At 41.9% G+C, this 112,430-nt stretch overlaps 5 protein-coding genes across 14 annotated transcripts; 1 reads left to right on the top strand and 4 right to left on the bottom strand.

Moving 5' to 3' along the window:
- Positions 1-8,706: 8,706 nt before the first annotated feature.
- On the bottom strand, positions 8,707-33,349 carry zmym2 (zinc finger, MYM-type 2). The gene is made up of 26 exons (XM_026294940.2): positions 32,391-33,349; positions 28,014-28,715; positions 27,466-27,634; positions 25,737-25,891; positions 24,915-25,063; positions 24,219-24,381; positions 23,112-23,324; positions 20,893-21,043; positions 20,527-20,642; positions 19,886-20,011; positions 19,287-19,437; positions 18,854-19,026; positions 18,581-18,746; positions 18,388-18,416; positions 18,050-18,191; positions 17,837-17,958; positions 17,408-17,558; positions 17,000-17,091; positions 16,657-16,720; positions 15,380-15,501; positions 15,106-15,295; positions 14,819-14,961; positions 13,658-13,772; positions 12,799-13,041; positions 12,083-12,227; positions 8,707-11,249 (listed from the first exon to the last, which is right to left on the bottom strand). Exons 1-26 carry the CDS (start codon positions 32,391-32,393, stop codon positions 11,027-11,029), a joined length of 4,218 nt encoding a protein of 1,405 aa, XP_026150725.1. The 5' UTR covers positions 32,394-33,349; the 3' UTR covers positions 8,707-11,026.
- Positions 33,350-39,180: 5,831 nt separating this feature from the next.
- mphosph8 (M-phase phosphoprotein 8) lies at positions 39,181-62,777 on the bottom strand. 5 transcript variants are annotated; one of them, XM_026294872.1, is made up of 14 exons: positions 62,589-62,777; positions 61,264-61,425; positions 59,897-60,943; positions 59,157-59,253; positions 57,624-57,884; positions 57,246-57,368; positions 53,721-53,809; positions 44,368-44,508; positions 43,861-43,947; positions 43,458-43,612; positions 43,198-43,349; positions 42,738-42,862; positions 42,266-42,349; positions 39,181-41,186 (listed from the first exon to the last, which is right to left on the bottom strand). In XM_026294872.1, the coding sequence occupies exons 1-14, from the start codon at positions 62,688-62,690 to the stop codon at positions 41,145-41,147; spliced, it is 2,667 nt and encodes an 888-aa protein (XP_026150657.1). In that variant the 5' UTR covers positions 62,691-62,777; the 3' UTR covers positions 39,181-41,144. The 5 variants fall into 5 exon arrangements, 4 of the variants coding, with proteins under 4 accessions (XP_026150657.1, XP_026150655.1, XP_026150654.1 ...); XR_003294933.1 differs by lacking the exons at positions 39,181-41,186; positions 42,266-42,349; positions 42,738-42,862; positions 43,198-43,349 and adding an exon at positions 50,955-51,315 and having other exon boundaries at positions 43,558-43,612; XM_026294869.1 differs by lacking the exons at positions 39,181-41,186; positions 42,266-42,349; positions 42,738-42,862; ... (2 more) ...; positions 43,861-43,947; positions 44,368-44,508 and adding exons at positions 45,023-48,481; positions 48,945-51,315.
- A 524-nt stretch (positions 62,778-63,301) lies between these two features.
- Positions 63,302-73,885, bottom strand: ttf2 (transcription termination factor, RNA polymerase II). 3 transcript variants are annotated; one of them, XM_026295280.1, is made up of 23 exons: positions 73,750-73,885; positions 72,291-72,396; positions 72,095-72,181; positions 71,862-71,931; positions 70,923-71,711; positions 70,605-70,725; positions 70,297-70,491; positions 69,844-70,001; positions 69,423-69,504; positions 68,816-68,941; positions 68,565-68,715; positions 68,190-68,295; positions 67,798-67,982; positions 67,111-67,264; positions 66,772-66,863; positions 66,584-66,666; positions 66,000-66,142; positions 65,729-65,908; positions 65,344-65,402; positions 65,117-65,270; positions 64,947-65,029; positions 64,363-64,437; positions 63,302-64,195 (listed from the first exon to the last, which is right to left on the bottom strand). In XM_026295280.1, the coding sequence occupies exons 2-23, from the start codon at positions 72,383-72,385 to the stop codon at positions 64,051-64,053; spliced, it is 3,333 nt and encodes a 1,110-aa protein (XP_026151065.1). In that variant the 5' UTR covers positions 72,386-72,396; positions 73,750-73,885; the 3' UTR covers positions 63,302-64,050. The 3 variants fall into 3 exon arrangements, with proteins under 3 accessions (XP_026151065.1, XP_026151063.1, XP_026151064.1); XM_026295278.1 differs by lacking the exon at positions 73,750-73,885 and adding an exon at positions 72,606-72,721; XM_026295279.1 differs by lacking the exon at positions 73,750-73,885 and adding an exon at positions 72,606-72,721 and having other exon boundaries at positions 70,297-70,479.
- On the top strand, positions 73,132-82,311 carry cpap (centrosome assembly and centriole elongation protein). Of its 4 annotated transcripts, none has more exons than XM_026295276.1 (19): positions 73,132-73,240; positions 73,731-74,131; positions 74,636-74,762; positions 74,902-75,087; positions 75,235-75,376; positions 75,545-75,645; positions 75,786-76,555; positions 76,747-77,596; positions 77,845-77,977; positions 78,157-78,322; positions 78,425-78,556; positions 78,854-78,991; positions 79,237-79,360; positions 79,692-79,843; positions 80,012-80,101; positions 80,200-80,340; positions 80,665-80,749; positions 81,091-81,211; positions 81,323-82,311. In XM_026295276.1, exons 2-19 carry the CDS (start codon positions 73,751-73,753, stop codon positions 81,513-81,515), a joined length of 4,032 nt encoding a protein of 1,343 aa, XP_026151061.1. In that variant the 5' UTR covers positions 73,132-73,240; positions 73,731-73,750; the 3' UTR covers positions 81,516-82,311. The 4 variants fall into 4 exon arrangements, with proteins under 4 accessions (XP_026151061.1, XP_026151059.1, XP_026151062.1 ...); XM_026295274.1 differs by having other exon boundaries at positions 79,689-79,843; XM_026295277.1 differs by having other exon boundaries at positions 75,545-75,647; positions 75,791-76,555.
- A 756-nt stretch (positions 82,312-83,067) lies between these two features.
- On the bottom strand, positions 83,068-100,476 carry rnf17 (ring finger protein 17). The gene is made up of 37 exons (XM_026294717.1): positions 100,410-100,476; positions 98,787-98,899; positions 98,431-98,528; positions 98,215-98,284; positions 97,638-97,727; positions 97,400-97,503; positions 96,693-96,861; positions 96,398-96,474; positions 96,143-96,217; positions 95,533-95,636; positions 94,793-94,882; positions 94,276-94,434; positions 93,991-94,162; positions 93,611-93,749; positions 93,114-93,301; positions 92,886-93,015; positions 92,591-92,753; positions 91,435-91,550; positions 91,009-91,126; positions 90,732-90,843; positions 90,310-90,540; positions 89,717-89,864; positions 89,192-89,304; positions 88,765-88,855; positions 88,483-88,604; positions 87,746-87,929; positions 87,317-87,428; positions 86,808-86,971; positions 86,390-86,509; positions 86,176-86,256; positions 85,727-85,846; positions 85,573-85,629; positions 85,227-85,337; positions 84,862-84,985; positions 84,416-84,551; positions 83,315-83,501; positions 83,068-83,163 (listed from the first exon to the last, which is right to left on the bottom strand). The coding sequence occupies exons 1-37, from the start codon at positions 100,474-100,476 to the stop codon at positions 83,068-83,070; spliced, it is 4,551 nt and encodes a 1,516-aa protein (XP_026150502.1).
- Positions 100,477-112,430: the final 11,954 nt, after the last annotated feature.

Here is a 112,430-nt window from a genome sequence, read left to right as displayed (position 1 = left end):
TTAGAAACGCAAACTTCTAACTGAATTCATCAGCAGCCACAGTCCTCCGTCTCCGTTGTGTTATTGTGCCGTTTTCTTCATTCACAACCCAGGCACTTTTTTAAACCTTTACTACAAACTGAATCCACTATTACTATTCTGTGAGTTCACCTCTGGGGCAGAGTTACAAGTATATTGTAGCTCTGTGTGGAAACTAATTAATCTGCCTTGGATATATGGCACTCACATAGCATAACAACACAATTAAGTACAAATATTTTTGTGCACAGTATTTTATATAAAACAGTTAACGAGCAGGTTAATACACTGCAACAAGAGTAATGTAAATTAGTACAAGTTTTTTTTATTTTTCAGAGGGGTGGGGGATAACAAAATGATGGTACTGTATGGTGTAAGCGTATCTGTACCCATATAGGTTTCATGTTTCAAACTGTATCTTATTTGCTTGAATGACATTTAGTGCAAAAAGAAGCACAAAGAGGAAAATATAATTCTACACATGCAGGTAAAAGCTGCCTTTCCCAATCCATGTTTCTTGTTTAAAACAGCAAGAATGTATTATCTGCATTTTGATTTTTAAAGTTTACATTTTGGTACTTGGTGAAGATTTGCACATTTAAGGAAAGGAAATTGCTAATATTGGTAGTAACGGAGAGAGTGAGAGAGAAAGCGTAATGCCAAACTGCCAGTTTCTATGATCCTCAAAGGAAAAATGTCTTAAAACCAAATTGCAGTGGCTCATCACAGAAATCTCAGCTTTAAAAAAAAAAAAAAAATTGAAAAAAGACAGGAGAGAAAAAAAAACACGTTCTCACAGATTTGTTGGGAATCTTGATAGAATGTCATATCAGACGACTCCACTGCTGAGACAATGTTAGCTGGGTAGCTGGCCCTTCCCTAACCCTTTTAAACAAAGCCCTGACAGGATGTTGTGTTCAAAGCCCATCATTCCTGTGTGTCCCACAAACTAACACACTCTTATGTTTCATGCAGAGCATGATTTCTCTGGCTCGTCAGGGAGTAGGAACCATCTCACAATGCTCAGAACAGCAACTGTTTTATTGCTGTCTTAATCTAGAGAAGTGCCTTGTGTATGAATGATTCTTTTGTAAGAACAAGTTGATGTAAATGTTCATTTACCTCAAATGTTTACAAAACTGTTACTAAATAAATTTTTGTACCATATTTGTTGTTCTGACTTTTCACTCTTACATTAACAAAGTGAATGGAATTCACTGATGCAGAGTTTTAGACATGATACCTAAACAGTGCACTTAACCTTGACCTATCCTGAGCAACAGCATTTGTTTTTAAGTTTATTGGTTTTTGTGCATACTAAAAACAAATGCAACACAATACACACATATGAGCAGATACAAGACAAGAGATTTTATAAAAACAAACAAAAAAGCTTATCAGTATTATAAGGTATTCACACAGTTATCTCATGAGCCAAGTAATCCTGAGCTGCAGGCTTCATCATAGCCAAACTTAATAAATTCAGGTAATCAAAATTAACCAATTAACCAAAATTCAGGTAAGGATCAACAACATAATTGAGGAGTGAATGGGCACTGACTGGTTTACACTTGGCCACTATGACGTAACCACTGGGAAATCTTTATACCTACCTTTTGGGATGCATCAGTAGTTGGCATTTAAATTTCCATGGCTTCCATCTTCAAGTTCTGAGGAGAGAAAAACATGGTTATATACAGAAGAAAACATGTTTTAGATAGATATTATATTTAGAACATGAGATGCACATGATTACTTGCATAGAACTGGCTGGTTCAAAAAAAAACCCCAGACTCAACATTACTGGAACACAGCAAAAAGTAAGTTTATGCTTTTATTGATCAAAGTTTTAACCTAGGGGTATGTATCATCAGCAAAGTAAATAATAGCATTGATCTCTTTGTAGACTCACTGACCCCTGACCTCTGAGCAGATCACTCCCTCATTCCAACAGTGAATGTCAAAATGTGATCGGAGATTCAATTCATATCCACATCCAGAAATAATTAAAATAAGACACACGTGTCAGTCTTGCACCTGAAAGTCAATCGTCTATCACAAACATCACAAGAACTGGCTGACAGTTTGTGTAACGTGTAACACATGATAGGGGTGGATGAAACTTACTGCTACTGGAAAAGTTAGTTTGGATCTCTGAGCTCAGCAGGCAGCAACGAAGCAATAGCTGCAAAAAGACAGATACGTAGAGAAATAAGTGGACTGATTAAATGTTAAAGTACACATCAGATGTTTGGTCTACACAGTTTAAAGATTACAGCATCTCTAAAGAGCACTGGTTTGTGTTTATCTTCTTAGTTTAACCCTGATACACAGAGATATTAAAGCAGAGGTAGCTGTTTCTTGACTAATTATTACCATTTACTCCAATTCAATATGAATAATTCAATAATATCTTTCACTAAACCATCGTTTACTAGTTGAAAACATGTAAATGAACGATTTTAATCACAATTTAAGCACATCCATTAGTTGACATTAAGCTAGTTGTAGTAATGTGAATGCTAAGCTAATAAACATCTCCTTTTTCACCAGCCTTGTCCATGTAAATAAATGTTTTAATCTAGTTTAAATTAGACTATTAGCATTAAACAATGACAAATGACACTATTTTAACATTAGACATGCTAACATACATCTGCTATTTTACTGTAATGCTAACTAGTGTCATTTTTTTAAGCTGCATCACATTATTTTTGCTAAATTAAATAATTATTAACAACAATAAATAACTTGTTAAAGCGATAAATCGTTAGCTACTGGAACAACAAACAAAAAGAAACAGTTCTTTGGGTATTTTGCTAAGCTAACGCTACTTAAAGTAGTTAACTAGCTAGTTAGCTAACGCTAGCTAACTACATTGGCTGGCGTTAGCTTAGCAAATACCCAAAAAACTGTTGTGTTATTTAACAACCCATTTTTGTGACTGACTACAAATTATTCTACTGATTGAGAATAGCTTAGCTTTCAATCTTAACCATAAAACAAACCTGTTTTAAAATGACAACCTCTTCTTTCTACATGTAGCACCTTATGCTGAAATGTTAGCATGGAGTCTGCTAACAGAAAACACTTTTTTGCCAAATCATTATTTTAAAACACAGGCAAAGTGTGTTAAGTTAAAGCCTATTAGTTAAGTTCACATAAGTGTGTATGTGAACAAGTTCTGAAGCCCCAAACCAGACTGAACTGTATTTAATGTATTTTGGGCTCTCTGGATACAATTAAACTATAAATAAGGCCATAACACCCCTCCTTTTAAAATCCCGATTTCTTAATTCAATTTATTGCCAATTATATGTCTGTGGCTGTTTACCTGGGCTAAACAAAACCAAAACAATAAACTAAAAGTGGTTATAAGGTTCAAAACAGTTGCAGTGCTGTTAAATAATACACTGTATTTGGCGCCCTTAACCAAAAATATTTCTGTGACTTTGGGTAAACGTAATTAAAATCACAAACTTCTACAGGCAAATTTGATTTTAGCTTTTAAAGTTATTGGTCTCAAATTGATTGTTGTTTTTCTTGTTTCTATTTCCGACTGATCATTCTGTGAAGAAAGATAAATGTAATCAGATCAGCCAAACTAAACACACTGGATAATGAGATTAAAACAGAACATGGTTTTGGAAAGATTATTTTGTATGAGACATTTGGCATCACGTCTAACAGCAGAGTACAGTACATGAGAGGGGGGCTCTTGGGTCCAGTGGCTGAAGAGTGATGGGAGATAGTTGATGTGTTGGCACGACTGACTGGGGGCCTCAACCCGTCAGTCAGTTAGTAGTGTTGTTTCCATTGCAGGGCCAAACAGGTGCCAAACAGAGCATAATGCTTTTCAGGGACATATGAATCAGGTAGACTGGTTGTTTTCTCACTAGAGGACCCATTTGCAGCTAATTACATTCACTGAAGAACTATGCTAAAGTTCAGATTTGAGGTTCTTGTGCTATACTACACTATTTCTGTTTCATGCTTCTTCATAAATCTGCACTACTATAATTCAGATATATATTGTACTATTCACTTCACTAATTTAGTTTCACTACAGACATACATTTTTCATGCAAATCATACACTGAGATTATAATCTAAACAATCCAACAGCATACAGAGTAATTGTACAGGAATGTCCTGGAAAGATCAACGTAACATAGCACAAATGTTCTGAGAAAGTTATTTGTGTTAATGTTTCCACATTAATTTCTTTGCCTACATTTCCACTTTGTGAATCTCCATAATTTCATGACAAATATCTTGTTTATTGAAAAAACAATCAAAGATTTTTATCATAATATATTGACCTATTAAGGAAGTGAAGATTTTAAGCGTCATTGTGGTTTTCTTCTCTTTTTAAATCCCATAGGCGCAGCAAAGTCCTACTTGGCCCTGTCGTGGAAAAGTGACTACTATAGAACGAGGACGTCTGTCATTGAGTCACCAGTCTGCAGCTCAGAGCAGACAGGAGGCTATATTTAGCCTTTAATCACCTAACAAATTCACACTCAGCCCACAGTAGAAATACCTCAGGCCCTCTTTATGTATTTCAGGAGTGTGATGAATTTGTTTCTAGGAGGCCTGACTGCTGGCTCATGGAAAGATGGTGGTTTGTTTGACAGAAACTTTTCTCATGTGGTACTGGACTGTTAAACCTTGGATAGAAGCTCAGATAAAGTTCAAATAACCTCAACATTATTAAAAAAATAAAAGAAAAACTAATATTTTGTTTTTGTTGTTTCTTGGATCCAGAATCTATTGACTTCTAGAGAAAATGTTTCAGTGTTGGTTTTGTTCCATGACAGAAAACTGAACAGAAAATGAATATTGTGGTTATTGAGACAGTAAATGATGTAAGGTTGCAGCATGTTTACTGTGTGGGGTCATGTTGGATGACTTGTTTTGACTGTCCAGAGAAAGGGAGGGTCTGTATTGTGAGGGTGTCACAGGAGAGAGGTCAGCACCGCTGGGACACCTACAGGTCAGACTAGGGTATGAACACAGTGCCCACAATGCACCTGGCTAACCTCATCTGAGTGCTGCATGCATCGGGGTGCTGCATGTATCGGGGTACGCTTATTATGACACCCTAAAGGTGCTCTGTAAAAATCCACCACAGGAGATAAATAGAGGTACAAAATGTCACCTCCTCCATTTTACTCTCTAAAGGTCAACTGAAGCATTAATGAATAGTTACACAAATGGAAATCATGGCAGGATAAAAGCAGCAGCACCTCATCACTTTGCTACAAACCAAAATGACCTTACCTGACCTGTCAGGAGTAGAGTTCAAGCACCACAGACCTGAAAAACAGATAAACAGCCTCAGTCTTTGTGTTTGACAATTTCTTCATCTGTGAACATGGGACATGGGTGGGTGGGGGCTGTTTTTTAGGGATTTGGTAATACTTCGACTTAAGGATCCTAAAAATATGAGAAAGTCATATTTTAACCCTTTGCTTTTTTTTTTTTTTTTTTTTGTTCTATGCTTCATCATTGCACTGAGGTGCTGCTTTTAGGCTGGTGCGCCACTGTACACCACCATTCACGGCTGGACTCTTAATGTGAAAAGTTAGACTGATTCAAATCAGAACAGGCTGTATTAAAACTTGACTACTGTATCACATTGCTTCTCTTAATCTATCGAGTCTTGTTATCCTTCATTTAGACACAAGCACTGCATGTGTTTATGTAACTGTGACGTAATTTCATCTTCATAAAACCTGAAAGCGTTATTTAACTGTTTAATAGCTATAAAAAGGAACAGTATGAGTGTGTGAAACACCAGGTGGTGTTTTGGAAAAAGATGAGTTTGGTGACTGTGCCGAAGGGATTTCTGCACTCACTGCTTTACTGTGGCTCACCAAATAGGGCAGGCAGTCCTAAAATTAACCTAACCCAAGCCCCTGATTCCCTGTCACCACCGCTCAGAGCCAAGGTTACGCTGATCAGTGTTGTGTGTCTGCAGGGGGGGTGGACATCAGAATATACTGTGTAATCCAGATATTGTCATCATCTGTTTGAAAGAAGCTTTAACTTCTGCAGCATGTTTAAAACAAGGATCAGTGGATATTGTGGTGCATTTTGCAGCCGACTGCAAAGAATGATGTTGATGGCGGAAGAAGTAAATGTTGGGAAATATTAGTGTTACACCGTAACCCTGGTCCATAAACTCTCTCTCAACCTTCAGGCTTTTCTGCACACCACTGAGGCACATAACCTGAGAAATGCAGTTGTCATCTATTCGTGTCCTCTGTGCAGCTGTACACTGTATCTGCACTCACAGCCGCTCCTCGCTCCCAGTCACTGTTGTTTTATCATCAAATGGTGACATTAGTTCATATCATGTGATTTCGAAGAGGATTCATTGCACATTAGAGGCCCTAATCGCCACCTATAGTCTACCCACCGAGCCTCGCCCACATGACCCTGCTGAGCACAGTGCTTTCTTTATGCCCTCTGAAAGAGCTGGGGATTGAGCCCAAACAAAAAAAAACCCACGAGGGTGAAAAAATGTTTTTACACCCACCCTCGCGGGCCTGGCTGTGTGAGCACAGGGACGTTTAGCTTTAGATCAATGGGACAAGTTACTGGAGTCTGGCCAACTCTGACAGATAGCACAGAAAGAAAAAAGCTTGCCTCTTCAAAAAATTGGGTTTTGTCACTGTGTTTTGTATCTCCACTCACCCACCTGCAAAAATATGTGAGGTGGAATGGGGAAATGTTTTTCCACGTTTTTGAAGCCTACAAAAGATTCAAGTTTATGCATTGTTTCTTCTGAGGGTGAGAGGGCGAGACTGGAGGTGGGGAGGAGGACGCCTTACGTCAGGTGGCTGCAGACGAACCTCTTTAGTGGAAGCTCAACAAAGCAGCAGCTCATGCTGCAGCTAATGATGGGTGTTAGAGTTTACCAACACCTGTGGTAGTGATGATAGTGGTCGTGATCAACCAGGAGCTCAGGGATGCAGTCCCCAGGGAGCATTCACACAAGGGTGTAGCTCCCCCAACTGGGTGAGACTGGACAGTGCTACTTTTCACTTTGACAAACATCTGCCCTCACACAGGATAAATCTGGGGACATTCTGCATTTTTCTTACTAACATAACACAACAAAATAAATAAATAACACTAAATCAACCAACAAGCTTTGCCAATGTGCCAAGTGGTTCAGAGCATCGTTGCTGTCTGAAAACTATGAAAATATCAGTGAGTCACACTCTTACACTCGGTGACAAGTTCATTCATTACCATGAACACAGACTGGAGTGGATTCTAACGCAGTCCCACATACACAATCATGCTGCCAGAAATACACACTAAAGCACCAAATACGTATTGATCCGCCACGGAAATTAGTCCATAACAAATGTCCTGTTTACTCTAAAACACTAAATTCTAGGTCATTCTTTTAATAGGTGAACCTCTGCCTGTTCGAAGTCTATTACAAAAACATTACTAGAATCGTTTCATTTTCAGTCTTTTTATATGAAGAATTTTCTAATTTTAATGAGCACAAGTGACAAAGGTACATAAACATGTTTTCCCAGTTTGGTTTGAAGGAACTTTGCTCACCTGTGCAGAGCCTCAACTCCATCCAACATTTTTGGGCTGAACTGGAACGCCAACATTGGTAACGCTCTTCTAGAAGAACGAGATGAAATCCCTGCAGCCAGGACCTAAAACCTGAAACCAGAAGAGGAGAAAACTCCACAACAGTTTAGCAAAGTAATTAGCAAACTCTAACGCTGACTCGAACAAAATATACATGACAACTGACATGTAACTTTTCAAAATAAATAATTTTGTTTGAAAAACATAATGAACTAAAAAAAAAAGAAAGCACAACATCAATACATGCTTCTACATGACATTCATCAAAGAACACAGGGATCAGAAGGTTTTAATGTTAAGTCTCTAATTTTTAAAATCTTTGAGAAGCTCAAAGATTTTCCACCTTCAGTTTGAATCTCAAAATGTTAGCACATGAAATGAAGTTTGACAGCTTAATAGGGGAAAATGTTGCTGGAAGTGGTGAACTGACCCTTTAATGTCCATGTTAACATGTTTACTAAAGGTAAATTAAAACAGCACTGTGAAGGAGTCTGGTTAGAAAACGAAATAATTTATTTAATACGACTGTATCACCACATCAGCCCAGACACATAGCATCAGACTCAAGTCACAATCACTCACTTTCAGTATGTACAGATAGGCACGTTCACATTAGGCGTCAACTGTAGGTCCAAATCCCTGGCAGGTCTGGCTGTTGCTCTCAGTCCAGCAGAGCAGGATTGATCCGCCAGTTTGTCTTGGTTTCTCTGATCCAGGGTCAGTTTTTAAACAACTTCCTGTTCAGTTTTAAGGTTTGGATTTTTGGCTGAAATCCAGACCAAAGTTCTCCCTCCAAATCTGCTGCCTGTTCCTGAAACATCACACTGTAGTTTTAGATCATCGGATGCACAGTGAGCTAAGTGTTCAAAGTTAAACATCTGCTCTTTAGATAAAAGCCCCCCCCCCCGAGCTTAAACCCACTTCAGTCAGGAGGAGCAGTGATGTGGACGACCACTTCTTACACGTCAACATGTGTTTCTAAGGTGTAATTATTTTGCCAGCTTTGCATTACAGAGAATTTATTGAAAGTCAGACCAACAAAGAAAAATCTTGACTTGATTATAACTTGATGACACCTTCTCCAATTTATTGAATCAGTCAGGAAAAGAAATTGAAACAAAAGTCAAAAACGTAAACAACAGACTTTGACAACATAAATTAAAAAAAATATCAAAAGAAACGATCAATGGATAGTGTAATGCTGAAAGAAAACATGAGTTTACATCATGGGAGAAAAAAAAAAAAAAAAAAGTTCAACCAGTTCTTTGTTACAAGACAAGCTTTTGTCTTGCAGTACTAACAAACAGCTTGGAAGAAGAATAGGACACTTATGAAGTGCCAGGTTTTTAAACTAAAGCATTATCAAGTTTAATGGAGATCAAAAATAACCAAGACGTGCCAGGAAAATTCAAACACGGACAAATACAGAAAGCAAATGTTCAAAAATAGTCAAGTTCTGAATAACCCATGTCCTTCATGTCTGGCACCCTTAAAAATCCCATGCCAGAGTAAAGAGGACACAGTCAAACTAATAAAATGACAAATAATCAGTCTTTTTAAAAAGGCTGCAGAGGAGGCAGAGCTTCAAGCTGAAGGTTTCACTGGGTGCTTTTCCTATCGTCCCTGCATGTCAGCCCATCTCAAATACACTCCATGTTTCAGCTATTTACACTTCAAAGCAACCCAATCTGGGCTTAGTACATGTGTAATGCTACATCGCATGAATGAAAGTTCCCCTAACGTCCTATAAAGAAATGCAGCATGTCGGCAGGTTGCCTTTACCAAACACCACAGAGTCCAGTCTGTCCAGAAAGAACTAACTCAAGGTTTAGTTCCCCCTTACTGTCCTGGGATCAGTACTGACTCCTGCCTTCATGAACCGAAGTCGTCTGTGGTGCAATGGTTTTGCCTGAGAGCAGTACTGACAGAGGAAGAGCAGTCAGCGGGATGATGGGAAGAAAGAAACTAGTCTGTGAGAGAGGTGAGTTACAGCAGGTCACCCTGTCAGAGGAAGAATCTGCGGATCTTGTGCTGCGTTCAACGCGTAGGAAAGTGAGAAATTCCATCTTCATGCAGTTAAAAATGCAACAGAAAGACCCCACGCAGACAAATTTCTCAACCTTGAGGTTTACAGACATTTTAAAATACATGAAAGCCTGATTAAAGATCAGATAAGATCAGCAAATCCCCAGAGCCTGGAAGAGTTGGTTTTATTTTTGTGACATTATAATGGATCACCGAAACAGGAGGCGCTTGCTTGGATTCAGCCGTCATACAGCCTTCGTTTAAAGTGAACGGAAAACAAAGCAAACATAAGGTGAAAGTCTAATGCACTCCAACCTGAGCAGAGGTCTTACAAACTGAGCGTGTTAATCAACCTTCAAATGCCAAATTCACTCAACCACGAGCTCAACAGCAGAAATGTTCAAGCCACATAAATGATGGAGCACTGGGGAAAAGTATATCAGACCTGTGTCCCCACCTGCCCCAGTCAGTAGAATGAGATTCCTCTGCTGTAGATTTAGTGTTAATTCATTTAAATATATATCTGAAACATAGTGTGCACTTAGAAACACGATTACCTGCTAAAACGGGAACAGTAGTTAATGTCGACCTGAGAAGATCCTGCAACAAGCATCGTTTTGGCTTTTTTACAGTATGAAGATGGAATTTCAACCCACCAGCTGGGAATTCATAACTATCTCCTCTCCTGGGTGGTGCTCCCAGGTTCATCCACACCCTTTTCTCCCCCTTCCTTTTTGATTCTCTTTGTAAAAAATTGTCAAGATGCTCTCTCCCGAGCTCAGACCATCCAATCTCTCTCTCTCCATTAGAGTGAAGGTGTGGAGGAGAAACAGTAATTGCATGATGCCCTGCCCCTCGCTCTGTGTGTCTGCTTGCTACCTGTTTGTAGCCATTTGTTAAAGCGTGACTCTGTGTTGTTTAAAGTTTAAACATATTTAAGCGGCTTGCTGAGCACTACAAACACATCACACCCACAGAATTGTTGGCAGTGCTCAACAGCACGTCCTAGCTTTTCAAAATATCGTAACCATCAATTCATCTTCAAGCAGAATTCGTCTTGTTTGACCGTAAGAACAAACTACAGCTGCACCTTCTTAGTCTTGTTCTATTAATCCCAGCTAGTTCCTGACATCAGGAGAGGGAAAAGGTTTGTCTGCTAGGTTCATCGCCTCTTCCTCCACCTCAGTTTGCAACTTCATCATCCTCTGTGTTTTCAGGGTCTCCTTTGTGGACGTCCCTCATCAGGAGGAAACAGCAAAGCAGCAAGGAGGATGAGGAGGACCAGACAGTAAATGGGCAGAGCACTCACACTAGCTATCCTCAGTTCAGACTCTACTAACCAAATGTCAATCGACCGCTACTCTCCCCCAGCTGCTTCACCCCTGTCCCCTTCGTCCTCCTCTTCCTCTAGGTGTTGTCTATCTGTGTAAATGTCCCTGACCAGGAGGACTCTGGTGAGGAGGCTCTCCAGGATCTGTCGCTCCAGCGGCGTGGAGCTGAACCACAGCGGGTCATCAGGGCCGCAGCCCAGGTCCGGCTGAACATAGAAGACGTCTAGACGCTCCTGCAACAGCGCCGGGCTGGAAGGGGGGAGAAAGAGAGAGCAAAGGGGATAGATTGAGGGGAAGAGAAAGCAGAGGAGGGAAAAAGTGAGGGTGAGAGTCGAAGGAAAGGAGAAATGAAAGTGAATCAGGAAACAGTGTAGAAGTAGAAAGAAAAGGTGAAGGGAAAAAAAGTTGGTGTGTTGTGAATTTCCTCGTGTACCAAAGACAAACATGACATTGTTTATGGCAGGTCCTCATTTGTCAACAATCAGCACTGTGGTTCAGGATGTGAACAGCAATGAGTTATAATCACAGGACTCGAATGCAGAAATCAAGCTGGTTAATTATGGAGACAGCAGCCAAAGCCTTCCCTAACCAAACCGTAACTTACAGATAATGGTTCTGCCATCACAGATATCAGTGTCAGGTTTTAATTAGTGATCAGAACTTACTCACTGACAGAAAAATAAAAAGCTTCTCAAATGTTTCTTTAATTTCCCTGTTTTGTAATTGTAAAGTAAATTTCTTCCCAAACACCTGGAATCTAGAAACCAACATTTAAGATTTCACCTTGGTCTGCAGGAAGCTGCACTGGGTATTTATTATTTTACTATGGAAGTAGTTGCAGCCCTCTTAATTTAATTGACAGACCTTAACAACAATAATCAATAGTTTTCACACCAGTCCTTCAGAATTGCTGATAATTAGGATCTTTATTGTGTAATTAAAACATTTCACTCTGCTCCCCTGGATAAGACCCCCAGTTAGATAAACTGTCTGCAGTATACAGGGAAGGTATGGGAGGCTGGAAGGTATAGTAAAGAACATTTCTCTAATGTCAGCTGTTGCAGTAACGATACTGAACCCACCATTTGGATCTGTAGAGCTCGTATAAGCGACACTCGTGCTTCTTAACCGGGCAGCGCACAGTGGAGCCTTCTGAGTCGCCCTCTGGTTCATAGTCCTGATCGCCATCCTCCAACTTACGCTTCCTCTTCCTAGACTCTGTTTGCACTGAAGGACCAAAAAGCCAAATATAAAACATGTCTGAGACGTTGAGCAAACCACTAATGTGACAAACACACATTCAGCTTTGGTTCATTATTATTCCTAAAGGTTACAGTGGGTCAAGCGATGTTTATTCACTGTTTTTAACATATCAGCCCTTAGTCTAACTCCTCGCCTTAATGTAAATAAATGCAAACATACAATATGGAACTTTTGCCAATTATTAGAGACCAATCTTCCTAGCTACTGTGCACTGGTGACCATTTACTTCAGGTAGTTCCATCTGAAACATCACAACAAAAAAGGACTGAACTGCCTCCAGCAGCACAGTCCACTGTCACTGCAACCCGACTTTGTTTACGGATGTCTAACGTCCAACAAAAACCTGCAGTTGGGTGTAAAAAGCCTCTATAATTTACTGCCTACAGCAGGAAAGAGAAAAGTAGTGGTGATATAAATAGATTTTCACCAGCAGGAAGATCAGAGCTGGATGATAATGACTGATAATTCGATATTTCTCCAATACATCAGCAAACTTTTAAAAAAAGTCCCAAAGGGTTCATGTTTTCCCTCTCACCGTGGTGATCCTGAGAGATGGAAGGCACGCGGATGCAGACAGTGGTCTCCTTGGTGACAGGATGGACGGTGTCAGGGCCGTAGACGTTGGCGAAGGAGAGGCGGAGGTGCTGCTCCACGGTGCGCAGGCCAAAGTATTTGGTGTTCAGGTAAACCAGCGAGCGAAGCAGAGTGGCAGGACTCTGCAAACCGAGCTGCTGACTGCTCCACAGGCTCTGCTCCTCCACCCGACCCCACAGAGAGCCTGGGGAGAGGGACAGATGCTGCAAAATCTGTTCTGGAAAAAAACCCATCCTTATCCATCCTATTCACTATTCAAGATGGAGATTAAACGGAAGTAAACTAATATTTATGACCTTCACCATTTACTTATCTACTACATAATATGCTATGTTTTTTCTAATTCGAATATAATGAAATGGAGCAGAGAACTTTCTCCTTTTGCCTAAATGTGTAGTAAAAAACTGAAAACTGCTAAATATCAGCAAAACAGAAAATTCTGAGAAAGGTTTCAAGGAAATTAACTGGAGGAACCAGGACCTTTAAAAGAGAGCAGTACATTTTCTACATACTTTATATTTATTTATTTAGCTGGTTGGATTGAGACAGCGTCCTCATATGAGATTATGGTGCAATCACAGGGTGTCAGGATGTGAACAGCAGAAGAGTTATAATCACTGGACACCGCTCAGACCAACACTACACTAACAAGTCTGTACCACCCGTGTTTTTACCCCAGACGTCCTCTTCAAGGTATGTGGTAATTTAAAAATGTGACCAACTTTGTATTTAGTTTGAGAAATCTGACAAAATTCAAACATTAAGTCATTTGGTGCAGGGCAGAGTTTAGCTGGACTCACCATCGGGAAGGACACTGGGCTGCCAGTCCTTCAGGACCCTGTTGAGCTCTTCTCCAAACTGCTGGTAACAGGGGTCGCTGAACAGATCATCCTTCCGGCCTTTGGAATGAAGATGCTTCAAACACATCAAAACTCACATTAAGAAAGCCCAACAAATAAAAGCTGCAGTCTGATGTCGAATCCTCAGTGTCCTCATACTAAAACGATCATCACTGCTTTTCAGGATGTGAACAGCAAAGAGTTATAATCACCGGACACAATAATCTGTACACTGAGAAACATCGGAAACTAAAACATTATTTTCTGGTCGACTAATAGAAAATTGTACAACCCACAATCCAGCTTACTGAAAGCAGCAGCAAACTACAACAGACAATGTTTCCAGATACATTACAGATCAAACTTGACATAAACAATCGGATGTTTAATCTTGTTTTCCATAAACAGATGAAGTTTGTCTTACAGTCTTGTGTTAGAAAGTGCGCTCCATTCCTCCACCATGCTGTGCTGCTTCTCACATGGGAGAGCATGAGGGAACACCGTGCGTGAGTAATATGTGTCCTACTGCAAACACCCACCAAAACTTTAGTTCCTACCTTAAAAACCACTACTAATGTCATTTTAATTGACAAGTTAACAATGCTAAATCTTATATTTAGTTCATGTGAATATTTACTGTATATTATTTTATTACATTATAAAAGTTACTTATTATGTGGCGTTATTTTAAGATAATGTTATTTTAGTGAGTTAACGATGGTAAAGAGGTTGTCAACAAAATGCTCCTGGTGCTACAGGAACTACCAGAAATACCTCACCATTGTTTTACTGTTTATTTTTTATAGTTTTTTTAAAGATGTGTTGTTATGACCTATTTGCAGTTTTTCTTTTATATGAATAATAGTCACATGGTACCAGTGGGAGAAACATGGAGGCACATGCAACAAAGGTATGTGCTCATACCAGGGACCAGGATGTGATCACATGCTTTGGCTCTTTAATCTCTGACAGGGAGATACAGCCTCAGGACAATATGTCCTATGAACTGTATGTACTCACATATGGTGCAATGTAAATGTCTAAGCTCAAAGTCAATATTAATTTGTTGACTGTCTGATTCAGACCATGTGTTTCTGATGTTCTGATTCTCTCGGTACCAACCTGCTGGATCCCCAGACAGAGGTAGAGGATGCTGTCTGGAGAGTAGCGCTCCCCACTGGGTCTGCAGACCTCCCTGACAAATTGGGAAAGAGCCACGTTTAGCTCCTCTGAACTCAGCAACAACAGATTACTTTGAGATCGAGCTGCAGGAGAGATGGGAACAGATACAGACTCCTGTTAGAAAGCACCTCTGTCATGTTCTTAAAATTGTCAGGACAAGCAGATCACCTGGATTCTCACGCTGTAGCTACTGAGCCAAGGGTGTAAGCTAATGAACGTCTGCTCACCTGCTTTGGAGCCCTCCTTTCCTTTGGTGTCATCTGTTTGGTGAGGAGACAGTGCCCAGCGTTTCCAGGCATTGATTCCGTAGCGAGCTTTGAGAGGCAGCGATCGTCCTTCTGAGGATCTGCCTGCTCGATGTGAAGGAGAGTACGAGGCTGCATCTGAGCCCTCCTCTACCGCCCGTCTCTTGTTCCCCTGCAACATAAAAACACCAGTTACCAAACAGAAAAGTTGGACAGTACAAAGTTTCTAATCGTTATATGTATGACAAGTGTGTACTTGTCTCTTGGGCTGTGGTCGAGGCGGCGACTCCTCCAGCTCCTCCTTGTCTGCCAGGACAGGAGGTAAAGAGAAGCCCATGTCCTCGTCCATTCCCTCCAGGACTGGAACTGGTTCTGAGGCTGAAACAGGAAATATCATCGGTTGAATCATTTTCTTATTTTTTTTTAAATGGTGAACGTGTAAATCCAGTCAGGAATGCAGACAACACTTCTTACAGGGTACAGGAATTTACATACTGGGGCATCAGGGACTCAGCAATTCAGTTCAGCAAAAGCTAATGCAAACAGATGCATGTGCTCTTCCATCAGTGTTGTTGAAAGTCAGAAACACTCCTGGGAAATACTAACTAGAGATTTCAAAATGAAGTGAAATATGAAAGTACTGAAAGTTGAACAAAGCAGTAGTTTTATAAATGTGGCTCTCAGTGAAGTTTGAGACTGACACCATCATGTTTTGCTCCAAGAAACAGCCGTAATATCATGCAGTCAGCCTGCAGCTGAAGTACATATGATCACTGAGCCGTAAGCAGTGGGCAGTGGAGCGAAACAATAAAAATAAAAAGAGATCAGATTAATAACTTCACTCTCCTCCTCTGGGGAGTCCACCAAATCTTAAACTCAGTCCTGGTAAAGCTGATGTCAACAGCTCCATAAATAACCAGAGGGAGGAATTTGAATCTCAATCACTATAACGATCCATTAAAAAACCCATGGAGTCAGATGCTGTTACATAAGAGGTGCTTCAGCACACAGAATGAAGGCATGGTGCACACAGGTTCAGACGGTGTGTGCATTACAGACAAACCGATTCCAACTTAAGAGCGTTTCTTCATTTTCTTGGCTTTCGAATTTGAATGAGACCAAATAAATGCAAACTTTGACTCACTGTTCATACCAGTATGTTTGTCTTTGTATCCTACATACCTATTATCAATTTGAACTTAAAGTGTTAAAGAGTTACAGCAATTTCTCTTTAACATGTACATTTACTTCACAAAGTCCAATGCGATGGCCTAGACCTGTGGTGTAAGGGATGAAGCATCTGTGTGTCCTGTATCAATGTGTCGTTCAGCTCAGTGCATCTACAAAGTCGCAGCACGATGACGTGATGTCCTGCATATCATATGTACCATGGTGGCAGGAGACAAAAAGGTTTACTGGCCAACAAAAGTCACACAGAAAGGCTGCGCCCTGCACAATAACCTGCCATGACAAGGTTTGCTCCTGACATACTGCCCAGCATCAGCGGGTCAGGAACAACATGTCGGTGTTTACCCAGAGAGAAGTCAGCCTCCAGGTCCAGGTCGGGCTCGTACTTGTCGTCCTCCTCCTCGTCCTCCTTGACGTCCTCCTCGACATCCTCCTTGACGTCCTCCTCGACATCCTCCTCGACATCCTCCTTGACGTCCTCCTCCTCGACGTCCTCCTCCTCGTCCTCCTTGACGTCCTCCTCCTCGACGTCCTCCTCCTCGTCCTCCTTGACGTCCTCCTTGACGTCCTCCTCCTTCTCCTTGACGTCTTCCTCCTTGTCCTCGTCAACGTCCTCCTCGATGTCCTCCTCCTTGTCCTCTTTGACATACTCCTCCTTGTCCTCCTTGACGTCCTCCTCGTCCTCCGCTTTCTCTTTCTCCTCCTCTTCCTCAGAGCTGCTGCTGGATGATGAGGACTCCCCCCTTTCCTGCTCCTTCTCAACCTTCACTGGCTTCACATCTGAAACACACAGGCAGGTAGGTCCACACTGTCATCGTTTCCTGCAGGTTTGGTCAAATCTGACAGAACCATTGTTAGACTGCACATTTTAAAACCAAGACACTGTGTTTGGAAAGAGCCAGTGCTGTGGTGGGTTGTGGTGGTAAGTGTGGGTTTGTTGATAGTCTGAGGACTATAGCCGACCAGTCCTGAAATAAAGTGTTGGTCATTATCCGGTAAATCAAAATCAAGAACAGAACTGGATTAGTACTGTGCTTAGTACTGTATTAACCAAATCTCTGATCTCAAATGGATTAATCCAAACATCCAAGCCTACCTGGCTTCTGGTCCTCTGCGATCATCTCAGCCATGGAGAGCAGGTCAGCCTCCACCGGGTCAGCGGGAACCTTGCTTTTCAGTTCGCTGATGGTCTGGATGATCTGCTCTGCCCCCTGCAGGGTGGTAGGCAGAAACACAGGCACAGGAACCTGCACAGAACAGGACACACAGTATTCAGATTAATTGGATTGGTAAAATTCTCAAAAAGTTTTTTTTTTTTTTTTTTCCAGACTGCTAATAACATTTCTTTTAACAGTACAACAATCTGCTGTACTGTTGCTGTACAACAATCTTCAACATGGGTCGTTTTAAGCAGTCTGGCATTTTAACATTCATATATTGTCCATGGTAACACTTTAACGAGGTAAGTGTTTGTTTTTTAGCACTGAAAACCCTCATGTTTGCATTAGGGTTTATAAGGTCTTACCGGTACAGGCAGAGAGACTGGAGTGGGAGTGACCTGGGAATACATATTCATGGGCATGGGGATGAACACGGGCACAGGAATGGGTACTGGAACATATTCCCTCTTCACACCATCATCTATATCTGTGGACACAGACATGGTGAATGATGATAAGTAATGATTTCAAAGGGTGATCAGCAAAAACCTATTTTGTAAGCAAGACGCTGCATTTACTTGTCTGTAAAAGTTTGCTCTGCATGTGTGGCTTGCAGTACGTGGCCTTGGTCAGGGTGAGCGGTTTGCAGAGCACGGCCTTGTTCTTAACATCTCTCATCAAACCTCCACCAGTGTAGCCCACAGTTCCCTGGTTCGCCATCTGCAATAAGGCAGAGGAAAAACAAAACACAGGTTTAATTATAAATGTGTCTACTGCTCTTAGGAAGAATTACATCTTCACAATAAAAGCACAGGAAAAACTTTAGATAAAACAAGAACTAATAAGATTCTAGCAAACAAAGGAAATATCAAAGCAAACTATAGGATACTGGCACATTTTCCATCGTCTTACTTACCCCGAGTTTGGCCCCTTGAATTTCAAGCCCTGTAAAGAGGAACATTTTAAAAATAAATAAATCACATCCTTTAATTCATGAAGTCTGAGTAACATTAGCAGACAAGCAGTCTCATATATGTTTGAGTCATTATGCTACAAATAACCATTTGTAGTAAGACTAATTCCTCTAAATAAAACACTCTGGTCTGTACCCATGCTTGTGTTTTCGGGGCCTTTCTGTGTCACCATGATGGGCTCGTTCTGCTGGCAGTAGAACTTCAACAGACACTCCTGGTCACAGAAATGCTTCATCTCCGTTCTCCACATCACAGACTCCGTCAGGCTACCCTGCACCTTACAGCAGTCGCACCGCGCCGCCTAGTGGCCACAAGGAGACACTTTTAGGGAATTCACAAAAATGTATGCATTTGTTTCCCTTAACTATTTCAGTATTTGTGAACATTCATTTTACCACATCAGCTGACCTTGTAGTACCAGTCGTGGAACTTCTTGGCGCATGAATCGCTGCAGAAGTCCCTGGTCATGCCGCCGAGGTGCCTGGTCACACCTCTCTTACACAGCTGGCTGCAGTGGTTACAGCTGACACACTTCAGACCCAACCGCTTGATGAAATCCTGCTTATAGAGGAGCTTACAGCCTGGAAACAGCAACAGGTGGAAAAAGGGGGAAAAAAGAATCAGAATAACTGGCAGATGATTCATAAACTGAAAAGCAAAATCCAGGCTTTTTATAAAACCTCCGAAATATAAAGAAGAAATATGCAAAGATGGCTACAGATGAAGACACAGCTGGAAACAAAAGGCACTGAAAACCTAATAACAGCAGCCACAATGGGAGATGGAACTTTCTAGAAAATGACTGATCTATCAGATGTACTGGAGGACAGGAGGTCAGTACCTTCGCTGCAGAACGGTCTCTTGACCCCAGAGAACTTAACCGTCTCATGTAGCGTCTTCTCCTCTTGGCAGTACTCACAGAACGTCACGATGCAGTGCAGCTTCTTGTAGTCCTCACAGCACGTCTTACTACAGAACTGGTGGACTTTATCCTGAAGAGCAACACATTTGGAGAAGTGTCTTATACGTGCTCTGGGTCTAAGAGTCATTACAGGTACACAGTCGTGAGCTAAAACCCACTGACAAACTCTGATTTGACTTTTTTCCTGTCCAATAACCCCTGCTCTGCTCTGAGAAACACCTGAGTCCCATGCAGCTATTTATTTAGTATTTTCATTACTGGTTAACAATATGGTTGTTTTCTCAATTCATTGAATTCTACTTGTATAAAACATCCCACAATAATCGTCCTGCTGACAGAAACAAATGCCTTATTTTATAAGACCAACAGACCAAAACCAAAATCATTTTCCTACATTTTATTAGCACGAAGCTCTTAGAAAACCAGCAAATATTCACGTTAACCAGTTACTACAGACTTTTATTCATGGTTTAAAAAAAGAAAAGCCATCAGACTGACAGAGAACGAGGAGGTCTCACCTCCCACTCCAAAGTCTCAGGCTTCAAGCTGAATGTTCCTCGGCAGTAGTTGCATTTCAGCTGGACGGTGCTGTTTGTAGTGGACAGTGGCGCCTGACCATTGGTGGTGGTCTGAAGCGTAACATTCTGTGAAGAAAGACATCACACGGAGAAAATCTAAATCTTCTCTGACCGGCAGCCGACTTATATCTTACTGGGTATATCAACACACCACCTGTTTGTACTAGCACAGTAATCAATGGAGCTACAGTGAATAACACACTGACAATCACGACAGTCATCACAATGTAGTCTTTGTATGTGGGTAATATTATATAAACAGTTTGACCAAAGTATTTTTCTTGTCAATAATCAGGTCCACTGTTTTCATGAGAATGTGTTAAACAGGTACATGTTAATGGTTAATCTTGGTTTTCCTACGATTTCACATTTATGCACAGGCAGCATTAAACTGTCAGTGCATCTAGTTTGATCTTCATCTGTCTGTAAAACAACATATAGATGCACATACCCATATCAACAACCTACTGTGGATCAGGGTTAACATCAGAGGGATACGATGACCAGTATGATCAGTTTATCTGTAACATTTGTTTTGGAGAAGGACCCAGATATGTGTCGCCTTACAAAAGAGTCCCCACCTGGAACTTGGTAACACACTGTGAGCTGCAGAAGTTCAGGATGTTTCCCTCAGGAAGTGTGGCCTGGTACTGTGGTAATGAATTCCTCTTACAGAAGTGACACGTGGGCTCTGTGTCTGCAGGCACACACACACACACAAACACACACACACATACACATGAAAATGCATTTGTTACACAAGCTTGGGACTTTTCCAAACCTCCTGATAGCTTTTATGTGCAGTAACACTACTTGGTTTACTGGGATGAATACTAATGGTCAGGAGTGGTCAAATAAGTTAACAGGAGCTTTTGAATATCCCTGAGCATGGAAATTTTCTAGTTCCAGCTTGTTAACTCTCTGGTTTCTGTAGTCTGGTTACTCACTGATGAAGGAGGTGGATGCAAGCTTGCCCTTGTTCATGCAGTTGACCGAGCAGTAGGAACCCATGGTGCCGCTGGCTCCGAGGCTGTGGAGGACCTCGCCCGTCTTGATCAGTGTTTTGCAGGTCAAGCAGCTCGCTAGTTTACTGTGGGCCTGGGACAAAGTGAGCAGACAATGCTTTACTATGACAATAAGATATAATAAGTCATTGATGAGGTTGATGTATAAAACAATGAAAATGGTTCTATAATCAACTGATTTCAACTAAAAAGATGCTCCAGTCGCAAAAACCGTTCTATCCTATCGTTTTGAGGTATTTTATTCACATTACACACACACACACACACACACACACACACACACACACACACACACACACACAAGCACTAAGTTGGAGGGACATAAAAAGTCCAAGGACAAAGAAAATATTATATTACAAATTTTTGAAACCCAGATGGATCCTGACGATTCTCCTTTTGAACAATAACCTTGGGTACCTTGGTTATTAAAGGGGTCTCCCTTTAAATAATTTAACCCTCGGTAAGGTGACTGTTATAAAACTGAGGCTTAAAAGACTTTGACTATCTTCTCTGGCAATAATGGATGATTTAGATATTCAGAGGGAGTGACAGTTTGCCAATGTTTGAGTTTTGTGTTGGATTTTTATTCTATTTACAGATATGAAAACGATGCAGCTGGTCAGATTTGGAAAGGAAAGTTCATTTAAAAGCCCAGTGGAGGCCACAGAGCATCCACTGACTATTTTCACTGTTTTTTTTTCTACCGGCCGGGTTTGTTTCCACTGTTGAAATTTTTTATATGACTCAAATGAGACAGAACCAAATGGTCGCTTCCACTTGTTAGTATCGTGTCCAATAAGCTGTTGTTGCTAAGCAACAGATACAATTCAAACTAATTTCTGAATAATATTGCTTAGCAACACAATTTGGTTGCAGCGTATTTACTAACAGGAGGCACTGGGATTGCCTTATGTCTCCCCATCGTTTCCATCACAACAGAAAAGACGACGTATGTTGACTGGACGTTTGACATCGACAATACCAATAAAAAAAAATAAAAACATTTAAAAAAAGTGTTTCACCTCATTCATATGCAAACTATGCAGCACCATCTATTCAATATGGAGTGATACCTATGGTGTAAATATGACAACACCCCTATTTGTTGTTCTTGATTTATCATGTTTGCAAGAAAAATCCAAATTAATTCAATTAGCTCGCTAATTAGCAAAATTAATTCATATCAAAATCTTCGTCTTTGAGTACCGTCCTACACATCTGCCACCAATCTGAATGTTAAGAGGCCACAGCAGTATCTGGAAAATCAGTGCTCCCTTGTTGTTATGCAAATTTATGCATAAACAATCTAATCAGATCACTTAATACAGATGTTGAACCTGTGGTGAAGTTTCTGCTATGTTCTGTTCGTCATTTGAATTGTGTTCATAAGAACATCTCTACAGAGCCAGGTGTCCCACTTTCCCTGCATCACAGTGGCAGGACATGAAACAGAATCACTAAAGGTTTAAAAGAGATCCAGACGTGTGCTGAGCACCGATCTGAAGCACGTACCACATACTGTGTATTAGTGTTTTTATAGCCATAACCTCAAGTTTGTGACTTAGTGTCTTATTAAATCCTGCCAATAATCAAATGGTTGTGTCTCCTATACACAACTGGCAGCTCAAACAGGGACACTGGCTTGTGATTTTTTTTTTTTTTAATTGCACCATAAACAATGAGATACTTTATCTTTTTACAAAAACAAAAATTGATATAATGTGCTTCCAACATGCAAATAAAGATGTTGGAAGAAGTAAAAACAGTCTCTAAATGGACTGAAATGATCTAATTTAGCCACTGAATATTTTCTGTATAATACTTCACACACATCATCTCTAAAATATTTTAAATCTTCAAAATTTGAGCAGTCTTTTACTTTTTTTATAGATAAACAGACCATTTGCTCTCTCACATGCATGTTGATCTATTATTAGCATGCATGTCTTTGTGCATGTGTTGCTATAGGAGGGTCAATAAAATTAATAGAAACTTTGACAATCAATCATCTGACAAAGCAGAGCTGTAATTTTAAATGGTTATGGTAGAAAAAAAAAAAAAAAAAAATCAACAAATCAATCACACAGATTCCAGTTGGGCAAACTGTACACACCTGCAGCCTGTGGTTGGGTCTACAGTACCTGCTTGTACTCCCTGATGCAGTTCTGGCAGCAGAAGCGTTTCTGTTGGCCGTCGACCAGCAGGAAGTGGTTGGCTGACGCTCGACTAGGCAGGTAGTCGCCACATTGCTCACAGCAGTTCATGATCAACCCGTTGGCCCTGCGGTAAACGTTGAAACATGCATCGCTGCAGATCTTATGGGTCACAGTCTTAAAGCTAACCTCGTGCCGGATCTGTAGACGGAGAGAAATGCAGAAGGGGCAGCAAGACGGAGATTAACAAACCTTCATTCACATTTCTCTTAAAGTGCACATTTCTAAGAGCCATGTCAATATGCTTCACATTTTGTTTCCCTTTATTTTAGTGGAGTTCCCAAGTGTGGAAAATTAATCAACATGCAGATATAATTTGAGTGTAAGTACACACAATACCAGTGAAGGAACACTTCACTTCATCACACACCTGGCGAGGACGACACCCTATGCAACATAACAAAACAGGCTGTAAAATAAAGCCATAAATCTGTAGCGAACAAGAGGAAGGAAAGGTGATAGTTTTTTTTAATTACAGCCAGATTATGTAGTTTGCAAATCATTTCTACATAGTTTGTCAGGGCCACTGCTGTTGTTTTTAAATGTGAGAAATGTGAAATCAAGCAGGGGAAATAAATAATGCACATGACTTTAAGATGTATAGGTGCTGGCACAGTGATGATGGTAACAGAACAATCCCACAGCCCAACACTGAAGGAGCGAGCTACAAAACACCAGAGAGAGAGAGACTTCTGCCTGCAGGGCCTGAGACGGCAAAATGAAAAGAAGGGATGGAGAGAAGTAAAGTGGCAGGACAGAAAAAGTAATTGTGAGAACTGCAAAGGCAGACAAGGAACAAGAAAAGACAAAGTGAATGAAGGTGACCTGAGGAGGAAGACGGTGAAGCAGCGAAAGGAGACCGTGTTTCAAACAAACGTCCCAGACAAAGATGGAAGTAACTAACAGAAACTGAAACCTAACAAGACTCAGCTCCGAGGCTCACTCTACATTGGACTGCATTCTGCTGAAAAGAGTTTGTAATATTTAGCAGAGGGGCAAACAGTACGTGTTGCTCAGTGCGACAGACAGACTGACCTCTGTGAGCTTGCCACAGACAGTGCATTTGGTTTTGAGGCCCGATTTAAGTGGGTTTTGCTTGTTCTCGTATGCACCTAAGCAGCCGGTGCTGCAGAACTCCTGGAAAGATTCACTGGAGTCCACCTGTGCCACGATGGTACCCTTCATGTTTGTGATGTCCCTGAAAAGCACAGACACATCACAGAGCATAAATATATTAGCAGAAACCATGCAAAACTTAAATGAAAAAGAATAAAAGCCTCGTTACTACATGCTGCATTTACAATTAGCAATGAGTTAAAAGTGAATTATTAACTGGCACAAACTAACTCAAACCTCCTGGAAAGTCTTCTTACTTTTCCATTGAAAGTCAAAGTGGACCACAGACTTAGTTTATTGTTGAAACCACAGTACATTTGAATGTACCCCGCATGTTTAAGGATGGACTCCAATGCCCAGTTCTACTTTGGGCCTGGTTTTAAGTATTCAATACCTGAATTTATGAAGCTCTGAAGCCAATAGAAAACCTAAAATGTTCCAGTCAGTGAAACAACTGCAAAAATAGTGGGAGTGTGCTTTGATGGAGGAGGAAGGATAAGTCTTTTGTTTAAATATCTAGTCGACCGAGTGAAAGTAAGAACTTTTGACCCGATTCTGTGATTTGCATCAGTGCATTAACAAGTTCTGTGCATCGTATGTGACAGACAGACTTACTTTTTGCACATGGTGCAGCTCTTCTTGGGGGCTGGTTTGTGTGAGAAGGCAGAGAGACAGGTGGTGGAGCAGAACAGGTGGGTAGAGCCTTTGCGCTGATAGGCTGTTTGGCCTTTCTTCAGTGGCTTTTTACAGTTAGCACAGGTCACCTGGAGGAACAGGAGTTTTACAACAGCAATAAGTAAATATGGTCTCACTCTACTTTTCAGGCTTTTCAGCCTTGCAGCCACAGAGACTTTTCACTTTTTGTACAATCTGATCTTCATCCAAACATTTAGTAACAATTTAACTGTAAGAGCTAATAAGAAAAACACGGCACTAAAAGTGAAAGAGACTTGTAGAAAATAAAAAGAAATAAAACAGCCCCAAATGATCTATTACTATTGCTGCTGCACTCCCTCGAAATACAGTAGAACAATACAACAAAAGAGAAATATGCTACGAAGCAAAGAAAATAAATGAGGTGATGAACACAAGAAATATTGTGTTAAATCTCACTTGTTGTTCAAAGTAAATAAATTGCCGGTTTTCCTGCCTTGTTACATTAACACAGTGGTAGCTGCAGCGTCATAACATTAAATGACTGTCACAGCTATTTAACAGCATCACTTCTGAATCTGCTTCAGTGCTGCTTCTTAGCTGTGTGTCTGGGAGGCTGTTTCAGTGCGCACACACTTTCAACTTAATTAAATGAGGCAACTTTAAAAAATGAATTACCACAGCATGCTTTATCTAGAAATATAAAAACACAGACAATCGGTGGATGGAAAACTGAATTCCTAACAGTGAATTTTTAGTTTTCAAATAAAATAAAATGTTCACCTTGACTGTCCTGGGCTGTGGCTGGGAGCCTGAGGAGGAAGTAGATGAGGAAGACTGGCCTGGAGGTTTAGGCAGGGAGGTGGCTGGTGACGGAGAGTCCACCCCTGTCTGTTTTTGGTTGCGGGGGACTGAAGCTGACTGGGAGATCCATGAGTCTATAGGGATAGAAAGAAAGTTAACATCTGTTTCCATCCTACAGGGTCTTTGCTTTCTGAGTTGACAAAAGAGTGAATACATTTATTAGGACAATTCAGTTTTTTCACAGTGAAACTATCTTTGTTCTCTGAGTTAACCAATTTCCTCATTTTGGAATTGCACTAAGTCCAGTGTGGACTTAACATCATAAACTGATCTGGCATAAAGTAGCACAGCTTCACACTAGTTGCATCTGCAGCCAAATCATGAAACCAGATAAGATATTGTGCAGAAAGACGTGGTCGCCCAAACGTGATGCACCGCGGTCATGAAACTGATGCATCCGTTAAACATAAGCCTCCAGGGGTCAGTTTTAGAAAAGTACCACATTGTTCAACAGCACCATCTGGAGTCTGCTTGGAGCTCAACAGCAACGTGAAGCTGTCTCAGGCCCATCCCAGCGCCCCACCAAATCAAATCACAGACTTTACAGCCAAGATGACTGTCCCACCGTGAAATCAGAAAGTGGCTGATGGCTCATTTGGGAACTATTAAAGCTATACTCACTCTCCACAGGTCTGCAATGCTTCAGATTTTGGTTGAGGCAATTACCCACAAGTCATAGTGTTCTATGTTAAAAACCAGCATGGCAGGGGAGGATTTGGTAGTTTACAGTGTTTGGCTCTTTGTCTTTTGAAGCTACAACTTGACAGGGTGGAAGTATAACTGTAAACCATCTACACTCAGATTTTACTGCGTGCACACAGGTGATGTTACTGAGGTCTGTGATGGTTCAGGCTGTAGGTCTCAGGACAACACCGGACTTAGTTTACATGAATTACAATACTTGGTTACTTACTTTGCACACAGCTGGTCAGTAATCTGATTTTTCTCTAATACAAATATCATCTCTGCTCAGTGAGGAAATGTTTTTCTTGTACGACAGAATTGAAACCTGTGGCACTGTGACACTGCAGTGACAGAAACATACATAGAGACACATTATTCTAGACTTTTGCCACTGTTGTCACAGTAATTCCTGACTAAGAGCCTTGTCCAGTTCTTTGTGATGCATGTTCACTCTTGTAAAATCCCTGCTATGACACCTAATTAATTCTATACATGGCGACGCACTCCTGTTTCTCCAACACACATGTAGCTGTGCCACCAAGCATTCAGACCAAATACAGCCCTGCATTAAACTACACAGGCCTGTGTGCACTGCTTCAGGTACCAGCGAGATGAGACAAAACCATCCAGGAAAGTCAGAATCAAAGAGTCTGAAATCACCATAATCTCTACACTTTGTTTAAAAACACTACAAAAAAGGGTTTTATGGTAAAATTCAGATTATAGTCCAGATTAATGTGCCACACTAAACTCAGTTCCAGATGAGGTGGTATATTAAGTGCTACCACTAACATGATGATGGTGACTAGATTCATGTGACAGCGTAATCAAAGAATAAGCAAACAACGCTCAGATTTCTCTAATGTCACACACTGTAGAGGACAGTGCCGCTACAAAGCCACGTGCTCCACGTTTGGTCTCAACTGTAGGATTTTACCTGTGAGTGAAACAATAAATTGCCCACCTGCTCTGTTGTGAGCCCCTGTGTCTCCATTCTGTACCAGCTGGCCCATGGGGCCTGAGCCCCGCCCAGGGTTGAAGGAGGCTGTTACTCGACCAGATGGGGTATCGGGATTCAGGCTGAACGCACTGCTGATCTGCAGACCATTTTCCTCTGCCTGGCCTTCACCTGCCTAAAGACAGACAATGCTGGGGTTAGGGTCTCTCTGTAGTGACAAAACATTACCAAACATGGTGATAAGGAACCAAAGTGTAAAAAAAAAAAAAACCTGCACTGAATCCACTGACTCAACTACAAGAGTTGTCAGTGCATATTGGATGAATAAATACTGGCAAAAATGTCAGTTTTCAGCAGTGTGATATTATTAACTTTGCCCACAATAAAGCTGCAGTGCCAGAGAGAAACACCAGAGTTTACCAGCAGGCAACACCAGCAGAACTCACTCTGCCTGAAATAAGCCACATTTTAATTAACACTGTTTGAGAAAGTACAAGTGGAAATAAATTACAAGAATGAAAACTGAAAAAAAAATCCATTGTGTTGATCCTCACCACTGCGACAGCTGCTGCTCCACCCTGCAGTGATGTCAGTGTCGTTATCATCAGGTTCATGTCCGTCTGCAGGTCCACTGGACCTGATGGAGTATTTATTGCAGTGGAGCTTCCTCTCTGGCTGTTGGAGCCCAGTGTGGTGACACTGGCGATCCTGATTTCTGAATCTGGCTCAGTGCTGCTGAGTGCACCTGGAGAATTGGATGCAGCGGAACCTCCAGGGGGCGCTGGTGAGGAGGAGAGGGTGCATTTCTGTTCAGACTCCTCCTCATCATCAATGACAATAGGTTCTGCTGCTGTGGTTGGTGGTTTTGGAGGTGCTGCCACCGCTGTTGTGCTGGAAGACACGGGAGGAGTCTGGACGTGGGTGGGCATCGCTGCCGTGGACATGTCTACAGTTGCCGTGGCAGCATCTGGCTCTAGGCAGTCTCTGCTGGGTGTGTCTTGAGAAAGGGTTGTGGCAGAAGGCTGGGGATCATCTTCTCCTACGAGAACCACATCATCATCATTGTCTTCTGTGCCATCTTCCTTTGGGGCTTTCTCTTCCGTAACCATGGAAACTGCCTCCTCAGCCTCCTCTCTGGGGGGCGTGGTCTGTGGCTGCGTGGAGGGAGTGGCATCCATGGGTTCCACCGGCTCCCCCGCCTCTTCTGCTATGGCAGGGTTTGGTTCTGACTCCCCGTCCATCACTAAGGCAACCACCTGGCAGCACAAACAAAAGCCAGTTACTGTAGATGGAGACAGCAGCACTGTAGGTAGCTCAGGTATCCCCAGAGACAAGCTTCCCACCACACAGCCTCACCTGTCCACCCAAAATCTTTAGTTTGGCTTCATTTTGCCTTGGATATTAAATATTCATTAAGATGACCAACACTGTAAAACATCCATCTAATTTTAAAGCGAGAGTGAGTCAGATATGAGCCTTTTACTGCAAACTAAAACCTGAAACTAACCAGAATGTTCTGAATCAACTGATTGATCTGTATAATATTTTCAGATGAACTGATTAAGCTTTGCTTATGAAATGAAATCACAGGTTCCTACAGAAAGAAGGTGATGCATTTAAATGGGTTGTTTTATTTGACCATCAGTCTTAGAGCAAAACAAACAAAGTCACGTTTGTGACTTTCTGCTGGAAAACGTAGTAAAATAAATAAATTTCAAACTAAATTGTTAGTCAACTGGCTGCAGGACAAATCTGAGCAGCTCTACCTGATAACAGATGAATTTCTTCAGCACTGTACTTAGGCCTTGAACACAGCTTCAGACAAGTATTATATTGATTAGATTACTTTATTCATCATTTATTCATTAGGACTGAAACCGAGTATTATTCTCATTGCCAATTTACCTACTAGTTATTTGATTAACTAATCATTTGGTCTATAAAAACCTGAAAGGTAACACAACCCGAGGTGGTGTATTCTAATGTTCTGTACAGTATTAGGGTTATTAGAATCCCATAAAACATATTAAATGGAAAAATCTTTTCACCGTGTGTACAGTAGTACAGGTTTGGGTGAGTTACAGGAACATGTTTGTGGATTTTATTGCAACCTTCGCACAGAGTCATCAGCTTCTGAAAGAGCTGAGAACTATTGCAAAACCAGCTCTGAAACTCTGCCATTCTGTCTTATTCAATTCACTCATCGTTTGGTTATTCAGTTTGGCCAGGCAGCAAAGTCTAACGGTCCTGGTGGTTCCAAACTTTTTTCCCATTTTGCAATAATTGAGGCCAATGTTCCTCTGAGAATAGTCAAAGCTTTAGAAATGGTTTCAGAGGCGTGCCCTGATCCACACCCGAACACAGTTATATTACAGATGTCTACAGAGAGTTCCCTGGACATCATGGCTTAGGTTTTGTCCTGACATCCAGTGTGAATTTTGGAACCTTATATAAACAGGTGTGTTCTTCTAAACTCTGTCCAATCGATTCAGTGTCAGTCCACAGGTGGACTCCAGTCAAGCTCTACACCCCTCTCAGCGGGAAATTAACGCAAACAGGAGCCATCTGACCACAATTTGGAGCCACAGCAAAGGGTCTGAATAGTTTGTTTCTAATATTTCCTGGAATACGTGTTATAGTGGTAGCATCTAGGGACCTAACCTAACATTCCTGGTTGCACTAACACTATGAAAGCAGCTCAACAGATGTTTCTATGGCTTTAGAACCGCTACAACCTGCCCAGTAACAGGAGAAACTTGGCTCCTCCTCCTCTCACCTGCGCACTTTCACCTCCCTCCCTGCTCCTTAAACCTGCCTGATGCTCCACCCAGCTTCTCTCTTGTTGCCCCCAGCAACCAGAGAAGCTACACCTTGGTTGCCACGGTGACGGTAAAGCCCCACCACCACAGGGACCAGTCCTCCGAGCTCTACATCTGGGTGCTGTCGTGTTGGCCGACAATATTTAAATGCGTGGATACCAGCCGCAGGATGAATACAGAATAAATGGCGTGCTTTTCAGCAATAAGATGGGGCGTTCAGTGTCAGGGCTCCTCAAACCAGTTTAACACTTTAAGACCTCCGAGCACACAGACCACAGTCCGACACCCATTTTCACCATCATGTCAATCACTGTATCACAGATGTCACTGAAAACTAGTAGAGCATGAATTAATTAGTCCATTCCTAATAATATCATGAATTATTCAACAGGCCCTGTATAAGATACAGAACATAGATGAGCAATGCGATTAACCACAACATTTATTTCAATATAACCAGAGAACAACAGAACTGCAGATTTGCTACTTCTGGTGAGGCCATTTGTTTTTGCTATTATTCATAGTTAAATACTCGCGATGTCTGGGTAGAAGAAAATATTTAAGATCTTCGTAAGCTACATTTAATAATGTGATCGGTGCTTTTAAAGGCTGGAAGACCTGAATGTAAACATGCATTTAGCAGGTAAATGCTAATAAGCGTGAGTTTCTGAAGTATCTCAATAAATCCACAGAACTACAATCAAAAAATGCTGCAGACTGATTTGTTGGCACATTGTGGATCAAACATTATTCTAAGCACTTTTGGGGATATCTGCGCACTCTGTTGATCTCTTTCTGTCACATTCTCCTTTTCAAGTCAGACAGCAGTGAGGGCGGCTCTAAGCCGCACATCACATCACTGCTGACAGCTGCAGCACAGAAACTGCACAAACAGATGTGAGCCCACACACACAGTCCTGTGCAGACAATGATCTATGTAGCCCCATGCTCTCTGAAAGCACCTGAACACAACCTTTACAGCTATGACAGAGCACAATCCACACCCCAGAGGAAGCCAGGTCCCTGCCTTGACGTCACCGTGGCGGCCATTTTGGCTCCAGCACCGTGGGGTGCATCGGACAAAAGTTACAGCACCACAGCGATATCTCGATGAAAACAATCCCTGGGATGATGTGGGGCCCAGCAGGAGAGTGTGACATCCCCACGGTGCTCAGTGACACATCACATGGTTACAAACTGGGACCTGTTTAACCATGTCTCCTAAAAAAAAACAATAAAACATCAGTACCTGAAAAGAAAAAAAACAAAAACAAAACTACATTCAGTTTCCTTCAGGTATAAGAAGCAGACTTCCCGGGACATCTATGTTCATGGCCTACTTCTAAAAACAGGGAGTTGTTCTACTATGAGCAGTTCACATTTTGACCAAGATTCACTTGGCGAGAAAAAGAGGGCAAACAAAATAAATGCAATAGTTTAGCAGTAGGGCTTTGAGTGCAGGTGCCAATACAATATTTGGGCATTGATACCAATATACCATATATGTACCAAACCCAGTATTTTATTTTATTCCATTTAATCAGATATCAATGTCACAAACTCAGTCCAGAAATGAAATATCAGCTTCAGTCAGCACATCTACACATTAAACACAGACATTACAGCAGGACAGGACCACACACTGAAAATATCATCCTGTATTGATTGTGTTAAACACAACCAATCATATGCAACCCATGTTATGCTACACTGACATTATTATTAGTGACCACTGGAAAACTACTAATAATGATTTATACCCCACATCATTAATAGGTTCATTTAGAAAACTGTCTAGTAACTTTTTATTTGTGTTCCAGACTGTTTTCCAGGTGGATCACACTAATTTTTTTTTGTCTATAAAATCTCACAAAATTTGTCCAAAATGCTTAATGCAATTCCCCACGAGCCGACGCAGCGTTTTCCAGTTTCTCGTTTTGCCCAAGCAACAGTCCAGAACTCAGTTTACCGTCAAGTACGACAAGAAAAGGCATCGAATCATAAGACTAGAGAAGCTAGAACCAGAACGTGACTGGTGTTTAGCTGTTCAATGAAAAAATCAATTATCAAATTACAGGCAGAACTTCTGCCGATCAACCAACAGTGACTCACCATGGCAGCTCTCCTCAAGCTTCTGATGTTTTAAAGAGCAGGAAAAGGCTAAATACGAGTTAAAGATGCTGGAAATCTTAACATCTGGGCAGAAAAACAAGGTCAAATGTGTGTTTTCCTCAGAGCTGTAGGGGAGTGAAATGAATGTGAAACTACCTGTGCCTTTGAAGAACAACACTGCATGTGTCACTACAGCATAACCATGAAAAGATGACTGTAAAGATCTAAACAGAACAACTGGAGGAGGAAGAATTGCTCTCGATAACCACGTGACAGGAAAAGCAAAAACTGCACAACATTCAAGATCTATAAGATGTTCATGACGGTTCAAAAACAGGATGAGGTCTCAGAGCTTTCCCCACTGTGCACTGCAACCAAACTTCAGCGTGTAGTTGAGAAGACCTTATGCCCAGAGACCACATGTGACCGTGGGGTTAACTGGTGTCAAAATATCAGCAGAGGACCCAAAGGCACCTTCTCCCTGTGCAACACCTGCCCGGCAAGAACCAAAAGATGCATCACACCACCAGAGAGAGTCTGTGCAAAGCAGCTGAGCGGCGCTCTGAGGGGAGAAACAGCCTGGTCTAGACTCAGTCCACACTGCAATGCAGAGCTATGAGCCAAGCTGCACTCACGTGGATAAGAGGGAAACAAGGATCCGGCGCTAATGAGCTCTGACATGCAACCTTGCGTCCAACGTCAACGCCAGGTGGACAGAGAGGTGGGCTGAAGCCGGGGGTGAGCCTGCCCCTGTGCACCAAAACCCCCAGCACACACGCTGTTGCGATCAGCGGCTGCGCCAGACCAACCCCGGCCACATCACCACCTCACATAGGTACTCCTCTACCTTTCCAGCACTCAGCCGTTTGCGCATGAAGCCAAGTTGACATCATTTCCCAGCATGCCACAAGGCGCAGACGTGCAGCTGTTTGCGCCAGTTGCGCACAGAAAACCCGGCTAATAACACATTCAAATCAAACGCCTGAGATTATTATATAAGGCTTATGTCATTGAGAAGTGATGCGTAATGCGCAGCCACCAGAACATCCCTCAGTCCAGTCCGGTTACCTGGCAGCTGAATGCAAAACTAAACCCCCGGCTGTTAGAGCTGCACACAGCTGCCCCCTGAAATGTTAGGAAATCAGCCCAGAAGGACAGCCTGTACCAAGCTTTCAGGGGCCGCCGGAGTCCCCCTGGCCGTGCCCTTGATTATTAACACGGGCGAGAAGCTCAGCACCACGATAAGAGCCAATACAGAACTAGATCCGGTCCGGGGTTACCGCGGTGGTTATACCTCGACCTGATCCGAGCTTCCCTTCTCTTCCTTCTCCCAGCAGCAGTCTTCCCCAAACTTGTCTATGGAGCGCAGGTCCAAAACTTTAACCAGTGGCAATAAACAGAACCAGCACTACCTGAGCTGCGCTACTCTTCCAGGAATAACTCGGGTTAACGGGGGGTAGGTTGGCTTCCAAGTTGGGATTCAGAAGAAACGTGGTTCAGGGTGTTCCGTTCCGCTCCGCTCCCACCCCTGCCCTTCCTGGCGCAAACAGCCATTGGATTAGCGGCGGATCGAGGGGAGGAGAGCAGATCCAGACTGCGCCATTGTTGAAACACCACTAAAAACGACCGCAACTTATTCGCATTAAAAAGCTGAGAGCAGACGCAAATGTTGCACAGGACACAAAGTGTGCACCCAATAAAAAAAAAAAACACACAACCCCTCCAGGCTGCCAACCAACGTGTGCCTTCACTACACAACACCCCCCCCCCACCACCACCACCACCCCCTCCACCCCCCTTTCCGCGTCCAGGTCATTTATTGTTGACGCACACACACCTGCGCCACCGCAGCAGCACCGGAACCCGAACAAAAAGCCCGATTTGGATGATACCTGTGACGCTGGGGTTTTAATTGGAAAGTTACCCTGCACGGAGTCCACCCTGGCGCAATCAGCGGCACCTCCGCCCGTCCGCCGCTAGGGGCGCCCTGGCGTCACAGATCACATGAACTGTCTTCATTTGTGTCATGCGGTGGTAAACAACGACGCTCAAACGCTTTTCCGCATCGTGTCTACGAACACGACCCCCCTGGGGGTGCGGGCGGCCCAACTCCGGGTATAAACCCAGTATTTCCAAACCCTCCACAGCATTTGCCCCCTCCTCTTCCTCCTCCTCCTCCTCCTCCTCCCCCCCACAGCGGAAAACAGCACTGCCCGTCCGCCATTAGGGATCTAACTGAACAATACTGGAGACTGGAGGCGCAGCGCCAGAGCGCACGGAGCGGGGCAGAAAACCTCCTCAAATTAACTGTTTACCGGCACCCAAAGGTGTCTGCTCGCCTTAGCCTGACCCCGGAGAGTCGCCCTGGGTGTCCACCTGAGGCCCCGCACAAGTTCCCCAAACTTTGAGTCATTAGGCGTAAAAGTGCAGAATAAAAGCCGTCTATGAAATTCGCTTACCGGAGTAGAGCTCGAAACGGTGTAGCGCCACTTTTGTGCCTTGACATTAATCCCGGGAGCGCATGCGCACAACGTAGAGCTTTCCACTTTCCGCTCCGAGATGGTCTATGAGGAAGACGTCTCACTCCGCATGGATGTAGTTTCACAGGAAGGGAGTGGTGGAGGAAATCAGCAGAATTACTGCCTGTGGACCCAACACAACTGATTAACCCCTGGCCAGACAGACACCGCCCATTTTCTACACAAGATGAAAAATAATGGGCCCAAAATAAAACATGTTACAGTTTTTCAACTCTTTGGAAATATAACACTAAACTTTACAACCAAATGTCAAAGTGAGTAGAAGAGACATTGAACTAAAGTTGCAGAGACATAAGCACAACCATTAGGCCACTAGTGATACAGCAACAAGTCTGAACCAGTCATGTGTCAGCACCGTTCCTAATCACACTTGTTTATATGAAGAAGGAATCAAGAGACTTGAAACTGTGATTGTGGATTTGGCTACAAAGACAAGAAGAAACCTGCAGACATATTTACATACTGTTACGGTTTAAAATAAACTGATGTTCCTAAAATGAGGGTAACTGAGCGTATGTGAGCAGCTGCTCCAAATGGTTTTAATAAACCTCCGTGTTGTTGTTTTGAGGCTCTTTTTAGTCATGTGTGGCTGTTTAGCATCTCTTTGTGGTTCTTCTCTGTCTCAGTGTGGTTGTTTAATGTCTTTTAACTGAGCTCTGTGACTTTTAAACAAGAAATATCAAACCACTTTGTACCAAGGGTGACTACAAAGAGACACAGAGCAACAACAAACAGGTGAAGAGCGACTACAAAGAGACACAGCAACTACAAACAGGTGAAGAGCGACTACAAAGAGTCACAGCAACTACAAACAGGTGAAGAGCGACTACAAAGAGACACAGCAACTACAAACAGGTGAAGAGCGACTACAAAGAGTCACAGCAACTACAAACAGGTGAAGAGCGACTACAAAGAGTCACAGAGCAACAACAAACAGGTGAAGAGCGACTACAAAGAGTCACAGCAACTACAAACAGGTGAAGAGCGACTACAAAGAGTCACAGAGCAACAACAAACAGGTGAAGAGCGACTACAAAGAGTCACAGCAACTACAAACAGGTGAAGAGCGACTACAAAGAGTCACAGAGCAACAACAAACAGGTGAAGAGCGACTACAAAGAGTCACAGCAACTACAAACAGGTGAAGAGCGACTACAAAGAGTCACAGAGCAACAACAAACAGGTGAAGAGCGACTACAAAGAGTCACAGCAACTACAAACAGGTGAAGAGCGACTACAAAGAGTCACAGAGCAACAACAAACAGGTGAAGAGCGACTACAAAGAGTCACAGAGCAACAACAAACAGGTGAAGAGCGACTACAAAGAGACAACAAAGGTTTCCAACTTAATAGACACAAAAGAAAGATGTCGACAGAAAACTTAAATACTCAGGCTCAAAGAGACTACAAATGATATCAGTTATTGTGTCTCTGACGTAGAGTTGTTTACGTTTATTGTGCCCGAAGGTAAAGGCAGAGTGAGACACTTCTCATTTATTGCCATCTCTGTCGGCATCCCTCCGTATTTCTTATTTATTTTTTTTTTCGCCGCGCAAGCGCAAGAGAAGCAATCAGGAGTCGCATGGCTGGCAATTAAAATGCTCCATTAGGCTGATATGACCTTATTGATATGTACCACAGATACAGTGCAAACTGACCCCGGATCAGCTGGAAAATGCCTTATTACTTCGAACATTAGGGCGCTAAAACAGGCTGCATTCAAGTGCTCAGCTCGGGTCCAATCAGGAGCAAGGATCCGGGTTGAGAGAGTTCATGTTCTCAGCTCTGTCGGTGCAACATCGGGTTTCCTCACGTAATTTCATCCAGACATTTGTAGGAAAAAAACCCAACAACCAGAGAGAATAAACATTGACCAGTAAAAAGCCTCGGATGCTGCACACAACTTCAGTTCAACGCATAGGTCAAACTGACATGAAACATCTGCCACTCACATATTAGAACAACGGGACAACTGGGTCACAAGCACCAAGATCAAAGGAGTAATCGGGTTTTTTTCTGGGGAGGGAAAAGTCAAACGAGCTGATGGTCACGTTGTTAATATGGCGGATCAGGTGCGTTCAAATGTCACACTGAAACGTGCACACCGGATTCACGTCGAGGCTCGGCGCTGCAGCGGAACCGCTTTCTGCAGCAGCTGCACATCTCACATCTCCAAACTCAGACTCAAGGATGGGGCGGTTGTTTTCTAGTCGGGTTGCCAAATCTGTCTGCCTGCTGCTGAGCAAAATGTCGGACATTTCCATGTTCACACCCGCGTATTTCACTCAGAAACGCGTTAAAATGTGAGCCTGAACACTGTGGTGTTCTGTGTATTGGGGCTGCACAGGAGTCTGAGTCCACTTGTCACTTTCTTTGCTTTGTGAAGCTCTGATCAATGCAAAAAGGCAAAAATGAAGGTGAGGCCTGTTCACAACACACGTCCGTGCATTGTTGCTCTAAATGCGTCAGTATTTGAGCGACACTTCTGATAAAGCGCCGTTTATAACCTGTTTATATCTGAATTAGTCCGATTATTATTAAAATTATTAAAAAACAACTTTTGGGTTGCCAGATTGTGGTAAATCCTCCATCGGCACAACACTTTTCTTGTGTTTATAGTAAGTTCTTTAATTTAAGGGGATGTCTCCAATGGCCTGTTTGACCATTAAAGGCTGCAGCACATCTGGACTAAAAGTCCTCATTATAGCAGGAGCCCGTAGCCTTTTCCATTTATGCGACTCTATAGTTAATTTGCATTATCGCAACCAGCTTTAATTGTACAAAACTGCTTAAATGTGAAAGAATAATAGTATAATCAGTTACACTGACATGCACCCATCTGCTTACCAAAGGGACACTTGTTGCAATAGACCTTAAAAACCATTTAATTCCTCTTTGTGTTGGCTCCATAGTCCAGATGTTACGTTTTTCTTTTCTGGAGGAGCCAGATGTGCTTGAGGGTTTTTTTTTAGAAAAAAGTTTGTACTTTTATTATTTCTTCAGTTTACATCATATCCCCCATGTTAAAACACTCATTCAGCTCCTTTCTGCAGTAAATCCACCAATGTAAAAACTTGTTTGGTCCCTGTGTTTGGTATATTCTTATATATACTACTGCTGTAGCTATTTGAAGAAGAAAGAAAATCCGGATTCAGTTTTTCCTCTTTTGGCCCCAAACTTTATTCAAAGCCATTGGAAAAGTGACACATACTGGTATCACGTCAAATAACTGATCAGCACTTCCTCCTGGATCCTTCACACGATTTAAGAAAAGACTTAAAAATGCTATGTTGCAGGTAAAACTCCTGTATTTACAGTTTTTCTTAAGTACATTGCACAGTGTCATTTTGCATTTGAAGCTCGCTAGAAGTGTCAATAAAATCAATGCTGGAAAAAAGGTAATTAACGAGAAAAAGAAAAATGTAATAAATATCTACAGATAAATTAAGAACACCAGGGAGAGTGTGTATTTCATTACTAACATTGGTTTTTTTAGATGCTTTTTTCTTTTAGAGTAAAATAATTAGGACTTGATTTGTTTTGATAGTATTTACTGAGGTCACAGAAAATAACTGAACATTTTAAAGGATAAAACATTGTCTCTGTAAAAGAAAACCAAACCCTTTGTTTTTAATCGGGTAAATAAACATTTTATTCCACATCCCACAGTCTGGTCAGGGACGTGTCAACTCTGTTCTGGCCTCTAAATAAAGTCTAGAAACTCTTCTGAAGAAAACAAAGCTCATCTCTTATTGCATAAACCAACTTCAGCTTCTAACTGGACTGAAAAATTACTGTATGATGACCAAATGTGTGCAGAGAAACCAGCGTGGAAATATTCTGTACTTACACATTTTATTGAGGGCAGAGACAAGGCCTCAGGGTAAGAAGCATCTATACAGCAACTCGTTCTCACACATAAACACATCTGCCTGAGCCAAATATCAGGTTTGTCAGAGTAAAGGTGCACACAGGAGAGACAGACAAGACAGAATAGTGTTGTCTCCAGAGGTGATGGAGATGGGAAGGAGTCAAAACAACGTGAGGGTCAAAACCATCAGAACATCATGTGATGCCAAGCTGCTGGTAAAACACCTGCCCTCACACAACAGCCTGTTCACACTGCTCTGCAACAAATGTGCTACAACACATAAACATTTTGAGGCGTCTTTGGTTTTCCTGACTATGCTCAAACAGCATCCTCACTCCTTTAGGCTGGACAAGTTTCACAACTCACACTGATTTATTCTGATCACAGTCTCAGTCTCTTCACTGCCTCATCTCTAAAAACCCGGCACCGAAACACATAAACCCGACGTCTAAGCAGTTTTTACGCTGCATCTTTAACCTTTCCTCCACAGAGTGATGTAAAATAAGTCAAAGCCGTAAGGTCGGGGATGAAGTGAAAAAAATCTATGTCTTTGCAGAGCATCAGCATGGTGGAAGGTTTTCATCCATACGTCTGCTGAGACTACAGTGAGATGATCAGATATCACACCAGGTAACAAGTGAAACGACAGAAACAGGATCCAAAAAGTCAAGGACTTTAATTTTGCTTAAAGGGAGATTTCCTGAAGAACCCAACTTTTGTTTGATGAGGCTGAATGAGATTCATCTGCGGTCGCTGCACTAGAACAAACACATACCAAACCTTCTGGGCCGGTTGGTCGATTTTCATGCAAACAGGACTGAGCATTGTATTGTCTCTGGTTGCAACAACCGCAGCAGTCGCTTTATAATATGTCTAAGACACAATCACAAAAACAGGCAGTGAACTATTGAAATGTGCATATTAAAAACAAATGGGGTCAGAATGTACCACTCTGCTATAATGCTAACGTTAAATAATAGGAATAGGAAGGAGAAGCACAAAAACCAGATGTTATAGCTGTGGATATTAAGGCAGCATGGAGAGACCCCATCACTGTTTATCGGTACCGTCCATTTAAAATATCTGAATTCTGCAGCGGTCAGTGAGGGACTCAGATGCTTTTTAATTTTGAAATGCATCAGAGTTTTAACTATACACACTGAATAACTTAACCCACCTGTATAGTGGCAAAATCAACAAAGAATGAGCAATCATCAGATGATGCTCTGTAGCTGTGTATATGTATGTATATATTAATATATAGTATGTGAATATGTACAGACCACAACATAAAACCAGCAACTCTGTGCAGAGAAAGCAAGAGGAACAGCTTTTCTTGATTAAAACACTCAATATCTTATTTTGCAGGTGTTACCTTGTGTTGTAAACAAGACAGTGGATGAATGAAGGGGAATGACACCCAATGTAAGGATGAACGTCTGTGCCCCAGGGAGCTGAGTCAGTGTTTGAACCCCTCCTTCCTAAAGTGAGATGTGAGGTTGTTGGCAAACTGGTCTCTGGCGTTGTAAAACCAAAACATTCCCGTCTATGTCGTGACACAGAACCTACATCTTGCTCAGGGGTTGTAGAAATTTACAGTAAAAAAAAAAAAAAAAAACGTATTTTCACTCATGAACAGAACATCACAGCTCCAGGAAAGAGTTCACAAGGTTGGACTGACTTTCCCAGACTGGCAAAAATAAAATCCTGGTGTGGGGACTGTATCTACGGGTTAACACACTCGAACACATTCACCATAATGTAACGTGTTACTGGAAAAACCATGAGGGGGAACAATGAACTTGGTCGAAGAAAATGTGAAAACACACACACACACACAAAAAAAAAAAAAAATCCCCTTGTTTTTCAAATGCACCCCAAACTTTCATTCCACAGACACGATCACACGAGCTAGGTTTACAAACACCACACACATCTATCACAACCACACAGACAGAATGGACACAAGGGTTGAGCTCGGACAAAGGCACAACCCAGGGGGGGTTTCATAAGTTACTACAGAGAAGAGGAGGGAGTTTCCGACTCATCCTTGGACCTGAACGCTGTGTAGTGGAGGTGTCATCTACGATCGGACGGGCTAATCGAGGGGTACTGGAAGTTTAAATGACCTCATGAGATTCATGGATTTGTGCTGCATACACAGGCAAACACAGCAGGATTCAGAGGTCGTCAGTGAACTTCAGCCTTTGAGAGTTTGCACCCACATCTGAGGTGACGGACTGCTCCTCTTGGAGAAGACAATGAGCTGAGCAGGAGATTCCAGCTGCTGCTCGGTGCGAGTGGTGCTGGGCTTAGATCTCTGTGTTGGCCAGACAGGGGCCATCACTGCAGCTGGACTCTGTACGCACAGATGAGGAGCTTAACCTGTGGAAAGAACACAAGAGAAAAATGAGCCACAGCTGCTTCATCACAATAATATTTTGACTGTTTAGCCTCTTTCCTGACACAGGCAAAGGTTCTGAAACTTTTACACTTTTACTTTACTTTTAATTTCCCTTGAAAAAGAAATCTTAGACCTCAATGGGAGTAACCTGGCTGAATAAAAGTTAAATAAAAACAAAACACTGGTGGAACCATTTGTAAACGGTAATGCTTTGAATAAGAAAACTGAATGAATTAATTTACATATTTGTGAGCCGTTAGAAACAAATGGGCTGTTGTTGGACTGGCCGAGAAAAAAGCCACTGATTTGTTTCATCGAGATTTGAAAGAACTGATGTTTCCTCTGTTTGAGACATTTCAAGCCCTTCAACATAAAATTTCAACTTCCAACAAGAAGCTGAAAAACTTTAGACTGATGCTCCAGCCAAAAACTGAAGAAACATTTTAAGTTTGAGGCTTAAAAAACTTGATTCCCTCTGGTTCACTGAAAGCCTGCACAGTGCTGTGTTGGTGTTTTGCTATAGGTACAGGACAGAAGCTGACAAATTCTTCTTTTCGTAATCCACCATCAACTACTCTCTAACTTTGCCATGGTATAGAAAATCTACTCTCGATGATGGTAAGGTACGAACAGTACAAATACTCCATTTATAGGACAAAGTATTTCATGAGAAAATGAACATACTTTTGATGCGAACACTTTGTATTCCTGGAAAACCCTGGATTGTGCTTAGGTTTCAGCAGGACGACACCTGCAGTGGTCTCACTAAGAAGGGCCTTCAGAATAAGAGCTGCAGCACGTTGTACATCTGCATCTTTTATTATGTAACACAAATGTTCACTACAATCTGTGTCAACCCTCACAGGTGCATCTCCAAAATCTTGACATTAACATCGTCACACAATCGTGGCTCTAAACCTCCTGACTGACTGTTCCTTCTTCCTTCAAATGGCTAAAAATGACATTTCTAAACCCAGAAAACAACTTTTATTCAGACTGCACTGTATGTGCATCTTTACAATAGTGTGTGTGTGTGTGTGTGTATTACTGTATGTGTCACCTTGGCTGTTGGTGCCTCTGTCAGACGAATGAAGAGTTTGTTGATGCCTGGAACTGGGCTGAAGGAGTAGATGAAGTGACTGTCCTGAAAATATGACGACACAAAATGTACAAAGTAGAAAACTTCATAGAAAAATGCAATACATGAAAATAAATTCATAGTAATGCTGGAGTACACGCATGAATACAGGAGTCTACTGTGAAATACATGTAATCTGAATCTCACGCATGAAATGCAAACCCCTATAGTAACTGAAAGCTGCTGCATAGGGAAGAAATTACAGAATTTAAATCTTGCATCTTTGGATGATAACATTTTATATAGTCCACTTTTGATCTGGTGCTGTTTTTTGTATTTTCTAATTTTACTTTGCCTACTCGTACTGTTTTTATTTGCTTAAATAAACCTCTCTAAGTGAATTTTGCTTTCCTGTAACTAAACTGTGTTGTCTGCTGTTTTTCTATGAACCAACCAAGAAGATGGGCAGCTGGAACTTGTCGTTGAGCACCACGGCGTGAACGCTGCAGGGCCCGCACAACCTGGCTGTGATCTCGTTCAGGAAGTTAGCGTGGAAGATGAAAAGGAGGATTCCTGAGCCTGGAATAAGAACAGAAGCATTAACAATCAAAAAATGAGGCAAATCCAGTAGGGACAATAAATCACACACTGATGAAGTTAACAAATAATTAAACATTGATAATGTTTCCAGTCAGTCCACCAGCTTCTAAAAGTCATAACTAATGACATTTATAAATTAACCGTAAAACTTTTAATAGACCCGCAGATGCCATGAAGCTGTGAAGGACCCATCCCCAAGGTTGAGAAATGGATCAATGACAATGTGATCAGTTCAACAACAACAAGATGTCGTGTGGGAAGGTAACACTGAGCTCAGAGATTCATCATCTCAGTGGACAAAGTCTGTGATTTACCCTCTGGTTGTGGCTGCGACTTGAAGCCAAACTCCATGGAGAAGTCCGGCCCTTCGCAGAGCCTGTGGCAGGCAAGTGGGAAGACGGGCTCCAGCAGGACCAGGCGAGACTCAAAGTATGCTCGGATCGTGTCCTCCGCCACACTGGACAACCTGACACACAGAGGCAAAAACAATAACGCCAGAAATTGAAGTATCTCAGTAATAAAACAAATCCTCTCCCTCTCATCAGTGCGGCTGGAAGATGCAGATACCACTCACATGTTGATGTGGTCCTTGATGAGGTCGCACACCACCAGGTTGTTGCTGAGCTTGGCGAAATACATGGCCGTGTTCTTGTGCTTGGACAGGATGTTGCAGTCAGCGCCGTACTCCAGTAGGAGGCGCACTACATCAGCGTTCCCTCTTTTACAGGCCTGAAGGGAAAAACAGGAAACATTTAAGACCACAACCCAATCCTGATCCTGCCAGAGTAAATAAGTCTGAGTAAGAGGCCAAAGGTACAATAAATATGATGCAGTATCATATTTATGTTCCAACAGAGCTGTATAAACAACTGCAGGGCTGTTCCCACCAGAGGTGAAGCCATCACAGAACCTTTGCCTGGTGTAAATAGTCAAACCTGGGTTGGTCCATAGTTCTGCATCAATCATGAGGTTTGTACCTTCATCAGTGCCGTCTCCCCGCCCTGTGTCTGAGCGTTCACGTATGAGCCCGCCTCCAGCAGGATAGCAACCGTTGTCAAGAAATTCTGACAGAGAATCAATAAAAATAAAACAGGTGAGGAAATGCAGAAAAGAATCGAGTCTGCAGGTGTCTCCAGAACCCCCCAAAACAGTACTGTGTTAATCGTTTGTGAATGTGAGTCTAACTTTATAAGGCACTGTAGAGCAATGGTTTCCAAACCTTTCAATCCCCTTAAAAACGTCTTCTTCTTTTCTCAACCAGGTAGGGCTTAATGGTTACAAATAAGACTTTTGAGATAATCTAAAATCTGTTTTCCAAAAGACAAACAATAAAGGGGAGTACCTTGAGATGACTTACATTTAAGGAATATTGTCATATTTACTTAGTCTGCACCAGCCAGTTGTACTTAAAAGCAGCTGTAACTTGGTATTAACTGTTTGTGTCTAAGCCTGAACACTGCTCGTCGTGTTACAGGCTGTTTTACCTTTTCAGCAGCGTGCATCAAGGCTGTAGTGCCGTTCTTCTGCCGTCCATTGACCCTCACCCCCTTCTTTATCAGCAACCTGAGGATGTCGTCCTGGCCCCCCGCTGCAGCCAGCATGCTCAGGGACATCCCACTGATGTCCTGTGGGCAAAGAGAAAGCCGTCACAGACAAAGAGCGTAAAATGAGCACCTTCCCAGACACTGATGTGAGATACGATCGGCCTCATTCAGGAATAGTTTCAATTTCTTGCCCAAATTTCTCCTGAGGTTTGTTTGTTCAAGCTTTCGAGTGGTCAGATTCACCAGTCTCTTAAGTGCACAAACGTGTTTTTACACACTCTCAGCCTGTTGATGAGATATGATCAGCAGCATAACCAAAGCTCCCGGATTTACATTTTACTGAAACTCAACTTGGGTGGATTGTTGAAGAAAACCGATCCTGAGAATGAAATCCAAAAACCACTTAGCTAGCTCCATCATTAGAATAAAATGTTAAATTGTAATACTCTCATTAGCATGAGTGAATGATTTAGTCCATTACTGCAACTCTAGTCAACCGTCTCCTGTACAACTCTGTATTACAAACAGGTAAAATGTCCAAAACAGTCAAACCTGGAAAGACAAATATACAATGTCTTTTTGATAACAATGTCATCAAATTTTAAGTCAAGGAGCATTTTATTGTACAAGCAGAAGGTATAAGTTCCTTACAATACTTGATAAGAAACATTAATTAAAGGCAACAGAATTACAACAGGATAAAGAGGAGCACACACTACAACCATGAAAAAGTTTGTGACGACACAGAACAGAAATGTTGCAAGAGCAAACACCAACAGTCTCAACAGTCATGGGTCATTTGTGGACCTTCTGGGGTGTAATACTGTAAATTCTGCAATACAAATGAACCCATTAACACAGGATGGCTTGCCGTTGGTGCGAACTGACCTGGGGCTGGGCTAATGACTTTGGTATGAAACACTGGTTCCTGTATAGCTGAGGATAACATAAATGGTTTTCTCCTTGACAGATGATTTAGCAGTGCTGTCTGGAAGTCCTAACTACAGCTCCCACTCCATTTGATCACAAAAAAAAAAATTGTAAAAAATAACTGTATGTCATTGAAATTTCTTTTCAACTGACCTACGGAAGACATCTACAAAGTCGGCTGCCTTGACCAAAGAAAAGATCGTCCTCTTCTTGAATATCCAGTGTAAAAGAAACACTACAGGGACCAACTTTAAAAACTGAAATGCTGCTTTGGAACCATTTTGTACGTGAAAGATACAAACCTTAAAATAAATGTATTTTCAGTTCAAGCTGATAATGCCAGGAAATTCTGAATTCAGTCATTTTCCTATGTACACGGATAGGAAAATCTTTTATCATGATCTAGATAAAGTCATTTTCATTTTTGCAATGCATTAACCTTTGTAATAATGCTTCTAATATTTCTAAAAATAAAAAAGCACGTCAACTGTGAGTTGACTCACCAGTGTGGCCAGCCATGACTAACAAATCTCAAAAACGATCAGGATCACAACTGCTCTACTCTGTTACACAGAATCAACATGAGTATGACAAAATTCAATAATGTAAAATAATAAACATAAGGCAACCTGATCTTGGCAACTGGACGCACCCAGATAATAAAAGCTTAAAATTAAGTAATAGAAACGTGAGCAATGCAGTGTATTTTACATCAATTTAGAGTAATAATAATAATAAAGCACTAAAATGTTCTATAGAGGTCCTATATAGTGATATAAAAATACAACCAAACCTTTCTGCAACTTGCTGATACACATAAAAAACATAAACAGAAGATAAACATTTATCAACAACAATAATAAAAAAAAAGAGCTTTTAATAAGTAAGAGGTATGCACAGGGAGGTCCTAGTTCTCTAACATCAGCAACGAAGGTATGCCATTACTGCTGCAGACTATCAGGGCCCATCTACAATAGAGGCTACTGGCTAAAGCAGGAATACAGTACACTTGGGCCAGGCATTTGAAAAACTATATAAAGCAAGTCGATGAACATCTAACATGATGGTGGGACTGGCTGTAATGATTTGCTGGTATGTTTCCTGGTTAGTTTTTGATTAAAAGTCATAAAAATGCTACCGAACAGGCAAAAAACATGTCTAAGTTTGGAAGTAAAAATCCCTCTGGAAATGTGCAACCACTGAGGCTACCTCTGCTCAGTGCAGGGTGGGAAATGCCCTGGTCATTGTGGGGCTGAGGAGCCCCAAATACTTCAGCCGTTGCTTTCCCAAATACTGTATTTGAAACTGTGAGACGCATTATTGGCTGCCACAGCCACTGACTGATCACAGGTGGCAAATCCTGTCAGAACGGGGTTCATGTCGACTAAATGATCATACATCTAATTTAGAACGTTTCCTATAGATAACCTGTAATGAACTGACAAAATGACAGTGTTACATCACTAACCGTGTTATATACACACACGTTTAACCAATTAAACACTATTTTTCTGAGGCAAAGCTACAGTACAAACCTCTTTTTTTCCTCACCCATTTAGTGTATTGATTCATGCAACAGTTTACCAACAGCTTGGTCCTGCAGAACATTTTAGGATCTTTTTAAAATGTTTGAATTAAAGTATGGCAGGGCAATCTGTAAATGTCAAGATTCTTTGGAGAACCAGGTTCTCTGACAGTACATCTTATCTGCTGAAATCTTAAGTGTTATTTAATTTGAGGTTAATGCCACAGCCTATGCACCTCTAAAATCTCAGTAACTGCTTATAGTTTTCAAGCACGTTCATTAGAAATATTTACAGGGACAGATAAACGGGACCGTCCCACTCTGTGTTTGGATTATGAGTCTCTATTTCCTGTCCTCCGCTCTGTTTGGAGGCAACTGCATGCCCTCTTCGTTTCATTGACTGAATAGAGTTATGTACAAAATACTTTACTTCCCTCCATGTCCTGCTGTTTAAAGCAGGTTCAGCAGCTAAACACGCATCACAATCCTTTTTGCCGGGCACTTTCACCAGTTTACAGAAGTCTCCAAGCTGACGCCTCACTGCTGCCTGTTCCTCCTCACTCCACAACCGCTTGTTTCTCTTTTGAGGCTTGGAAGTTGGAGGGACTTGTCTCCCTGCAGTGGACATGGGGTTATTTTCCTGTATGACCGGTGTTCTGTCGGGAATACTGGGTCCACGGATGGTTGGAACAACCTGTGCAGGGACCCTAGGTGGGCTTGTGGGGTATGCTGGTGTACTCGCATGATTCAGGGGTGTGAACGAAGAAACAATAGGAATACTTCTGTCGTTTAGCGGTGAGAATGCAGGGACCATTGACGCGCTTGGATTATTCAATGGTGTGAATGTAGGAAGCATAGAGGTACTGGGAGCATTAAGGTGGCTATAAGTTGGGATCATTGGCAAACTCGTAGTGTCCTGTGGTGCATACACAGAAGGAGGTGGCATACTTGTGGCATTAGGTGTATATGAAGGAGTCATTGGCAGAATTCGGTTGTTCTCCGACGTGTATGGTGGAGGGATTAGTGCATTTGTAGTGTTGTGTGGCGTAAACGTAGGAACTACTTGTGTATCAGTAGCATTCAATGGTGTAAAAGTAGAAATCAGCGGTGGACTTGTATGAACCATATTTGTACTAGTGGAACACAAGGAGGCATAACTTGAAACCATATCCTGAGAGAATGGTGGTGATGAGTCTCTCAGGTCGGTTGGTGATGCCATGGTCATACAACAATCTGAACTTTCTCTCAAGTGATCCGGATGCACTGTTGTCATATTACAGACAACGTTGGTGTCTTCCAAATCTTTCTTGATGGTTTGGACACCAGCTTTTGGACTCTTTGGATCAAAAACATTTACATGCCCTTCTGACTTCTGCTGATTACTTCTCCTCCGTATTGTCTGTAGTGTGTTGTGTACGTAGTTTTTCACATCTGTCCAAGATCTTCCAATAAGATCTGGTTCAGCAGCGATGCAAGCATTGCACTCCTTTTTGCCTGGAACTTTCATTCTTGAGATAAACTCATTTAAGTAACGCTTTACAGCAGCTTGCTCCTTCTCACTCCAAGGTCTTCTCTTTAGAGGAGACTTTTGCACACTTCCTAAAAAGACAAATTTAAAGAGTCATGGTTACATAGGACAAATACTTTCTAAGTCCAATTAATGTGGAAATATTGCCATTTAAATTAAAACTGTGTAAGTAAGTGTATAGTTTTATATTTTATTCTTTATCTTGGAGAAAATGTGTTTTTGCTTGCGTTTTGTTCCAAGACTGTTAATAGTGCTCCAGAATAAGTGAGCCTTTAGTGGGGACTGTTTACACTGATTTAAAGGTCAAGAATGAATTAAGATCAGAAAATGTCAAGTTTAAACTTTTACTGTTTTATGACAACACAGAAAACATCATTTCCTGATGAAGACTGAAACAGTTTAAATGGCCAGAATAAGGAAATACATAAACTTGGAAACTCAAATATTAACTATAATTTCAGAGCCCTGGCTATTTGCCACCCAACCTCTGAAATCAAGTAATGCATGAATATAAATGGATCAAATGATGCTCACCATCTCCCACAGTGCGGGCTGGACTTGTTGGCAGTGTTCTTTCCAGTTTGAGCACTTGTTTGCTCACTTCCTCCAGCTGTGATGCATTTTTAGAGAGCCTATAGCACTCCTGGCTGCTCCTTCCCACCAGCTTGGCCACTTGATCCAATTCACTTTCACTAAGACTCATTACCTGCCAGCAGCTGGCAATTTGCTCTCGTAATGAGGAGGACAGCAGTGCTTCAGGGTTTTTAACTCCACACTCCATTGCAGACCTTCTGAAACAATCCAATCCTCTAATGAAGGATGGCCCTTCAGTCCGTGCAAACAGGTATGGATTGGTTTTTGACACACCCGCTCGCTCCCGATTTTCAATAAGCAAGTCGATTGACAAAACCATCCTGTCTGTTAGCAGGACCAGCATGTTCCTTCCATACTGACCCTCTAGTTCCAACCTGGTAAAATTGGCACCAAGGTCCAGCTCCAATTTTGTACTTTTCTTTATTTGATCTGCAGAGGGCATGAATGTTCCTCTATTCTTTTTGTGAGTGTACGTTTGCAAGAGCATCCTGCCAATATTTCCAACCCTTCCTCTGTTGAACAGACAAACATCTGCGAGAGTGGCCTCACTGAGCTTTTTCCATGTTGACAAACTAGGACTTTCCTTCAGCTCCTTCCTGGCTTCATCTTCTTCACCTACAATGTATTTGTGAAGTTTTATCAAATCTTCTGTTACAGTTGATTTGTCTACTTCCACTTTCTTGCCTTCCTGCTTTAGTGACAATGCAAGAGCTTTGCGAGAGAAACACTCATTCCATTTTGTATCAAGAAGCTGTATGAACTTTTTTACTTCACTTTCAGATTCACTGTCTTCTGTCATGCGACTTTCCCCAAAAGCTATTTCTGCAGCTCGTTTCAAAGAGTAGCCAATTTTTGAGACCAGAGAAACTGTTTTAAACTTACTCGAACCGGGATCAAAACCACTCACCTTTTTGGCCCCTTCAATGGCCAAATCAAATTTGGATGGAAGACATATTTCATGCAAGTACTTCACACTTTTGTCAAGCTCGTTTACAGCAAGTACAAATCTACCCAGTTCCCTCATCTTCTGTGCAATATAAGCAAACTGAGACTTGTCGTGGTAATACTTAGCAGACAATGCATTGCCGTATTTACAAATAAGTGGGTCATTTCTGATATGCCTTGCAATGTCATCTTGATGCATGATGTGGATGATTTCCTCACAGCCTCCGGTTAAGAACTCTGACATTGGAAGCAGCCGGGAGGCAGCACTGTGGACTCTGCTTCCGTTTGTCCTTTCGGAGGATTTCTGATCTCCCTTTCTGGCCTTACATGACCGCTCATGTCTCCATAAATCAGTTTTGCGGTAAAAAGCAAAGCAGTGCTGGCAAGGCAGAAAGTCACGAACAGATATGTTGGGATTTTTTACCTGTTTCTTAGTTACAATTTCCCCCTCACCACGTTTGAGGACTTGACAATTATGTTCATAATCTCCTTTATTGCGAATTTGGTCAAGCAAAGTCTGTCGGACCTTGGAGCCTTTGGGAAAGTGTATTGCATGGGCAACATCTGTTTCCTCTGCATGTTTCCTTTCCAAATGCTTTGCAAGTTGGGTGAAAGCCATTTTGCAATAGAAACAGAAGTGTTTTTTGGAAGGCTCTTTTTTCTCATCATCTGCCCTGCTAGGTGCCGTTTCCACTACTTTCTTACACGTCCTTTGACTCGATCGTGTTGGTTCTTTCTTCTCTGCAGTTTTCCTGCGACGCCATGTTCGCCTTTTACCAGCCTCCTTGACACCACCCTCAGACAGAACTTTATCTGTACTATGCGAGTGACCTACCACCATATCGTCTGCCTTACCAGTCGAGCTGTTTTCTTCCTTGTGGAAATTCTGTCTGTCAGCTGTGCCCTTTTGTTCTATTTTGTTACTGTCCCCTTTTGGCATCCCTTCTGTGTTTGTGGTTGGATTTGAATAATCAAAGGTCAAACTCATTTCACTTGAAAAACAACCTTTTGTGTCATCTGACATCTCGTCATCCTTTGCTTGCTTCTGGTTTTCCTTTCCTTGACTCTCCTGTCCAGCTGCTGAATCACAAGCAGTGTTTGTGCTTCCAGTTATATCCTCGCCACACTTTTCATGTTCACTTTCTGACATTTGCTCAGTGCTTGTACTGGCAGTGCAGCCTGGCATTTTTTCCTCATCTTTTGCACCATCCAAATCTTGTGGAATAATCTCTTTTATTCCTGGAGAACCCTCTTCATTTCTTGCACTGTCAAGGTTAGAAGTCAACCTAAGAGCCTCACTCGAACTTCTCTCTTCAATCAAGCTCCTTTCTCCTTCAAATGATCTCTTCTCACCAATAGTACACGTCTGTAAAAGAACAAGCATATGTAAGACTCATTGCCAAATCAGACGCCATGAATAATTTGATTGACTGAACCTAACACACATTTATTAGGAAATAAACGTGGGAGTCAAAAAAAAAAAAAAAAAAAAAAAAAGCTAAAACTTTTTTTGAATTTTAGTAGTGGAGTAGTGGTCACAGGCCAGGTATTTTGTAGTGCCATTTCAAAATCCTTTGCACATTTCTCATTTGCTCTATAAAGCATCAGCACCTTGGCAATGCCCCACTAAGGATCCAGGCTCATTCAAACAAACGTCAAAGTGATGGCCACACATCATTTTTTAGCCCAAACATCAAGATCAAAAAACCCCTGACACCTCTCAAATCTCCAGTACAAAAACCACATGTGACCCATTCAAGAACAGTTAATGGCTTTATTGGATCAAGCAGTGTTTTGACATTGTAAATGCCTAACCAAATATATGCTATCATGGGGTGCTGGGTGAAATGCTACATGGAGAGAACAGAATATACACTGACACTAGACCTACATTTATGTCTTTCAATTAAAACAAATAATGTTAATTTTGATGTCATATACAAAAATGACTTATAGAGGGGGTTTTACAGCAAACGCTATGATATTTAACACGTCTTCAATGTGGCTGAAAACCATTTAACAGAGTTCATGAACTGGGCAGGTACAGATGCAAAACATATGAACACTTAAATGGTGTTCCCCCATTTACATAACTTGTTTTTAGATATACGGTAAATAAAATAAATAAATAAATACATGATAATTACTGCTGTATGCGGCTGATGCTGTGCTATGATTATGGTGATGACATGTTCAGAAAGCATATACATTATGTACCTGCTTCAAAAGGTTCATCTTGTCCGGTTACGTCTTCTGTCGGCTTGTGCACTGCAATGAAAGATGACACCAGAGTCTCTAATGTGCACACATTATAATCTGTATATAATGACGACAGAAACATGTTAGGTCCAAGGTACAGGTACAATTACAGACAAAATTAAAGAGCCAGTTTAAACATTAAAATTATACTAGATGGCAGTACACAGATTGACATGCACAAAGAATTTAAACCAGATAAAAGTGAGTTTCAATTTAGTTTCGCTAAGCTAAGGAAACCCAAGCTGACAACAGTCACCTTTTACAGATGGTTTTAGTTATATCTGCAATTTAAAGCAGTCTAACAAATCACATCCAAACATAATTCAGAGATCTGCACTGCATTGTTATGTTAAATGCCATGGGGATATGGTTGATACAATGAGCCTGCAAAGTGCATTTAATGTAATCCAGGCAAAATAACAGTGCTGGGCATTAAGATCTCATATGCTGTTTCTTTCTGAGCCTTTTACTCATTCTGCAAAAGTTCTACAGTTCACACTGAAAGCAGCAAAACAGCCCCTTAATGTACAATATCTACGACTGACTACACAACTGCTTCTGCTTCCAAATACAAACTCTAACAGCAGCTGCACTCCTAGATTAAATTACAGCATTGTGAAATATCTACATTATGACAACACTATCTACATTATGACAACAAGTCTTAACAGAAGATGCGCATACATTTCCATAAGTTTAAAAAACGTTTGAGGATACAGACTTACCTGGGTTTGCTGCAAAGTCAAAGATGCTTTGGAGTTGAAAAAAAATCTTGAAGCGATGATATTACAGAAGTCTTTTGATGTAGATCTTGAAGAGACAGATTTCATGGTGCACAATTGACTAAAACCTTTGATGCTCATTTATGAATAATGTATGGATTGCTATTATGACCCTTGAACTACAATTGAGTGGTCGCAGCTATGGTATGTCCTATAGTCCTAATGGGTCACTGACCACCTGCAGATTTACTGGAGGGATTCTTTTTTACAAGCACCTGTTATGTGGCCAACAAATATCACCTTGACATCTTGTATGAAGTTTAAACAACTGTCGGACAGGAAGAAATTCCACATGTCAAAAACAATTCCTGGACCATCATTTGCATCAATGCTCTTCAAGTATTTCCAAACATGTTCCTCCTCCGTCCCCAACATGATGAGTAATTTTAATGTAATGACAGTTTCAGTTTGCACTTTCAGAACCTGGCAATGCAAGTCAATCCAGCACCATACTGTATTGATCACATACAAAATTCACACTGATTTCGTACTGATATACACAATCTCTCCCACACATACACGCTGGGGATAACCAAGGTGCAGGCTGTGAAATTTACAGAATGTGCTTTTTACTGGGAATTTGTTAAAGGCACAAGAAGAGCTGAAATACTTAAATTTAAAATAAACAAACCAAAAGCAAAGGTACAAATAAAGTAAAAATAAGATAGTTTGTGTGAAACGTTTCATCACATTGATTAAAAGAAAACCTTCTAAAGTAGAGTGAACATACCTCTTGGTCCAGGTTGTAGTCCTCTTTAGAGTTTAGTGCTAATTTTACAGCCATGTAATCTCCACTTTTCACAGCATCTCGCAGCTCACCTGAAAAAAATAGCCAAAAAAAGTTTTAAGACATATTTCAGATCTTATACTCAAACATATATCACAACTGTGTGGCTGCACATATGACTATAGAATATGCTGCCAGACTTAACGAATTGGTCAACACCCCGACTGTTAAGACACAAGCACACCAAACTGAAATACAAAAATACAAAATGTGCTCATCAAAACCTAAAGCTGTACAATATTCTAAATTAATGGTTTTCTAATTTCATTGAATTTTATTTAGATTTTTTTGAACCGCATCAGTACTAATTATAGATATCAAATAGTCATTATTTTTTGTGCCGTAAAAAAAAACATCACCTATTGCCCATGTAACATATCTACTTATTTATTATGACATAAAACATAAAAGAGCATAAATGAATATAAATGAACATAACCTGAATAACAACATAACATAAAAACAGCATACAGAAAAGTTCAGGAGAGGCAGGAGCTGCAAATAGTGTCGTAATGCTCTTTGCAAACATGTTTTCCACATTTTTTGCAGTTGCAGAACACAACTCTCCGTGTAGGGCAGAGCGCACACTGCTTCCTCACACGGTTGGTGGGGAGGGTGCTAGTGGGGTTGGCCGAGTGTGTTGGGGGGTTATCGGAGCCAGCCTGAGCTTCTAAAACGAGGCTGGCGGCCCCTGGTGTCTGTGGGAGGTGTTGTCTGCGAGTCATGTGTGGGGTGATCAGTTTCTTCCCCAGCTCATGCAGGAACAGTCTCCTTCTATGGGACGTTCTCTGATGCCATCCTGGATGAATGGCCGTCCACACAATGTAGGCGTTGAAGGCACTAATGTCGAGCATGTTAAAAAAAAGGGCCAAGGGCCACCGTTTGGTCTTCCTTCTGCAGCTGTATGTAGAGATCATCTGCAAAACAAAAAAGGAACAGAGATGAGATGATGAAAAATGTTTTTATATATAAGAAATGCTGAATAGTAGACATCTCAGACAAGCACATAATTTTCAGAAAAAATAATATATATATATATATATATATATATATATAAAATATGTGTGTGTATGTAAATATGTATGAATTGCATAAACATACCTTATCCATGGTATCCACTCCTCCTTTGCAGCGGTTATAGTCGAGCATCATCTGGGGCTTCCTTTTCGTCCGGCTGCTGATCTTCGGCATCCGGTGTTTAGTGCTGAGCAGAACAACGTTTTTGTGCCGCTTTGGCAAGTAGGAAACCAGGGTGTGAGTTGAAGTGAATGCAAAGATGGAGGAGAAGACCTCTCTCCCGTGTACCCTCAGGAGCTGAGGGGGAAGCTCTGGTCGTTTTTTGCGCATTGTGCCAACCATGGTGATCTCCCTTCGAAGCAGCTCTTCTGCCAGCCCGAAGGAGGAAAAAAAATGATCACACGTCACATTCACCCCTGTCAGCCCCTCCACCATGTCCAACACAACCCTCTGTCTTTCGTTTTGTTCTGCCGGGGAACCAGCTGATGGGCCGGTGTAAACAGAAATTTTCCATGCGTATGATGTTATTACGTCACAGGTGACCCACAATTTCAAGCCATAGTTGGCCGGCTTCATGGGCATGTATTGCTGGAATTCGCAGATTCCCTGGTACGGCACAACTTGCTCATCCACACAAATGTCCACAGCTGGATTGAACATCAGAGGAAGCTGGGCAGTCCACAGATCCCAGATTTCCCGGACCGCAGCCAGCTTATCCGCTCCCTGGCGCTGCGGTCTGGACAGCCGGTCATCAAAATGCAGCATTCTGCTGATCAACACAAAGGTTTTGACAGACATAGTCGCACGAAAGATATGGCGGCCCGCCTGGTCATCCCACAGGTTACGGGTTGGTTCGGTGCGCGACCGATAGACGCCGGCCAACAGGAGGAGTCCAAAATAAGCCCGCATGGTGGTGGCATCAAGGTCCTTCCACTCAGGGACTATCCTTCTCCCATGGAGGTTGGTATATTCAGTGACAAGTTTTGTGATTTTTGTGGTGAAAAATAAATCAAAACTGTCACTCAGCTCACCAATTCTGGCCCTGGCATAGCGGGTGGGTCCAGGGGTTAGTCCTGTGCCTGGAGCGTTAAAGTGGAATGTCTCGGAATTTGTGGGTGCCCAGTGGATCTCTCCGTTTTTGGACCACCATGACAGGCCTGGTAGCAGCTCCCCTTCCTCATCGTCGGATGATTCGGTGGAGGATGAGCCAGCCCCAGGGTGGTACTCTTCCTTCTCATCGCCCGTGTCACTGTCCGAATCCGATGTTACAGAGTCGTGCACTGCGGGCTTGGAATTGGGCTCCGTGATAATTGGGAGTGCATCCTCAGAGGTGTTGTACTTCTCCATTGTGCCAGGTAACAAATGAGAGGCTCTCTTCTTCTGTGCTTCTGTGGACCGTGCTGCAGCTGCAGCTGTGTAAACAAAGTCAGGTTCTGTTTTGGTTCTTGTAGCGACTGTAACTTTCATGTGCTGGGAAAGGTTATCTGTTTAGTTTATTTCAAAGCTGTGCAGGGGCTCCTGTGTATATGTGTATTTTCCATATTATGATAAAAAAAAATTTGTGGTGCTTTGAACATTTGCATAAAAGTTACACATGAAACACAGGATATGGAAAAGGTGCCACTTGAAATCTACCTGCACTTTTACAGATTTCTGTCATAGACTAATGTAATGTGCACGCTGTAGATACGTGCACACATGCACACTTAACACGGATAGATTTCCACAGACGTACTCATACACAAACGTAATGTCTCAGAGATTCTGTGGAGAGAGGAGGGGGAGGATAGTGCGAGTGCCCTCCGTCGGAAGGAAAAGAAGGTATTTCTCCATTTGCCATATATTGTAAAGAATCAGAGTATACACTTAAAGCCCAGGCCTCAAATGAAGCAGAGCAATGAGAATATGTATGTTTTATACTTGTTATTAGAGCAGGGTCAAAAATAATGATTTGAATAGGTTTTGATGTACACATTTTTGTGCAATGGGTCCTTAATGTGAGTATTTCAGGCCAAGTTGTTTACAATAGGTTAAACATTTTAAAAATATATGAAAAAAAATTTAAGAACATTCAAAAATGCATAACCTTGCATGGATCATTAACAATATGTATGAAAAAAGGAAAAAATATGCAAGAAATCAAAATCCAAAAACACAAAAATGTGCTTGGGGATAGATATGCTGAACATGACGCCCAGCATGATACATGTGGAATACTAAACTTCCCTGGAAGATGAACAGGGATGAGCCGGGATATGCTTTTGCTCATCCAACACATTTATGACATGACTCAGTCTAAATAACATTACTGATCATAATATGTTACTGATTATGGTCATAGATTCTGGTCCATGCAAAGTTGAAAGAGAAGAATGTAAAAGTGAAAGTTATAGTAAAAGTACACTGGACAACAGTTAGCCGATTGTCTAAGTTGTAAATGGAAATACTCACTGGGTGATAACGGTGGCCCTGACAAGATCTCATCCTCTCCGTTCAGATGTTTCTGAAAATCATCCAGAGTCATCCAGTCCAGGTTGAGATCCATCCCAAGACTTAATGTGGCTTGGCCCTTCTCTGTACAACACACATTGCAGAGATGCGTCATCAGCTGGTAGGCTGAAACCCTAACATGCTGATTTTAAATTACCTTGAAAATCTTGCTCACCACATTTTAAACCTCAGTTTTTGTAGTAACACTGGGAACACTCTCTAAGTTGGCCAAAAATAAACAAAATTGACTATCAACTATCTAGTGGGAACTACTCATCAACATGATATCTGGACACAGCAAAGACCTTGCACGTGCTGAGCGGCCAATCGGAAACATACCAGATTTGTCAACAACCTCTGGTGGGTCCTGGACGTCCTGATTGTCATCACATGCCATGAAGAGTCTGGGCTCACTGTCCTCCCTTCTCTTCCTCCTGTCATCTGTTGGTGTCCTCCTCTCCCAGCCAGGCCGCGCTGCCTCTTCTGGCCTCTCCCTCCGCTCCCGGGTATCCTCTCCAGGCTTCGGCTTCGCTGTAGTTTCTTCTCCTTCTTTCTCGTCACTGTCCAGGCTGAAGCCATAACTCTGGCCAGGTCTGGGGACTAAAGGGGGAGCAGAATAGTGGTTATAAACAACCAGTCACCCTGCATCACAGCTGCCAAACCAACACAAAGCAGCAGTTTGTTATATCTGAAAGGAAAGATGTGCACGGATACAGTCTGTGTAAAGATCTGTAACCAAACTAATGACTAAAAAATAAAAATAAAAAAATCATTGTAGCAGCAATGAAACCGAACTTTATTATTCAAAAACCACGTGAAGCTGAGAAGATTTGGGATTATACAGACAAACAGGGATTACTAGACTGACACTAGAAGATTGTTTTGTTTCCCTTCACCAGGGATGATCTGAGGAGCTGACATCAGCAACAGCTACAAGAAAACAGCCACCAGGCCAAATCATCAAACAGCTCGGACACACCGTGGTTTAACACGCATATAATGAACATCAGGAAAACACAGGTGCTGGCACCCCACATTATACTTCCACTCAACTAAAAAAATACAGCATTACTGTAAGTGGACTGGCAAAGTATTAGAAAACTACTATTGTAGTATTATTCCCAGCACAAATGCCTCCTCGTCAAGCCTCCATCACGCTGTCCCTAAGTTGCAGTGAAAAACGACTAACACCTCAAACAAAGACAGCTTTGCTAAAAACTCCTCTCCTGCTGTGTAATCGCTCTTTCTCTCTCTCTGCACTCACCACAGGCACTGTTAATTAATGAAGTACAACTCTGGATTAGGTGCACAACCAGGGCAGTGCACAAACCAACTATCAGGCATTTCATAACAGCAAAGGGCTTCAAATGAGCTGTTAGATGAAATTAGTCAAAACTGTAACCAATCAAGTCCATTTAGCTGCCAGCAAGTCATCTGAAAGTACATGATTGGATGCTTTTAATCACCTGACTGTTTGGGGCTGTGCACACTGAAAAATGAATTTTATTACTCAAAAACCACTACAATAACCACAAAAGCCCTTTTGGCACACCCTTGATTAAAAAAAAGTGTGTGTGTGTGGGTGGGGGGGGAAATTGCACATTTCTTCTGTATTCCACAAAAGTTTTTTTCCAGCAGAGACTAACAGGAATATATTTGGGAGGAAACATTCTTTCTTTTCACCATGGAAGTAAATCTGTAAAAAAAAAAAAAAAAAAAAAAGCTACACAAACGCCCTAAAATGTGTTTTGATGTATTATATACATGATGAACTTGGTTGTAATATAATAGAATGGGGGTTGGAAGATTAAACATACGCCACATGCCCTCAGTTGTCAATTACACGTGCACGTAGCCTGGAGTCATGCATACCATCTGATGACTTGGTCCTCTCTGTCTTCTCGGGTTCTGCTTTCTGAGCTGGAGACTCTTTGGTGGTCTTGGGGATCTTCTCAATCTTTCCTATTAGCTAATATTAGGACAAAAAGACAAACTCTGTTAACACCTTGTACTTTTCCAGGGAAACCACTGAGCAAACATTAATATCAAGAATAAGAATACATTCACTATTTGACACAAGTCTTAGTTGTTGTGAAAAATGAACGTCAGTGTGGTCAAGTCCTGACTTGCAGGTGTCTCCGGTACAACTTAACAACTGCCTTCAAATAGTTCTTCATTTCCCCAGTGTGTGAATGTGCTCTCTGCAATAAGGTGAGGGCTCTTGGCCAGTCGAGTGTCAGTCTCTGCATATGGTTGACAACAAACACATTTCAGTGCCTTTGCATTTCGTGGCATTAGCCCGGTAAAAAGACCCTGGACCAAAGGCTGATGTTGTGTCTTAATAAAAGGAAAACTGGAACAGGAACATGGGAGAGTTGTGTTGTTGACTAATAGGAGCCTTTAACATGTAGACACACGCACGGCAGCAGTGACTCTGATCACTGTTTATCAGAGCAGCTCAACACTTAATGGTGTAGTAAAGTTGTAATGTTTTACACATTTTCTAAACAATACAGACAGAATATTTGTGTGCACATCACTTAGATACAAAGTGAAAAGTGTAACCTCATGTTACACTAATCTTGATTAAACCTGTGTCGCTAACACTGTACCTTTGAGGGCTTGCTGATGCTCTTCTCGGCAGGGGGCTGATGAACTGGCTGCCTGCGGGGGGCACGGTCCTTGGCCTCACAGTTTAACAGGAACTTAGCAAACAGGTTAGTGGAGCCTGTGGCATCTTTCTGTCCCACTACATCTTCCTTAGCCACCTCCTCCTCCTTAACCTTGGTGCTGCTGGCCACTGTGACAGAGGATGAGGAGGATGAAGAGGAAGACAGGGCCTTGGGTGGTGCTGGTGTGCTCTCCTGCGCTTTGCTCTTAGTTTTCTTATGCAGGCTGGAGCTATCACTGGAGTCTGAGTGTGGAGCAGCCTCCTCTTTGCCTTTAGAGGTGGGACTCTTCAGTTTTTGGAGGCTGCTTTCCTTCTGGACAGCATCTGGCTTTTTGCCCTTCTTATCATGGATGAGGTCCTTAATGCCCTGCAGCTTTATTTCTGACTTCCCCTTCTTTTGTTTGGACTTGTCATCCAAACGTGCCTTTTCGGCCGACTTTGTTACAGTGTCTGTCAATGCAGCATCGTCCATCTGGTAATCTGACGGTCCGTTGCTCTGGTCATCCTCCAGAGGAGCGACAGGCTCATCTTCAGAGGTTTCAGTCTTCCGTTCTTTCTTTCCTTTCTTTTTCCTCCCATCCTCTCCCCTTTCTTTCTTAAACTTTCCCCCCTCTTTTCCCTTTTCCTTCTTGTGTTTTTTGGAGGGAACAGGCTCATCATCGTCCTCTTCAGAGTCGACCAGACGCTTTTTTGATTCAGTCTTTTTCTCTTTGGGGGGAGATGGTGGAGTTTGGGCTTTCTCTTCTTCTTCCTCTTCTTCGTCATCTGTCTCTGGTGCAGGTAGAGGCCTGACATCTTCCCTTCGTTTGTCTTTCTTCTTCTTCTTCCTTTTGTCTTTCAGAGGCGGTTCCTCCTCTTCTTCATCGTCTTCTTCTTCCCGGATCTTTTTCTTTTTTTTCTTCTTAACGGGTGCCTCAGTTGGAAGGTCTTTGTTGCTGTCGCTGTCCGACTCAGCATCAAATAAGTCGTTCTTTGTCGGCAGCAATTTCTAAAAGAACAGGATAAGCAATGTTACATTTGAATATAATATGTATTGTTTTGGCTTTCTGGCTGCTGTGTGGTGGTTGATTCGTTATGGAAACAAAATGGTCCATTTGTCTCATAACTTGGAGCAGAGAACAGCGAACACAAACTGGATCACTTACATTTCAGCAGAATTTCAACAGAAACTCCAAATTGTTAATTTTATTCCTTTACAAAGACACACCGACTGTGATGATGTTAGAATATCCTGCCAGGAAAGGCAGAATTGTGTAAGTGCAACAGTAAGTACTAGGAGTACTCTGTATACCCGCCACTTGTACTTACCGTGGGCCTCTTGGCCTCCGACTCTTTTTTCATTTTAGCTTCAGCTAAGGACTTCTTAAAAGCCAGGAGGACTTCCCGACAGTCCTCCAAATGAGCCTCTGGCTCCCAAGTGTCATCGTCAGAGCAGTAATTCTTCCATCGGACCCTGTAGAGCACTTCACCCTGTAGACGGAGAGAGAAGATATGAGACTCAGGCATCACCAGCACAGAGTGACACAGAATTAGTGCCGACTAAACAACCAGAAGAATCTGCACGACGACGTAAAGTTTCTAATAAGTGGCTATGGGAATGTCAGCACGGCTGAGAGAAGAGACAAAACTGATTATGGCCGGAATCAAAGTAATTAATTTAAATACTGTTTAAGGTTAAAGTGAGACTGTGAATATGGCTAAGACTGGGAGACAAACTAACAGATTATTAAACTATTAGATCAATAACCTGAAAGTAAAAAGTGTCAAGAAGGTTCGTTGCTTTGACCTGCATTTGCATTAGGCTGACGTCTAAAACAACAGATGACACTGAGGAAACACTTAACATTTCTACATGAAGATCAATACAGTTTGGTTTAAGTGGAAACAACACTGCATAACTCCGAGTAACGACCTCTTCACCAATATTTTGCCTAGTCGTACATCTCACATGCAAATGAACCTTCTCAAACAAACCCTTAGAAAAACAGCAAAGTGCATAAAGAAAGTTTCTCTGGCAGAAATTCACCTAAATAATTTAGTTTTTCTTAGATTCAACTGAACATTTCAAACCACAGTTTTTAAGGTTTAGGACAATGTGAGTGCACAATCCCCAGGGCCTGAGAAGTTTATAGTCAGGTTTATGTAATAATTCAGTTTAAGTGAGTAACGTTATGTTACACAGACAGGTCTTAATTTTGCATTAGGGGATTAATATAAAGTTGCAGGGAAGTTAAGAGCAGGTTAGTGGACGCTAACATTAGCAGGTGGAAGTTTATCCACAGCGAGAATTGGGAGGAAATCCGCTCATCGCGTGTGTTTTACGGATACATCGACTAAATCCGCCTTATCCCCGGGATCTGTCTGACCGCCGGGCAGGAGCGACCATGATGGAAACATCCTGCAGCTCGTCCTTGGCCTCAGCAGGGAAGAGGCGAGCGGCCGAGCGATGCTAGCAAAGCGTCCCCACATGTGGCACAGCAGCACGGGAACAGCTGTTCTCGGTAAAACGCGTTTAAAAACACGCACACGTATGTTGAGAGAAAGTGTGCGGGCGTCGCTGCGGGTGGGCTCGGCGTCGTGAGAGTGCAGTCCGAGGCCATGTTTGCTAGCAGTTAGCATGCAGCTTCGGTTACCTCCTCCACTCGCATGTCAATGATCCTCTCCACCTCGTACACGTCTTCTTCTTCGTCCTGCTCGCTGTCCGCGGGCTCTAGCTTGTCGGTCTCTGCCGCCATGGCTGCGGGTCAGTGCGGGTGAGCTAGACCGTGGCTGTCTTTGATGGAGCTCTGGACGCTGGTGAACCCGTCTGCGTCTGCGTCTGCGGCTCCGACTGTTGGACCTAGCGCAACTACCGCCCGCCTCTCCCGCGCTGCGTTCAAATGCAGCTCGTCAAATCCAGCTACACGGTCTGCTCTTCGTAAATCCTTTCTGACCTTTCAGCAATTTCAAATCGCTTTAGTCGAAGATAGATTATTTTTAACCTCCTGTGTTGTGGCAAGATTTTTCTATATTTTTGTTTCTAGACGTGTATGAGCTACATGAATTACAAGGATTTCACTAACTTAAAAACAAAAAGACGCGTGGCTTCTACATTTAAAATGTTCTTAAATTCATTCATTGCACACCGTGAAGATGCGGGAATTCCCGACGTTTCCTAAATGCAGCATGGGTTTTTACGTAGACACATTTGGGAGCATCAAAAACATGGAGGACTGCACAGGCATGCATCTAATACAAAACATCATTTAAATACCTATAGTGTATGTTGTCATCTCGTGCAAACTGTAATGCACCGTTTTTATACACACATGGTGTATTTCTTCATATTCAAATATCAGAAAATGCATATTTTGAAACATGCCATTTAATCCCCCAAAGAGCAAAAACAGTGGACTTCCTAACAATTTGAACTGATTAATACAAAGGGCTTTATATACAAAGTGCTCACCTTAACTACCGTAACTTCAATTTATTTAAACACACACACACACACACACACACACACACACACACACACACGTAACAGGCACTAAAAACAAGCAAATAAACTCCATTCGGTGATACAAACACAAGCAAAAAAGTTAACTGTAATTAAATTAATTCATTTTAGTGCTTCCCTATGATTTGATATAATAAAATAATGAGAAAGAGACACAGATACATGTAATAACATTACTGAATTATTTGCTTTCAATGTAGTATATGATATAAAAGCAAGAAAAGGAGCTGTAAAGCACCGTACTGGACCAAAAGACAAGGAGTAACCACACAGTATGTATGAATTTGTAGTTGCATGGTGATTTTAGTCAGCACGAACATGTTTGAAGTAGAAAAGAAAAGACTTGGCTGAACAGCAGTTCCGATATTACAAACAGGCAGTTCACGAAAAAGGTGAAAAGCCCGTTGACATTTTGTAAAGCAGTTAGGATACAGATAAAACTGTTATGGATTAAGCTAAAAGAAATCAGCAACACAAAGAAACCTGGTGGAAAGTAAGCTCTCAAGTAACTTTAAACTCAGAATTTTGAATGTGTGCGTGAACAGCTGTCTGTGGGTTTAACAGTGTGTGGCTCCACATCCTCACTTCTCTCCATCTCAGACACCAAAAATGATTTTCAGATCAGCCAGGGAGAGTTTGGTGAAGGCGCTCCCTGTTCCTGACAGCACATTCTGGGCCAGCTCCTTCTTCTTCAGCTGCAGTGTGGAAATCTTCTCCTCTACCGTGCCTTCACACACAAACCTGAAAACACAGACACAAGCACTAGTGAACACATAAACCAATCTGATCTGTTTAGGCAACTTTAGTAACTGTCTGTTACTCTGTAACTTGCCTTAGTTGATCTCAATGTTGTTCTGTTGCAGCAGTAATAGTTTTCACACACATACTGTGTCCTGCTGATTTGTTACCTGTGGATGGTGACGTCTTTCCTCTGTCCTACTCTGTAGATGCGGTCACAGGCCTGATCCTCTAAGGCTGGGTTCCTGTCAGAAGTTAAAAGCCACAGGTCAAAGCTTTCCTTCCTTCATTAGTCGCGTTACACTTTCTGTCGCCGTGGTTTTCATTAACCAGTCAGTGCATGTGTTTGTTTACAAGCGAGAAGATTATTTAAATTATTAAAGAACTGTATTTTAGAAGCTGTAATGCATTTCATGTCTTCACTTGGGAGCAACTGAAACTGAAATTGAAGCAGTGAAAGGGGTTGAAGAGTCAGTTAAAGTGTAAGAACCTGGGGATCTCAAATCTCAACTAAACTGAAAGCATTAAAAGCAGGTGAAAGGTCGACTGAGGTGTAATAATATTTTCGAAGCATTTTCAGATGAACACCAGGTCAATAAAAAGCAATGGGAGGATGTTACAGAGATTTGAGAACAATAAAAGACAGAACATTCAGACAGAAAACATACTGTTAGTACAACGTCAAGCAGAATGCACATCATCATCAAGTACCAGTAACTACACTGTTCTGGTTTTGTGCATGCCAGTGTCTCACCAGTGCATGTCAATGAGAAACAGGTGATTCCCACCAATGAGGTTGAGTCCGACCCCTCCAGCACAAAGAGAAACCAGCATCACCTTTGGCACAAACCCAGAAAACATCAATCAATTTGTGGTAGCGAGTTATGGGTTTTGATCTGGTTCTTGTGTTTTGGGGTGAGTCACCTGTGGTCCTTCAGGGTTGGTGTTGAATTCTTCCACCAGGTCCATGCGGCGTTTGGGGTTGACAGTCCCATTGATAACATCGTATCTCAGACCCATCCGCTTCAGATGAACTGCAACAATGTGCAGCATGCTGGTCCACTGGGACACGATCACACTGCACATTACAGATGTTAAGTTAGTTTATTATGACAGCCTATAATCAGACTAAGTGGTCTGCGATGATTTACCTTTTCTGATCACTACCCTTCTGTCTGATCACATTCAGCTCAGAGACAATGGCAGAAATCTGGAAAATTGAGGTAGAAGAATTGGTTAACATTTGCTAAAATAACAGTGATAAGGGAAATTATTTCTGTCTGTCTAAGACCCATGTGGGCTGTGTAGGCCTACTCTCACTTCATCGCCTCACTCATTCTGACCTGTGTACTATGGCATACAAAACCCTTTAAATAATCCATGACCTTTTCTGAACCCCACTGCAGACCAGTAAAAATTACAGCAACACTGTTGTATTTCTTTGGTCTAAGGGACAAGTGACTTGCTCATTTTGGTCAGAGGACCAATCTGCCTGCAGAACAAGTCGTCACGCTGAGACAAGTAATGGTTGCCCACCTTGGTGCTCTCTGTGGTGTCCTCAAACAGCTGTGAGGAGAAGCGACTGCCATTAAGGGCCACCGTGTCTTTGGGGTCAGGGCCTGATGGGGAAGGGCTGGAGGAGAGTGACAGAGCATTGAGCTGCTCCTCCAGAGACAAGATGATCCCATCGCCCTGCAGCTCTGACGAGTCAAGAGTCTGAGCACAGACGAGAGAAAGAAGGAAATCAGCATCTTTTAGGACCAAAGTGAGCAGCACAGGGTGTGTGTGAGAGTGTGTGTGTGTGTGCCTTCTTAAGGAGGGACAGGTGACAACAGCACTGCCGGAGACGCAGCAACAGGGACAGGATGTGGACGGTGCTAGATGCCTGCTGGGGCTGCTGGGAACTCGACAGAGCAGGTTCAGCCTGAGATATACCAAACTCTTGGGCCACTGCAGAAGAAATAAACACACTTTTGATTAACCACCACTAGTAATCAGATCTATTATTACAGATCAAGTTGAATGTATATTGATATACATAATGTGTCCTGTCAGGATTGATTAAGCCCCGATGGGAAATTATAATTACTTCTTTTCTGGGTACAGATGCGGTGAGACCAATATAATTTAGGTAATTGGTATGTTCTACTTCATTTACACATTGCAAAGTATCAATCAGCATCATCTCATTCTCATAATGCTACTGGCAGTTAGGGACAACCAGCTGCGAATCCTAATCCACATGTCAGATGAACTGTGCCTGTGGAAAACTGCAAAACACTGTCAGGGTCAGTGAGTGTAAATGGACCAAGGGGTAAATTAGTAGAAGTGAGACAGAGATCATTGTTGTGTGTTCACTGATGCAGAGGACATGACCAGCTGATATCTCACCTTTCTCAAAGGGATTTGAACCTGAAGTCCCCTTGACCACATCCTTTTCCTCATGTCTCTTCAGGTAGTTCTGCAGAGTAGACCTACAGGAAAAGAACAAATCACCATTCAAGTGTCCTATTATACTGTATACTTTAGAAGTGTGTCTGTACTCCTTTAGGAAAAATCCAAACAAGTTGTTGTGTTACCTGGACTGGGCAAAGACGACGTCGTACACAGCCTGCTCATCCTCCGATAGTTTGAGCTGATGCACCTCACAGGTCCGACTGGGCAGAGACACCTAAAACATCCAACACTTCACTCAGGAGCAGAGCTTGTGTAATATGTGAATCGACCAGCAAACAATTCTGACCAGCCCAGTCTGTTTCCCCAAACAAATAAGCAACTAGATAATGGCAAGGCAAGAAGATACTGCGACATCAAGACCAAATCTCCAAGACAACAGCTGTGGCCTTCATCATGAGCGCACTCGATACACTATTCTCTTAAGACAGAAGCCCAAAGTGTGTGTCAGTGTGTGACGATACCAGTGGTTTTCCTGTCGAGTCCAGCTGGTCTTTGGTTCGTCGCAGCAGCAGACTCCTCGTCAGGATGTTGAGTCTCTCTTGGCCTCTCTTGGAGCCGTTGTCTACCTGAGCTTTCCAGAGTTTGTACTCGTCAAATGGAGAACAACGCAGAAACCTGAGAGACAAACCGTGAAGATGGGATAAGAATAATTTTCAGTGCATTTCTGGAAAAGAATTATTTCACACTCCAATAATACAAGTCAACTTAGATTAGTCTACATAGTGTTAAATACAGTGGATCAGTAAATACATATTTCTACAGATTAGACTTTGCTTTCCTAGGTTATAATTTTGCTAGTGACACCACGATGTTGCTACAGATTTTAGGACTTTTCAGAGGATACTTAAATTTAAAAAGTTTTTGATCTTCTAGTATCTTTGTCTATTTATTTTATTCACATTTGTAGTTGAATTTATTCTGGTTTTTAATGCTTACTATTTCAGTGGAACACGGAAAGCTGAGGTTAATCTATAGCGCCATCTTGTGGTTATATCTAAAGAACTTTTCACTGATTATACTTGAACTGTGAATTAAAACAGCAGACACTCCAACCAAATGCAATACATTTCCAACATGCAGACAGAACAAAGGAAGGATTTTTACAGGTAGGACTTTGAAACTCTTGCATTCACTGTGTTGTTTCTTACTTCAGCAGTGAGTACATGTCCAGCAGGTTGTTCTGGATGGGTGTACCAGTGACCGCCCAGCGGGCGCGAGCCCTCAGTCGACAGACTGCCATGGAAGTCTGCACTTTTGGGTTTTTGATGTTGTGGGCTTCATCAAGAACCACACGTGCCCAGGCCACTCTCAGAAGAGGACCTGAGCATGAAGGCTGAAGGAAAATGACAAGAAACGAAGTGCACATCAGTTAGCGCCTTAGCTTCTGGTTCCACTGATCTATGTTCTATGGACCACAGGGAAACAAGTATCAGCAGCCAGCACCTTCACTTGGACTCTGTCTGTATTGAGGATTTACAGGAAGAACGTAATTTAGGGCACTGAAGCTGAATCTGCAGTTTGTCATGAACATGTTGCTCACCACATCATCAGTTTCTGCACTGGGTTTCTCAGCCGCCTCCTTCTGGACTGGAATCTCCTTAGAGACCAAACTGTATGTGGTCACCACCACATCATAATCCGCCAGGCTGAGGGACATACAGAGAACACTGTATGATTACATTTTTTTCTTTATGTAAATTCACAAACATCCTTAAAAACAGTTGAAGACTCACGAGTTAAAGCTGTTACAGTTCAGAATCAACATTTAATTTTCATGTGTTTGACGAAATCCTATAATTAATACTTTAAACGTTAGATGGGAATTAAAAAAGAAAAACGAGTTAATGAAAGTGTGTAAAGGTGGTGTGCAACGTGTCAGTGTGTGCACGTGTCAGTGTGTCCGCGGTTCCCTCACACTTTGGCGCGCTTGTCTCGGTTGGGGCCGTGGTACAGGTACACAGACAGCTTGCCTGTTTTTACATGTCTCTCAATCTCTTTCTTCCAGTGGTGGATCAGGGAGGCCGGACAGATGATCAGAGTACCTTTAGAAACCACAAGGCTGGAGTCTGGAGGATTAACAAAAACATAATAAGGTCCTGTCTCATTAAAATACTTATTACACAGTGCTGAGATTACTTCGCATATCACAGCTGCTGAATGAGTTACCAGTTTTGGAGATCCATTTCTCCAACTTCTTCTCTTCCTTCTTTTCTTCATCCTCTCTTCCCCTGATTTTCTGGATGAGTATTAGCGAAATCATGGTCAGGGTTTTCCCCAGACCCATGTCATCCGCTGAGTCCAAACAGTAAGAGCAAGAAGATCAAGAGGAAAAAACAACAAAGTAATAAAAATTAGAATATGAAGCTTGTCAAACATCTTGTGATTGAAAACACAGTTTTCTGTTCATTGATTTTAAGTCAGAGTCAGATCACATTACATTCGAAAAAAACTGAGCTTTTCATTTCGGAAACAATTTCCTCTTTCCCTCGGATAATCCACAGACCCCTCTGTAAAGGGTTTTCATTGCGAACTGCTTTCTGAAGAACCAAAATGACTTGACCTTTATTTTTGTGTTTGCTTGTTCTGTAATATCTTGACAAAAAGCAGATTAAATTTAGACTTAGACTAATACATGAGCAAAAACAAAGCACAGATTTTGTTTGACTCAGAGTGGAAACAGAAACAAATAGGATTTTCATCCATTTTTAACAAGATCTCTGATCAGTCTTTCCTTTCACCTTTTTAAAATAATCATGTTAGAATGTGAACATACCCAGAATTCCTCCACAGGGTTTCTGAGCTTCTCTCCACAGCAGCCAGGCCAGTGCTCTCCTCTGATGGGCCAGGAGTGGCACCTTATCACCAATAAGAAGATTTTTTAGAGTAGCACAATGGAGCAATCAAAAAGAAAGCACAGAGGCTCTGTTTCCATAGCTGTCACAACATTTTAAGAAAAACTAAAGAAAAGTTCATTCCTGGTTTTATGCCCATTCTAAAACTGTAGAACGTTTTCTCCTAATTGCTGCCACAAAACAGGCAACATACGAAGGTACACACAAGTACAGTCGGTGGATATAGTGTCAATCATAATATCAGAATAGCACAATGCATTGTTATTATCTCACACCACTCAATATGTTTTAGTGGTGTGAGATACCCCATGTGAAGGGCTGATGAAAAACAGAAATTGCAACCTTGATGCCTTTGGGGTCTGCAGTGTCGGCCTCAGGACTGGGACAGGACTCCAGGGATTTGTGAAGATGATCGATGGCCTCACAGGTGGCGTTTTTCACCGCCAGCAGACGGTCATCAGTCATCCTGCCACCATAAAAGGGCTGGAACTCTGAGCTTGCTGAACACAAAAAGAGCTAAGGATTAGGATACTCATATGAATGATAAACAGGAAATGAATCCAGAGAAAATCCAGGATGGAAAAATAAAATCTAAGTGAAAATCAGAATTCAATATGACATGAAGTGTTTAGGGAAAGAAGGAAAGACACCTGTTACTTTTCCACATAGTCCCATCAAACATGAGATTTAATGTTGAAATAAAACTGACACATCAGGTAAAACCCCTTAAAAATCCTAACAAATTACAGGTATATCTTTAGATTGAGAAGCTGTCATAAAACTAATCCAGCCCACCTCCATACATCTGTGTGTATCCCTGGCTCAGGTGGAGCCCCATGGAGCTGCCAGAGGCCTGGTGCTGGGAAGGGCCCGGTGCTGGAGGGGAAGGCAGCAGGATGGTGCCATGCTGTCGGCTGAACGGGTTCATCTGGCTTCTGCTCACACCTGCATGACTGCTGTTATGTCCACCCTGGGACCCTGGAGAAGAGACTGCAGCATAGTTGCCAAAAACATTAACATTATATTTTTTTTTAAAACATGCTTGAAACCTTTAGAAAATATTTAAGGGTATATTATTGCGATGGTATAGTGAAAAGAGTCACCAGGCTGTGAAGCACCAGAGAGGCTCAGAGAATCCAGCGCTTCCTCCAGCTCCTTGACCTGAGTCTTCAACCTCTCTCCTTTATCTGGCAGAGCCGCCACATTCACCTTAGACAGAATCGCCTTATTGGGAGGAAAAAAACTGGAGTCAGAGCTGAAGTTATGTTTGAGGTGCACATCTTGATTAGAATTCTTTATAATATATTTTTACTAGCCTCCAAAATCCAGTATAGATCAAGGTCTAATCTCTATCAATACATAGCTCATGTGTGACATGTATAGCTTTCAGATTCTGCCTTTTCAGTTATTCTTTCACTCACCTTTTTCTGCTGGAGCTGAGCAGTGAGCAGCTTGTGCAGCCCTTGGGGATCTTCCTGCTGACACTTGACCGTAGAAGCTGTTTGAAACCCTTGGAAGCTGGTCAGGGTTTTTTGGACAGCAGCAACATGAGGAGTTTTCTGAATAGCAGGTTTCACTGACAGCAACACGACATCATCATCATCATCATCATCATCGTTGTCGTCGTCATCTTGGAGCGTTTTGGTGTGAATGGACTCTTGTAGTTTGCTTGCTGTGAGGTCACTGGTATTACCAGAGTCTCTGGAAGCCCGGGTGCTGCTGCTGCTGGGAGAGGATTTAGAACCACTCTCTTGGACACTGGGATCAGCCTGTGTCACTGCTGGTTTTTCTGCTTCTTCCTGCTTGGTGTAATTCTTGTTATTGCTGTCTTGCACCTTATCTGTCTTTGTTTCCACACTGTTAGCTTGGCAACTTCTTCTCTCCTCATCTGAAAGTCTTGTCTTTATCTTCATCCCATTTGGAAGCTGTTTATCTCGATAAGTATTCCACGAATTCAGCTTCTCTCCCTCCACCGCTGCACCTATGCTCTCTACCTTTTCCTTTTGACAATTTCCTCTTCCTTCAGCCTTGTGATTTGCCACACCATCTTCCTCCTTTCTTCCTTTCTCATCACCTCCACCACACTGCATCTTTCTCCAATCAGAGTCCTCGTCCGTCTTGCCAGGGGCCTTGAAGGGGTTCCGGACAGGTGGTAGGCAGGAGGGCTGTAGCTGTGTGTCAGATAGAGGAGCTCTCTTTTCTTTGTCTGACTGCAACGATGGAAGAAAAACAGATATTTTAAACTATCAGCCTCTGAGAGGGAGGTAGAAGTCATAATATAACATCTGGTGGGTGTTATATTATGATCTTATCTAATATAAGAGTGTGAATGTTGAAATCTGTGACAGGCGTTGTCTTACCTCTGTCCAAGGCACGCTTCCACACCACCTCTGGCCTGCTTTTTTACCTAAAATACATCGGTAGAATAACCTGGGAAAAAAAAAAAATGAAACCTGATCCAATCGGCCACCTACAGACAGGCATCGTCTCATTCACTAGAGTCCACACTCTTTTCATTTTCAGATGACATGAACGAGAGTGCCAGCAAGGGCCGTATTTTGTAAAATCCCCTACAATCCCACTGTAAACTCACTTGTGGCTCTGCTGTTGTTTACTGTGGGTAAGAGCTTGGAGTTCCACCATTGAATCTTCATGAATGAGGCAGTGGGACGGTGGGACGCTGCAGGAAATGATAATGACAATGATAATGATAATGATAATGTAGATCAAAAACACAAACATTTATCTCTGAATAAAACACTGACGTGGGAGGTGCAAACAAAACTCACCTGGCCTGCTGCATGAACTCACAGCCCTGCTTGTCAACGCAGACGTAGAAGCTTTTCCCTTTATTTGGTCCTTCTTTCACGCCGGTTTTCAACATACACAAACCGTCTGTGTAACGATATAGAAAAGTGCAAATAACGTAAAGCTTTGAGAAAGAAATTCGTAAAAACTAGGTTTGGTTGACGTGATCCAAGCCATCAAAATAAACTGCCAAGTCACATGAAGTGTTTCCAGCAGTAAACGCTATGACTTACGCAAACTAAATATAATATCAGACTTCCTGTTTTATAACAAACAATAAGGTTATTTAGACTTACCGTGGACTTCACATTTAACCTTTTCCATCGTCCTGACATATACAGCTCAGTTTCCTTTACTAAAATGTGAAACTCTTCTTGTTCGTATCGACCAATCGCAGGCGTCAGAAGGCACATCCGGTTTGTACATACCAGAATAAAAGCCAACGTCCACATTCGTTAAAATAAACCACTTATATTCACAGTTAAAGCAGAGATATCATAAGAACAATAGGATAAACATGACATCGAAAATATGAAAACGGCAGTATGGAAAAAAAGTCAACCGTACGCTAGACCTGATTCTCTAGACAACCTTTATTGTGTAATATTTTTGCGAAGCGCCGTTGAACCAGGAAACCAAGAATGTTATTTTATCTGTGTTTTTTAATTTTATACAAAAACTGTATTATATTTATTAATATCATAGTAGTTTATATGAAATAAAAATAAATAAATAAAACGAAAGAAACCTAGTTTTAATACAACAACTACATTACCCATAATGCAACAACAGGTTTATGTTTTTTTCCTTTTTTCTTTTTACTCTCGCGGGCTTTGTTTTGATATGGCGGCAGACTTCGAAACTTTTGTCTGTTTTATTTGTATAACCTACGAGTTTACGGCGGTAAACCCAGTTTCCTCCCGTGTAACAGGTAAATTTCCTCTGCTATGACCGGACTATTGACTAACGTTACTTATGAACGTTGTGTATTTTCTGCCTTGTCACCGCGGTGTAAAAAACCTAAATATAGCCTAACAAGAGTTAACAGGCACCTGGAGCCTTTTAAATGCGGTTAACTGGTTTTAACGTTACACCATCAAACTGCGATCTGAACCACAAAATGCCAATAATGTTGTTAATTCTTGTCAATACAGAGGTTTTGTTTTCATGACCATCTGTCATATAGATTAACGTTACTGTTACTACCCACTAAACACCGGACAGTTTAAACCGGCACCCCTGTCATGGATGCTACCGTTACGTGTAATAGTTAGCGTTAGCTAAACGTACTAATGTTATTTGAAGACCTAGTTATATATAGTTTTCTTGGACCTGGGCATCACCTGGACCTCGTTAGACGGTGTTTATTCACGGTGTGATTAACGCTTAACCTGTCACTATAACTGTCCGTCAAATCCCAGATTAGCGGGCCCTGCCCACCATGTCATCTCCAGCCGGGCTCCAGTACTCCCAGGCGGACTTCTTGGCCCGCTGGATGCCGAGTAGCGCCAGAGCCGGGGTGATCCTCAACCCCTGTCCGGACTTAGTCGGCTCCTTGAGGCACATCTCTTCCGTGGGATCACCGACCCTGCAGCCAGACGACTCATTCGCCTCCGACTTCGCCCCGCTGCCTCCCTCCGCTGACAGCAGCTGCCTCGGTGTGGATGGATTTGTACGGACTGGAGCGGAGAAGACTGGGACTGACGGGCCAGTGAACGGTCTCTACTCGGCCCCCACTAGAATTTCAGATGGACAATTGGACGGGTTGGATGAGATGGCAAGCAAATCACAGGATCTGCCCCTTATGATGAAGCTAGAGCAGGTAAAGAGACATTTCATTTCAGAATCTGGTGTCTCCAGTAACTGGGACTGTTAATATGATCATCAGCTTTTTAAATACTCTAAATCTGAGTACTGTGACAATATAAACACAATATGATAACACCTCTGCAAACATTTGAATTGTGAGGCAGGTTTCTCTAAGATTATTATCTGACCATGATTGCTGAAATTAGCTCCATCACACACACACACTCCAACACTCCCACACACACACTCTGCCTGTCCCTGCTATTATTAGTATTTTCTCCTAAGACTATTTATATCCAGGCTCAAACAGTGATGGAAGTGTGTGTGTACGAGTCAGTTAATACTTTTAATATGTGTATAATTTTGGTGGGCTGCCACAAGTAAATTTGTATGTTGGGCATAGTTTCACTCTGAGCTCACAAGTCCAGTCCATGCTCTGAGTAGGGTGGTAGTCAGAAGCTAAACTCTGAGACACTGGATAAGAGAGTATCCTGTTCTATATGGCTAATTTGTGCAGTTGAGAAAATGGCAGCAGCACATGCAGGAGCAGTTAAAAGCCCATCAGTTGGAGGAGCTGCTTTGCCTGCAGGATGAGCAGCAGACACTGTTGGAAATGATGAAAGGATCCCAGCACTGCAGAGAAGGTAAAAGAGACAAATGACCAGAACTGTTAATGTGCTAATTATTAATTACTTAAGATATAAAATCTATATCTGTAAAGTTTCAGTGTATATTTGCCTTCACACACCGTGCAGTGACCGTGCTGTATCTTACTGATCACAGACAGTTCAGGAGCAGAATGGGAACAGACATCAGTCCAGGGAACCTCTCACCAGAGAGAAAGCCCATACAACCCCACCATAAACTGCCATGGGGTCCCACAGGGCTCCGTTTCTGGTTTCCAACAGGAACCACACCTTCAGGTATTGAGAGGTCAAGATCATACGGAGGTGGATAATGAGGCAGAGGGTGAGTTATTAAGTGTAATGTGACAACACAAATTGTACAGTGTTTGTATTTGCCTTTGCGTTACAACAGCCAGCACAAGCCAACCTTCACTTCCAACACATTGTTGGCATAACTGTGGCGCTGAATATCTAGTGTGTTTCCCCACAGGTGTGTGGAACAGAGGAGATGATCAGGAACAGAGTTTCGATACTACAGATTTGCATGAGCACAATGAGACATTAAGGCCAACTAACTGTGTGGTTATGACTGAAGACAACAGCAGAATAGAAGATGAAGGCCTTCTTGACAGGTAAAAACAACCTCTGATATTTTATTCAGCATTAAAATGAGACTCCTGAAGCGATAAACCAAGCCAAGCTTGAAGCTGAAATCTGAAACACTGGCTTTGTGGCTGTGGCTTTCTTATGGGTACTGTTCTGTATGAGTGTATTTGTGCCATGTATGTGACCCTCTCCAGACCTATAAAGCCGGGTATTGGGGGTCAGAAGCAGACATTTGAGGAGCTGTTGGAGGAGCAGCTGAGACTGGAGGAGCAGAGGCTGAAGTCTGCCCAGCAACAGGTCAGAAAATGTAATAATGAACAGTAAAAAGACAGTGGACATTGTCCACAGAAGCAGGACACTTAAGCAAAGTAGTTAAGATTATTATTTTTTTTAAAGCAACAATACAAGTTCACATTTACACTGTGTCCTCACCTTAACAGAGTCAGAATGGAGCTGAAGCTGTCAAAGCTCCTCCAAAGAGGGCATTTCTGAAGCGAGGCCAGGGGCTTTCCAGATTTACCAACAATCGCAAACCCTCCTTACCAAAAATGGAGGTGAAGAACGATTCCAAACCACAACCCCAGGCCAGAGAACTCTCCCGCAGTAACTCAGTACCTGCATCTATCCAGAAAGGTGGTGCAGCTGCAGCACAGCGGCTTCCTGTCCAGCGTAAAACTGCTGTACTCAACAAAGAAAATCGACTGAGAGGTTCCAGTTCACCACCTCAGGACATCAGAGATGAGAATAAGGCAGCACGGATGAAGATTCTGGGGAGTCATCAAAGTCAGAACACGGAAGGACCAGTGTCTCTTCGAACTGGCCCGACGACCAAACATACCAAACATCCACTTGGACAAGGAAAAGAGCCAAATAACAGGAAAATGTGTCTGTCTGCTCAGACCGTGAGGAAACCTGGACTTCACAACACACAGCCAAACCCTGTAACCAAACAGGTGGGCTGGTTGGAAGGGCCACCAAAAACTGAAAGTGATGTTGCTACAGAGAAAAGCTGTGTCTCATCAGGGTCTGGAGGAGGAGGAGGAGACAGAGTTCCACAGGATTCGTTTGAGTTGTCGTTCCAGGAGAAGCTGAAACGCTGGGACTGTGATCAGCAGATGGAAAGCGTGGAGCTGGGAGAGTTTGAGCTGCTGGAGCAGGCAGCTGAGGAGCTGTCCTTCTCATCCAACTCTTCCTTTGTCATGAAGGTGCTTTATTCCGCTCACTACTGTTTGTATTGTCAGGTCATTAATGAAATGAACTGAATTCATTTTTTTTTTTTGCTACAGGAATTAAAGCAGCCAGCACTGAGAACATTTTCAGTAGCTACAGACTTGATTGTGTAGATCTCGTCCTGTCTCTCATCACATCACATTTGACCTGTTGACTGTACTTGCAGGTTCTTCAGATGGACCAGCAGAGAGAAAAGCTGCAAGCTGCCAGGGGCCTCCACCAGCGACGGCTCTCCTCCACCCCCATTAAGTCACCTCCCAAACAAGCACCTCAGAGGTGCAGCAGTGTTGGTAGCAGTGGAGGTTTGGTATGTAAAAGCAAATCTGCAAATTCAGAAGGATTTGTGGTTAAAATAAGAAATGATAGACTCCAGAACAAAGGGAGCATTGAGGATAATGAGGGAGAGGAGACTGGGAGAGAAGACAAGCATGAGAACTCTGATGTTTCATCCTGTGATGGCTCTGAATATGAAGCCCAGGAAGTGGCAGTCAAACCACCTCTGTTTCCTAGTACCCTTTGTTTTCCTGCACAGTCTAACCCACCGTACGATAAGCGCTCATATCAGGATGAGGACAGTTGTAGGGATTCAGCTTCAGATGTGACACAAGAAGGTGATGGTGAGAGTCACAGCATCGACAGCACTGCCGATGAGTCTACTCTGATAGAGGCCCAAGAAAGGCAACACGGGAGAGTCGTGTTTGACGACGACGACACGTGGAACGACCTGGACGACGCTGCGGCTGGTCCACCCAATGACAGTAAAAGAGTCAGTCCAGTCTCCAAGGCAACAGCCAATGGAATCTCACCACCAGAGCGGACGTTGTTGAGGAAGGTGGCAGTGAGCAAAGGTGTGGAGCTGGATAAGGACACAGTCTGCGGTTCAACCGGTGTGGAGCCAGATCTTCCTCCTGCCTCTCAGCTCATGACAAGGTTGTTCCCATCACTGAAGCCACGGGTCCAGAATGCACCTGTCCATCCTCCTGCTGCTGAACCAGAGTCCAAACAGGAGGACACAGGTGAGACAAATGCTTTTACTATTGTAAAAATCATAGTATTGTATTGTACAGTCAGACAGGAAGCAAATCTCTGTTGACACATGAATGTGATGACATGGAGCTTGATGGTAGAAAATTTCAGGGAACAGTGAAAAAGTTTTGTGCCTTGAGGCGAAATATGTAACACCTGAACTACTGTAATGGATCTTTTTGTTGTGGTGGACACTTTGATTTGATGATAATGTTTCTGTGTGTCTCCTCGTCCCCAGGCCAGCAGGCCCAGTCTACACTGCTCAGGGAGAGACTGGTTGAGCTGGAGATAGAGATCGAGAGATTTAAGAAGGAGAATGCTGCCCTCACCAAGCTCAGACAGGAGACTGAGAAACAACAGGACAATCTCAGGTGACGTGTCTGTCTGCGCCTGTTGTTTAATATCCTGACTACATTTCAGGAGACCCTGAATGATGAACATCTGATCATGAGAAGTCATCTATTCAAATTTACATGTACTTCTCTGTTTTCCTCCACTGCCAGTTTGCATGTCCTTGCCTGTGTCATTTATATCCTCGTTCCTTTTGTAGGAAAGAGCGTTTGGAGTTTGAGCAGATGAAGGCGGAGGACTTGGCCAGGTTTGAGGAGTACAAGAAAGAGGAGAACAGGAAGCTACAGAAGGAGCGTAAACTGTTTGAGAAACATGCGTCAGCTGCCAGAGCAATGCCTGACAAGAAGGAACGGGAGGAAATCCAGGTGAGACGCAAACTGTACTTCCAGGATAGTTCCATTGACCTCGGTGTATCTGTGAGTGCGTAAACTAGCACCTGTTTGAGCTGTTCTTGTCATCCGCGCCAGGCACTGAAGCAGCAGCTGAGCTCCCTGCAGGAGGAGCTGAGGAAGAGGGAGAGTCGCTGGGCCTCCACACACAGTCGGCTGCGGCAGCAGGTCGACTCTCTCAACCAGGAGAACGGCGCTCTCCGGGACGAGGTATTTCCACCTGTTACTCCTGCTGTGGAAATGAAATCTACAGTACATCTGGATATGCAGGACACATGTGGGATTGAAAAGTGATCAGATCGATGAGGTCTCACTGGGCAGTGGTCAGGGTTGCGTTGGGATCACAGTTGCTTCCTGAAGCCTGGCACAAGCTACAGGCAGTGCAAACAGTTGCCAAATCTTCCTATGTGCTATAATAAAATAACATGCTATCATACATTAGTTATAGTTGCAGCTGTGTTGTGTTTTCTTCTCCTGTTCTAAGCGTACTTTGTCTTTTGATTTAAGGTCCGTATGTTGGAAAAGCTCCGTCTCAGTGGCTGGAAGAAAAACCCTGTTCATCCAGAGAAGGACAAAGAGATGAAAGATGGTCCCAAAATATCTGAACACCATGTACCAGCTGTGACCAAAGGAGTGAAATTTGCCGTAAGCACATTTCTACAATTTTCTATTGGTTATATTCATGTTCTCTGTAATATTGATTGATTGACACTCTAGTTTGACTGGAATAAAATCTAATTAAATCTTGAATAAGCATCAGGTCTTAATCATTTTTTCCACATTGTATTTTACTTTGACAATCTTCAACTGACCATTTCAGTTCCCAGATGTGTAGAACCTTAGAACCTGATTTTTGTCTCATCTGGGCGTCTGTGTCTCTTTGTTCTCAGAATCCTCTTGACTCCAGAGGAGGAAGCAGCAGCAGCAGCTGCAGCAGCAGCAGCAGCAGCCCTCCACAGAGCAGCTCTGCTGCAGCCACTAGAGGCAGCTCCAGGGAGAGTCAGGGTGCTGCAGGTACATGCAGGTTTCCATTCACAAGAAGACTGTTACCACTCAGCTCTGTAGCCCCATCAAGCTTTATTCCAACATTAGCCCAGTTTTGGTTTTTGCAATCCACAATGTCACTTTCTTGTTTCACAGTCACAGGTATCAGCATCGTTTTCAGTCTGTTCTGAAACACAGAACAGGAAACGTATTGAGTCTCACTGCAAAAATTAGAATTACCAAAACATTTTAGTCTCCATGACTAGTTTAATCAGTCCTCAATAGAGGAAGGTTTGATGACTGGATGGTTTGGTTGGAGGATGAGTGATGGTTGTTCCTGGTTTGTGTTCATTCCCAGCAGGAATGAAGAGCAGCCTGAGGAGGCCGGCAGGGCCAAACTCCTTTTCTTCCTCCTCACTCCCTGCCAGGAAAACACAGGACAGGTCAACGCCCCCCAGCAGCTGGAGCCAGGACAAACTGCCACACCAAGAACCACCGAACAACTGTTCTCCGGTTAGATGTCGTTAATCTGCTCTCCCTTTCTGCTCATTTAACAAATCCATACTAGAGTCACAGACCCAGTCAGGCTCATGGGCTGATGGAGCCTTTCTAGACCTGCTGGTGTTTGTCACTGTGTCCATGTTTTATAATTAATTGTTTTTTGACACGGTCTCATTGTAGAAAAGAGATTCTCCGCCAACAGAACCAAAGCACAGTGAGGCCGAAGAGCCAGAATCAGTTCAGGAGGTTATTACACATCCAGACGGGAAGGTGAGAAATTGCAGCCAGTTAATCAGACAGCAGAAGGTGTTGCAGGTCAATTACAGGCTTTGTAGTTTAAAATGAATATTTCTGGCTCTGATCCTCAGATCGAGAAGGTTCTGGCCGGTGGTGATCGCCTTATCGTCTTCCCCAACGGGACCAGGAAGGAGGTTTCAGCAGACGGACTGACGGTCAAGGTCACCTTCTTCAACGGAGACACCAAACAGATGACAGCCGACCAGAGAGTGGTGAGACCTTTACCTTCCGCTGAGTTAAATTCAGGAGGCAGGTGTTTGAGAGACATAGATTATCTGCACCCAGACTCTGTAGGCCACAGGTAGGTGTCAGCACATATGATCCCAGCTACAGTGTCAGGGAGCTGCTTCTGTTAAAGCATTCGCTCTGGAAAGTCATTTTACCTGACATTAACTTAAACTGAGCAAAACTCAGAAGGGATGTGTAACACCTGAGGCCAAACAGAAATCTAAAGAACAGATTTTTCTGCACCCGTGCTCTGTAACCCGTCTGAATTCACCTTCCAGTTACACTCTGATCTTTATGGCCCCGCTCAGGTCTACTACTACGCTGACGCCCAAACTACACACATCACCTATCCAGACGGCATGGAGGTCCTGCACTTCCCCAACAACCAGACTGGTGAGAGGAAATCATGTTTCTGACTGTAAAAAACTGGTGTGTGGTCATCTACTCACTTCTGTTAGCAGAATTTATTCAGTTTGTCATGTAAGAACATTTGCTGATGGCTCGCTGGTACTTTATATAAGATTACTGATGCATAACAATTAGTTTTAAATTGAGTTCTGTCAAATGTGGTGGGATAAAAAGTTTTTTTATGAAATGTAGTGCAGTAAAAAATAGTTAAACACAAGCACTAATTACCACCGGACTGGTTATCTGGTGGTTTCATATTATTCTGGTTGGTACAGAAAAAAGAAAAATGACATGCATTACGTATTTTTTTTCTATTTCTGCTCCAGAAAAACATTTTCCAGATGGCCGTAAGGAGATCACGTTCCCAGACCAGACAGTGAAGAATCTGTTCCCCGATGGTAGGGAGGAGAGCGTGCTGACAGACGGGACCGTCATACAGGTCAACCCGTAAGTAAAGTTTTTGAAAACCTGCAACTGCAGAACAAAACGGTTTAGGAGTAACAATGTCCAGACCTTTACATGAACACTAACTAGCTGCAAATGTGCCGTTTCTCCAAGCGATGGCACCAAGGAAATCCATTTCAACACGGGACAGAAGGAGATCCACACAGCCGACTACAAGAGGAGGGAGTATCCGGACGGCACCGTGAAGACGGTCTACACCGATGGCAGGCAGGAAACCCGCTACCCCAACGGACGCCTCAGGATCAAAGACAAAGACGGCAACGTGACGCTGGACAGCAGGCCATAGAAACACGGTATCTCAAAACACGACGACCTTTTTTTCAACTGTGACTTCAAATTTCACAGAAAATCTTCAACATCCCAGATATTTATTTGAATCACTTGTCTGTCTTTGGAAAAGTTTGACATTTTGGCAATTTCACCTTTTTCTTGGGAAGAATTAGTGTTTTTTTTTTTTTTTTTTTCTTTAAACATATTTTAACTTTTTGCCTCAGAGGCAAAACTGCAGGTGAACGTTGCCCGTGGAGACTCTTACATTGTGCAAACGTGTTGACTGCATTTCCTTCCTTATGAAACGCTTGCATTCATTTTACTAATGTTTTAAATCCTGCATCATTTTCTTTTATGTTTATGTGCCTAGTATTTTCTACGTTAGTTCCTCTGATTTCCAGTTTGTTTCAGGGTATAAAATTTAAACCGTGCTCCTAAATGCTCAGTGCAGAAATAACACGCCTTTGGAGTGAGTGAGATAGATGTACACTGACCTGCAGGTGGCAGTAGTGACCAAGAGAAGTAAAAATGTGCAAACAAACATGTAAACATGGATGTGAAGGTCTTTCCTAATGTTTTTGGAGGAAGGAAATTCATTCACTTCGTTAGGCTGAGAAATCTATGCAGTGACTCATTTCTTACATTTCTGTTAAAGGCCTGATGATAAAACCTGTGCAGTGTGAAAACTGCAGCTGTGTGTGTGTGTGAAATTAGTTTGCAACTACTGTGACTGTAAAAATGTTACACATATTTATTATCTTAGCTGTTTGTATATTTTTGTAAAATAAATTTTATCTTTTTTTTAAAAAGTAGAATCATGAGTCATTGTTATGATTGTTATGTTATTATTTCCTCTGATCTGGGTTTTTATTACTTTCCAAAGAAAACACTGCACAAAGGTCAGGCAGCACTGTTAAGACTTTAATGTGTTCTCTTCAGACAAAGTGCCAATTTAACAAAAGAGTTGGGTCAAATTGAACCTAAATCAATTCTGTACAGGAACACTCAAAGTAAAGGAAAGTGCAGGTTGTCTACCTGATGGCTGGACTAAGAACAGCACAACAAAATCAACAAAAAGTGTTTTACATCTTCAAGCTTCAGCAGGATATTTAGACTTTCTTCACTACAACATTTAGTACCTGGATGCAGTTTGATTCCAGGGCTGCAACTTCGTTATGAATTAGTTCCTCACTACACATTCTTTGGATTAAAACAAATATAAAAATAGTAAATAATGTCATAAATCCAGCCCAGTTTAAAACAAAAGCAGCAGAACTTCCACAGATGACCTGTAACTGCAGACAATTTGCTTAATAACCTCAAGCTTTAAAACTTATTTTTCAACACTACTGTCACATACGCTGTATACAGTCGTAACACATTACCATGTACTGACATTGTTTTTCCAGGGAACAACAGAACACAAATAGGTCGTCTGCTATGTGACCTCGCCAGTCACACCTGACTAACGAGCAGAGACACCGAAACCTAAAAGAATATTGTGACTAAATGTTGGAATAAAGCTGAGAACATACATCAAACTGTGGGCTGAAGAGGTCGTCCCCGTTCTACTCGGGCTCAGCCAGTCCGCTGTGCACCAGAGGGAGGTGGACCAGTTCTCCGTCCTCGTTGTACAGCAGCACCATGAGCTCCGGTTCTTGGGCCTTAAAAGACAAAAAGATCACTAAGATGTTCACTGCAGAAGTGGGTCCAAATGTTCTGACTTTGATTTAGAAAACACTCCAATAACACAGAAATATTTAGGTGATTATCACTAACCCCCATGAACAGCTCGGTGTTTTTCGTGTTTCTTACCACAACAGAAGCTGTGATGCTGCTGTGTAGCAGGTCGATCATGGCCATTGCAGCCTTGACGCTCCACGTGGGGCTGTAGGGCAGCACGCTTTCATTCTCGCTGGTGCTCGTAGCCTTGAAGCCTGCAACTTTGACTTTGACTGCCCGGGATGGAAACTGCAGCAGCTCAGCTGGCATCTGACGCAGCCTGACGCAAAGTGACAGAACATATTGATGACAACACCAGCACATAACCACTGACAGCGATTATCTTTTACTTCTACACTGCAAGGGATGCAAAAAAAAATGCATTTCATTATTTCCACCTCTTCTATCTTACCAAGCTCTTCTGTCCAGCACTGGAAACAAAATGCTCAGTGACACCAACACTTCTAGCACCGCGACTCTCCGGATGTCAGTTTACTTGGTTCAGACTGAAATATCTCAATAGCTAAATAAATCACAATAAATCTGCGAGCCTACTGGACCACAAGTGGAAGAAATGCACCATTTTTCACACATTCAGCTAAGTATCACATCCACTTGGTGGATTCTCTGTCCTCTCTCCTCCAGAGACACCAAGAAGGTGGCATTAGTGATGAACAGTAATCAGTTTAGCACCATCATCAGGTAAAATATAAATTTAGTCATAACCCTTAATCCATGACCCAGTACCTATAAAAGTGACAACATTCCCATCATCCTCTGCTGTACTTTCTGGGTTGTTAGCTGCTGTGCCTATGTGCAGACTCACAGCTCTAGCATCACTGTAGGACCTTTGGGTGCTGTGCTTTTTGCTAATGTGGCTTCTCACAGTCATGTCTGTTCATTGTGTCTTGCCTCAGCAGGGATGAGAGAGAAGTCAGCGAAACATAAATGTGAGGACAGAGAAATCTGGAGTCTGGTTCTGCAGCTGTGGTTCTCCACTCTGAGCTTCTCATCTCTTAGATGGATTTAAAGTGATGGAATGTTCTGATAGTGGATCTCAGTAAACTGGGCCACAAAGCAGAGGAGCAAGAAAGAAGATGCAGAATGGAAATCACTCCTGTGTCGGTAGTTTGATGTAGACTAAAGATTTACAGCTCCATAGATCTGTGCTCCTGCAGTGTGTGAAGCTCATACTTGCTAGTGGACAAAGTGTCGTCAGAGCCAAAGTCGACGTGCTGGACCAGAATCCTCACAGGATCCACACTGGTGATTTTGATCAGCTTGGCCCGGTAGTAGTTCCCATCACTGTACTCTGCCAGACACGGGGCACCTAGAAACCACGAACAGAAAGTCAGATCAGCCCACAGGAACGTCTGAGAGAACCTGTGTTACATCTATGTTCAGCATCAGTGAGGTAACCAATGAGCAGCAACTACTTGGTTCTAAACGTGTTCTTGTACTTGTGAACCAAAGCTTTTACCTGTGGATTTCACACTGACAGACCTGATATTTCACTGTGAGACTATGGGGAGTCCTAACATTTTACTGCTGAACACTCCCAGCAGACAGTGTAAACCTTCAGCTCTGAGTGTTTCTGAAAAGCCGGGCAGAAAACAGGCAGTGAACAGCCAGAGGTTTACCAGGAGGGAAGTTGGTGAGTTGTGGCAGACTGTTGATGTTTGCATTGATTCTGGTCAGGGCCTCGTCCAAAGTCTCTCCATTCACCTCCACATCTGCTGTTCCCTCCAAAGGCCACAGGAACAACTGCAGGACATGGATAAAAACGTACCTCTTAGCAGCAAAGTGGCTATAGATTCTCAGATGATCCCAGTTATGTGATTTGGATAAAACGTGTAGAAATTATGGCCTCTTACTATATTCTAATGTTTGAAATAATCCAGACAGCCTCAAAAGGAACAGAGTAATAATATGGCAAACAGTTTTCTTTCCAAGCATGAAGTACACATCACTATTTAAACAGTATCCTGTCATCAGTAGTTGTTACCTCGTTTGGGGTGCACAGGTGCTTCACCCTGACTGGAAACTGCTCTCCCTCCTTGGGCAGGTTTGGTTGGATAAAGGGCCCCAGCATCAGCTCCTTGGGGCCCCTCAGGCCCTGGAAATACAGCATCAGTGTAGAGCTTTAGACGTTTCAGGTTTCATGATGTGGTTCTAGTTTGATTCACTTGCTTCAGACCAAGGAGAATGTTACAGAGCTCTGTAATATTTCCATTATGTATATTTATGATTCAAGATTATAAGCGTTATTATATTAAACTGCAAATCATTTCATCACATAAACTGGAGCTGTGGCTTTTTTAAAAATCAATCACCCAACCTTCATATAGTACCTTAGTGTCAATGTCCCAGTTGTCCAGAAAGGGCACAGGAGACATCACTGATTGTCCCTGCAGGGAAACACATACTCCTGAGTAAATGACAGCAGAACTTCTGTCTGGCAAAAACAACAAACACCCTCACAAACACACACGGACCCTCACAGACCTGTACGGAAACGGTCTGGCTCCTGGAGACATGTTTGTGGTGACACAGGATCCTGCTGAGGCTCAGCCCATCCAGGAGGAACTCAACTGTGGCAGGTCCTCTCGGGTCACTCGGCAGCTCCTACCACACACAAATACACAGCAGGGGTCATCAACTGCTTCACTTGTCGAGTATTTGAAAACCACTAGAGCTGCAACTCAGTCCAATATTGTAGAAAACATAATACAAAGAAAAACAGCCACTAATGTCAACTGAGTATCAAACCAGTCAATGAATTTTCTTTCAATCAACTAGTTGTTGCATCTCTAAAGACGTGCTGTGGACAGTAGTCAGCCATGTTTCATGGAATTATAACCAATATTCCCAGATTTACAGTTCATGCAGTTTGTTCAGGTTTACACAGTGTGCGGTACTTTCATCCGAGTGTGAGATTTTCAGTGTAATTTTACCATGACTTGCATTTCCACACAGCGGTTCTGTAACATCTCCCTCATCAAGGCCACTGCATCTCGCTGCCACCTGCCACCAACCTGAAGAGAGAGAACATAGAGGACAGGGACATCTTATAATGCTTTGTTATGATTTCATGAGTACTGCACAATCTGTTATGTGTTACTCATAGTAATAACACATGGATACAGGAACACACACACAAACACCTACGGGGCTGACGCCGTGCAGCTGGCAGGGCACACAGAGCTGGGGAATATCCTCACACAGCAGCATGGGGTACACATGGACCACTGGGATGTCCTCCACCAGGCCACAGTCCACATACTGTACCTGTTACACACACATTACCAAAAGAGCGAGTAAAGGACGTGATATAGTAACTCAGTCAGCTGGCTAGTGGCTAACCAAGAGAGAAAGTGACCTGCTGACTGATGTCCGACCAAAAAGAACTTTTCCTAAGTAGCTGAATGTTGTTCCACGTGCCCAGATGTTACTGTCTTGGTTTTAGCTACAGTGCTCTCTAAAAATGAATTTATGTCTCACAGTAAAATTTGTGTTGTTTTAACTGTTACTGCTTGTTAAATCTACTTTAAATAGCTGAGTTTTTGTGTGTGTGTGTTTTCCAGACCTTGACATGTCCTCCCTGCACCTCCAGCAGCTGTCCTCGGTGCCACAACATGTCCGGTCCAAGGATGGAACAACCCAGGACTGACTTCCAGGTGTAGGGCTTCTGCCTGGGCAAGGTCTTCATGCTCTGCTGAATCCTTTCCCTGAGCTGCAGCAGCTGAGACTCTGAAACATAAAATCAACACAAAAAGATGTTGTGCATTGTAGGTCAAATATGTGTCGTTCTTTTGTTCGTCACTGCTATTTTGAAAATCTGTTTTCTGTTTAGTTGCAGTCCTCATGATGACAGTATACTCTGAAGATCGTCACAACGTGTGTGTCTGCTTGTTGTGGCCTTTCTCTAAGAAATACTGTCCACCTCAACCACACCGAGAGGAGCTCCTTTCCTGCCTCTCATGTTTTTAAAGCTTTTGAAGTGCAGTTTATATAAAGAATATGTTTTGTTTCTTTGATAAAAGACCAATGATGTAAAGTACTAAAATTATAAGTGAAGATGGGTTTTACATGCACCTGCATTCTGTGTTCTGACGTAAATGAGGCCGTCCTCTCCAATGGCAGAAACATTCAACTGGATGTGACCAAGACATGGCAGCTCTGGGGGCTGGTACAACTCAGTCTTTATCTGTGTACAACACACAGACACACACACACACGCTGGATAACAACAGCTTGGACAGTTCACTGTTTATTCACCATATTTACTCACATACTTTACTCACATAGTTACTGTATATTGAGTAGATTCTGAAAACAGTTCTTTTCAAGATATATGTTTTTTTACAGGACTTGTGAACCTGGTATAGCATATATATTAATTAGTTATAATATTTATATATGTATTTATTCTACACACTGAATATTGTTCTGTCATGTTTTATGTATTTCCATGGAGTGTGTGTGTGTGTGTGTGTGTGTATGTGTGTGTGTGTGTATGAGCACCTTCTCAACAGACATAATGATGCGAGTGGCTGGTTTTGGAGGGATGGGAGGGAAGACCAGGGATGGAAAAGCAACAGGAGAAGGCAAAGGCTCATTTTGGTTGTTGCCATCAGAACAATCAGCTGGTGTCTCGCTCAGTGGAGACTGTGCATCAGTTTCTTCTGGGTTTTCAGTGACAGCATCTCTGCAGGAAAACAAAATATATTCAAATCAGACCTTTGTGACTACAGTAACAAAAATAGTCCATTTTTTGATGTGTGACTACCAGAAAGAGGCAGTACAAAAGATAAACAGCACTGCTGCTACAATACGTCCATTCAAACCTTTACCTTATCTTTAGATAGCTGACATAAATTCTGGCTCTTAAATATTAACATTGGTGGTGACTACTATAATACTTTATTGTTCTTACTTGCATAATCAAATATTTGTGATGTGAAAGAAATCTATTCAAATCTATTCTTTTCAGACAAGTACCATCAGACAGGCAGGGGGTAGGAGAGGTAACTGGAGCAGGGGAGAAGGCAGAAAGTGAACACTACACACAGGAGATCAGACTAGGGCCTGGTGCAATCACATTACCAGGTACAGTAAAACCTTTTACTGCAAAAAAAAAAAAAAATTACTAGATACACTCTGGCTTGCTATAAATCACAGGTTGCTCATATTGTTAAGAACCAGAAAATCAAAATAAAATAACACACATACTCTGATACATGTGTTACAAGCAGACATACCTTACTTTTCTTTCCCTGAGGGCAAGGCCCTCGCTGACAAGAAAGTCTGCAACACTGACAAACCGTCCTATCTTGTTGGAACAGAACAGAGTGACAGGTACTGGACGCTCATCTGTCGGTGTCTGAACAACAAGACGAGAGACAAACCCTGAAACTAGGTCACTACAGCAATGAAGAAAAGACACTCTTATTGGAGGACAAAGGGTTAAAAGATTTAAAAATACATTTTATAAATAAAGAAAATGTTTTTGACACTAGAGCAAAAGGAAACGAGAGGAAGACCTTGATAGTCATAACAGCCGATGCTCCGGTCAGGTAATAGGAGAGTAAGTCACAGGCTGTAGCTGTCCAGCCAGACTGCCCTCCTGCAGGCCTGAGACAGAAAGGATCACATCCCAAAACAAAATACTATTTAAGAGAACCTGTCATAAAATGGAGCAAATGGGAACACATCTGCGTATAAAACTCTGTCTCAACAATCACAGACTAATACTTACAGGTTTAAAAACACAAATTAACCCTAACCCTATAAATAGTTACCACGTCAGCACCTTTTCATAAATCACACTCCTCAGAGATAACAGTTATAAATATCAGATTTATGTAAATATCAATCAATCATTACAGATTTCCTTGGGAAACTATGTGCGTCTCTTAAATGGATGATAAATACTGTATGTGTTTTGTCTCAAGTGTTTGTGTGTGTAACCTGATGTCAGTGAGAGTGCACTCCAGAGCCAGAGAGCCAATCAGGAAGGACGGCAACGGCCGCAGGTTGTTGACATGAAGCTTCACCTTGTTACCATAGTCACAGCGCCTCACCTGGAACCAGCAAGGAGACAGTGATGGAGTCACTATTGCAGAAGTTTAAAGCCATCATAATATTTAAATAGAAGTTTAAAGCCATCATAATATTCAAATAGAAGTTTAAAGCCATCATAATATTCAAATAGAAGTTTAAAGCCATCATAATATTCAAATAGAAGTTTAAAGCCATCATAATATTCAAATAGAAGTTTAAAGCCATCATAATATTTAAATAGAAGTTTAAAGCCATCATAATGTTTGCAGAATGCTTTTAGCTAATCAGGCTGCACTTTAACACTGCAATGATCAAAACTCTGACTTAGTAACTCAAATAGAATGTGCTGCAGTAAAGTGGCTGTAAAATGATGTAACAGAAGACAAAAACCACTTCCAGGCTGCACTTTGGCGGCAGCAGCAGCTTTTATACCTCTGCAGTACTGCTTGATGTGACGTCAGAGCAGAGCTGTCCTCTCTCCCAAACATTGTTAATGTGAGCAGCACAGTACATGTCTGCCTTCCACACCACGTCCTGGGGCTCCATGACAGAACACTCCTGCTTCATCAGCTCGAATATCCTGAAAATATATTCACAGGGCTAACACAACATCCCATAACCAGCTGCACCTTTCATTTGTGGCTTCACATGGATTTAAGTAGCTAGTAACAATTAGGAGAATTATAAGGATGTCCATTGTTCAAATGACCCCTCAGTGGCAAAAACCTGCCACTGTTACTATTGAGTACATTATAATGTAAATACATTACTGTGTTTGCACATTGGTCACACAAACACAAAATAATGCATGCTTGTAGAAACTGAAATATTACAATAATCTTGCCTGAAGTACAGTATAGGGCTCTGAAAGGTGGTGTGTGGGAAGTACTGCAGTAACTACTGATGGTTTTCACTGATGAGCAAAACTTAAAAAGACATTTGACCTACAAATATATGAACAAATTTAGATTTCTATGTTCTGCAGAAAAGTAGACAAATCTAGCCCAGACTGGAAGAAAACTGACCTCCTGAGCTGAGAGTCAAGCTGGGTGAGCTGGATGTAGAAGCTGCTCGGTGAGTTGATATGGCAGACTCTGACTTTCAGGTCTTCGAGTTGGGCAGGGAGCTTTAGCTGAGGCTGAAGCTTGTCATCCTGCTCTGTGGAGCCCTGGGCATCTTGGTCTGAACCAAGCTCAATAGGAGGGTCCCATATAGCAGGTTCATCCACAGGGGGGCTTACATGCTTGTGCTTAGGTCTGCATGAAGGAAGGAGGAATTGGAGGAGACAGTTGGAGGCAGTGACAGACAGAAGACGTGAAATTGAAAAAACAAACATAGAATTGTGCAGAAATGATCAACTGTGAAGTTTTAGATTACATCATTTATGATGGCTTTTTAAAAAAAAAAAAAAAAAAAAAAAAAAAAAAAAAAAAGTTGTAGAAGGCACCTGTCTTTGAAACAGGCCAGCTCCTCTTCGACCAGCAGCTCAGCTATGTTTGGCCCATTCAGGTTGCTCTCAAACAGCCTGATTGGCAGTGGCTCAGTCCTAGAAACTCTTCCTGGATGGAAACATGGAAGAAAATAAAAAGGCAACAAAACACGTGAATGCAAGAGTTAAAATATCTTGACACACACAGAAAATAAAAAACACCTTGTTATAACTCCATTCACCTGTTATACAGGGTTAAAAATCACATATTCACACACACAAACACACACGTTACCTGTAACCACAACAGTGCACAGTTTGTGGTGAGCCAGGCTGATGAACCTATTAGTGCAGGCCTCACTCCAGGTCTTTCCATCCAGAGGAATCACATCTGACAAACAGCATTGGATTGCCTGGACAAGAGAAGAGACTTAGATCTGAACACAGCTTTCTTCACCTTCAAATATACACATTTTATTTATATTACAGGAAAATATCAAAGCTTTTAATGCAGAATATTTCTAGATGTATGATACAATATGCCCAAAGTGTAGAAAAATATTAGTAAATAAAAACATGAAATATACCCCACAAATTTGTCTCGAAAATTATACAAATATTCATCTTAATGTAGATGAACTGTTATATAATATTAATCTAAATTATCCTGTTCACAGAACACAAGAAAAAAAAAAAAAAAGCACACTCGCTCTCAATTCACCTTTGAAGGAAGGGCAAAAAACTCATCCTTGATCTTCTTCAAGTCACTGACTGACAAGACTGTTTTATCGCCAAAGTCTACATTCAGTACCTCCACTTTTCTGGCCTCTGGATGACCTACACATGAAAACACACACAATCAGGCTTAGTTTGTGGTGCAACATTTTTGCCAAATTGTGGTAAAGTGGCAGTCCTCCACCACATTCACATTTTAACAGTTTTTCTCACTTGATACTATTAACTTCCACGAAATGTATTGTAATCTTGAAATCTGATGAAAGTGAAAAAGACAGATTCAAGATATTCTCTCCGTGTGTTTAATCTCCAGTTTCCAAGTGTGTGTCTGACACAGTTTCAACCTCAGTCCCCAGGGTGATCCAGCCCCAGTCCCCCAGTGTGCTATAATCACGGTCTCCCAGTGTATCTTTGCCCCAGTCTTACACCAGTCAAGGATAGGATATCTGTAAGAAACTGAAAGCCCAGGCTGTCTGTCCCTCGCTTCCATTGTCTGGACTCCCCGAAGCAGGGAGGGTCTATCAGACCCTAAAGGGGACCCCTGACGTTGATGTGTCCTGCAGTCCAAATGGGGCCGCCTATGCCAATGCCTGGGGACAGTTTTAAGACTGGAAAGACTGTTCCTGTCCGTGGTTCGGCTGTTCCTCCCGAGACCACACCTGTTCCTGCCTGGATTGAGCTGAAAATCTTTAAATCTGCACATTCTGAGGATTTACAAGTCTGCATGTAAACGTTAAAACAAAAGAAAAAGGACAGACACTGGAGGGAAACAGCTGGAGTTTCCTGTGATTGCAAAGTTCAGTCAGAGGCTGAGAAAAACTCAGTCTTACATAAATCGTCAGTGAGGGAACCAAAGTTTGCGTCGGTTTCACTTTATAATCTCGAACATGTTTTCTGCATATATTTAGAGAAGCAGAAAGACATGCACATGACATAAGTTCTGAAGTACCTGCAAAGCACCCTGAAACTGGATCATCACAGAACCAGTCTGACACAAAGCCAAGCTCAGTCGATATTCAAATAAAACTTTCATGAGTAGTTTAAACTCCTATTACTTTACACTAGTAAACACTAGTCACTTTCTGGTAAAACAGACATTTATTCAGATGGTGACAATCTCACAGACGTACACACACCCTCACCTGTGACCTGAGCTCTGTACCACAACTTGTCGTCGTTGCGGGCAACACAGGCTTGACCTATCACAGGGCAGTATATGCTGAGGTCATCATGTCCAGTCACTGTTGTTGTATTGTAATAATCCTGAAGCTTGGATGAGAGCAACAAGAACTCCATGTTGTCAACCTTGACAGGGCAGTGTGGAGGTGAATGGGGAAAAAAAACAGACAGAAACAGGAAGTGACAAAAAGTCACTATTGGATCTGCTTAAACTGCAGCTTTTTAGAGCGTATATGTTTATATGTGCATATTTAGTACCACACTGATGTAGAAGTCAGCAGGGTCATTGATGTGACACACCACAGCACTGAACTCTGTGTTGATCTTGGGATAGACGGGGGGATAGTACTTCAGGGGCTTCCTGTCTGGTGTCAGTGGACAATAAAACCTATCGACAATTTTAACAGAGCACAGCTGAAGTTAGACCAAGTAAGTGCTTAACATTCAGAATCTGTTTATCAGAACTCTTCCTAGTAACTTGTGTACCTGGCCACTGCAATTAACACAAGGTACTCTCTGACAGAAAAGGGCACGTCACTGGACTGGCCCACTGAAGTTTTCCTCAGGTCCACCAGCAAAGTGTCTCTGTCTTGAGACAAAGGCCACAGCTCGACAGCCGAGGTGCCAACCACCCTGCGGAACTCAACTTTGGCCTCTTTACTCCAGCCTTTTGTCTGAACACGAGCATGAACACACACACACACACACACACACAAATACACCTCCTTATTGTATACAAATATATATAGATAATATAGATAATATGTAGATTTATTCACCAAGGCACAAATCAATCAGAAATAATCTACTCCATATGAAGTATCTGTGGATTAAGTATGACATTCAAGTGGACTGCCTGTTGGAAAAATGAGTACATGCAGAATTTTGTGTACATTGCATTAATAGTTTAACAGCAAATGGAAAATGTAAACGATTTGGTCAAATGCAGATCAGTGTATCTACATAAATCTCAGTGGTTTTACCGGGTTGTGTGGGACCAGGTCTTTGAGGGAACATCTAATGGCCTGGGGAGAAAAGTGACTCAGCTCCACTCGTACTTCGCCATCCACCTTTCTGAGGTGGTTGTTCAGCATCTTCAGTGAGGACTCAGTGGTCTCGTCACTGGAAAAGGTGTTTAGATAAGAGTGGAGAGTCACATGAAAAACTTAGCACACCATTCAACTGTGTAACAGAGGAAAATACAGAAGAATCAGGACATTCAAAATTCAGTCAAGCATTTCTGCTGTATGTGCTGCATATGTTCAACTTCCCCTATTTAATGAATATAAAACACAAACCAAGTCAAAGTGCATGTTATTTAAAGTGAGAGCAGACTCGGGGAAACACTGCTCATTGTGTGTACCTCTGTATAATGAAGGTTTTCATGTAGCCATAGTCAATGAAGAAGAGTCTGATTCTGGCCAGCTCTCTGACTGGACAGACTTTCACAGCCTCCACACAGCTTCTCTGAAAAATCTCAACCACACTTGCGCGGCACCAGAGTCCATCCTTCCACTTGCCAAAGATCGTGGAGCCTGGAGATGAGCAGAGGAAGGCTGAATCACATGTCAACCAGCTTCCCCTCCACTCTGAGGATGAGTGGTGGGTGATTCATTCTCATAATCCTCTTAATTTCACTGAGACACACCGGTCTTCACTGTGTCCTCAAAGGTGAAGTTACATTCGTCTCTGTAGCAGAACTGTTTGATTTTCTTAGACAGGATCTCATTTTCCTCCTTCTCAGCCACGTAGTGGATGTAGAAGTGACATGGATTCACAATGTGGGTCACCACCACCCAGAAGGTGACTAGAAATAAAGGGAAGACAACTGTGAAAAATTATGAAAAAAAAAAACAGGAAGCCTGGGTGAAAATGGAAAGTAGAGGAAGCAAGTGGACAATAAAAAAGAGGGAGGAATAAAACATAAATGAAGAGAAAAGAGAAGCAATAACACAGGTAGTAGGCACAGCAAAACAGTCAAGAAAAAAAGATTTCCAGGTTGGGAGGAAAGAAGACAAATGATTTCAAACTGAAAACTTTAGAAAATCAACAACATATGGATCCACTGATTGTTTTTGAGATAATAAAAAAAGTTTGCCTTCCTATGTGTCAATATTGGACATGACATGAACATAACTAAAATACACAATTTGCCTTTTACTTACCAATTCTCTTGTTGCCCAAAAATGCTGTTTTCCGCCTCCTGAAGTTTCTCCGTCGGTCACTAGCCAGTTCAGGGCCAGTGGGTGGAGCAGCTGCACAAGGACACAAAGCATTTTAAAGTCAGGTTAAGGCTTCTCTTTGTCCAACACGGGGATGGATGTGATCATTTTATTAGATATGAATGCAGTTTCTGCTCAGTTAAAGTAGTTTCTTTAAAAAATATATTTCACTCAGCTCAGAAACAAAACAAATTTACAGCTGAGTAACAAAAACATACCTGAATACTTAGAGGAAATAGCTTTTTCTGACCATGTTACTAACAGAATTTGTCATTTTTGCTTTTGCTGCATATCCTTCTCACTGTGGAGCTGTGCAGCAGCTAGAGGAGCCATGCAAGTAAAGACAATATTGATTCCACTCTTATCACTCAGTAAATATCAATTTAATGTGTACATGCACAATAACGTAGCAGTAAAGTCAAACGGTTTTTGACCTGCTGTAGGTCACAGAATCTGACGAGTCACTAACACCGGCATGTCAACTAAACAGAGGACGTGAAAGAAAAACGCCATAGGGAAATGGTTTGGCCATAATGCTTAACAAATCCAGGTATTTCATCAGCTTCTCCCAGACCTCAGATCCAAAACAGAATCGGTTTTTGGAATCTACTCCAAGAGTACCAATTTAATGATCTAACTGAAATTAAGTTATTAAAGTCAGATACATATAAAGCCACACCCACCGTGCACTTCTTCATCCTCTGTAATCTCCTCAATGATTATGTCTGGAGCCTCTGAGCCTGAGCTGTGGCGAGAAAGGTTAGGCCTGTGTCGAGGTCTGCAAACACTACAAGAGCATGTCAAAATCACAAGATAAAAGGGTACCACTTAAACCATACAGCAAATCTATGGTACAAAATGCATTAAAAGAAACCTTTACAACACTTCTGATACATGACATCAACTCAGCTGAAGTAAAAAAAAAAAAAAAAATCAAAAAAAAAATATGAAGTGCATTAACCTTATTTTACTATTTTAAACTGTTGCTAATTGAAATAATTGCTAAAAATGCTATAAATTAATGTAAAGGTGATTTATAGATGCTGTTTTTAAAGCAGCATATGACCCAATCATTTCTCACCTACAGTAGAACAATAACATGTTAATGATAAACTGTGATAACTGAAGAGGCACAGGTTTTCCTCATGGCTATCACTGGTTATTATAGTAAAGACAGCCACAAGAACATAAACTTGTAATCTTGTTGACTGTTGTTGTTTATTATTCCAGTTCTAGAGAGAATTGGGCACAAACCAATAAAAAGGAAACACAGGTAGACATTTAAGGACTCACTACTTTGGGATGCTGACTTCCATGTTCAGAGACAACACCAAACTCTGGTTTGGACTTTCTGACTTGAAAACACAGCTAGAACAAAAACAAATATACTCAAAATCAATAAATAGTTACATGGAAGTTATTTTGAAATTTCACACCGTTACAGCAGAGAAACTCTGAACATGTGGTACTTTTTGTTGCTTGTGTCAATATAACATAGGTCAGAATATTGTAACACCATAAAGAAATATCAGGCTTAAAGTGGTGTACCTTAATCCAGATCCCAGATTAAGGCAGTTCATATTAAAGGACTGTACATCCACAGGAGCCTGCAATGTCTCCAGAACCTGTAAGCCACACAGACAGATGTGTTTCCATCACTGCAGAGGACATTACATTAACTTCATTTCTTAGATACTTACCCTAACCATAACAACAACAGTGCTCGTCTAAGCCCAACCTTTACTTTAACCTTAAACCATTTACTTGTACAGGACTGTGATCAACACATGCCTACTAGAAAGCATCTACAGGATGTAGAGTATATCAACATAACTTTTCATACTTTATCCAGCGTGCAGTACTGCTCCAGGAAAGGGACCCGGCGCACTTCTCTGGCAATCTGCATGGCCGTCTCCAGGGCCTTCATCCTCTCCTGGATACTGCACAACTCCATTTGAGTGGTGGAGAACTGTGCCTCCAAGTTTGTCAGCTGGCTCATCTGCGCATCCTTCCTGTGGAACGAAATAGCCGGCATCAAGATAAACGTCACTTTGCAGACATTGTTCAGAAAACCTTTAAACCACCACGATACCAGCCTCCGTTTGTTACCAGGAGAAGCCAATAAAAGTAACAAAACTAACATAATGATAACATATATTTCTCATTACACAGCAGAGATTCAACAATTCAATTAATCTTTTAGTTAAATGACATTAACCTACACCAACAGTACAAGTCCTATTTCTCTACCACTAAAACTCACTGAAAGACCAGCCAAAGAACTGCAGAAATAAATGTCGCCTTATGAAGCGATGACTATGAATTTTGTCTTACCTTTGCTGTTTTCTGATCACAAGTTGTTTTTATATAGCAAAGCTTAAAAAATGGCCAAGGGTTTAACAGGTTAATTAATGGCCAACTATTTTGATAATACACTTTCACTTTCAATTTGTAAAGCAAGAATGCCAAAAATGTGACCATTTCCTGTTGCTTTTCTGGGTGTAATATTATAGCAAACTGAATATTTGTCTCTTCTGTGTGCTTCTATACCACTTTTGAACAGCAAGAAGAGCCTTGTCTGTCCCTCGAGTGATCTCCTCCTTCAGCCGAGCTCTCTCCCTCTCCACCTGTTCTGCCAGACCAGTCGTCAGAGTCTACACAGATCAAACACAGGACACAGCAAGACACACAGAAAGTTTTTTTTCCATTTAGTCTTTTCTTTCAGAAGTGTAATAGTGATTATTTATTTCCTCCTAACAAAAAAGCTCAGTATTTTTGCAGATTTCACCTCATAGATATGTTCCATCTGGGCAAGATTTTCTGCAGCTCGGGCCAACGCATCATCCACCTCCTTCTCAATCTTCTCGATATCAACCGGCTGAATAAAATATAACCAGAATTCTAACCGTTTGTATTGGAACCACTGACTGTATGCCCTCAGCCACTACACCTTATTTTCCAGTTAAATGAGGTTAAGGTAAAGGCAGATAAAAAAAAAAAAAATTGGTCACAATGTCCACAGTGCGTCTTCCCCAGATATGACTCCCCAATCCCCCATCTACATTAGCAGGCTACTTTTAATATTTCATTAGAGTCCTATCAATTATTCAACATTTCTCAACAATTAAGGCCAAGAATGAATCATTGCACCAATCCATCTGCCCATCTCCTTATTTATAGGATGGTCACTTGAACACACTGGGGTCCAATTACGGTTGCATTTAGCCTTATTACTTGACACTTATTGTACTCTACCTTAATAAATGTTATACTATGGAAAAAATAAAAAATAAATAATGCTACAGGGTACAGGATTGGCATTGAGATTTTTGAATGCAGAGTGCAAATTATCTAATTAAACACACCTGCTTCATTTCCTCTGTCTTGGGGTTAACATCTGTGGATGTTATTTTAGTCCTTCTGCGATTCTTTGCTCTGTGAGGTAATGAGAGAACAGCAATGAACAATCCTTTTTGTCATGAAATCTATTACACAATCTGATTATATATGGAGGTAAAACATTTGTTAATCGACATGAGCAAGTGCTGCAGTTCTGTTAATCTTTCAGAACTGCCTTTTACCTTTTCATCTTGTTCACTTTAGCAGTGTAGATGAGGCCAATAATTCTGCTATCTTCTTGCAGACCATACACCCCACCTTCAGGAAGGGTCAACTCCACCTGTACAGATGCAACTTTGTTTTTTCGTATCCATCCCAACACTTAAACATCTTCAGCCTTGAAGTCAATGTAAGTCACAAATTAAACTAACAACCAAGGTGACTAGCAAGGACGAGCAAGGATTTGTATGTCCCGTGTATCACACAACCCCAGTATAGCTTTCAGTGACTCATCTTGAGAAAAAGGATTACAATAAATCTGAACAAACAAACTAGCGACTACAAACTACACTCAAACAGTGATCACTGGTCATTTTACCTCACACTCTGGACATTTGATGACACTGTCAAACTGAATGGACTGCAGGCAAGATGTGCAGTAGATGTGACCACATAAAAGGACACGTGGTAGGTTGCCTTCAAACTCATCCTCTGAAAAGTAAACACAAACAGGAGCAAGGTATTGTCAGTGTGAATAATGAGTTTCACATGGATATCATCCACATTTCTAATATTGTAGTGAAAAGTATATATTTTAAAAAATAGTCCAATTCCACATTAAGGTTTTATGTAGTTACATTAAAAGGATGCAAACAACATGAACTTTGCTGATATTTTGTTCAGTCTCATGAAAAGGTGTTAGTTTAAAAAGAGTTGCTCCTTTTTATGAGTATTTAATATTTCACTTAATGTTGTGTCACATTGATACAGTGGTTAGCACTGTTGCCTCACAGCAAGAAGGTTCCTGGTTTGAAACCCATCAGGGGCCTTTCTGTGTGGAGTTTGCATATTCTCCCTGTGCTTGTGTGGGTTTTCTCCAGGTACTCTGGTTTCCTCCCACAGTCCAAAAACATGTATGTCAGGTTGATTGGTGACTCTAAATTGCCCATAGGAGTGAGTGTGAGTGTGTGAGGTTGTTTGTCTCTATGTGGCCCTGTGATGGACTGGTGACCTGTCCAGGGTGGACCCCTGCCTTTCACCCAGAGAGAGCTGGGATAGGCTGCAGCAGATCCCTGGGACCCTGGTTAGGACTAAGTGGGTATAGATCATGGATGAATGGATGTTGTGTTAATTTCAGCTGTGTGTCCCAGAAACCACCTTCATATTTAGTATAATCCACATGTCAGATATGAACATAAAGTGTAGGTGGGTGTATCGCAGCCTTTCTGACAATGTGACCTTGTTAAAATACTGTAACATTAACAAAAAACAGACAGAGATGGAAGGTTTTTAATTTGCTTTAATTATATATCATTTAGAGCTGCAGCCAAGTCATTTTCCAAGCAGGAAACACTAAATCTCCAGTTGCTTGTGAAACTTAACCTATTTTTCGTTTTTATGTGTAAATATCTTTAATTAATTGGTCAGACAAAACACATTTCCAAAACACTTGATGTTGTAGAGATCAAGTGTTTTGGAAACTCAAACAGTCCGTGATTGATGATCGATAACTTTCTGTCTGTGGGGCCTGCTGTTTAAAATATAAACTAGTTAGACTCTTCAGAGGTTCTTACTAAAATAAACACACAGATAAACACACACGGTAGGTTATACAGGACGTTAAATAAAGAGATATGGTTGGAGTTATGTTACTTATACGTGTTTTCCTGTTGGCGCGACATTTTGGGTCGTGTTATTGACAGTTAGCTTAGGCTAGTGTTAGCTATCTTACAAAGTCGTAGAAGAAGGTACAAGTTTTAATGACTTCTACAAAATAAACGTTTATATATCATATTTGTCACGTCGTCACATTGACGCTAGGCTTATTGTATTATATTTACAACAGGTTCAATCACCTGCCGACACACCTAGCAGCTTAGCTAGCTAACGTTAGGCTAGCTGCTACACATCGCCTGCTAGCTACAGCATTAACGGACAATTTTTTAAGAAAATTACGACTTTAACACAAAACACGCACAGAGGATGAGCGTAAATATCCTACCAGACAGCGTGAAGGGCTCTTCACATAACCTGCATATAGTAGCGCTGGGACTGTCGCCTCTATCCATCATTAATTTGGCTCAAAATGCGTCTTTAGTCTCAATAATGAAGGTGCAGGCGGTTGTCACGTGGTCACAAAGGTGTTCAAAAATCAATAAGGGGATTGATTTAACTAGTGTTAATTACCAAACTATCTGATGATGGTATTACCTCTATAGTCTCTAGAGGACCGCACATATCTGAATATTCTCCAAGATAATTTTATTTTTTTTATTTAATCTTTATTTTACCAGGAGGGTCCCATTGAGATTAAAACCTCTTTTGCAAAGGGAGACCCGGCCAAGACAGGAAGCAGCATTTACAAAACACAGATACAAATCACACAGAAACTATTCATTTAGAATCAGAACCAAAAGAGGTCCCTGCTTAGGCAAGCCAAGTTCGCCATAACGCTAAGCCACAATTTAATTTCTAAGACTGTATGATCAATTAAAGTTGAATATTCACTTGTGACTTATTCCACTTTATTGCAGTTTGTTTAGGTATTGAACCTCAGCAGCACTGGCTCTAGTCTGATGGGCATGAGTTTCCCCAACCATTCAGAAGCCTGTTGTTATAGGTGTCTATATATTATATAATATATTATGAACCTCAGCTCTATCCCAACACAACTATTATATTTTGACTGAAATTATGGTGATGTATGAGTAGATTCACATAAATTTAAGCTTTAGTAGGTTCAGGTTCTTTTCATTTCATTTCATTTAAATATTCTGGGTTTTTTTTGACACTTCACGCACATTTACTTACGTACTGTCCTTAAGTACATTTAAACGGTGCTTCAGTCTGTCCACAAATTACATCATACTTAACATGGTTAAATTCTTATTCTTATAGATTTAAGTGTTAAATTACAATAAATAACAATAAAATGTAATTCAGTTAATTTAAAAATTGATAAGTAAAAGAGAACAATTTTTGCAGTGATATTTAAACCATAGCTAAAGTCAAATTATTAAAATCATTAAACACTGTGTGTTTATTTCATTAGCACCTTTTATGGAGTTAAGGTTCAGTGAGTAAAATCTGCTAGTACTGTAATTTAATTTGAGTCCTAATTATGTGCTATTGTCTGTGGTCACTTGGGGGCAGCAAAGACTAAGGCAGAGACCATGTGGTCTATGAGCTCCCTGGTTTACTAAGGCCAGGTGGAAGTACGGCCTATAGCCAAGAGCTCTGCAGATGTGCTGCTGTTCTCTTTTGTTGTTTTTGATAGATATTATGTGAGACAGTCTGAAAGGGCAAATATGCATCTCTGGCATCAAAATCCACCCTGGACATCTCCACTTGCTGTAAACATGGACCCTGACATCTCTGTTTTTGAAAAATAGGTTAAGACTTACGAACGATGGTCTATGTGTATTTCAGAAGATAATTACACATGCAAATAAAGCATATTGAGTACCACTGTCTTTTATGCTTTTTTGAATGTTTTTAATTCCACTGTTTGATAATCTTTTAGTCATTTAAGCATCTCCTTTATCTATATTTCAAAATGCTGTACATTCTTCATGCGTTTGGGTTGTGTGATATATTCTTTTGTTTTCCTTTTACACCAACTGTAAAGCTTCACAGTGGACCAGTATACTCCATTTGAGTGCAGCTGCCAGTAGCATCACAGCCTGAGGACAATGGCCAGCCGGGGAAATAGCATCGAGTATGCACAACAACTGAAACTTAATACATGTGTTTTAACAGTACGACTCTCACCTCTGCACAAGTGTCCAAATGAATACCCCTCAAGGAGATGTGGAAGTCTGAAGTGAAGTGATCTGAAGTGAAAGTCGATCTTGCTGTGAGGTGACAAAACACCCGCAGGTATAAAGGACACCTGTCTGCTAATAGGATGCGGGAAAACAGCCAAGATCAGTCTAGACATTGGCCACGGGACATTTAATGCTTTAAATGTATCTGACATTTAAATTATATTAAATGTATCAGTACACACATCACAGGTAATGGCCAATTTAAACAAAATCTATATTCATACTGTAGATGGAGTATTCAGTAAAAGTACAACATCCTGGTGTAGAAAATCCAACTGTCTCAGTGAGAAATTAAAATTATTTATTATTTTTTTTGTGAAACAAGTGGAAGTAAAAATTCAGGTCATGTTCAAATCTCAATCCTCATTAACTGGCAACTGTGTAATTTGTGATTTTAGAGGCTTGTTATTAGAGACCTCATGGACAGGTAAAACAGAAAGGCAAGATAAAAGGTATGTGTGGTCATTTATGAATTTGCCATTATTTAACACTTCCCTTGTGAAGGTTTACAAGAGGTCAACTCTGGCTTTTCTTTCATTTTACCAGACAGAGAAATGAAGTCACCAATTCAACCAGTGAAAAACAATCTGTAAATTTGTTTAACATGGACTAGTTTCTTCCTTGTATGTGAACAGGTTTTGTAAACTTTCTGTCAAACAAACATTTTCTCTCTCCACCCTGCACTCTAAGCTCCAGCAGATGGAGGGAGTGTGGAGGTATGTATGAATCAGACTGGGGCACTGAGGGAATCTGGACACTGGTCTTTTACCAGGGCAGAATAATCAGACTGGGATGGGGGTTGGGTGTGTATGTATGTGTGTACCATGGTGGGGGGTGATGTGTTTACTATGGGTAATGAACCAATCAGTGGGGCGCCCAGGGGGGTTGTGGGGTGCCAGTTAGGGGTATGGGGGTCGCCCCCCCATCTTTCCTCTTTCCCAAATGTGGGTCACTTCCCATCCTCGGGTGATTTCCCTTGTGTTTTGTAGGAACAATACCCCCCCCACACCAGGAAAACCCTTATCAAATCACTAACTCACTAGTGATGCTCTTAATTAAGCTGTGTTGTCTCGTTAGCTCTTTCCTGATGTTACATTTGGCCTTGTACAACCATCCACCCTCTTCCTTGTTATTATTCAGCTACTTCCTGAACCACTTATTGTGGGTGATCTCATGTGACAGCTGATGATGTCTATAGGAAGCTGTCTATTTGTATACACCTCAAAGGTCTTATTAAAAAACAACCCCTCCCGTTCCTTTGTTGCCACCCTACAGGGCACAGACTAGGACCACAGTGAACAAGTATTTAGTTCATGATTTATTAGCAAATCCACTACAGACACTAGACACTAGAACATGGCAGATTTTGTTTTCATTGAAAAATCCCAATCTTTGAACATGGTGTGGTAACAACCTCTGCCTTCTTGCCCACCTGAAAAAACAAAAAAACAAGTAAAGGTCAGAAGACACACAAGGCCCAGGAGACTCACGGATTGGCTTCAAGTGGTTGATACCCCACAGGCCACATTGTCACAGCGTGAAAAGAGCAAGGGCGATGGTAAATGACAGTAGCTTCATGCCTTCCCTAATCTCTTTGTCTGGGCAAAGAAAGACCTACTGTCATACAAAAGAGAATCGTACTCCAAGAGTGAGAGAATTGCTTTTGGGTCAATGTGCTGTAAAACTGTGTATCAGCCACCTGCAGAAAGTCTATCTAGTTCACTTATCTGGATTCATGTAGTTTCACACATCTGTAATATTTTCTGTGTTATGTCTCTGAATTGAAATTCTGTTTTAGTTGCTGTTTTAGGTGGATTTAGTTGTTAGAATTAGATCCAGGTCAGCTGACACAAACAGACACAGGGCTTTTTTTTCTGTGAAGTGAATGCATCAATACACATGATGCACAATGACAATCATATTAGGGGTGGGGGGGTGTTTCATATTTCTTGACTATATGCTCAGAATGGACCCACTTTAATACCAATACATTACAGATTACAGAAAGGCTGCCTCCAGTCAAGGCTTGGGGCCTTTTCAGGAGCAGCCTTTTGAGGTCTGGACTGCTGTAAGTCTGTGCCAGCACAATTTAAGTTTCCTTTTTTCTATATTTCAGTGCAATTTTGCATGCTGTAATGCAGTAATCCTGCAGTAAATACTATTTACCAAGCTAAATATTTGTAGTTATAATGTTCAATATCTTTTGAGACTAGTGCTTCAGTAGTTTTGGCTCAGTTCTATGGTACATTTTGAGATAGTTATTTCCTATGTGCCTCTCTCCCTTTTCTCCCAGTGTGAATAGCCCAGTTCCCACAGCAGTCTCTGTCACAGTTAAAGCCAGATTTATGGGAGGGGTTAACAGGAGATCCACTGTATATATCAAAATCAGAAGTTTTAATTTGCTGTCTGTTTTCTCCCATTGATTGTGCTTTATAGTTCCCTGCACTAACTGTGTTTATATTTCTTTTCATTTACATTTACATCATTTACTTCAGTGATAGTTGGTCATGTTTTACTCACAACCTGAGGTTTTAGTGAGCATATGTTATATTATATTTAGCAATGGAAATGACTTTGTTAGGTCATGTTGTCTTCACTTTCTGGCATTGGAAACTTGGAAACACAACAAACACCAAGTGGCCAATTACTTAGTATTTAGTCTTTGTCCAGTAGACCCTTTCTGTTATTTCCAGTTACATTTTTAAGGAGAGGCATGTCAACTATGATACAGATATGGCAGAGACTCCATAAACCCTATACTGTAACTCCTTAATAAACCTTCACTGTACTATTTGAAGAGTTAGAAAAGAAACATGGTCTCACCAGCCTCATTTCACATGTGAGGAGGCTTCATCTGGACCAGCCAGGCTCTCATGCCAGCAGCAACAAGTAGATGATCCTTCACTGGCTTCGTATCATCAAACATCAGCATTTGTGACAAATTAAAGGAATGGACAAACATAATGAAGAAATTCACACAGGACCCATGGGGCGGCTGGAAAGTTTTCTCTGAAAACAAAGTGAATTACGTGCTTTTATCATGTCTTAGCAGCTTGATTTCTGCTGAAGTGAACGCCAAGAGAGATTCAGGGTAATGTGTTCGACACAGCGTATCAGAAAACATTAAATAAGGGAATGTGTTATGTTCATCCCTCTACTGATTGGCCAAACAATGTTTTTCTTTCAATTTGTCAACCATCTTCACAATTAGACATGTTTCTAGCATATTATATTCTGTTGCATTGAATTGCTTTTTAGAGTACATGAATGTATTTTCATTCTCCTGGTCACTTTAATATTAATCTTAAAACAAACCAGTGCCACCAGCCCACATCCCCCAGTAGCTCCAGCTCCAGCCCCAATGACAGGGATACTGTCTGTGAACCCTTTGTGTCCTCAAGCTGCCTCCCCTCCTTTCTAACATTCACCCATAACCTACAAATGCATTCACATGCTTGCTAACTGCTGGTCATGCTTCTTTGCACCATCAAACCTTCGTCCCCAAAGTTCAAAGATGTAGGAGGTGGCAGTGGCGATGGAGGACAAGGCACCAGTTGTTGGAAGTGATTTGAAAAGTTGGTGCACTCTTAATACCAGCCCCGCCTGCCATCGAACCTCACACGGATTTACATCAAGGGGAAGGAGATCAAGAGCGAGTGTGAGAGAGTGAGGAATCAGACCAATCAGGCTGCTTGTTAAACTGGCTCACTGTCACTGAGCATTTCATGACCCATCCATCCTAAAAACACGCAGCTCACCACAACTGCCACTTGGGCTTTTACAACAGAGGCTGTTGCTTTTGGACAAGCAGCCTGTTTTGGACTTTTTCTGAAGGCTTGGGTCTAGGAGGGAGCAGAGACTGGGTTTTTTTCTGAGGGGACGGGGGGGGAGGGTTTTTTAATAATAAGCCGAGAGCAGTCTATGTTGCAATTATCTCACTTAGCTGCACATACAGAATGCTTGATCTGCTTCTCAGCAGCAATATGGCACATTTCTAAAGGCGAGCCAGGGTCAGCACAGAGGGTCTGGATCTACAGTATGTGGTTGTGTGTGTGTGAACACTTTTAACCATGTGCATGAGAAAGAATGTGCATAAGTGTGATTGTATGCTGGTGTATGTGTTTTTTTCACCTGTCAGCTGCCCCCGTGCTGGAACTGAGGTCATGAGAGGCTTGGTCTTCCTGGGTGGGCGACAGGAGCTTGGATAGAAGGGAAAATTAGTGTGGGCTGATTTGCTTTATCACAAGACCCCCCTCCCAAAAAACACTCCAAAATACAGCTTAATATTGTAAGACTGTAACATTATGTTAATTTAATGAATTAAATATAAATATAAATGTAAATATTAAATAATAAAAACACTTACTACCAGCATATATAGCAATAGCCAGCCATGCAGGCAGCTCGATTTTTGGAATTTGAGTGAACTGACCCTTTAAATATAAGAGTGATTGAGTCTTTTCAGTTGACACAAATAATGAAACAAGCAGAAACGAGTAAGAAACAAAGGCAGTGTCTCAGGGTTCAGGTTGGACGAAGGCTAGACTTTGCACTAGCACTGAGAAAAACAGTGAGGAACTCTGGTCTGCAGATAGTTTGTCCTCCAGGTTATTATTTGTCATTATTTACTACCATTTACTTGTTTTTATGAGAACAGAGTGATACCACTTACACTGCAGCGATCAGATCAATAGCTGAAAACTTCAGGAGGCAATGCAAACCCAAGGTGTTAAATGCAGAATATTTTTTTAAATTCAACAATGTAATATAGTAAGAGCACTATGAGAAACTCCACAGCAGGATTTATTACATTCACATTCCTCTCTTCTCTGTAGAGGCGAATGTCTGTTTCCACCCAGGCTTTGCCATCTGACTTAAGGTAGAACCTACTGCTGATAGATTTCTGTTTGTCAGGAGGTGCCATCTGTCAGGAGGTCTGATTTCACTGGGACACAGTCCACCATCAGATTGTTGGCACACACCGAGGAGCAGCCCACCTTCATTATTCCTGCATGAATCAGATGGAAGAACAGCTGCTCGGGTGACTCACTTGGAATTTTACATGGAAAAACTTTGACACAGAAACAGCAAGACTCATCTATTTGTACCATGTGCTGAACTATCACTTTCTTATTTAGCTGTTTTATGCACATGATGGATTATATGTTTTATGTTAAATGATAACAAAGCCAGGTATCCTATAAAGAAGCACCCCAACTCCTTCCAATCTGTGTCGGCCCTGCTGCCTTTGATTACTTTAACGTTAAAAATGTGCTAAATGGGACAAGTGGAGTATTTTTACCACAGTCACAAAAAATAGTGGCAGCAGAAACTGAGCTATGAACACTCCAACACATTATAATCCTGACTCAACCACGTGTTCACCTGCTTTTCTTGGGAACTGGGGCAGAAGCCACACACCTGGGCCTGTTGGCACGAACCACAGAGTATTTCTTTCTCTGTGAAGTGAGTAAAGCTTCAAAGAACTGCTTGGAAATTTCAAAGGCTTAACAGGTTCACTAGCGGAGGGTGTTTAAACCACTATTTGCCTTTTAAAACACATGAGACCCTGTTAATCATCAAAACTGCTGATTTAAATATCCTGCGATTTACAGTAAACACTCACACATACGGTACAGTAACACACACACACACACACACACACACACCTGGCAGGAGTGTGATAGTTTGAGCCATGACTGAGGAGGAAAGTGAAAGGAAATTTGGCACTGCATCCTCATGTGCAGCACCAAATTTCAAGTCCAGAGGCTGAAAAGAGACATTAAAGCTGTGTCTGTTCTGGCCTCCATGCAGCCATCGTGAACTTTATTGTATACTGCAGAAATAGCCACACTGGTTTCTCTGTACTGAGCCTTCATGTTTATGATTTGATAACTTTTCCCCAGTGACACCTATTCTATCACAACGTCTTGGTGACACATACTGTCATCATGGGAATATTATATTTTTACTCTCCAAATATGAAATGAAGGTGCAGCTTGGAGAACTAGGAGCTGTAAAACTTAAACACCAAGATCTCTGGTGTGTGTCCAGCCTGAGACCTTTGCAGCCCATTTCCCACCAGTTTATAGCCTCATTTCATGTCATTCTGAGGTTCACGGCTCATGTAGATTAGAGTGTAAATGAAGGTGAGACTGTGAATAAGAAAACTGACCATCCTTCTACAGCAGCTGCTGGTCTGGTGGGCATCAACCCCCCTTTTGTCAGAGGATTGAGGACTGGCAAGTCCAGCAGGTTTAAAATACCCTCACTTTAAGTCAAACTCTGTCATTAGATATGTTTTCATATGCAATGAGTTCATTTTGTATTTGTTAACATATTTGAGTCATAGTGTGACTATTTGGCACTGTGCTTGTCTTGATTTGCTGTTTATTTCAGTAACACCAAATAAAAATTAGGTGAGATCAGTGTCGGGACGCTGCGCAGGTTGCCAGGGGTAGTTCATCCCCAGAACTAAGAGCGGAGACCCCTGAGGAGCACAGACTCAGGCACATCTGCACCTACATACATATACATATGACTGGATTTCTGTTGTTCTCCGCTGGAATCTCAAACATCCTTTTGTGTTTCAACTCCTCCTCCTCGCTTTGGCAGACAGTCAGTCTCTGCTATCACACTTATCTCACTCTGTGTCTGTGTGTGTGTGTGTGTCACTGTAGACAGACAATGACAATAATACCATCGACTGCCAAACTCACAGGCCTAATTACAGCCCTGACAGAGAGCCGGGCTGCCCTCTTGTCAGTCGGAGCCACAGTAAACTGTAACAGCGACAATAGTGAAACACCTGGGTGAATGTCTTGGAGGTGGTGAAAGACTAATGAAGGGGTGAAGTGAGGCGCTGTGCCATGAGAGCACTCATGGTCATGTAATCTGGGGAAGCTAGAGGAAGTGACTGACAGAATGACTTCCTGAAATGTCAGATTTGCAGCTACACAGTCATAAATAGTCATGTTCCTCTTCCAAGGCCAAACTGTGTGAGACAGCAGCTACATTTTCTAAAACACTGGCAGAATGACTTTAAAAGGCTTTGAATAATATCATGTAGCTACATTGTGGTGATACATTTGCACACATAGTAAAATGTTTGATTGATTGGATTGATCAAAGTAAAACAGCTGGCTCTTCTGTCTTTTTCAGCTCTTTTCTCCAGTTGATCTTTTTTGCCATTAACCTGTGGCGGTACTGTCAAAGTCACTTAAGTATAAATGAAAACAAAGTTTATTTCAAAACAGAACTTCCTATTTTTCTCTAGCTGTTTCTCTCAGCCCCAACCAGTCCTCATGTTGCCCCCACTAAGGCTGTGCAATTAATCCAATTTTGATTTAGATTTCGGGCCACAAAATCTACGTAATCGAGAAAAAAACGATTATTCCGTTTTTAAAGTTATTTTGGCCTGCGTTCTTAATGCACTTTTCGCTCAAACTCTTTCAGCCTGTACTAGTGGTATTTAAAAATCAGAGCGAGTGAAGATGATTAAAAGAGAGCAGCCACAGACGTCTTTGGTCAACAAAAGAGCTAGAAGCAATTCGATTGTTTGGGAACAGTTTGGATTCGAAGAAGTGGACGTGGATCAAAAACATATGTGCAAGATTTGTTATCCGGTGGTGTCGGCACTGCTATTTATACATTTAAATATATTCTATGTTATTTGTTTTGAGGAGAATTCATTGTTTTGTTCAGTAAATGCAACATATCTCCAAAGTCAATGAGTAATAGTGTAAAATAATCGGGATTTCAGTAATGACCAAAATAATTATGGATGATGATTTTTTTTCCATAATTGAACAGGCCCAGCCCCCATGTTTCTCTATCAGGCCGATCCTCTTTTCTTTTCCTCTGCTTCTGATTTCTCTCTGAGGCGACCCTCCTGTCCTCTTCTGTCTGTCTCTCCCCTCCCAGATCGGCTTTCTGATAGTCACATTTCATATGTCTTTATAAATGGGCCTTCATCACCCACTGGCACTAACATAATGGTTAACGTGGTTTACACGCTTCCACTGACACTGTCCCCTCGTGGTCATTTCTGTGTGAAGTTCTTGGGTTGCCAGTTTCAGGCTGCACTTATTTCCTGCTCTGACATTAGCAACATGCAGAAGCACACAGATGAGCGGTTTGCTGTGTGACACCAACATAACCATTGATGCGCACACGCACACACACACACACACACACACACACACACACACACACACACACACACACGTCGTCAAGCATGTGTGTGCTTGTATATTTGACTCAGAGGGAAGGATGTCAGTGTAATGAAAAGATCAACAACAGGATACTTGACAGTGCAAACACACGCTGCTGTCATCTTAATAAAATGCATGTCAGGTCACAGCCTTTCCTACGTCACTGGCATCATGCGGGAGTACATGTTGCTTCACAGAAAAAATCCTGAATGAAAAGAGGCACATGCAGAAAAACATGCAACCAATAAAATGAACACTTAAAGGAATATTACACTAAAATTCTGTATTTAAGATTTTCAGACCCTAAACATCAAAAATGTCCATGAAACCTCTCAAACAGCTCCTCCCTCTGTCGTCCTCACATATTCATATTTATCTTCAGCAGCTCACATAAATTATGTCTTTTATACCCAGTATGTTCTAAACTACCACTTTTTTTTTTGTTTTTTTATAAAAACACAGCGTCTGTTCATCACTAACACCATTACCCTTTTTGCTGCTGTTTTCCAATGGAGAGCTGAGGTAAAACTGGTTCAAGAGAAAGAAAACTTCATTCTCCATTAACATGTGTAAGTACAGTATTGACTCACTTCATATGTTTAGATAGGGCCCGTAGTTTTCTGAAAGAAGCTGTAATATCATTGAATCGCAGATTTTTAGGAAATAAGTCCATAAATGAGTCAGAGTGTTTGTAGACACTGTTCGTCTGTATTAATGGCAGGACAGACAGAAATGAACACTATAAAGTGGAAAAATGTCATTAGAGTTGAGCACTGGAGAGTTTTATAGTTGCAATGATGCAATTACTGGTGTCGCCCTACTTAAAGTTTTTCACATGACAAGTTTTTATCTGTGGCCACGGAGTACATACCGTATTGCTTAACTCTTAAAATTAAAGTATGGATTAAAAATGGAAAGTACCTCTGAGGAAAACGTCACGTCAGCTCTCAGTATAAACACATTTAGCTGCATGATAAACAGCTAACCAGACAAGCAAAAAATACAAGATGTGCATTTACAGGAAGAAGATGACTGCACACAAAATCCAGTGATTTCATTACAAACCTCTGAATACGCATGGTCTGTTTCAAGGCAAATATGAATATTTGAAGCACATTGAGTGTACAAATGGACAGCAGAGATGCTGCAACAGCAGTCTGAAATGTTTCAGACTTTTAGATACTGTGAATCTGGGTCAGCTTTCAAATACATTGTTGTCATCCCAGCTGAGTGCAGCTGCAGGTCGGCCAGGTAGAAGGGGCAGATACTCAAACAGGTCCTCTGTGGATTTTTTATTTGTTTTTCCATTTTAAACTGGACACCAACAATACATGTTTACGGCAAGACACCTCAAATGATGGCTATTAATGACTAACATTAAAACCCTCAGCAGAATAATTCCTGTCATGTTGCACATGTTGACGATGGCTTTTAAAGAGATGGCGCTCTCCCTTATAATGTCATCTACCTACCTACCTACCTATCTATCTATCTATCTATCTATCACCAAACACGGTTTCTCATAAAGCATTACTTAACTTAATAACAATTGATTCTTGATGAGTACAGCTGTTGAATTTGTACACAATAGGAAGCCTTGATGGCAGCGTTGTGTTATTTTTGGTCTAAGGGAGTCCAGTGTGCAGCATCAGCTGGACCTCTTGCATTAACTAATCCATCATGAGTTTTCCTCCACAGCCTTCACTGTCTATTAGTCTGAGGCGAAGCATGAGCCAGTCGGATCAGGCCCACACCCGCCCTGTTTACACTGACACTTAATGACTTGCCCCTTGCTCCAGCCCTGACACAGCCATCCACACATGGAACTAATTGTCTCTGTTCACACACCGACACCGCCTGCCGGATGCCTCCACCGCCATCATCCTGTAAAACAGTCCGTTTCCAAGGCAACAGGCGGTGTTGAAGAGTTAACCTGGAGCAGGAGTTCATTATAAGGACTGAAAAGTGAACGTATGGACTAAG

This window comes from Mastacembelus armatus, chromosome 21 (assembly GCF_900324485.2).
Source record: "Mastacembelus armatus chromosome 21, fMasArm1.2, whole genome shotgun sequence".
NCBI lineage: Eukaryota > Metazoa > Chordata > Actinopteri > Synbranchiformes > Mastacembelidae > Mastacembelus > Mastacembelus armatus.
This window is presented reverse-complemented; position numbering and strand designations above follow the sequence as displayed.

Coding starts and splice junctions, on each gene's coding strand:
- zmym2 (XM_026294940.2), bottom strand. Junction 27,635..28,013: donor GAGCAGCAGCTGTCGCAGTG/GTGAGGATCAAC, acceptor GTCTGTCTTTAG/GCAGGTGAAGGCCAGGCAGA. Junction 24,382..24,914: donor AGCTGCACCATGTGCAAAAA/GTAAGTCTGTCT, acceptor TGTGCTTTTCAG/GGACATCACAAACATGAAGG.
- cpap (XM_026295274.1), top strand. CDS start 73,751: ATGTCATCTCCAGCCGGGCTCCAGTACTCCCAGGCGGACTTCTTGGCC. Junction 78,557..78,853: donor ACGGCGCTCTCCGGGACGAG/GTATTTCCACCT, acceptor TTTTGATTTAAG/GTCCGTATGTTGGAAAAGCT. Junction 80,341..80,664: donor TGACAGCCGACCAGAGAGTG/GTGAGACCTTTA, acceptor GGCCCCGCTCAG/GTCTACTACTACGCTGACGC.
- mphosph8 (XM_026294869.1), bottom strand. CDS start 62,690: ATGGCGGCAGAGACCGACAAGCTAGAGCCCGCGGACAGCGAGCAGGAC. Junction 59,254..59,896: donor GCATCAGCAAGCCCTCAAAG/GTACAGTGTTAG, acceptor TCCTAATATTAG/CTAATAGGAAAGATTGAGAA. Junction 53,810..57,245: donor AGGGCCACCGTTATCACCCA/GTGAGTATTTCC, acceptor TATTTTTTTCAG/GTGAGCTGCGAGATGCTGTG.
- ttf2 (XM_026295278.1), bottom strand. CDS start 72,633: ATGGAAAAGGTTAAATGTGAAGTCCACG. Junction 70,002..70,296: donor ATACACACAGATGTATGGAG/GTGGGCTGGATT, acceptor TTTTGTGTTCAG/CAAGCTCAGAGTTCCAGCCC. Junction 68,296..68,564: donor CGAGACAAGCGCGCCAAAGT/GTGAGGGAACCG, acceptor TATGTCCCTCAG/CCTGGCGGATTATGATGTGG.
- rnf17 (XM_026294717.1), bottom strand. CDS start 100,476: ATGGATAGAGGCGACAGTCCCAGCGCTACTATATGCAGGTTATGTGAA. Junction 96,862..97,399: donor CTTCTTGCTGTTCAAAAGTG/GTATAGAAGCAC, acceptor TTCGTTCCACAG/GAAGGATGCGCAGATGAGCC. Junction 84,986..85,226: donor ACCTGTGCACCCCAAACGAG/GTAACAACTACT, acceptor CATGTCCTGCAG/TTGTTCCTGTGGCCTTTGGA.